Here is a 143193-nt window from a genome sequence, read left to right as displayed (position 1 = left end):
AGAGTGTTGTTGTTGTTGTATTTATAGAGCTTGTTGGCAAGGGTGGAACTCCATGCAATTTGATTAAATATTTTGATTTTGATAGAGTAGAACGAATGTGGGATCTTGTGAGTTCTTTCTTCAAAACCTTATCCTTGCTGAACCCCATTTGGACAAGTTGTTCTTTTGTGAGAATTAGCGCTTAAATAGCCCGTAATTATTGTTTGTTTTGCTAGATGTAAAGCCTTACTTATGGTGTGTGTTTGTTGTTTTGGAAATATCCCATATTATGTTTGCATATTTCTTAACATAAATCATGAAAATTTTAATGTTAAAATAAATAATGATTTCTTGTGTTGGATTCAATTTAATCTCCCCAATGCCCACTGTGTACTTTCATCCTATTCTGCTATCTGTTTGTGTGTTTGGTATGTGTGCTCTATTATCTAGGGTATATATAATTACACAGTTAGTGGTAATTGTGACATTTTCTCTATATGCTTGTTGAAACCTTGTTTAATATTTGTGTGATGAAGGCAATTTAATCTAAGTAGTTCTAGTTTTCCTTCTGCTATTTGTGTTGATATTCATGAATGATGAAACTTTTTTGAAAATGTAGTTTTGCAGCAGAGGTTTTTCATGGTCTGCAAGAGCAAGTAATGACAACAGCTTCCAGGAGTCATAGATTGATGGTTCAGGTTCAAAACATTGAAGCTTCACTACCTGCCTTGGAGAAGGCTGTATTGGCACAAACAAGTCACATACATTTAGCTTACACAGCTGGTATGGTTCTTTTAGGCAATTATCTCATTCTATGTGTGGACTCATTGGAAATATTAATTTTTTTTCAGAAGATGTTAATTTCATTTCTGAATGTTATTTCCTTAGAAAGATAGACTTATTGTATTTTGCTTAATGAGGGTGTATCTTTACCAAATTTTATTTGAAGGGAATTTTGAAAACCACATAGAATTTCTCCCAAATTATATAAAGGGCGGCCTAATGGGGTCAGGAGGCTATTTCTAAGATTTGAACATGTGCCCTGCCAAAATATATCTTAAAAAAATAATATTTGTACCAAGAAAGAGTGTTATTTTTAAATTAATTCATCCCGAGTAATGTCACAGAATGCAAATCATTACCGTTTTACAAGTTCTGACATAAACATATTTATGTCCCGAGTGAATCAAATAGTGTAGCTTTTGAGAAAGTTATGCCCATGTTAAATATTTGATTATATCACAAACTTCTTAAACTTGTTTCTTTGAGTAGAATCTTGATATACCAATCATCACTATGCATTAATTGACACACTAGAATTTGTATCAATAAAGTAATGTGAAGGGCTCTCATTTGTTTGTCTAGTATTGTGCTGATCAGGAAGCTGAATCATATTGAAGTTAGGTTGTTTTCGATGTATTTTCTTTCTATTTCTTTTCATTGTTCATGATATCCACTTTAATCCGCTTTTGCTCTCTCTTTTGCATTTGTCAAACGGAAATTGCTCTGAGAAATCTCATTTGTCTTTGGGTGTGCCATAGTTAATATATAGATAGATCTTTGTTAACATGCAAGCTATTATGTTGTTATTAGACCTCTAAAACTTTAAGGAAACTGGAAACACTGTGGTTGGTTCAGTATTCATGGCTTCAATATGTTCAATGAGTCAAAGTATTGTGATGAAATAGGGGCTGATATGGTCATGATTTACTGTAAATATGAAGATTATATATCAAATCTTGTTTGTACATTGTGATTTGTTTGACAAGGAAGCTGATGTGTGAAAGGCCCTAAAAAACAAACTCATAATATGTATAATTTTGACAGTAATGTTTATATCAGATTACGTTCAACCTGATTGCAGTCAAGTGGCATTAAGCTAGTTTTATGCACTTTTTAGATAGCATATATCTATATATTTTACTTCATTTTGCAATACTACATTATTTAATGATCATGGTTTCAATGTTCAAAGATTATAGGAGTTCTTAATGAAAAGCAGTTTCCTTTCAGGTTGTGAATGGCATCCACGCATGAAAGCTGCTCGAAATCATTTCATTTACAATGACTTGCCTCACTTTATTATGGATTCATATGAAGAATGCCGTGATCCTCCACGGGTACACTTGCTTGATAAGTATGTTAAATTTCCTTCCCTGTTTTGTATTTCTGTTTGAGATTAGCAAGATTAGTTAGGTACTACTGCTTAGACTAATTTCCAAGGTCTAGATGATAAAAAATTACAGTCTAGTTCAAATTTGGACTGGTAGCCCTGGATCTTGTACCTGTCCTATTTGGCATCTCTCTCTGGTTTGGAAAGAGTTGAATACAATCAACTAGTCCTGCTTAAATCAAGTGTCCTGTACTGGTTAATGAAATATTCCATGTGTCCATCAGATTTGATACTGGTGGCCCAGGATCTTGTTTCAGGAGATATTCAGATCCGACCTTCTTTAAAAGAGTATCTGCAGATTCAGATGAATCTTACTCTGGGAAAACTGAAAAAGCAAGGAAATCTCATAAAAGCAAGGTACAATAATGATCCTTTCAGGGGGAAGATTATTTTTAACCCTGTTTCTTTCCTGTCATATGCATGCATTGATTTTTTTGCAAACAATTTCTTGATGCTTACACAAAAAATGTTGGACAGAAGAAAAGATCACGAAGGAATGGAGACATTTTAAGGAGTGAACAGAGGCACAGCACTAGTGGAAGGTATTACATCTATATATGTCTATTTAATCTTGGCATACTTGTTCATTCAAAATCAACACTTACATATTATATTGACTACCCAGAATGCAATCTATTTCTTCTGCTATCAGTGGGCAAACCTCTTCCTCACAAACAGCCTCCACCATAGATATGGCAATGAAATCAGATCTGGAAAATTATTCAAATTCTTTTGATTCAAAATCTGGTGCTGGCTACATTGAATGTGTTTTCCATCCAAGTAATTCTATGCAATCTGATGAGCCAGATTATAAAGAACCATCCTCTACAAGATTGAAACAGAAAGCTGATACTCTGTCATCAGTATCTCATCATATTGATGATAGTATTTCACATGATTCGTTGGAAAAGCAAGTTGCATCTAGTTCATTTGGTGTTACTTGGGATGAAAAGGAAGAGATAGTGGAATCTAAGAGTCAAACATGTGACAGAAATAAAACTCCGGAGAGGCTTGTGGAAAAGCATGACTCAAATATGCATGTGAAAGAGGCTGTTACCATAACCAACATTGACTACAATCATATCCTATTTACTGAAGAAAACAACCTGAAACCAGTCCGCAATAGGGCTCAAACTGATGATATTGATAGTGAACCTGATAATTATGTGGATGCTCTCAACACCATTGAATCAGAATCTGAAAATGATATTGATTATATAACAAAACGAGAGGTGCAGCAGTTATCTTCACGTGTCACTTGTGGAATGATTGAAAATGGAGTTAGTGAAGCTCCTCCTAATTTAATGGACAATAATTTATCTGATGTCGTTTTCCAGACTGATTATACTGTTCTCTTAAATGAAGAACAAGGGCATTTAGCTGACTCACTGCAAGAAAATCATGTTCTTGATCTTTTATCAAAGCCAAATGCATCTAATTTGGGATATGTAAGTCCATCTGATGATCTTGATAGAGAAAATATGACCAGAGACACTGCTTCCTTAAACAAAGAACCATTCAGGGATTTGCCTGACTCTCTGCAAGATATTCCTCCTCTCACATCAGAGCCACATGTATCTAATTTGGGACCTGTAAGTCCATCAGATGTTCTTTATAGTGAAGAAATGACCAGAGACACCATTTGCTTCAATAAAGAAATGTTTGGGAATTTGCCTGACTCATTGCAAGAAATTTCTCCTCTCACATCAGAGCCACATGCATCTAATTTGGGACTTGGGAATCCATCAGATGTTCCTTATGGTGAAGAAATGACCAGAGACACTGTTTTCTTCAACAAAGAAACATTTGGGAATTTGCCCAACTTGCAAGAAATTCCTCCTCCCACAGTAGAGCCACATACATCAAATTTGGGACCTGTGAACCCATCAAATTCTCCTCACAGTGAAGAAATGACCACAGATACCGTTTCCTTAAACAAAGAAATGTTTGCGAATTTGCCTAACTCATTGCAAGAAACTCCTGCTCTAACATTAGAGCCGCTTGCATCTAATTTGGCATTTGTGAGTCCATCAGATATTTCTGTTAGCAAAGAAATAGCCAAGAATATAGCTGATTCTCATCCCTCCAAGACTCCTGCCTGTGAGCAGGTTCCTCGCCCAAGTGAAAATTCTGTTTTGGATAACTCAGTATGCACTGACTCCTACATTGGTTCTTCTACTGTTAATGATACAGTGTCAGCACCAATTGAGACTGATATATCATTTTCTGGTTCCAAAAACTCTAATTTACCAGATGAGGAAGCAGGTAAGATCAACAACAATATCTGCAAATCTGAAGAGACTCATAGAGAGTCTTTGGCTGATCATTCAGTTAGGTTCTGGACTAATGGTGGATTATTAGGACTCGAGCCATCAAAACCTCCTGACTTTAACAAGTCAACTTCTCTAGGTCAAGGGTCTTTGAGCACTAAAAGTGAAACAGATGGTGGTTCACATCATAGTTCAATGCAAAAGAGCAATGGTTATAAAGAGGAATGGGAATCATCAGAAGAGGTTGCTGAGCAGATTCTAAAGGAACCAAATTCTAGATTCTTAACATCAGGCCATAATGATGACCAAGCTTGTGTCTCTGAAAAGGCCACTGGCAATTCTCAGCAGAGTAATGGATTTGGTCAGACTGAGAGGGACAATTTAGGGGAAATCAGGGTAATTGCACCTGGAAGTATTCTCCCATTGACCCCTGACACAAAGGACAGTACTGAACCCAACCAGGGAAATGGTGAAAACTCATCGCGTGTGTTTGGACTTAGTCGTAGATTACTAATAAATAGCTTTCAGCGGAAAGTTTCTTTTGATGAAAAATTTGAACATTATAATTCTCTGAAATCTGTTATATTGGACCAGAGTGGACAAAATGGCATTGTAGGACCATCACTTCCTGAGACAACATCCTCCAAAGAGAAAGTTGGTTCTGGATATCCTATAAAGTCACTTCCTCCTTCACCTCCACTTGAACATATGAAAATATCCTTCCATCCTGTCAGTGGACTAGAGACCTCCAAATTAAAACTGAGATTTCCGGATGGCAGTAATCATCATGAAAGCGTAAATGATATGTTTCCTTCTTTCCAGTTGGTTCCTGAAGCTTCTCTTCCTCTGGATGGTTCAGTTTCTCACTCTGATGATGATGACACTTTCTGTAGATCATCTCCATACATATCAGATGATGGTCGAAGCCCTCGCTCTGACTATAATTCTGATCAGTGGGAATCTGATGAGACTCCGGAAAGCAGTGACCAAGGGGTGCATGATTCTCCTTGCAGAAGGTCATCAACTGAATCTGTGTCCAATGATGATACCAATGCAAAAAGTGGACATGGTACATGTACTATGAATGGTGTGGAACATTCTCTGTCCAGGCCTTTACTTGATTTTCCAAGTTACGATAATGTTAATCCTGCACTTGAGAAAGAAAGTAAAAAACATTCCAAATGCAATAATGCTGTTATGTCACATAGTCATGCAGAGCCTGCACAACCACCACCTCCTCCTCCTCTTCCTCCAACGCAATGGCGAGTCTCAAAACCACAGTTGGATATGACAAGTGGGACACAGTATTGTATGTCTGAAGATGCTGAACATATTGGTGATCACAGTCTTCCAGATTCTACTATCCTCCAGCAGCCTAGGGTCACCCAGGTTGAGCAAATACAAATTAATCACGATGATCATGAATCTTATGACAACATTATATATAAATTGAAGGACAAGGTAACATTTGGTCTTACCTTTCTCTTGAACATTGTATTTATGCAGCCATGGTAGATATTGGAATTTAACAATGTATTAATCTCATTGAGCATTTCCTGCAGCTGGATCAGCAGAAGTTGAAGGGTCAGAAGGAAGCAAACCAGTTGAGAATGGGAAAGGAGATAGATGAAAGAGAAGATTTCCTATATCAAATCAGAACAAAAGTATGTGGTCATGTTATAATCTCAACTATTTAAGGTTAACTAAACATTTTGGTCCTCCAGAGATATAAGTGTCATCAACTTTGTATTTCATTATAAATTATAAATACGTCAAAATGGTCATTAAATACTTAGTTATTTTTTTAGATCTAATTAGTCCTCTAAATTACAAATTGATGACAAAAATCAATCCAGAACATGTTCTAGCAACATTAAAATAAATCATGTTAATTGTAGTCAACTTTTGCATTGACTTGCCATTTATTTATTGGTTCAGGCATTCAACCTAAGGCCCACAGTATCAGGAAAGTCAAATGATACCACTGGTTCCACAGCAAACGTCAAAGTTACAGCAATTTTGGAGAAGGCAAATGCAATCCGTCAGGTATTGGTCACTCTTCTTTTGTTATCTATTACTCTTTTCCCCAACTGTGTTTATATCTGCATTTTATATCTAATTAGCATCCATAACGGAGAACCTTTCAGGTTGTTGCGAGTGATGATGGTGAAGATGATGATAACTGGAGTGATACATGACATGTTTTTTTTAATAAAGAAAAAAAATATTTCATACACGAGTAGTCCTTTATGTTTTTTAGCCTCTTGAAGTGAAGTTGCTTGAGGCTTTGTTGTATGTACACATGTGTGAATAAATCTTGTTTATCTGTTATTAAGTGTAGTGCAGTTTCATTTCATTATCGTATGATGATGAATTTATATCTTCGTTAGTTGAATCAGGCTGACCCTATGTATTGTGAGATCACAAATCCAGGCGATTGTTTATAAAAAGTTCCTGAAAAAAAAATCATAATTCAGAGTATTTGACTTGATTTCAATTTATTATCTCCCTCTCAACGGCAAGGTAGCTCTAGTTGGATCTCGACCCTTATATGTTTATGCGGGAAAGTAGGTAAAAACAATTCCTAGGAAATTATCAATTTCTTGAAACTATTTTTCTTTAGATACATACGGAACTTAGGAAATCAATAATTTTTTTTTTATTTTTTTTACCAAACGTCCTCTAATACGTGGTAAATGTGGTAAAAAAAAAAAAAGGATCTTCAACTAACCTAAAGAGTGTACCACTAAAACAAAATATTCTACATATTTAATAAAAACATATTTTTATACAATAATAAAAAGAGAATATTCAGTATGATACGAACTTTTTTTTAATGTAGTACCATACTTAATAAATATTATCCATATTTATTTTTTGAATAGTATGAAGAACTTATGCGCTAGTGATATAAAATAATATTTCATGATTAATGTATCTTCAAGATATCCATGGAATAAAAAATACTTTTAAGTAAATTACATTGAGACTCTCCTTAATTTTTGAGATTGCATACTACCCCCTTATTTTTTTTTATGCTTAAAGTAAAATTCCTCTGGGTTACAAAAATAAAATAACAGAATCCTTTATAAGGTTTACGATGTAGTAATGTTTTATCAAACAAATATGGAGGGCTAATGTAAGAGAAGAAAAAGAAGAGATATCGAGACAAATTTGATGAAACCATATATATGAGATATCAGTATAATTTATTCAATACTTTTAAAAATGATAAAATAAGAATGTATTTGTTTTTCAGGTTTAATAAAGTAAAAATATAATATACTTGAAATGAATAATAAATAAACACTTAATTTTTCTACCGTTCAACCATCAAAATTGAAATCACAATATGTTTTTAAGATAATTATTATAAAAATCAATAAATTTAATATAATGACCTATTTATGCATGTTCAACCATTTTGAGAGTTATTATGCATGTTCTTTTGAGCCTCTAGCCTATGCCCATTTATACTTGTAAATTAAAATTATTTGCAGGCAACTACTTGCAAATTGATGGAGGGTATCCGAGAGCCAGAAAAAAATGCGTAATCATCAGACACCTTCGTCTGTGGCCACAGACAAAGGTATAGCGTTTGCGTTTCAACACATTATGTCTCACAATTTCTTGTAACTTGTCACTGACATGATTGAAAGTAAAATCAAACTAGTAAGATATGTTTTTTTAACACAAGAGGTTGTGCTCTTCCACGTACAATTTTCTTTTACATAAACTCTTCCCTTTTATGTTCAATATTTTTATATAATTCTACCTTTTTTTTTTCTCTGTTTTCATCCATATGTTTAGCCATTGTTTGGTACTAATGAAATAGGAGGTGTGAAAATAAGGTTGGTTATTTAGTTCAATGAAAATAGAGAGAAAATAAGATGGGATCAACTATTGTTTTTAATTTTTTTTTTTAATTTATAATTCATATGTATAATAAATTTGTTGACTTTTAAAATTATTTTAAAATAATTTAATTTGTGATTGGATGATATTATAAGACTATTTTCTATGTATAAATAATAAATTCTCTTTTTATTATTTTTATTGAGAAGACTGAAAATAAGATGAACTTTTTACTTTATTCTTCATTTATTTTCATTAATCTTTTCTATTTTCATCAACTTTATTTTCTCTCTGTCTCTACGAAATGCACCCTAAATGATGGCAATGGTTTAACAGGTTACCCCACAAATTCCTGTCCTCCTAAAGCCAGCGCCATTGGTAAATCAAATCTTAATTCTGAGATAAGGGTTGAGTTTGCTGCACAAGCTGAATTTCAGAAGTATATTTATGTGAAGGTTGAAGATCCTCAACTTGCACCAAAGAATCAGGTTGTTCACCATGTTCCATCGCGTCGATTTGTGGCTTCTGCAGCAGCACCATTGTGTCCAAGGGGAAGTTGGTGAATTTTTCTTCTATTGCTTCCTAGTTTAAATTTAAATTTCACATAGGATAAGATTCAATTACAGTTTTTAATAATATTCTCTAATTAAAATTAGAGTTTTACTTATACTTAGACAATGAAAGTCGCTTTGAAAGGTCAGCATGAAATCTCAATTTTGACAATAAAAATACCTACCATACTGCACCTGATTTTTTTTCCTCATATTTTCTTTCTTAGGTTTTCCTCTTTGATTTCATTTCAGGAAGGCAATTTGCTGCATCTTCTTTCGCTAGCTTTGAGGCACTAGTCTTATTTATTATCGATATCATTTCTAATAAATAAATGATGTTTGCCAAAACTTGCACGTAATATTAGTGAATCTAATATTTTATAGATAGCTGAACTTTTTTCTTGCATAAAGGAAAATGGAAAAGAAAAAGTACTAATGAATGAGTTTGATTTTTGTGACTGGATTAGATCAACATGCAACATCCAACTTTTCCCCTCAATCCCTTATTATAATTAGAAATCTATGACTATAATATTTTGCTCGGATATAACTTTGCTTTTAAAATTGATGAAATACTAAATAAATACGAACTGATTGACTTTAAAAGAATCCTCAAGAAAAAGTGTATCCTTTATCAATAAAGAAAGCAAATCGATGCTTCCTAATCTTCATTATAAAACAGAGTAATGAGTTGGAAATGGGATCACTTTCCAAATTAACAATATGAAAAATCCTTTAGTAAAAAAATGGCATATAAAAGTATCATATAAATGAGGCGTACTAAAAGGGAACCAGACCCACAACTAAATTTTATATTATGGAAATGGAGTTGGCAAGGCCACGACGGTGCGTCTATTTCTTTTTCTTTAAAAAAAAAATAACTTTTCATAAGAATTTATTTATTTTTAAAAAAATCTATTACTTACTTTCCACTATATAAAATATTATTAAAATTATCTTACGTGATTTTTCCTGTCGTTCAAAAATTTATGCAATGATAATATTAATTTTTTCTAAGAATTTGCTTTTAATCAATAAAAGTGGTTAGAATATAAGTGCCAATATGAAGTTTTATGTTGGATGAAAAAAAAAATTATAAATATGAATCTTAAGATTGTGAATTGATTTAAAGTTCAGTTGATCGTAAAAAGTATTTTTAAACTAAAAACACATTAAAGTTTTCCAAAAATCTGTTGGAATCTGAAAAGTTGGCTTTTTTTGCGTGAAAAGTGCTACCAAATGCCATTAGGAGCATGCCACTTTAACAAACAATACATCCACGGAAAAGAAAAAAGCACGAAATATATTTAAAATTGATTCGTGAGTCGTTCGTGACCGACCTACTATACTATAGTTCTACTGTCCTTTTAAAAGCCATCCCTACTCACATGTAGAATATATATCCAATCTCATTCTCAGAGGCAGATAGTTTCTTGAATTTAATTTCCTTCCTTGTTATGAAACTGTTCTTTTTTTCTCATTAAAATAACAAATTAAAACTCCCCAAGCTTCAAATATTTTCTATAACGAACCTTAAGTTGTAATATACATGCTAAGACGTCTAGTTCAACTGGTTTTTATCTGTCGATGATATTAACATTATATTTTTAGGCTAACATATATTATAGAGTTTAATTTTTATATATTATTAGTGTAAATGAAATCAGTAAATCATTGAAATATCATTATTTACCCCTTTAGTCTTGTGTAAGGATAAGTATGATGACATTTTAAATCTTTAAATGAGTTGTTCATTAACAAAATCTCAAAGGAAATAATATGTTAATGATTTAAACTTTAATTTTAAGGGATTAATTAGATAATTAAAATTTTATGAAATATTAATGTTAGGATGGACTAAAGAGTCAAATTAAAATTTTCTCTAAAAAGTTAAACTTTTTTTTTAAAAAATGTTATATATACTGATCAATTTGACCTGATTAAGGATTTGTTTGTTTTAAAGTTAGGTGAAATTAATCTTAATAAAATTATTTTTGAAATATTAAATATATTTTAATAAAATTATTTGAACCATTAAATGCAATTAAGACATATACTTAAATTAATTTCAGTGTTAATCTTTTTCATTAAAGCATGTACGTGTTAGTGTAAAAGAATCCAATCGGGCAATAGTTTACATTTCTATGTGGCTGTGGGAGGATAGCAACACCCAAACAATAACTTATCTAAACAAATAACGAATCATAGACTCTAGACCATTCATTACTTAATTATCCGTTATGATCAGCTAGCAAACATCCTTATTTCGAAACTTGAATGGCAAGTTTGCATATATCAATGCATTTAGACGTCTCAAAGAAAATTAATTAATATATATACAATATTCGTTTGTTTCTCTTTCTGAATTTTTTTCTTTAAAGAAACTAACAAGGAATATATAGAGAGATCATCCCTTTTGGCTAGTATATATAATATCTATGAGCTGGCTTACATTTGAAATTAAATAGATTATAAGTAGAATTTAAATACAAGAAACTACTCTTTCTCTCTCATTGTATGTAAAGCAATGATACATTTATAATTCTCTTTCTTTTCTTCACATCACTTATCAAATAGCCAACAGTACTTTTCGTTCGTATCTTTCTCGTGTATATTATAAGATTTATTGCATAAATCAATATACTATACTCCATTCTCTTTTACACTTTGTAAGCGATCTACCTGGATTGGGCCACTGTTGTGTTGTATGTATACATCTTAGCACTGCATGGTCATGACGTAGACTACTGATGTGTACAAAAAGCTCATCCATAGCCTTTTCAAATTTCTACTACCCAAACCCAAACCCTTTTAACTTTTCTTCTTTTTCTCTTTTCTTTAGTGTAATTTGGCAACGCACTTTATATTCCACCTACGTTTGGCGTTTATCATATGGACTTTCTGCCAAAGACCCATGGCATGGTTTATGATTGTACTAACTATTTTGCACTTTTAGCTTTATTCCCCTTTGTATATATAAAAAGCACCTTCACAATTTTTCCTCCCCCACCCCAACCTAAACCTTCTTCAATAAGAATAATAATATTCTCTCTTTGTTCCTCTCTCTAAAATTAATGGCTGAAGCACAAAGTGGCCAAGCTAGTGAAGGGATTAAACTGTTTGGAACAACGATTACGTTGCATGGAAGAGAAAGAAAAGAAGATAGAAATGATAGTGAAGATGGGACAGAGGAGATAAAGAGACCTGATAAGATCATACCATGCCCAAGATGCAAGAGCATGGAAACCAAGTTTTGCTACTTCAATAACTACAACGTTAATCAGCCCAGACATTTCTGCAAGGGATGCCAGAGATACTGGACGGCTGGTGGGGCCCTTCGCAACGTGCCAGTAGGAGCTGGCAGGCGAAAGGTCAAACCGCAGTTTGGTCAGGAGGAGAGGTTGGCTTTGGATGAATGGCATGTTGCCGCCGTGGCTCATGGTGATTTCCGGCAGCTTTTTCCATCTAAAAGACGGAGGATGAGCTCAGGTGGTCAACGTCAACCTTGTTAAGCCTTCACTTCTTTCATTCCTTTCTCTCCCCCCCCCCCTTTTCTTGTATTGACATAGATCTCCCTTTGAGGTTTTTTAAGTAATTCTTCTTAAAAACTTAGGTATCAATTATCATTTTAAATGTAGTTTTGTTGTTGTTTCTCAATAAATAAAAAAACACAAGGTATAACAGATCACTTGTAATAATTGTTACACACATGTTGTATATTTAATTTATTGAAAGAAAAAAGCACCATTTTTTTTTTACATTCATAATATTACATGCATCTATTTTTATCCTTCTATTTGCTAGTCTCTTCTTTTTCACATATATATTCTCAAAAAACTTGAGTGAAATAAGTAATCCTTTAATAAACTCATCTCATTCACACATCTATAGGGATTTCAAAAGAAAAATATGTTCCCATGTACCAAGCATTTGTTTGATATTTTGCTTATTAAGCATGGAGAGGACATTGTGTGAGTAATTTTTTATTTGAAAAGAGAGAAAAAAAAAAAACTTCTACATGCATGGAACTCCGAAATTTCCCAACTTCATGACCCAAGTAAAGTGATAATGATCCAATTATTTGATTGCGTTCCAGCAAAATAAGCTAGCTTTTTTGTATAGTTAACATTTTGGCATTACATATCCCCTCTATCTGTATATTATACATATAAAAAATGGGCCAAAATATCTTATAGAATTGCTTGTTACTGCAGCTCAGCATGAAAGTCAAAGAAAGTTTGTTATCATCCACGAAATCACAGAACATCCAAATCAGATAGAAACAAAGGAGGCTTGAAAAGGCAGTGACAATCTAAAGCTTATCTGATTATGAAGATGTGAATGCTCGAAAAAAGACACAGTAAATGAACCAATCATGTTTTACAATTGGAGACGTGAACGGTTCAGATTATTTCTCACCTACATAATCTATATAGAATTAATTCAAGTACATTAAATCCTTTGCTTTGACGTGTGATCCGCAAAAGCTACATTAATTGATTGATGCAAACGTAAACGCTGAAGAAATGGTCAATGAGAAAGAAAGGGAAAAGTTTATAAAAGTAAATACAAAAATTTGAGAGCAAATTGTACTTTTAATAATTATTTATTTTCTCTCTGCTTTGAAAATTAGGTAATTTATACGTCTTTTTTAAAAATATCTTGGTTCTAGAAGCCGGCTAAATCGTTTACTCTACGGTATCAATAATTCAGTATAAGAAAATAATTTGAAGTTAAAATAAAATAAAGATTCCAATTTCGTGTTTTATAATAATAAGTGGGCAGATTTATTGTTTTATTATGATAACGATATGTAATTAATCGGATAAGATTTGCAAACGTATGTAATTAATCGGAAGATTTATTATAATAATGATATGTAATTAATCGAATAAGATGTAATTAACTGTATCAAATTTGAGATAGAGCAGCCTCGACAATCAGTGATTTATATTCCACTTGTTTCATTAATTAAATTCCTTTTGTCTGAATATTACTAGCATGTTAAACCGTTTGAAATAGATTACACTATATGTTAGTAATTGTTTGCCTTACTTCAATTGATTTATTTTTTTATACATAAGAAGAATAAAGGCAACTATAAACAAAAAAGAAATCAGAATCTAAGGTGAACAGAACCCATCCTATGAGCTAATAAGAGAGGTGCTAAGAGGGGAGGACATTGTTGCAAATGAACATTAGAGTGCTGCACACTGGCTCCAATAAATGTAATATGTCATGTATCATTTTTAGGGTAAATTATCTTTTAGTTCTTTTTTTTATTTTTTATTTTTTTTGTCTCTTTTACTTACTTTATTTTTTTTTTCATCCTTACTTTTAACAATGACTAAAAGTAAGGACAAAATTTATTATAATTTTTTTCGGTGTTAATTTTTTTCTATAAGCAAAATTTTATTAATCCTAAAAAGATTAATTGGGAACAAGATAGATGTACTCAAATTAAGACTCCAAAACAGTGTTAAATACTGTTATTTTAATCAGGAAAAAAAAACAATTTGTTATTTTAAGTTCACTCAACATAACATAATAGTAAAAAGCAGCTCACTCTCTCTCCCTAGTCCCTCCTGTTGATGGGAGACATAGCATGCTAATCAAATCATTAAGCATGATAATCAAATCATTAAGAAACAGAAATTAATATGGTTAGAGTTTTCTGCTTTTAAGAAACAGAAATTAAAGCATGATAATCAAATCATTAAGCCGAACTTTTTGAAATACGTACGGCAGCCTGCTTTCGCTGTCGTTCATGTTTACGTCAGATTTTTGTAGCCTGAATATCGACATTTGGTGTAATAATATCCGTGTGTGATAATTTCATTTTCATTTGAAAGGATGTAACATGATTTAAAGGAATTGTGATTCTCAGAAATTCACAATGAATACCCGATTTTTTTTTTTATCAGGAAAGGTTGATATAATTATAACGGGTATAAAGGTCGAACTTAGTACAGTGCTTTAATAATTAATACAAAACATAAGATATAAAGACTACTAATGGATACAATGGAATGTTAATTAATAAGGTTTTTTTTATAATATCATTACTTTCTTAATTATATTTTATTTAGTTAAATTTGTTTTGCCAAAGACATTCTTCACAACAAAAATTTCTCTTTTTCACTTGTCTCCTTTGAATCAAACGCACGCAATAAGTAAAAAAAAAAAATCCTTTAATTCTATTTCTATCATAACATAATGAAACTATATGTTTTGATCTCCTACAATTTTTAAAGAACGACTTGATAAATTACAAAACTGGTAAAACTCTCCCTTTCAAAAAAAAAAAAAAACTGGTTGTCTCCGGAAATATCAGACTGAAGAATGAGAAGACTAAAAATAATTGGTTCTATCGCTAATCTTTTCTTTTACTTTCCAACTTGGAATGGTCGACACTAGAAGGTTGAGAATACACACATGACATATCCAATACGATATTAAACATTGGAACCCCTTAATATATTTTTTTAGGCTGCCAGATACCAGTCATCCAAACCCCAGCTAGCAACAAAAAAAACCCCACTTGCAGTCAAAGGATCCAAGGCTAGGAAAGTCCCCCATAATTGAACATCTTTATATTTTAAGCACTTCATGAACACCTCTTATCTTTTTATCGATCTTTTTTTTATCACATTCTATCACCTATCATACTTATATTTTTCTCTCCCTAGGTGTCAAAAAACATTTGAATGTCTAAATATCTTTTCCTATAATATCCTATAATTTGGCATTTTTGGTTTACGCAATGGCTGTGTTTTCGTTCCTGTTTTTCGGTTTTACGCGATGTTCTGTGTTGTCGTGAATGTACCCATTAAGATTGAACGTGATATTAAGCTCCCTTTAAAAAATAAAAAAATTTAAAAACTAGCCGTAGATGTTGGGATAGTCTATTTAATCACAAGCATATTACAATAATACCATTGGGTAAATAGTAAAAGTCAAGTCAACCCATTAAGAAAAAACGGTCGTAAACTTCTGTTTTGAAACAATGATTCGCATAATTTGAAATAAATATTATCTATGTAAACTGATAAAAGAATGCAAGGTAGCATCCTCTTAGAAAGAAAGTCAAAATGAAGAAATTCACTAAATTACAGCCAAACACCATGCAAATCTCAACTCCAGTCTCCAGTAACAGAAAGCACACGCATAGAATAAAAGGCTCACATAGCCTTATGGTGATTTTCTAGAGACCAATTCCATGTTCTATTACAACATCCTAATGGTAAACTATCAAGAGAGAGACTAGCCTTCTCGTATGCACTCCACAAATTCCTTGGCCAATACCTGCTTCACTTCATTGCAAAATGTAACTTAAGGTAAAAAGTAAAACCCAAATACCATCAGCTAAATGGGTATATAACCTACCTATGCATCGTCACCTCCAGCAGCTCGGGCAGAATCCACCTTTTGTTCCTCTGCTATTAAAAGAGGACATTTAATTAACCAGGGAAATCAGAGATACTGAAGTTGGGTTGGCAGGACCACAGAACAAAGAAAAATAGCTAAAATAAAATGAGAAGCAATAGCCTAGTCGGAAACAACACCAAAATAAGTATAGTACACAGTAAGACACAATCAAAATATGACAACATCACCTTTTAATACTCAGCAAACTCACCTGATCCTAAAAATACTAAAGCAGTGGGCATTCAGGCCACTGTAAGTCTAACAATGTAGAATACTTTGAATCTGAGCCGTTTTGGAGGATATGCATGCTTTTAAAATTTTCATTTTGGAAACCCTTTTACTTTTTCAGACACCAGGCAGCCAAATTTTCAAGTTTTGTGGGTTTCTGACCCAATACGGGCAAGCAAGCAAGAACACAGCAGCCATAATCTTCACCACCCAAGAACCAACCTCTGATGGTTTGAGTTTTGGTTGGAGACCTTTCATTTTAAATTATTTGGTATTTACTGGTTTAAACTCATTGGATCAATCAAGGCTAAATCTAATAGTGCTCTTAATTTTTGAAGTTCTGCTTAGCTCCAAATGTTTATATGCTTTTTTTATGTCTTATGAAAATGATAAATATAAATGTTTTTTATACATACAATTTTCTTTCATATCCTGCTGCACCCATGTCCCAATCTTAAAGATAATGCTGAATGCCTCTGTCATACAAATGTCATGTCCAATAACCCTACCTATGTTCATGCTTCCCAGTTCCCACCTGATATTAGAGTGGAAACAACAATTCTGACCAAATTGTTATCCAACTATAAAGATTAAACAATAGACAAATTGTATAAACTCAATTCTCGGTGCACAAGTTCATGAAGACCATCAATCTCCAAAATTAAATTTTAATTGAATGGAATTCATATGCAAACCCCCAATGATTAGCTTGAAAACTCAGCCATCTAATCCCAGTAAGATGAGTCACATTTACCACTAATATAACTCATTATGAGACCAATCAAACTGAGACAAATGAAAAATAACATGAGACAAATCAGATTGACACCTGAGTTTTAACGAGATTAAACCCATCACCCCTCCCTTTTCTCACATTACTTTGACCTCCCTATGTAAGAAATCAGGGGAGATCTGTATTAATGGAAGGGCACATGGTGTAACATTTTATACAAATTAACAGAGGTTTGTGTAGAGTCTAAAAAGGGAAGGGTATCGAGTGAAATTTTGTTAAACCTCACTACCTCAGAGAATGTGAGTGTAATACTGTAATTAACCCTAAAAGTTTTCATGTATTTTATTTACATTGCAGACAAAGTCCAGCAAACAGATTGACAGAGTACATTGATTTCCATTAATGAATACCTCCATCTTCAGGGATGTCAGAAGTCCACAGGGTGAGATTGTCCCTCAGAAGCTGCATAATTAGGGTGCTGTCTTTGTAAGACTCCTCGCTCAGAGTATCCAACTCAGAGATTGCTTCATCAAATGCCTGCTTAGCAAGGTGACAGGCCCTGAGACATGAAGAGTACTGTGTTAAATTTGTTAAGCAGGCACCAACTTTGGCACATAGTACACGAAGAGGTGGGCAATTAAACAATAATACTGTCAGGAAAATAAAATAAAAGTCATACCTTTCAGGAGAGTTCAAAATTTCATAATAAAAGACAGAGAAGTTCAAAGCCAGGCCCAAACGGATGGGATGTGTGGATGCTAACTCAGCCTCGGCAGTAGTGGAAGCCAACTGCAATATTTATGAATTGTTCAGATAAACATGAACAAGTGGAAAAATATTTCGGTAACTAACAGCCAAATTCATATCAGTGATGCCTTCATCTAAATGAATGTCACAATGCCACACTGGTAAAACTGATCATATGTGGTCATAAGACATATACAACATATAATAAGTTGTTATGCCTGAAGAATAAGCACTACCCTACATCCCTACTCCCCCCTTTTCCTTGGTTAATCTTTTCCTCATTAACAAGCACGCAACTTTAGTGATAAAGAACCATTAGAATCACTCCTTCAAAATTCGTATCACCAGTGAAGAGTTATGGCTAACAAATCATCTACAAGTTAACACCAACATTAAAAATATATTAAAATTGATGTTGAAGGCCTCCCAATGAAATGATTTATATTAAAATTACAATAATAGAATGTTGACTTGCCAATTACCTTCAAAGGAAAATTAAAAAAGGACACAGGCCAATATCTTTGCACTTTCGTCCAGGATTCATTTAGCACAAAGAAATACCAATAAGCAAGATTTGTGATTCTAATAACAAAGGAAAGTGAAAACAGAAGCTTTTTTTCTTCTCTGGCTTCAGTTAGATTGGCATGCAAAGCAACCATATAGTCCACACTCCACAACAGATACCATGAATCAGAATCACCAGGTTTAAATTAAAACCACAACAGATGCAAGAGGTCCAAATACAAGCAGACCTGATACGCTTTCATGGAATGATCAGCAGCCTCTTTTCTCTCATCACCGGACTTGAACTCTGCGAGGTACCGGTAATAGTCCCCCTTCCTGCAACCAACAAAGGCTTTAATCAACACACAAAAACTCTAATTCCCACTGAAGAACAAAAAAATGACAACTCAGCACTCACATTTTGTAGAAAAAGACACTAGGTTCACCAGATGAGCTAGAGGGAATAAGGTATTCATCAATAACAGTCATGATATCACTGCAGATATTGGACAACTCAGACTCCACCTTCAGCCTATACTCCTTTATCCTCTTCACGCTCACATCGTTCCCTTTAGCTTCTTCTTTCTGTTCAATCGAGGAAAGAATCCTCCACGAAGCCCTACGAGCACCCACCACGTTCTTGTACCCAACCGACAGAAGGTTCCGCTCCTCTACCGTCAATTCCACGTTTAGCTTCGCCACATTCTTCATTGCTTCCACCATTTCTAAAACACCATACCAAAACACTCAAAAATTCTCACAATTGTGCTCCGCGAAATTCAAATTCAAATCTAAAACGAAAATTCAACCGTCTAAACAGAAATTAAGGAACAAGGATTATCTAATTGAACATCTAGGTCAGCACAGTGTGGTGACTCTCAAATCTCAACATGGAAATTAAGAGAATGGATTATTATTATTATACCTTCATAGCGTTCGGCTTGTTCGGCGAGCTTGGCGACGTAGACGAAGTTTTCACGTTCCTTGGTGGAGGCCATGGAGGATCTGCTACTTTCTCTCTCCTCTCACTTTCTCGCTCTAGAAAAAATTTGAGTATTGTGTGTGTTGTGTTGTGGGTATAAGCAGGTTGAGAGAAGGGTTTGGTTGCGGAGGAGAGGGTGTGCTGCCACGCGCTCTGAGGAGAGTGTTTCTCACGCGTTTGTCTTTTGGCGAAGAGTGGGGAGTGAGTGATGGTCACGGTGTGGGATTGGGAGGGAGCCAAATTGATTGGCGTTTGGTGGGCATTGAAATTTCAAATTCACTTTTTTTGTCTTTTGAATAAGGGGGGTTGTTGTTCACACGGAAACATTAAAGATTTATAATGTATGGTGGAATCGGCTAAATTTGGTTCATTATGGTCACCTTCATTGTTCACCCTTGGAAAATTTTAAATAATGTAATGGTCACCATTTGTTTCAAATTGTACGGATTAAGTTAACAAACTCTAAAGTTTAGGTGAGATTCAACTCATGAACTCAATTTCTAAATTCATATAAAAATAATATTAAAATATTTATAAATAGTATATCAATTAAACATTTCAAAAATATAATAAATTATAAATTTAACAATATTAAAATAATTAAGGATAACAATGCATCACTAGATATTAATTTGTAAATTTTATAGTAGTGGTAAATCATTTTCATCAAGAATTTGATGTTACCAAAAATAAGAGTGTGATGTGTATTAAAGGTGAAAATTTTTGTATTTAAGAATAACACATTAAATGAAAATATGTTGAACACTAAACAAACAAAAAATAACTCAAAATAATTTATATTTTGGTCTAATCTTTTTAACTTGTTAACTCATTTACTTGAGAGTCTACCGAGTTTACTTAAAGTTTATAGAGTCTACTAAAAAAAGAATTTACTCAAGAGTCAACTCAAATAAGATAAGTGAACTTATAAACTCACAAGAGTTAGTAAGTTAATTCGAGAGTTTGAAAAGCATGGTACAACATGTTACACTCTCACATTTGCGTGAGAATGGAAAAATAATCCCTCCATTATATTTTGGGATTGAGTTTGGTTGAATTTTACATATTTTTTAGGTCAAATTCAAGCCAAATTAACTTAATCAATAATGAATTGGGTTGGGTGTCTATAGGTTCAAAAAACTTATATTATTTTAATTTTAATATATATATATATATATATATATAGGATGATTTATGGGTGGTTTGATTTTGGTAAACAATAACATTCTTATTACAAACATATTTGTGTTGTGTATGATTAACGAAGAATTATGGAGTGTGGAGTGTTCAAATGTTATTATGACATGAAGTTGAAATGTTGACATCATTGAAGTGTTGATATGGGTATCATTATTTTTATTGTTTAATTTTGGCCCCTATGTTTTCTAAGAGATATGATATATGTAAAATAATTTTTACAAATAATTTATATAATATCATTTTATCTGTTTGTCTCTTTTTATTATATCATTTCTTATATTTAAAAAAAAAAAGTATTTTCTCATTTTTTTTCTTTTGTTGTTGTAAGATTTGTTGTACAAGTTGTTATATAAGTATTATTTCTCATTTTCAAACTATAAGGTTTTGGTTCTCATATTAAACTGGCATCCAACATTTATACAAAAATATTAATTTTCAAAATCAAACTCAAATAATTTTATTTAAATAAATTTTGCATTTTCTTTACTAATCTGCACAAATCAATGTTAAATCGTTTGAATTTAAATCCTGTATTTTTTTCATTCATTATTTAATTGAATCGTATAATTCTTATCCGTGATACAAAATTGCATAAATTCATTCATGTATCAGATACAGAGTCATTTAAAATTTATCTTACGATATAAATCAGTAGGTAGCCAAATTGTATCAAATTGTAAGCTTCAAATTATGAATTGTACGATTCTGATAACAGTCAAAACATGTAGAAGCTCAAATATGTACTCTGGAATGCCAATAATAATCCATGCTTTGCAAGTCATGTTACACACAAACCATATTGTTTCCATTGGTATGATGGTGTATCTTTCTAAAAGTTGCTTGATAATCACCGTTAAGTAAGAACTACCGTAAGGTTATATGAACGTATGTTAATAATAAAATATTGTAATTATATTAATGACTACTGTAATAAAAGAATGTTTTCTCATCTTGTATTGTGTAGTTAGGCTGTGTTAGGTTTAGGGAGGGAGGAGAGAAATTTGATGGGTCCCATGTGGAATCCATTCATTTACACTTTACTTTAATTCAAAAAAAATTCTTTAATTTTCATCTCTATTTTCATTATCTAAATGAAACACAGTATTAGGCATGCCCAGGCAAAGTGGAATTACATACTAGTACACTAGTTACAAGTTAGCAGGCAAAATTGATGATGCTTCTTGCTGTCTTAAGCTGTCGGCCACATGAGCAATTACTCCTACACCAGCATTGTGAAGCCATTCATTTTTCACCTGAAATCATACAAGCACTCGTGTTAAAAACTCTGTATCAGTGATACCATCATCATCCGACAGATTAAATGGATGCAGTACATGAATGTTGTTATGAGCAAAGAAAGGCCAGAATGCTGAGTGAAAGCTGACATCAACTTTTTTCCATCCCAACTGCTGTAATCCCTGAATCATCTCATCTGTTAAAAAGATTAGTGGCTTTAGAGGAACATCAGTGACTGAACAGATAATCGATACACATCTTAATTTTAATAAGTTACTCTAGGCAATAATAATCACCTTCTACAATTTCATGATATTCTACAGTATTCTGTGTATTTGGCGCATTTTGTGCTGCCTTCTTTGCTTTTACTGCTTTTGGAGGAAATTTAGGCCCATCAGAAGGAACTGGGGGACAATATTCCACATCAACCACGTGCTTGTATCCATCTAAAGATTTTCGAGGAGGCTGCCAATACAATAGAAAATGTTAATACCATAAAAACTTATTCACATTCTTTAACTTTTCTTATATTAAAGAAAATCTCCTCCTACTTTTCAAAACAGAACCTGCACCCAAAAAAAAGGATTGCAGCGCTTTCCCCTTTACCCAGCATCACTAGTTTCTTTTCCACGCTTGCAACATGGAAGCTAACGAACAAACTAGGATGCCAGAATTAACACCACTCATAAGTCACAACATTTTAATTGCAGTATCAATTGAATTGATCCATCAATTTTATTTTATTTTATTCGTTTCAAAGGGATTTAAATATAGACATTCAAGAACATCAGTATTGCTAGATCAACTGATACAGATAAAACTAAGAACCACTGCCACATCCATTTCTGGATACAGGCTTTCATCTTTTGCAGACAGGCTGTGACTCTGCAGTCATAGGAAATTCGAATTGGAAATTCCTAATTAATTATGAAGGGACAATAGAGATTAGGCTACTAATGAACTGAGAATAGTGCAAATTATAAAACCATCCTGATAACTGAAAATGTGAAGAACTGAATATCCCAATCAACAGTCAAACTACTGAAGTTCTTCAAGTGAAGTACAATTTTTTTTATCGGCAAAATGTTAATTGTTAGTTTGTAGCTTTTTGTTAGCAGGAGGGATCGAACGGTGACCTTTCCTTATTTCTTAATAAACCAACCTTATGTCTCCTCAAGTGAAGTACGGTAGTATACAAGTATTTATCAAAGAATTAAAAAAATGAAATATAGTCACATTTTGATGGGACACTTAATTCTCTCAGCTCATATTTGTTTCTTTATCACAATGTCCCAGATAAACTTTGATGTAGTAGATGCAAGTTCACTTTTAAACCCTTTTCTGTTGAAATTTAATGCATTGATGATGATAAAATCTAATACGTCATCATCATATTATTATTGGGAAAGGGTAAGGAAATTTGATGCTCTGTAACAGTTCTAGTACACAAAGTAGTAAATAATAATAATAACAATCTCTTTTATACTTCTATTATTTTCATTACTTGATATTATTCATCGCGACATGAACAAAATTTTATATTAGAACTCCTGATAATATTTCATACCTGTAGAAGATATCCGGTTATCCTATTAGCAATAGTAGAATTTAAATTACAACTTACCATTTAAGTGATAAATCTAAAATTTAAGACAAGTAAAACAGATTATAAATGTAAGACTTAAGCACAGTTAGGATGTTAAGCATAATTCCAAGCATCCTACAAGATTTTAGTTTAGTCATAATCTAAGTATTAATTATTAATCATTAAACTTACATTTGTTGAATATTGGAGATCAGTAACCAACAAAAAATAAGACAATCCAATTGGAGAAATCATCATATTCACCTTACTGAGCTCAGTTTCCCTCCTTATAGAGGATGTGCGCCACCCAACCATATCTATATGAAGTTAAAGAAATTACCAAAATTGAGGAGAAAGGAACCATAAGTTTATCATTGATATGCCTAACAAGTTGTAAACAGAAAAACATACTGAGAGGATACGATCATATGAAACATTTGCATAAATGATGCGACATGTAAATGCTCCAAGTGCAGATCTACAGAAATATTAAACTTTGTAAGTATTAGATTACTTAATTGAAAAAGAGGGATATGAACTAGTACAAATAGATTCCTTTACTTACAAAAACTTTCCATCATCAGAATCAGAAGCCATTCTCAATAGGAGAGGTGGTTTGTCAGGTTTACCATCAGTAAGGAACAACTGACTACCTGTCTGACCAACAAAAAAAGGAGCTATAGGTGCAGCAAGCTTTTCTAGGATTGGGACACCCAACAGAAATGGAAGCTGAAATATATGCACAGTAAACAGTCAAAACTCTTATGGCCGGCAAATTTTCAGTACAAGTTGAGAAACACAAAGAGCATCAACAAGACATATAAACAGAGGGGGTTGGCAGAAGGATGGTTTGGATATTCAATTCATTCATTTGACTTAAAAAGTCCTGTTTATTAGCATTATTTTCTAATCACCTTTTTCATGATTGTAATATAACATTTCTCCAGTAAAATTAAATTTTTGTTAGGACCTGTTTGGGGATAATGCAAATCCTATTCTAGTATTGTTTCCATCGGAACTGCTATTAAAAGAGTTACTGGCATTCTCTCCTCCTTCCACTCTTTCTATTTAAAAATTTCTTCAAAGGCTGTATGCCTGTATAAAAATAAAAATCTCAAAATATAAATACAAGCATGCATAATTCGATGTAAAAACTAAGAACTGTGTACAAGAAACTAATTCAAGAAAGAGAATACTCAAAGTCAAATCTCAGCTCAGAGAAAATTGAAGGGAAAACAAAGAAACTATTAGATGGATAAAAAAAGCTTCAAACTTAGTAAGGTTTAGCTTGAGGGAGTGTGTCATATCTTGCATTATCTTCAAGGTTTAGTTTCCCTATTTCCTCATTATCTCTTAATTTTAGTTAACAACTTATTTCTTTATCTCAATGATTTGTTCACCTAATTAGCCAGGATTATGATTAGTTAATTAGTATAAATATGGGTTAGAGCTTCAAGTTTTACAAATATACCAAACACATCAAGACATTGTAATATCTTAGTTAATACTTAATATCAAATTATTAATTCAGTGTTTCATTCTCTTTTATCTCTCTTCCTCTCTCTATCCCTAAGCTCATAATTTCAACATACAGCACCAAGACAATTTCAAGTTTAAAAAAAAAAACGACAACACAAATCTGATATATAGACGTTTCAAATGGAAGTCATATATATGACAAAAAAAATATATTGTCCAGAACAGACCTGCTTCTTTCCTCTCACACCAAGATGTGGTGTAGCTAAAGTTATAAAATTGATTGGCTCTAACCCAGCAATCATCCCTCCTCTTGAAAGGCTTGTTCCCTGGGAATTTCCTGTCACGCTGTTTGCTAGATTACCTGGTTGGTCCCTACTATAGGTATCAAGTGAATAAAGAACAGCAATTGCATATCTAGCGAACAAGCCTCCCAGAGAATGGGCTAGAAAGGAGATTCTTTTCAGGTTCTTTGTCTTTTTAACAACTTGCAAGACCTGTTTTGATGAAAGGCCATAATCATTCAACATGAAACAATTTGAGAGAAATTCAAAGCTATCAGAACTGAAATTGGGCATGCTAACTTCAGATACATAAATTTGCATATCTCGGGACTCACTTCATCAGCTAATCGCTTTCCAGCTCCATCAATCCCAGAAAATGTCTTAGTGTACGTATTTGATGAACTTACTGCAAACAACAAATAATTGTTAAGGACTTCAGCTAGACAAATAATTTTACATTATTCACGGATGAGGCACTCATGCAATACCCAAGAAAGTTTTCACAGCATATATATATATATATATATATATATATATATATATATATATATATATATATATATATCTTAGGCAGCTTAAGCTTACTTCTTTCCAAATGATACAAATAGACTTTTTCCAGCATTAACTTGAAAGAAAGTGAAAAGAACAGTTAAGGCTGTTCAGCACAAGAGTGAGAGTTAAATTTTGCATGTTTACTTAAACCAGTAAAGCAGATTATGTTTGAGTTGGTTAAGGTATCTCAGTCAGTTGCCTCCATAGATCATTGAAAATTTTTCACAATTGTTCTCATGCTTTGACCAATTCCATTTTTGTGCACAACACACACAGACAAGACATCATATTCAAATAAAAGAAATGAGATATTCAAATATTTTCTCAATCAAACATCCCAAAAGTAACGATTTAATTTAAAGAAACTAAGAACACTCTGGTTCAACAATCAAACATTACATAGAAAGCTCTTCTAAAGTGAGCTTGTATGTAAGTATGTAAAATACACAAACAAGGGTGTATCCACCATTGATTTAATTTCAACTACATCACAATCTTAACACACTAAACTAATTTGAACTACTTTAACCCTCTAAAATTTAAGGGTGGATACACCCTTGTACACTTTACAAACAAGCTCAATTTATAGACCTAGAGGAGCATTATGCAATATAACATAGAGAACCACTAGTTAAAAAGAAGCACTAACCATAAATTAAAAAGTTTTTTCCAAGGCGCCTTTTCAACTCTGCTTCTGCATAAGTCCAATCCCCTGTGCTGTATCAATCAAAACATCAGTACAACTTTGTATGAGACTAAACTACAGATCAACATCCAAATGACCAACATAAAGAAGCGGACAGATGAGACATATGATAAACAACCTTGGGCACAAATTTTGCAATGAAACCAACTGGTAAAAGTGTAAACAATGAAAGGAATACTTTTCTTTATTCACATTCATAGGCTAAATTGTGAGATTATGAATTGAATCAGATTTATAATTGATAGGCAAACTGGAAAGGTACCCACTAATCATAAACAGGATGAAAATCATAATCCCTTCCAACTGAACTTCAATATAGTAACTAACTTTAAAAGCATTAAGCACGTTAACTTCACTTTTCACCCATACAAGCATCACTCATATTTTAACACAAAATAATTCAAACAAATTTTTATCCTCTCAATATAAATATATCACATACCTACCTAAGATACCATGAACAAGAACAAGGAGATGATCAGGGTCGTTCTTCAAATTCCCTATGCTAGCAATAGAATTTCCAAGAGTGACAGAACTCATAGCTTGAGCTCTAAGGCCCTGGTGTCTCTGTCCACTGTTTGTACCTGCAAAAATTCATCTACCAGCCTTAATGGAAATTAAAACTTTAACATATATTTGCACCAATATTAATACTGTGGTTAGAATATTGGGATTATTAGTCTTAGTGTTTGTAGGCTTAGACTAGTACTAGTACTTGCCGTAATCATTAGTAGGTTTATAGGAGTATTAGGTTGTAGTACTTTATCACATCTATCAAACTTATAGTCATTCAGTAAACAAATATGCACAACCATCTTTCTCTCTTTTCTCTCTTCCCTACCAAAACCTTATTCCAACAATGGTCTTTTACCTAGAAAACTACAAAAAGAAAATAGATAAAAGAGTGACAAAGAAAGAGGATGGAGAAAGCAAGCCAAGGAGGAAATAATTGTAAAAAATGTTGCCCAATGCAAAAGGCTTCCCAACATTATGGAGCCTTGAGGCGGCATATGTATGAATCTTGTTGAGGAAAAGATGATCTGGCCCTATAGTTTTAATGGATAACATACAAAGCAAATTGATGAATAAGAATATTATGTGCTAACATGTTCTCTCTAAGCATACAGGGATTAAAAATTGGCAATCTGTCTGATTGAAAGATCATGAAGATCATCCTAAGACTATGCTCAATAACTGTTGGAAGACTTCATTATCCTATGATCATTTCACCATTTAACAGCGAGTCTGAAGATTATGTCATCTTGAGAACATTATAGTCGAACAAGAGACAAAAAGCATCAAGGTCAAACACTAGTAATGCAACATTCTTGAGCACAGTGTCTGACGCAAAAGGAGAAAAAACAATGTAGCCTTTCAGATGATGGAAAGTTCTACCTACTCAGATCTCTTGTCAACTCCAGAGGAACAAAAACTACTTTTGAAATCAAAAGATAGAGCAACAACATTCAAATCATCAAATGAACAATAAACAAATACAACATTTAAATTCTGTAGAATCTAAGTAAGCCCATTTATGAAAAAGAATTGATGGCATTGGTGTAAGCCATCCAGCATTGGTGTCCATACTAAGAGGCAGGAAAGTTACAGTTTTAACCTACCAGAAAATCTTGAAACACCTATTACAGCTGAGAAAAACAACCCAAAATCAGAAAAACTGGCTGGCTAAGCCACTGGGTTATGATTTTGACATAATCTATTGGCCTAGACCTGGACAGGAGAATTGGGCCACAGATGCACTATCACAAATGGAGGAAGGGGAATTGATAGCTCTCATAGGGCCAATTTTGCTGGCTGCAGAAAATATTCAACAAGCAATGAATGTTGATCCTCACTTGAGTAAAATTATCACTTCATTTCAGGAAAAAACAAATGAGAAACCAGGGTATTCTTTAGATCAGGAATGCCTATTCTATAAGGGTAGAATTGTTATAACAGCTAACTAAGAATGGACATCAGTTCTGCTAAAGTGCTACCTGAATTTCATTCAAACCCAGTAGGGGTCATTCAGGGGCTTATAGGAGCTATAGGCATTTGGAAGCAAACCTATTTTGGCAAAGGATGATGGCTATAGTAACTAAATTTGTAGTGGAACACCCTATCTGCTAGCAGAACAAGTATCAAGCAGCATCTCCATTCTCCAGCAGGTCTACTCAAAACATCACCTATACCAAAGGCTATAATGGGATGATGTGGGGATGAATTTTATCACAAGACTACCTCTATCTAAGGGGTATGATGCAATCCTAGTTGTTTTGGGCAGGCCGTCCAAGTGTGGTCACTTCATCTTATTGAAACACCCCTTTTTGGCTCAAATGGTGGCTGAGTTGTTTGCTAAGGAGGTTGTTCATCTCCATGGAGTGACAACCTTCATAGTAAGAGATCCAGATCCACCTTTTATAAACAAGTTCTGATTTGAAATATTTTGCCTAAAGCGTACTGCTCTTCAAATGATCTTAGCACATCACCCTATAACAGATGGTCAAACTAAAGTACTAAATAAGGTGCTAGAGACTTACTCACACTATTTTGATTGTGAGTAGCCCAAGAAGTGGGCAAATTGGTTGCATTGGGCTGAGTAATGGTATAATGTCTATCAACTTTCAGAGAGCTGCTGGTTGCATTCGATTTGAACTGACCCACGGCAGAAAACCACCCACACTATCTACCTAGGGAATGCTTGGTTGTATGTAGCCAATGGAAGAATGTTTTGCTTTTGCATGGTGCTTAACTTTACACTCTCTCCACTGGGAACACAAGTGATTTCATATTGGCCAATGTTAGGCAACGAAACCTGTATTTTGCCTTAATTAAGGACAATGAGTTAGTGGTATGCAATCGCCAATTGCACTTATAAAATAAGACATGTAGACCCATAATATCAAGTTAACTCCTATTTAGTTTCAGTCACAACCTCTTAACTCTGGTATAAGTAGTGCGTATCCTTTCATGTGATTCCTTCTATCAATCAAAATAGAGTCCTATTTATAGCATAGATAAATGAAGTTTCTAGAACTAGATGAACGTTGAAAACTTCTAAAGTGGTGCAAAACTACCAACGAGCTAGTTAGCTGCCAAGTACCAAAATACAAAATCAGCTAATAAATAAGGGGGTGTTTGATTTGGTTGTTTCCTGTCTTTATTTTCACTGGAAATAGAAAATGATGATAGAAATGTATTTAGTTGGATTTCTGTTTTCATTTTAAGTGAAAATATTTTCCCAAACAAACCAAAAACTGGAAACAATAAAATCTCGTTTTCAATTCAAATCAGGTAGTAAAATGAAAATGCGATGGCAAGGAATGTAATCTTAAGTAAATCTAAAAATACATTTCCTTTTGAAAATGCATTTTCAGTATTTTTATTTCTTGAAAGCAGAAAACAAGAAGTTAAACCAAATATGTTTTCAGAATTTTAATCTTTTAAAAATGAAAACAGTTTTCAGAAAATGAAAATGCAAACCAAACACACCCTAAATTGATCTTCAAGTCACTTCCCAATTTCCTATTCATCAAAGAAGGTGGACCATACAGGACCTTGGGCCAGTACCAGGTCCACCCCACCCTCTAGCCCAACAGTATAAATCTGGCCCACTATGTAAGTAGCTTAAGAAGGGGGATGTAGTTTACTGCATCTTTTTTGGCTTCCGGAATGACCAATCCGAAAGGTAAAAAACATTGCGGAAAGGGTGAAAAGAAGCAACTTGGAGGTGCAGGAAGCAATAGCCTAAGAAGGATTTTCAGTATTAACACTAGTCCTAAGCAGTATTTTTCTTTTTTATTTTTCCTTGTGTCTACACAGGGGTGGACCCTCACTGCTCTCCCACGTGTAAACCAACCTCTCGTGCACACAAGAACAGAAGGCGAAGAGTAAAATGATAGTAACGAAAATTGAAATAATCAAAGCTCGATGTACAATTGGCCAATGAAACAAAAACGATCTTAATTATGAGAAACGTAAATTCGGGCAATAACAAATCCACAATGAAATCGGTTTTAAAAAAATGGAAGATTAGGGAATTAAAATAAAAAAAAAATTACCAGAAGAGATAGAGAAAGTAAAAGTGGAGGGTGAGGAGGAAGAAGCTAAATGGGGTTGTTGTGAGGCTCCCTTGCTGTTGCGATTGGAAATTCTAGGCGAGTAGGCACAGCGCGCGTGAATGAAGGGTGGCGTGGCCATATGTCTGATGTATGATAATATTTGAAGGCACTCAGAACTCGGAATGGGCAATGGATTCGCAGGTGGGAACAAGCCATCTGTTAATTTGTGATTCATGTAAACGACACGCAACGCAACGGAAGCAGACATACAAAATCACCACTCACCACTCACCACTCACCAGTGGGGTTTCCTTTGCTTTGGCCTCTTTTTTTTCTTTTTGTAAATAATCAAATTGTTCCCTAAAGGTGTGAGGTCCAAAAGATGTAAAATTCATATTTACTATTCTCATAATATGCAAAACAAGTAGATATACTAGTCAGTCATTTATTGATAAATTAATTTTTAAACCGATAAAATTTATAATTTAATGTTAAATTTTTCTCATAAAATATAAGTTATTGTTAAATTTATTTTTAACTTTATAACTTGAAATATAAAATAATCTTATAAATTTAATAATAACACTGATTTATCGCACTCTATATACATCCATAAACTACAACATTTGTAACTTACATAAAATGAATTCTGCTATTTTTTTTCCTTATCAAACTACTACAATATATTTAGATAAAGAAATGCCACTAATTTCTTCTTTTTAATGGTATATTTTTATTATTAATTAAAATTCATTAAAAATTGAAAAATTATAAGTCTTAATTACTCTTAATTCAATAAATTTCTCTTATAATTTTGGAGATTTTCATTTTAAAGTAATAAAAAAGAGTATGTTATAAAAAAAAAAACAGTGTTATTAATTCTCTTCTTTTTATTTATTCTTAATTCTCTTCTTTAAATAAACATATATTGGAAAAAATTTCTAAAAAAATGTTTTACAAATAATGATAATATATATTGGTAACATCTCATGTAATATGATGAAACTTAAAAGTTTGGCTAATAACAGTAATTATGATATTGCTTAAAGAAAACAGTTATTATCATTATTATAACTATTATAAAGGGAATAGTTTTATTTGGTGGTATTTTTTTAGTGGATATTTTTACCCTCAGTATCTTTTTTTTTCTCTTTTTCTATCTGTATCTTTCTTGAACAGTTTTTTTTATAAAAAAAATTCTATAGAATTTTTTAGTCATAGGAGATTTTATGATTTATGACTTGAAGGATTTATAAGAATAGAAAGAAATAACTAAATTGAGTTAATCAATTTTAGAACTAATAATATAAATCAAAATTTAATTTTTTTGTTAGATTTTATTACATTTATTTTTGTTGAATTCTATGTGAACAAAAACAAATATTTCGGTATAAAATATTTTTTTATTGTGAATACATTAAAATAAACTTATTAGATGAGAGTAGTATACAATTTACGGTTAATGTACTTTTTCTTTTATCTATTCTTTCTTTTTCTTTCACCAATTTTTATATGACAATGAATGTTTTTGTGAGTAATATTTTTTGTGCCCATTAATGTCACTAGAAAAGCCTTTGAAAGTTTCAACCTTGACTATCTTTGTTAACAAACTGATGATTGACGAAGCAACTTCTTTCCCCTAAGAATTTGATGTCTTTTCAGGCGTTAGTCAGCAAAAAACAAAGCCTTTATTATGTGCCAACAATGCTTTTAGGATAAAAGACTGAAAATTAATCAAACTTTACCTATCAAGTGTAAGATGCAAGAAATCCACTATGGGAACCTTTTTTAATAATTCGCTTCAACAACCAATAGATCACCCACAAAAGAAAGGGTTGATTATTAAAAAGATATACTGAATTAATAGTTCTTATAATAGCTTATATGCACTAGATAAAAGTGATATATATTGTGTCAAAAAAGTAATGATATATATATATATATATATATATATATATATATATATATATATATATATGGTAATAAGTTAATATAAAATAATAAAAAAGTAAATTTTCAAATTGATATTAAATGACTATATTTTATATGTCTTGTAACATAAAAAAAATTAAGTAGTAATAATTTGTTTTTTTAGAGGAATAATAATTTAGAAGTGAATCTCATATATGGACCTTTATAACTTAGCATTTCAGTTTTATTTGATTAAATCATTACTAAATATATTTATTTCTAAAATATTCACATTGAAAGCACGAATTATTTCATTGAGAATTAAGTGGTGATCTTGAAATCACGTTATTCTTCAAACAAATGAGTATTCTCTTCTAGCACTCCCCAATATTCGGTCAACGCAATAGAACTTGACAAGTTTTCTACGTATAATACTCAGTCGGTCACTTCACTTCTTTTTTCAGTCTCCGCAAGCACACTACACCTACGCAATGGAGTTTTAAAATGAGGGTTTGTTGAACTTCCACAAGTGGGGACTGTGGCTTGTGGGGCAATGATTTTCATGAAAAAGTAAAAGGAAGAAAATGGAAGGTATTAGTTGATGTTGTGTGAATTAGGTGGAAAAAGAAGTTGTATTTTCATGTTTAAAACTCCTTTTATGGTAAGAAGTTAGAGAATATTTAGTCATCTAGAAGTATTAGGAATATATTTTTTAACACATTTTTTTAAATATATTTTTTTAATTGATCAAAATTTATTAAAAACTATAAAATTAAAAGAAAATATCATTAAATATAATATAAGATCCATGGAATTTTATTATTTTTAATAAATTTCAACTAATAAAAGAGTATGTTTTTAATCTTTCTCTTAGTTATTTACCCAAACCCAATTGCAAAAGTCTCGGTAGACTACAAGCGATCAACCTGCCTCCTCTCCACCACAAATAATTCCCTTTGTTATTAATTAATGCATTATGCATGGCTTATTTCTCTCTTAAATTTCTTGTTTTTTTTAAGTAAGGTATTATCATATTTGAAAGTTATAAGACTAATTCTTAAAAAAAATAAAACACTAGTTAAAAAGTAACTTTTTTCCCACAAATATTACTTTATTTAGAAACCAAACCTTTATCATATGTTTATCATATGTTTAAAGGCCAAAGCTAGCTACTAGTTGCTTGTATCACATTGTTACCAATTAAGTCTAAACTTAGTTTTAAACTCTTTTTTTAATCAATCAGTGAACCCTTATATATGATCCTAAATGGTCGAAAAAAGTCACCATATGTGTTTTCCACAAGCCTCCTGGGTGGTTTTCTAGTTAATTATGTATGCTTCAATGTCCAAATACCTAATCGAGTTGGCAGGAAAAGAGACCACTTGTAAGGACTCCAATGTTCAACACTACTAAAAAAGTTTGTTTCTATGACACACATTCTAAGACGATTCCTTTGAATCGCCTTAGAATGTCACACGGTAACATTTTTGTAATTAACGCAATTATTATTATTTTTTATGTCGTAGAAACTAAGACAGTCCTAAAGAACTGTCTTAGAATGTCACATAGTGGCAATTTTATAATAACATCGAACGAAGACAACGACGGTCTTGTTGATGATCGTCTTCGTTGACTGAATTTATACATAAGCCCTAGCCACTGAAACGCGCGTGCCCGAAAAGCTTCTTTTTTGTTGAGCGTCTTGCCTATCGGTTTGTGTCTCACATCCCGTCGTCCGTCATGCGTGTGTGGTGTTGACCTCCCTCTTGCTGTAGCTACTGACGTGCATGTCACTGTCGAAGTGGTGTGGCCTGAGTTTGCACACTATACCAACAGTCATCTCTTGACTCCGTAATCTCAGAGGTAACCAAATGTTTTTAAAATCCCTAACCACCTTATCTAAGATTTTAAGTTAACTTAAAATCTTAGATAAGGTGGTTAAGGATTAGGCCTAGCAACCTAAAGTGTAAAACTCTATAGGCTTCTATTTATATATAAGGTAGGTTTAGATAATGTGATACTTCTTCAAGATAAATACATTTATCTTTTGGTGGATAATAAAAATTATTTGAATAATACCATACTTGATATAGAAGCTATATTGTTAATTTTGTTGCAAGGATATATCGGCTTTTCATGCAATTAAGCTCTAATTGGGAAACCTAGCTAGGATAAAAGTCTAGAACTGTAATCCCCAAGTGAGTAGCTCATGATATCGGAAGGTGTTAACTTATTGAGATGTATTGTGACATGGGACCTAAATCAATCAACTCTACGAGATATGATCAAATACTGAATATAACTGTCTAGCAAAAATTCAAATCACATTTCTACAAGAATGAACCGTGGTTAGGTATTTTTCCCTACTCAATTTCCACGACAAGTATCTATATATATAAATGTGCAAGGGATATTTATTATGGTATTGCCAATACATAATACAACTTTCCAAGTAGCCCACATTTATTGACAAGAAACAGTCAAGAAGTTCATGCGATAAATCACTGTGCTTCACATTATAGAGCAAGCATGAGGGTTGTCATCACTGAACATGGACATGGCCTTCTCATCAATAATTGCTGCACCAATTGGCTTGTGGTAGTAGCCAAAGTCTTCACCATAACTATAGCCATGCTTGTAATAATTGTAAGAAGAGGAGGGCTTGGCAGAAGCAAAGTAATTACCATTGCCGTAATGGCGAGCCAAGGCATGGTATTCTGGGTTGTATGGATATGGCCACAGTTCTGCCCTCCTACCAGTCTTCCTCACTGTTTTCAATACCTTCTTTTGGTCTGCCCAACCCATCACAGTTACCTTTTGCATCCTCATGTCTATATCAACATCATCAACTCCTGATGATACAATTCGTTTAAAACCAATAGGTATGAATTTGAACTTGGCACACTACAACGATAAATGTTTGAAGAGCACTAACATAAAACTTGCATACACACTATTTTATAATTTTTTTCACAGGAAAAAACGAATTGGGTCCATTGAACTCTTGAATTATATGTAAACAGTTATACTTTTGTTTATTTATACACCAAATTTTAGAAAATTCATTCAATAATAGGTATATGCAATATATTTTATATTAGTTTCTTTTCAACTATAAATATTTTTATTCCTCAAAGCTTCACATTTAAATCACACAATATTAGTACTCTTCCATAATGTCAAAATTAATAAATCGTTGAGCAAACGCTAGCTATATATGTGCAAGATTGAATACATAATTAATTTAAATTTTAATACACACACAAATAGGGTCTAATTATACCTTTCTTTCTATATTAAAGGAGCAAAAAGAGAGGGAAAAAAATGTCAAGTATGCTCAATGACATTATGTTGTCAATGCGAAATAAATTAAATCTGATATAGCGATTGATATGATATGATCTGCTAATTTTGGTTTCACCCTCTTTCAGTAGAATGGAAATGTATTGGTTTTTAATTTTACGTTTTGTTTTGTTTTATTTTTAAAGTTTATCAAATATAAAATAGAACTTGTATATATGATCTTCTATTCCGTTTTAGCACAATTATTACTAAACACGTATATAATTATATGATTTTGATAAAAACAATTGCACACAAAGTTAAGGCTTTTATGTACCACGTAATTTTTTGAGAGCTTTCTTTATCTTGGTCTCGCAACCTGGACAGTCCATGTGCACACACATCTCTACTATCTGTAAAACACAAGAAAAGAAAAATGAAGAATAGTTAAACATAAATAAACCATATGAATTATTATTAATACAAAGGTCACCTGTAGTTGAATATATGTACAATGCATGCACGTAATTAACCTCTTATTTCAAATTGATAAAGTTGAATATCAATCAAGAGTATGCTTGTGTAATTAAGGACTTTTTTTAACATTTTCAGAAGTTGTTACTTTTAACTTCTTATAAAAGTACTTAAATGCCTTTTTCTTTAAGATTTTTTTAATTTATATAATTATTACAATTTCTTAAGCATGTCTTTTAATTAAAAGATTTAAAATAAATGTTAACATACGGTCCCTTATAATCAAGGAAGATATAGAACCTATTTACACCTTGGTAATGAAAATAAAAATGAAATTGTAGTTATGTGTGCATGATGATGTGCAAAAGATAATAACAAGAGAGACATAATTCAAGAGCAGTGGCAAAATAACAAAATAGTGTTTCTAAATTCTAACCGTCATTATTTCCTAAAGATTGCAATGAGCTTCTAGCTATAAGGATGAAAGACAGCAAGATTATATGTCCTATTTGTTGGTGGCAAGATTGATGAATCTTTATATTGTTTGCGTATTATATATATAGTCACGAAAACCAGCAAGATTGAGAAATGCAACATAATTAAGAATATAAATATACTTATTTTCACGCGTAGTCCCCAGGGGATGGATTTTCTTTCTCTTTTCATAATTTGTTGCTCATAAACAAAAACTTGAAAGTGTAGACAAATTGGAAATTGCACAGCAAATGCTCAGAAATTGGGAGGAGCCGTTGATAGAAACAAACCTTTTATACCGCAGTAGGGTATAGAGAAAAGCTATGGACGGCAAAATATATGTGTCACTAGTCACCAAAAAGAAAAAGACACACACATATATATATATATGTGTGTGTGTTACTATCACTTTATTTTCACTTACGTACTATATGTGTCATCAATTATGATTGGATGATTGTAACAAATTAGCATGAACGCCATTTTAACATTTTAATGGAACCTTATCACGTATGAATTTGATTGAAATACTACAATTTTAACTTTTTGCAACTTCAAAATGGCACAGCGTGATCTTTTTATTTTTTATTTTTTGAGTTTCGTCGTAGGTGTTATTTTCATAGAAGCTGACTACGAAGCTAGCTACGACAGCATGATATATATTTTTAAGTAACAAGCTCAAAAATTGAAGTTTAGAAGCTAATGATTAATTATTAATAAATAAATCAAAGGGCGTTGCCGTGTTTGCGACTTCCTTGCACATATTTTGAAAAGAAATCTGCTGAGAATATCATGCGTTAAAAATATATATGTGAAAATACTAGTTGATATAGTTGACGAAGTCTCTTCTACCACAAATATTAATATGACAATTTTTTAGTACGCATGTATTGCATTTTCAAAACTTAAAAATAATTATTAACCATATTTTCATTATAATTAAGTTATTGTACATCTATGTTTATTATTTTCACTACACGTATTATTTCTATTATTGGGATTTAAATAAATTAGAATTATCTTTTTACTATAGTTAGAGGATAAAATATTTTTTAAATCAAGAATATATGATTATTCCCATCCTCCCCCTCCCCCAACACACACAAAAAAAAATTGTCTTTTCCATATTTTAGAAAACATCTTTTATTCCTATTAATTTATTTAATAATCTAATCAAGAAACTTTATAATGATAACATTTGGTGCGTTGATTTGAGTAAAACTGTATTTAAATTGTTTCCTCTTGAATTTAAATATAGTAGATAAAAAAATAATTATTAACAAAATAAGTTATGAATATTTCATATTTGTAACAATAAAAAAAATTATGATATGTGATTCCCACATTATTCTTGTGGAACAAGTGAACCAAAATATGGCACGCGTACAGATCTTTTCATACGCATGATAAGTGGTGTTAAAATTTTCTTTCTATTTTTTCTTATAATTATTAAATTAAAATAGGCTCTATATTTCTCTTGGTTTTTTTTTTGAAAAAAAAAAGGTGGTGTTATCAACTAACAAGGTTTATTTCAACTTAACCATTATACTTGAATTTCGAATCATCATTCCTAAATATGATTGTACTTAACTAAACAAGATTATTTTTTATACAAAATAGTTGTGATTTATAAAAAAAAAAATCTATTAAGTCATGTTATAAATTTAGCAAGAAAATAAAATATTTCTTTTTTTTTATTTTATATTTTTGTTAACATCATAACCATTAGAATGGATTGACGAATTCAGCCGGTAAATGTACAACTCTCTCTCTATATATAAGGTAATACAAAATAATTATATACAAATAGATATTAATATAACACCTTGAAAGAAAGAAAAAAAAGTGACTATCTATCCAGCTAACATGCAAGAAAAATCACAAGCAGCAATTAAAAGAATAGACATGAACTTTTAACCTTTTAAAATAAAGATAAAAGACCAAAAATAACATTGAAAAAATTATCAAGAAAATCCCAACGAATTCATAGTTTGATCTTTAACCAAATTCAACGCTTATTGTTGCTGTACTTCCGTCTTCCACTAATTTCCAGTGCACTTTCAAATTTGATATTTAATAAAACTTTGTACTTATTTTTACCTTAACCATTAGATTTAACAAGACACCAACAACATAATACCAATCAAAGGAAAAACTTGAAACAAATAATAAAGAAAAAAGTTACACAAACACCCAAACACCCAAACAGTGTTTATACCTCAATTAGCCACCCCTTTAAATATATTATTTTATTATTTCAACTACACCCGTTTAATATTTCAGGTGTTGGGTGGGGTACGTGTATCACTGCTCAATAAGAAATAATATGGTTGAAAAAAATACTTCCCACATATGGAAAGAAATTACAAAACTTGATGTCGGAATGCTGTCTGAGATAGGATTACTTATTCTAGTTTTGGACATCTCCACAAGTTTCTCAATGACATCCATGCTAAAATGGAATTATACTATTCTGCTCCAGCCGCATCCAATTCTATATTATATCACTAATACAATGTTTGTATGCAAATTCCTGCTTCAGTCGCATGATTAATTAAACTTAAAAATGATCAGCTCCATTGGTGTTTAGCTGCCAAAAAGGGAACTACACCCAACAAATTATTCAATATGCTCAAAGCTTGAATTCAACACAAAATGTTCAAATTACCACGGGGAACTACAACCCGTAGGATTTCTGCAATTTCTGAACCTGGTTGAGGAAAATCCATGTCATCTGCATAAGCAATTAATACAATCATATATCAGAACATAAACTTAATAAACCCCTTGAATGTAACATTAATTCAAAGAAACAAAAGCAAAGGAATCATTATAGAATAATACCATGACATGAGGAGCAATCCTAACACAATAGACAGGGAATCCAGTGTAAAATTTGAACGGTCCACCTGCTTTGAAGGTTTTGACAGCACAATCAACAGAGCCAGTGTATGGATATTTTCCATCAGCATCAGGTTGCATCTTCTGGATCTGGGTCTTCACATAGTCAAATGGCAAACTGCAAGCTGCTGCGAAAAATCCAGAAACGGAACTTGCACCTAAAGAAGAACAAATGTTAGTTGGTAACAGTGAGAATAAAATCTTTGGCACTATATTAACCTATGTAGCTTATGGCACAATCCATATGGAATATTAGATTTCCTTTCAAAACTTTAACTCAGACAAGGAATTATGACGTGTAATATTATGCAAGCTTCCATAATTTCCCAAAACAACGAAGAGCAACCAAGTCTCCCAATTTGTACCAAAAAAATAGAAATAGAAAGAAACATATCTGCTTACTGCTTAGACATTGTACAAGAGCCAAATTGCATGAGCACCAAGAGAAATGCAAGCACCAGAGTATGAAGAGGAGACACCAAAAGGATGGAGAAGCATCTAGGAAGGTGAGGCTAATGAGAGAATAAATAGTAGGGGTTGGTTAGTGGGAGAGTCCTGGTGTCTGGGACCCCATTGTTATTGTGTTTCTATTTCAATTTTTACATATTGCATTTCTTGTTTTCTTTCTGTAAATTCAGACTATTATTCTTCACCTTCTTAGGAGCTAGTCTCCAGTATCTGTTACCAGTCCTTAACACAGAATCGGTCAAGAGTTACCACTCCTTTCTTTTTACCAACCACTAGTGCCCTTTTCTTAATATAATAGATAATAAACTGTGCACAATCACACTTACGTTTAAAAATAAGCATTTCCAAGCCAAAAGTCAAAACATTAAGATACTATTTTAACTCGATTTTCTTTCCCCAACTTCTTCAGCGTGATAAAAAAAAATCATATACTTAGAGCCCAACTAGAAGAAACAATCATATACTTTGATAAAGCAACAAAATGGTTAAAACAAGGCCAAGACTAAACTTCCCAACTGTTCTTTGAAGGTTGGCCTATGATCTAATACTCTAATTCAATCATCTAAGGCCACCAAAGCTAACAATGTTACTCCAGCTCCCTTTTGATGCATATGGACAAATCACTAAACTGAAGTTTGACCAAATAAGATAGGCAAATTCAATCCTCTATGGCCACCATCCACCAAATAAGACGGGCTAAATTCAACCATCTATGGCCAATTGGCCACCAAATCCTACAATGTTACTCCAGTTCCCTTTTGAACCAAAATAAGGTAGGGCAGAATAGATAAAAAAACCTCTTCAACATTCATCAAATATCAATAATTTACAGACACACTCCCCAAAGCTTTAAAAAGTAGCAATCACGTGACATGCCTTCCAATCATTTAATTAGTCAAAAGTTCAGTATAAAAGTAATTTGTTAAGGGTAAAAACCAAGATCTTCTTAAAAGGGTAAAAATCCAACTTAAGTTATACTAAAGACTGACTTGGGTATATAATACATTTTCCATAGCCCACATGCAAAATCTTGAGCACATAAATGAAGTTATCATCAAACATCACAGAATCATTAAAAGAGTATCCCACTGGATCTTGGCAACATAAAAACCCATCAATAAGAGACAACATCTCAACAGCTTTAGAATTTGAAACTTCAGCAAGTGAATCCAAAACATACATATCAGTATTTTGAAGAGAGATAATGTTGACATAATTATAATTGTATCAATAGAAAACGGATTAATGATTATATGTATTATTTTCCCATACAGATATAGCTCTAGGACTAAAACTTAGAATTGTAGGGACATTTTAAATTTTCAATAACACTTATTAAGAATGAGATGCTAAACTTAGACCATTTTCAATACTTGGCTAAATTAGTCATCCACTTGAAGAGTTTGTCCAAATCAACATTGGTGCATTAACCCTAAAATCCTACCATTAACATGGCTAGTTTCAAAAGAGTAAAGTACTCTTCCAATAACATACAGAAATATTGCAATTGTTCTCTCTTATTTTGCCTGAATTGCATAAACTTTTCAAATGCACTGATATTTGTCTTCTACAGCATACTAGAAGTGACTAATTGACAAGAATCAGTTGTAAGAAAAAGGAGACATCAAACAATAAATTCAGTTCCTACATTATAGAAAACAGAACAAGGAAAGACTATGGACCTGTTTGATTCCCTTCTCACAGGTTTGTTTTCAAAACTGTTTTATAAAACAATTCCACACTGAGCAATTAATTTCTCATCTAAAATCTATTAAGTTATGAAAATTGTTTCCCAAACAAGTCTTTGAGAAACTAAAAAGCAGAAACAGCAATGAGATTTTTCTCATTCCCTTCTTTTTTTCTTGAAGGACTCTGTTCAAGTGCTCAGAGGACAAACTTTTAGAAAACAGAAAACAAACAAGGCCAACTATTGTATCTGTTTTTGTAAACAGTAAACAAACAGGGCCAACTATTGTATCTGTTGGCAACTATTGAGCTTTTGGCAAATAAAATAATGGCAGTGGATGTGGAAGACAACCCAACTATTGTAAGGTTTGACTAAATCATTTTGTTTCAGTGTTGTTAAGTCTACAAGTGGGTCAATGGGAGCATAGACTACTGAAACATCAACAGAATATTTTAAATAAGGTACACTAAAAATAATTTGGGTAAAATCTTTAGAAAGGTGTAGTACAGTTGAGCTTACTTGTCTCACACATACCATCACAATGTATAAAGCAAAAGCCAACAAGTTCAAATAAAATAATTTGACAATAGTAAAATGGTTACTTACCTAGAACAGTAGCAGCTTCACCAAGACCAACAGAATCCCTGAAGAACTCAACACTTTGATCATAAGATGCAAGCATGCCCATGTTCAATGCCATGGCTCTAACAACAGTAGGCCCAGCACCTTTCCAAAGCGCCAAAACCCCTTCATCAGCAGTAATTCGATAGAGTGCATGGAAGGCATTAGTGTAATTTCGGCGCTGAGCAGCAGGTAATGTTGCATCAGCCTGCATCCGAATGAGTGCCAAATCTGCTGGACTACCAACAGTTGCTCCGATAGCACCAGCAGTCAGCCCACATAGAGCTTTCTGATACAGTGGCAGGGGCTTCCCATCATTAGCCTCAATAGCTTTGGCCGTCAAGATTCTAAAAAGCATTAAAACCATTAAGTTAGTCACAATCACACAAAACAATTCCTTAGAAACCATGAAAGATGATGTGTCTTCCAGTTAACAAAGCTATCGCTGTATAAACAATGCAAAACAGCAAAGGAATAACATAAAGCCTTAGAAATGAAGACCACAAAATTTCTACTTTTGATTAATTAAGAGTGATGAACATAGACGTAACAACTCACTTAAATGACCCAAGACGGGCAGTGGTGTATGTAGCCTGCCTGAGTAATCCAGCAGATAGACCCTACAAGAAGTGATACATTTTAGACACCATTAGATAATAAAACGCATGTCCAAAACTCAAACTGGAATAAAACAGTCACTCATCAATAAGAAACCCCTTCATAACAAATAATCCAAAGCAACAACGTATACAAAAATACACTTCCACTTGCAGATCTATAGCCAGGTAATTAAAACAAGTGAAACAAACACGACACACAATATCTGGTCATACCAAAAACCAATAACACAACAAGCATCTCACATTCTCACATTGGAATCATCAATACGCCAAAAATCATCCCATCAATAAAGCAAGGATCCATAATAAAAGAGCATGGGAAGAGATGTGAAAACCTTATAGAAGGCAGCAAAACCCTCATTCTTAAGCATGGTGGAAGTGACCTGCGCAGCTGATCCTTGCCCAAGTTGAATCCTCACCTACACCACCAAAACCATCAAACCCCACAACACACAAAAACAGAAATCGTACACAAAAACCCACAGATCTGAATCCAGCAACAAAAATCGAACAGACCCAGAAGTCCATTTGGAGGAAAAGATACAAAAAAAAGGACGGAAAGGTGAAAACTTGACGTCACCTTGATCATATCGATGGGTTGAATGACGCAGGTGGCGAGCATGCCGGAGGCTCCACCATTGACGAAAGGCTTGATGGTGGACCACACGCCGGAAGCAGCAGGCTTGCCCTTCTTCTCGTCTCCCATTGTTGTGTTAGTGAGATAGAAAAAAGGGTTTAGCGAAGAAGAAGAAAAAGAGGGAGAACGAGGAAGAAGTGCAATAGTGGTGGTGCGTGCTCTTGGGAGCGGAGAGTAGGTATTGGGCGAGACCTATAGTATAGAGAGAGACCACACACACTATTTAGAAGTTAGAAGCGCATTTATATATTGTAAAGCTCGCATATGTTGTTGTTGTTGTTGTTATTCGTAGGCTCTCTCCCTCCCACAACAAAATGAGAGAACAACATTTTGATAAAATTAATGTGGCATTTCTTTTTTTGTTATTAACCTTGGCTTGGCATTCCTGTAATTTACGAAACCCAATGAGATCCATGTTCGTCATTTACTCTTTTCAAATTTAAAGTATACCTGGTTGCTTATTGGAGATAATCGTGATCCTTGCCACATTATAAGTCACTGCTTATTTTCTAGCAGGATGCAATTATTTTAAGGTAATATTGGGTATAAGAAGTATTTTTGTACGTTATCAGTGTACAAAATTTTATATTCTCAATTAATTAGAAATTATTATTCTTACGACGGTCAATAAATTTATCATATAGTAATTTGTAAATTGATAAAAATATAAAAAGATAAATTACACTAACAATGTATAAACGATTTACTTCACATCTAAAAAGCGTTTAGTACAAAATAAATTTTTGGTTTTTTTAACTTTTTAAATAATATTTTTATGAGAAATTATTTGACTACATTTTCCATAAAAATATTTCAATCTAATTTTTCTAAGTTAAAAAGATAATTTTTATCACAATAAAAATATCATGTTACTCTTATAAAATAACTTAATATTGTAAAAAAATAAAGTTTGTGATAAAAATAATGTTGCTCTTTTTATTTTCTTACAACATTTATGACTAACTAAATAATTTAGTCGTTCTTAGGAATTATAATTCTCAAGAATGATGATTTTTGGATATGAAATTTTTTGTTGTTGTACCAAATGCTTTCTTAGATAAAAATAATATGAGAATAAATTTTGAGTTTAATAGATAAATATTATCAAATAAAAAAAATCTTAAATTGTAAACTAATTAAAATAATTAATATGATTTTTAAAATAGTTATTATTAGAATCAATAAAGTTAACATATATGATAATTTATAATTGGATGAAAATGCATGTACTATTTTTCATGTTTTATAAAGAAAATAAAAATACCTTTCAGGCATAAAATGTTTTTGAGAATATTAATTTGGGAATAAATGAGAATAACAAATTGTTATTTTTATAGGTGATAATAATTTTTGTGATATTTTGATTGTCAAAATACTAAATTTTCTCATGATAATTAATCATAAAACTATTATTCATAAGAAAGACAAGTAATAATTAGATTTAATTCCTGTAAATAAAAATAGATATATTTAATAATTTAAATATATATATATATATACACATACATATATATATATATATATATATATATATATATATATATATATTGATAATGCTACCTAATTGAAACAAGTAGAAGTTTAAAAAATATGGAATGCATTTTAGTTTTTAGTTGTTGCCAATAGCCTTTTGTGATATATTTATATACTTAATTATATAAGCAAGTTTAAGTTATTTTTAAATATAATTGTTTATATTTGACATTTTCAGTGGTCTTGATTTATAAAATTTGATAATTTTGTGAATCACTATGTCATATTGGTGTAAATTACTGCACCAATCCATTTGATAATTCTTTACTACGTTATATATTAACAAGATATAAATATGACATTTATTCGTTAACACTATGCTTGTAATATATTTTAGTTAGATTTCAAATATCTTCCAAAGCCACTGAAAATTATATGTAGTATTAGTTATCACATCCTTCTTTTTTTGGCTGAAGATCATCAGTTATCATATCCTTAGGTATGGAAACGAAATTTAGGTGCGACGGGTCTAATAAGTCTAATTGTCGATAGCTTCTTAATAACCTAGCTATATTCAAACATTTTAAGGCAGTAGAATATTCAATATTGAAGGCCTGTCTGATAGGATGCTACATATATTTTATATTTTAAAATTGTTATGTATAGTAAAGGTTATTAACTTTTATAATATTATCTTAATAGTCATACCGTAGATTATATTTTATTAATTCACAATATAAAAATTTTCATACTAATAATATATGAAATATGATTTCTCATGGTGGCTCATACCGCAGTTTTGGTTACGTAATATGAAAATTACAATTGTAAACAAGTTGGTGCATATGATGTGTGGTTCTTTCTGTATTATATATTGTAATAAAAAGGAAAAGGAAGAATCAAGTGCCAAGTGGGGTTGGTTGCTTTGGGATCTTGCAACGAATGAGCTTTACGTAGGTTTAGTAAAAACTATTAAGTAAGCAAGGACATGGGAATGTGAATTCCTTATCTTTTGCTCTGCTAGCTGCGATAAAACGGGAGATACCCTCCTTGCCTTTGTTTTCAGTATGTCAAAATTTGAAAATCCATTTTGATGATGATCAAATTAATTGCAAATGAATACTGGTAATGCATATACAGGATGAGTATCCAAGAAAGCTTATGGTCGATGTTATAGCAAAACAACTATAATACTCTACCCATCGATCATATTCATTATATCAAAAAAGTTTAGCTCATGTATTAAACAAAATATATTGATTTATTGTGAATTTTTTAATTCCTATGGATAAAAAAATCTTATCCATTATAGTAGTATGTTATTAGCAATTACCGATTAAATATTGGCAAGGGAGCTTTACAAATTTGCATTTGCTATGCATAATAATCATGTGAACGACAATAGGATACGGATTATAAGTAGAGACCGACCCAGGTTTAAGCCAATGGGGCAATTGCCCCCCTAAAATAATATGTTTTCTTAATATGTTGAACCAGAAAATCAAATTCACCCCCCTAATGTCAACCTGTAAGCCTCTAATATGCATAAATTGTTGATTTTTGTCTGCTGTGGAACAATACATTATGTTTATGTTTATGTTTATCTTTTTTTTATATAAGAAACCAACATGTAACATGTACCTTTTGGACTACCCCAATCCACATGCAGTGCACTGCTTACTCACTTAGATAGTTGATTTCTCATTATATTCTAAATTTTGCAATTGCCATTTTTTACGTTCATCAAGATCCCATATTTTACCATAAAGCAATTTCCATGATTTAGTATTCATACACACGTACTTTATGTTTTAATAAGGATCTTTTGTTATAAATTTTGGTATTTTCAAATTTAAAATAATTTATGATTAAAATATTTTATTTTGATAAAATTAAAGTAAAGAATATATATATATATATATATATATATATATATATATATATATATATATATATATATATATATATATATATATATATATATATTATAAGTAATCTATTTGTGACGGTCAATATTTTTCATTATCTTTTATAATATTTCTCTTATTTATATTTATCTATTTTAACTTTTCTAATTATCTTTTATATCTAAAAATAAGTTATTCATATTGAAAAGAATATATATAATTTGCATTCTCGCTAAACTCCGGTATTCTTTTTTTTTTTTTTACTTTTCTCTCTATTTTCTGCTTGCAGTTATATTCTATTTAATATATATAGTGGAATTTTAAAAACTTACCATTCATCCTTAATTTTATAAAATAAATAAAATTGATAATGTAATTTTTTTCCCTCCTATCATTTTTTTCTGGTTTAGTTCCTGATTACAAGAGTAAAATAGGGAATGCACGAAGGACATTTTAGAGAATTGACACTTGAGATTTGCTGTATCTGTTATCTTACGTTGGTGCTCCACACGAGGACATGTGATTCCATGAGAGGTGCCAACTTGTGGAATTGGTTGGTTGCTGCTGTGGATATAAAACTCGTGGAAGCTCAAAAATACCAAACTCTCCCTTAGGATTTGTCGTTGAATGGCGATCATCACATCAAACTTTTGTCCCCTTCCCACGTTTTTGCACTCCTTTGTGTTTCAATGTGAAAAGCTTGGTTTCGTTCGGTCTTTAATTAAGGACAAAAAATAAATAAACATGTTACAAATTTTAATTATATACAAGGTTTTAAAGAGAATGAAATGTATCTTATTCTAAAGCCATATGAGTCTCGAGGTAAAACATTTTAGATTCAATCTTCGCGATAAACGTAACACCAAATTTGGATATAGACGGGTATTGCAACTTGTAAACCACGCCCATCACTCTGTTGGCGAAGGTGGCAGCATAACAACACTTTTTTATGTTTGAATTTATGTTTTTTTAATGAAGACGTTGTATATTTTTAATAATTTGTTATGCATGATTAAGAAGATGTAAGAAAAAGTATTAAAAAAAGATCACATTGTTTTCCAATGTTTTAAATTTATTTGTTGAAGATTCTTTTTGAACGAAAATTGGCCCAAAAGAAAGAGAATAAATTGTATGTTTCCTTTAAAGCCTGCTTAGAATAGAATCCAAAACAAATAAGCCACTCCTTGTTTGTTTTTATTAATATTATTTTTTAGTTCGATAGACATCACCATATTCAGTTGCATCGCTTGAAAGCCAAGACGACCACCCCAGCAAGGAATACGAATGATTATGATTTATGACCAATGAGCGGAGCTAGAGTCGAACATTTCTTGTGAATGGCTTGCTATTCACAAAATACACTTCTACAATTTTAAAAAACCAAAAATTCTTTGAGTTTAATTTCCATACTTGTGCAGAAACTTCTACATTATTAATCAATAAAAAAATGCTATATGTGATGTTTAAAACAATTATTGTAAAAATACTAAATTTATCATATGACATCTTTTGTTATTGGACGATAATATAATTTTATATTATCAACGCATAGACCATTTACTCAAATTATTTTCTTAAAAATTATTCATATATAATTTGCATATTTAATATGCTTCCAATTCGTATGTATAGCACGAGATGAAAGGCACTATATTTGTTTGGATTAACTTTTAATTAATCCAAGGGACTTCGAACTCCATGTTGGACATTTTAGTGTAATTGATCTCTTTATTATGTTAAAATAAGAGTGCACGCTTGTTTTAATGTAATAACGAGATGTTCGGTTTAGGCAAAGGTTGGAAGTTACATGGAAGTTACTAAAACTTCCATCAACGGTTGGAAGTTACATGGAAGTTACTAAAACTTCCATTAACGGCAATTTTTAAAAATAAATAACTTCCATCAACCGCCAAAAACCACCTGTTCTTTGATTATAAATAATCATCCTGGTTCAGAAAGCATAACATGTGAAAAACTCACAAGACCAAAACAAAACTCTTGAATTATAATCTTCTGATTTTATCCGATTGAACAATTTTGGTTGAACCCCGAAATTTGATTCAATCTGAAAGTGTTTATACACGACTTCAGATTTATCCAGGATTATCTCGATTTTCAAAATTAACCAACAAAAGATTGAATCAAATCTTTCGAGATGACGAACGATAGTTCGAAGATGACAAGCAAGTTTGCGAAGTTGGACAAGTTTGAAGGGCAGGATTTCAGAAGATGGCAGAAGAAGATGCACTTTCTCTTGACAACATTGAATGTGGTGTATGTGCTGAGTACACCGATGCCGGTGTATATGGAAGGCGAAACTCTGGATCAAACAAGGAAGCGTTCGAAATGGGAGAACGACGATTACATTTGTCGTGGACACATTCTAAACGGTATGTCTGACTCTCTCTTTGATATTTATCAAAATGTTGAGTCTGCTAAGGAATTATGGGACTCTCTTGAATCCAAGTATATGGCAGAAGATGCCTCAAGTAACAAATTCTTAGTTAGTAATTTCTTTAATTACAAAATGATTGATTCGAGGCCTGTTATGGAGCAATATAATGAACTGCTGCGGATTTTGGGTCAGTTTACTCAACATGATTTGAAAATGGATGAATCCATTGTAGTTTCATCTATAATTGATAAACTGCCTTCTTCTTGGAAAGACTTCAAGCATACCTTGAAACATAAGAAGGAAGAGTTGACTCTGGTTCAACTCGGTAGTCATTTCATGATTGAGGAGTCGCTGAGGGCTCAGGAAATTGACAAAGTCAATGATAAAACCGTAGCAGGTTCCTCTTCCGTTAATATGGTAGAGGAAAGTGGAACAGTTAAGCAAAATTACAATGCTAAAAACAAACGAAAATTTCAAGGAAATAAGAACAAAGGTCCAAACAAACAGACAAAATTGTCATGTTGGAAGTGTGGGAAACCTGGTCATTTAAAGAGGGATTGCTGGGTGTTCAAAGGAAAGAACAAGGCTGGTCCAAGTGGGTCTAATGATCCTGAAAAGCAACAAGGTCAGATTGTAGTGAATAATTTTAATTCGAATACGAATTCAAATTATGTATCACTAATATCTGATGCATTCTATGTGCAGGATGATGACGTTGCTTGGTGGTTTGATTCGGGAGCAACAAGCCATGTGTGCAAAGATCGTCGTTGGTTCAAGGAATTTAGACCAATCGATGATGGCTCTATTGTGAAGATGGGCAATGTTGCAACTGAACCAATCCTAGGATTAGGTTGTGTGAATTTAGTTTTTACTTCCGGAAAAAGTTTGTATTTGGATAATGTCTTATTTGTACCTGGTATTCGTAAGAACTTATTGTCTGGTATGGTTTTAAATAATTGTGGTTTCAAGCAAGTACTTGAAAGTGACAAGTACATCTTGTCAAGACATGGTTCGTTTGTTGGATTTGGTTATCGTTGTAATGGAATGTTTAAATTAAACATTGATGTTCCTTTTGTTCATGAATCTGTTTGTATGGCCTCGTGTAGTTCTATAACTAATATGACAAAATCAGAAATTTGGCATGCTAGATTAGGACATGTTCATTACAAAAGATTAAAAGATATGTCAAAAACAAGTATGATTCCTCCTTTTGATATGAACATTGAAAAATGCAAAACTTGCATGTTGACCAAGATCACTAGGAAACCTTTTAAGGATGTTAAAAGTGAGACTAAAGTCTTAGACCTTATTCATAGTGATTTGTGTGATTTGCATGCTACTCCATCATTAGGTCATAAAAAATATCTTGTTACTTTTATTGATGATGCATCAAGGTATTGTTATGTATATTTATTAAATACAAAAGATGAAGCTCTTGATAAATTTAAAATTTATAAGAAAGAGGTAGAACTTTATCAAAATGGGCTAATCAAAACTCTTCGTACGGATAGGGGAGGTGAGTATTATGATCCGGTTTATTTTCAATCTACTGGAATAATACATCAAACTACAGCTCCCTATACACCACAACAGAATGGTGTAGCCGAAAGGAAGAATAGAACCTTGAAAGAAATGGTGAATTCCATGTTATCCTATTCGGGTTTAAGTGAAGGATTTTGGGGTGAGGCTATGTTGATAGCATGTTACTTGTTGAACCGAATTCCTAACAAAAGGAATAAGGTTACCCCATATGAACTTTGGCACAAAAAGACACCAAATTTGAGTTATCTCAAAATTTGGGGATGTAGGGCTGTAGTCAGGCTTACAGAACCTAAAAGGAAAACCATAGGTGAAAGAGGTATAGATTGCATATTTATTGGATATGCTGAACATTCTAAAGCATATAGATTCTATGTGCTAGAATCTAATGATTCTGTTGCTGTGAACTCGGTTATAGAGTCACGAGATGCTATCTTTGATGAACAAAGGTTTACATCTATACCTAGGCCAAAGGACATGAATTCCATGTCGAAAGTCTCAGTTAATATTGAGGATATACCTTCAACTAGTACTGAAACTAGAAAGAGTACGAGAGTAAGAAAGGCTAAGTCATTTGGTGATGACTTTCAACTCTATTTGGTTGAAGGGTCAAGGAATGATATTCAATTTCAATATCAATATTGCCTTAATGTTGAGGAAGACCCAAAGACTTTTAGTGAAGCAATGGCTTCAAGGGATGCTGTATTTTGGAAAGAAGCAATCCAAAGTGAGATGGATTCCATCATGCAAAATAATACCTGGAAATTGGTTGACTTACCTCCTGGATGTAAGCCATTAGGATGTAAGATGATCTTTAGGAGAAAGATGAAAGTGGATGGTACTGTTGACAAGTACAAAGCCAGATTGGTTATCCAAGGCTTTAGGCAAAAGGAGGGTATTGATTTTTTCGATACATATGCTCCTGTTGCTAGGATATCCACTATTAGACTGTTGTTAGCACTTGCTGCTATCCACAATCTGATGATTCACCAAATGGATGTGAAAACTGCATTCTTAAATGGTGAATTGGATGAAGAGATATACATGAAACAACCTGAAGGGTTTGTTATGCCAGGAAATGAAAATAAGGTGTGTAAACTGATGAAATCTCTTTATGGCTTGAAACAAGCGCCTAAGCAATGGCATCAAAAATTTGATGAGGTTGTGTTGTCTAGTGGTTTTGTTATAAACCAAGCAGATAAATGTCTATACAGCAAGTTTGATACTCATGGCAAAGGAGTTATCATTTGTCTGTATGTAGACGACATGTTGATCTTTGGTACCGACCAAGATCAAGTTGATGAAACTAAGGCATTTTTGTCTTCTAAGTTTGATATGAAAGATATGGGGGAGGCGGATGTGATCTTAGGAATAAAGATCAAACGTGGAAACAATGGTATTTCCATCTCTCAATCACATTATATTGAGAAGATATTGGAGAAATTTAATTTTAAAGATTGTTCTCCGGTAAGTACTCCCATTGATCCTAACCTGAAGCTATTACCTAATAAAGGTGTAGCAGTGTCTCAACTTGAATACTCAAGGGCGATAGGATCACTCATGTATGCAATGATTAGTACTAGGCCTGATATAGCTTATGCTGTTGCTAAACTCAGTAGGTTTACAAGTAATCCTAGTTCTCATCATTGGCAAGCTATGAATAGAGTATTCAAGTACTTAAAGGGAACCATTGACTATGGTTTGACATATACTGGATTTCCTTCGGTTATTGAAGGTTACTCTGATGCAAGTTGGATAACCAATATGGAGGATTATTCATCCACAAGTGGTTGGGTATTCCTCCTTGGAGGAGGTGCTATCTCTTGGGCATCCAAGAAACAGACCTGCATTACAAATTCAACAATGGAATCTGAATTTGTAGCTTTAGCAGCAGCTGGTAAAGAAGCTGAGTGGCTAAGAAATCTAATCTATGAGATTCCATTGTGGCCCAAACCTATACCTCCCATGTCTATCAGGTGTGATAGTCAGGCAACTTTGGCTAAGGCATATAGTCAAGTGTATAATGGGAAGTCTAGACACTTGGGTGTTAGACACAACATGGTTCGGGAGTTAATCATGCATGGTGTGATATCAGTGGAGTTTGTGAGAACTCAGTATAATTTGGCCGATCATTTAACCAAAGGGTTAAGTAGAGATCTCGTAAAAAGGTCGGCTGTGGGATTAGGATTAAAGTCCATCTGAAATCTCTTATGTTAAGATACCCAATTCCCATCTAATATGACATTAGGTGCTGAATTCAATGTGGAAAGCTTAACATGTAGAGATTGGAACACATCATCGAAAGTATCCCAAAAGGAATGTGTTCGGTTCTGTAAGTTAAGGAGGTTGAAGTATAACTTCTCAATGGTTCTTTTGAAAAATTGCATTTACAGGTGCAAGAAAGAAAAGGACTACCTATATAAGCATGAAGTTTAGCCGCTTCAAGAAGCTGGGACTTGGCTTTGATATGCTTATGAAGGATAGGGACACAGGCTAGTAAAACTAGTGTCGAGCAAGAGTAATGTTATAAACTATTGTGCAGATTATCTTCATGTATTCATTATGAATAGAAAGGGTTCAATCCTTAGTGACACCCTGATATTCGAATATTTGAAACGTGTAATTTGCTAAGATGAAATTCAATCGTCACGATATTTCATCTATGCAGTAGTTTGTGGTATGTTATGACTTTGGTGATTTGATCGGTAATTACACTAAAATGGGGGAGGTTTGTTGGACATTTTAGTGTAATTGATCTCTTTATTATGTTAAAATAAGAGTGCACACTTGTTTTAATGTAATAACGAGATGTTCGGTTTAGGCAAAGGTTGGAAGTTATATGGAAGTTACTAAAACTTCCATCAACGGTTGGAAGTTACATGGAAGTTACTAAAACTTCCATTAACGGCAATTTTTAAAAATAAATAACTTCCATCAACCGCCAAAAACCACCTGTTCTTTGATTATAAATAATCATCCTGGTTCAGAAAGCATAACATGTGAAAAACTCACAAGACCAAAACAAAATTCTTGAATTATAATCTTCTGATTTTATCCGATTGAACAATTTTGGTTGAACCCCGAAATTTGATTCAATCTGAAAGTGTTTATACACGACTTCAGATTTATCCAGGATTATCTCGATTTTCAAAATTAACCAACACTCCATAGCTCATGCGTAGAGAAGATAAAACAATGAATATGTATGCTCACTGTTTCACTTAAGATTTCTAAATTTGGTAGTGCCTGATTGTTTTAACTCTTATACAGTACTTTATATTTTTTATACATAAAACAATTGCTGCCAATTTTGTTTGTTTCATTACAAAGACACGCAATCTTCAGGTTGTCAAGGGCTATATGACATTCTTGAAGATTAATAACGAGTATACAAGGCCTTATCATCTATCCACGCAGGCTTCTTTGCATTGTAATAGAAAAATGCAATCATCTGAACCAGCTCATCCGCAGTTCGGAGTTCTGCAAAGGTACAAAGTAACAGTGCATCATTATAAAAGAAGAGCCTAGACAAAGAGAATGTGCATTTCTTTGTACCAACCAAACAAAAACTCTGGTATACATAAAAAAAGTGAAGAGAAAGATCAATGATCTCACCTTTCTCCCTGTACACGACCCTGTGACCCCTTAAAAATAAAATTTGAGGACATTCTCTAACTTTCAGGGCATAAGCCAAATCTCTCTCAATATTGATATCTATCTTAACCGCCTATAAATAGGAAATTCAATATGTTACACGGTATTCTAAAATAGTATCACTTGTAACATTTGTATAGTGATAATTAAATAACAGAAAATATAATTCTATAAATCTAACAAGTGGTTAATCAGAAGGAAGATTTGCATTGATGGAAAGCAACATCATTCTTTTCAGTTTAGGCATGTTTAAATAGATGAAAGTGCAGTTTTATCACATGAAATAGAAAAATGATCATACCCGGGGAGGCAACCGATCTTTAGCTCTCCAATATACCTTTATTGCTTTCTCTAGCTCTTTCAAAATTTTCCAGTTATCAGATGCCCTGTGGAATAACAAAATCAAACACCAAACTAAAGGCTAAAATTAGCTATAAATAACTAACATTATTTGAAATCGCTACCAACGTATCATTCATTATATATGGGGATGTGGCATTTTCATATATTCAATTTTTACAAACAAAAAGAAACATTTAATTAAAATTGTTACAGAATTTCTTTTCTAAATACTATTTTTTTTATGCACTTCCACACTCATGTGCATTATCACGTGCCTCTGAATAAACAACAATTATTTTCTGTGAAGAAATGACAGCTTAAAAGAAGTAGGTATAGCAAACCATTGCCAGCAGAAAGCCTTTCAAAAAATTGAATTTTGTGTATAGAAGAAGAAACTTCATTAGAGACGAGAATCAAAATTATAAACTAAAAATGGATACATCCAATTTCTCACTTCTGAAAGAAAGTTCAGTTTTACTTCCATAATTTCAATCGAGGAAAAAGAAAATCAAATCACATGTGAAAACTGTTTTCTTGGGCCCCAATTCAAATGCATGTGGAGAAAAAGTATCCAAAGTTAACCAACAAGCAAGTTGTCCCACCCCATGTTTCCAAATGCTGTCTTTGATAAGGGAAGTATAGGTGCTGAGCTTTATTAGGTTTATCAGTACTCATAAAGAAGTTAAAAAAGGAAGCTTCTAAAAAAGATGAAGAACATAACTTAAGAAGTTTGATTCATTTCTCCCATGTCCATTTTATTTTCTTCTCTTAAGAGTGCTTGTAGAGAAGTTTTTACCATCTCATTCAGTTTTACCATTTGTTCCATCCCACTCTTGCCTTAAGTATTACCAACAATTCTAGTCTCTTTAGCTCCAGCAAATCCATGCCCAAAAATCATTTCAAGTAAAACCCAAAACAGTAGAAATTACCTGTTATAGCGTTCAAAGACAAGGACAATTAAAGGGCTGGGATGGAAAGCAAAACTCTCCCACTCCAAACAGTTGATCTCTTGCACCCAGTTGTCATCAATCTCCCCTTCCCAGTCAATTTCATACCCATCTTCTCCCACCACATTCTTGATTGGATGCTGCTCAAAATACTCGGAAGCTCTTATCCCCCACCCAACATCTGCATCCAAAGGCCAGCTTTTACTCTCTTCCTCAATCACCATCTTATTTCTTATGCCTTCACCACCATCTTCCTCTTCATCATCATTGTCATCGTCCTTATCACCACTTTCAGATTTAGAACTGTCATCATCCCTCTCCTTCATTATGTTCTCATGATTCTCCAAAGCATCCTTGTTTTGTTCCCGAATTGCAGCAAACGTGCGCTCGAGCGAACCGCGTACAAAATCTTCCACTGCCACGGCTTCACTTCTGCGACCACGCCTCGGCTTCCTGGGAATCGTAGTGGGGAATGTCTCTGCTGAACTTTTATCACCATTGCTGGATACCACATCTTTAGATTGGCCACTTCTGCTTCTTGCCTTAGGCCTTGCTCTTTGGTTCGAACTAGCTTCAGGTTCCGGAGGTTCAGGATCGGGTTTTGAATGAGACTTACTAGAAACAGAGCATGATATGGACTTTACAATGCGGTGGCTAGATACAGGGGAATAATGAGAAAAGCTGTGAGCACATTCCAACATAGGATTTTGAATGTTAAGTGATGACAATGGATGCAAACTAGCATCACAAAAAGGTGAGAAGGGTCTAGGTAAGAAAGTGGTTTGGAGAAACAACATTTTCATAACTTCACAACGTTGTCAACGGAAATTCATCTATTTATCTTGAATGAGGAGTCTCTCTCTCTGTTCAGCAGTGTCACACAGGAGAAGAGTGTCAGAATCATTATCGAGAAAAGAAACAGAAAAGTCAGGAAAAGATTTTAAGTTAAAAGAAATGGAAACTAATGGTTGGATTATTTTATCAAACAGCTGGTGCTCAAGAGTCAAAACACACGGGATAACCAAAAGTTTAACAAAATGAACCCTTACTTTCTTAGTTTTGGGGTTCCGAGCGTGAAAATGATTCAACTGAAGTTCCGAAATAGTGAGCGCTATCCTCTGAAACGAATTAAGTAGGTGTGTGTATGTGTGTAGTTGCCTTTCTTCTCCTCGTCACTCTGTCACAGTGTCACTTCTGGTAACTACGCTACTCAGCTTAGTCTATTACGAGTCGCCACTTCATGTTGGCTGATGCTAGGTGAAAAGACTGAAATATTCCTGATCCGTAAGCCTTTTAAGTTGATTCATAAAAGGTTTACGGATCAACTTGATCCGTATGTTTAATATCAACATACGGATCAATTTGATTTGTATCAACTGTACGGATCAACTTGATTCATACGACTTACGAATCATCCACACTCAGTACAAATACGAAGAAAGCGCAGAAACAGTTTTGATATTTTTTAAAAATACTGGGTGTACCTAGCAGTTTTTTTTGTCATGGGCTGCCAAGTGGACTGTACTATTCGCAGCTCTCATTGCTTTTTAAACCCCCAATAGTTTGTATCTCTCTTATTGTGTAGTTGAGTGTCCATATACAACCAAAACAAATTTCTGTTGTGTAATACTTTTTTTGCACCCTCTACTACACTATAATAGTACACTAAAACTTCATCTTTAACTTGGTAGATATTTTTTAGTCACGAATAACCTCTGATGTCTTTTTCTATTTTAATTACCTAGCTTGTCTTTAGTACGGCGTCATTAATTTTTGCGTAATTTTGTAATATTGATTTGAGATTACTTAAATTAGAAACATGTGATATGACATCTCAAATTTTTACTTCTGAATCTCTTTCCTCTGTTTCTTGCTAAAAAGTTGATGCACATAATCTTTTTACTTTAAGTCAAGGGAAAAACTTTTGCTTCCAATGTCCATCTTTGGAGCTCAAGTTTAGAGTTAACCTCTTTCTTCAATTCCTCAATAAAAAATATATCATCTTTTTAAAAGCATGCATTAAAAAAATGCATTTTAAAAAATGTTTAAGCAATTAATAATTTAACCTAACTAAAAATATTGAATAATGATAAAATCATGTATCTATGAAAAAAAAATGTCTTCATTTAAAAAAAAAGACTTTATTTTATTATATAAAGGTGAATTGCGTATAGAGCATTGAATGATTGTAATTCTACAACCAGATATACTTATTTTTTGCTACATGTACTTAAAAATATTTATATTATTACATCTCTTATATTTTCACCCACCACAGGTAGCACTTCTTTTCTTAGCTTTTGCCTTTGATTACACACCAAGGACTTCAACTAATAAATAGTCTATGCTATATTACAGTGAAAATCTGCATACCAATTCCAAGGACTATCTATCATGTTCATCCCTCAAACCAAATAATCCTTCACTTATTTTTCCACATGAAGATGCTGAATGTTGGTGTCTGCTATGCGCTGGTCTTTTGAGAATTAATGGTGTCACTAAAGTCTGCTCTGAACTGATAGCTGGAGCTTCATTTGATCCCTCATTACTCTCCTCAGTATTTTGTTGGAAGATGTTCGAGGAAAGTCTGGCACAATTTTAACAAGGCTTACCTGTTATGTAATGAAAAGAGTTTGTGAATGCTAAATCAGTGAACTGTATTGTATCATCCCAAGTCATGTCAGTTTTCACAAATTAATAAACCACAATCAATTCAATATTGTTTAAAACCAACTAAGAGTCAGACCTTAAACAAAGGGTTAAGGTTGCTTTGAATAGCTTTAGTGAATTTCATCTTTAGAGTTTCTGCACTTGAATTGTATCCTTCCTTTAAAACTACAAATATAACCAGTTGTTCTGGGCCTCTATTTGCAATTGCAACACCAACTGCAGCTGTCTCCAGAATGCATTCATCCGCTCCATCACAGACACGCTCAATTTCTACTGAACTTGTCTGCATATCAGAATCAGAAATTTCGAAGTTAAAAGTTAAAACAACAGCGAGTCCAGGAATGGCAAAATAAGAGCAACAATCATGTAAGTTTTAGAATTTCTGATATATCTATGATCAGTTAGAGTATTACTTACTAAGTTGTACTTGTAGATCATGGACATGAAAGCTATGATAGAATTCTTACACCATATGTGTAAGAATGGACATGATTTTAAGAATTTCTGAAGAATCCATTATCAGTTAGAGTATCTTCCATTCTTACCAAGTTTATGCAGACCATGGACATGAAAGACATAGTATTCTCACACTATTAAGTCTAACAAACAGACCTATCCTTCAAAAGCTTCATCCCCCATCCTGGGCCCATCATTTCACATTACTTCGCCCATAGTAATTCCCCCTTCTAGTTCTACACTGACTGGGGTGATTAGTTAAATTTTCTTTTCTTAACAGAAAGTTATTACAGTTGTTTTCAGTGTTTCTAATTGTTGCCAAGCTGGAATGGATTGTATCACATAGTCAAGTGTGGCAGAGTTGGTTATGGTTTATCTTTTTATGTTTCTTTTTTTCTTGTAATTTCTGTTGCATCCTTTACTAATGGAAAGTTGATCAGATATTGTGAATCAAGGAATGAAAAATTCTCTTTTTTATTTTTTTCTACACTCTTCCATTTTTTCTTTGGTCATCAGAACTATATTCTTCTACTGCTTCCCTCGTTGATAGCTTTGATTACTATCAGAATCTTTGAAATTCCTGATTAGCTTCTAATTCAGTTGTTTCCATGTAATAATGATACCTTTATTCCACCAAGATTCATGGTGTCATCAGCCCTCCCTTGCACAACAATATATCCATCAACTGTTCTTTTTATTATATCTCCGTGCCTCCTAAGAATCTGTTAATAAATTTACAATGATAGACAATTAGACATGACAAATTATAACCATAATAATAGAATGAGTAGTTAAAATTACAAATTTAGTTTATTCTATTATAACCACAAAGAAGGGATTATTTAAAAAAATTTAATGGAGGTCATATGGATTTACAGTATTTTGGACATCAAAAGCTTGCATGCGTATTGGCGGCATTTGATAACCAACTATAAAACAGCCAAAGTTCAGAATGAAAGATGTTTCTATATTTTCACCCTAATTAGTTTTAATTTTCAGTGTGTAATTTGTTAATTGTGCGTGAAGACAAGTGCTTATGAAACAGGGCCATCAAAAAAAACCTCTAGCATATAAGTAATCACAACATACTTCCAGATCAGAGGAGAAATGGTATCCTTCACACATAAAATAATTAATATTTGAAGATAGTTGTATCTAAGTGTGAAAATCATTCTAAGCGTATTAATTGAAGTTCTACCTTCTCCTTATAAATGGGCATTCCCTTAAAGTAAACCTTCTCATGATCAGCATTAAGCAATCTGTCAGATGCTCCCAGAGAGAGAGGAAATAAGCCCACTTCCCCAACACAAGCAACATCATCTGGCTGTCATATTAGTCAAAGAGATCAAATAAATTAGAAAACCTAAATTATAATTTATCTTAGCCCGTAGATAGATTTGCAATCATGAAGATAAGATGGTGAAATTTATTGGATAGTTATTAGTTTGGACGTCTGCTAGTGAAACTGCAAACAACTCTATTGGGAAGAGTATGAAATTTGAAAAGAATTGAAGAGAGAAGAATAGACAGATCCACACTGCAAACAACGAAATTGCACCCAGATCTGGGTATGATGTAATGTTGTCACAAGTGGCAGCATAAGTAAATAAAAATTATGACCAAAGAACTCAAACTATCCAGAAAATTTTCTTACATAAGGAACTCCATTTTCGTCTAAAATGACAAAACCAGTTGTCATTGATGCTGTGCTAAATGCTCCAAAAGCTTGAGGCTGCAAGGGACTTCCTGCAATGTAGCTAGATGCAAGCTCAGTGCCTCCACACAATTCAACAATTGGACTGTAATAAGCTTTTGAAGAAAGCCATAGATCATCATCAACATTTGATGTTTCTCCAGAGGAACAAAATGTTCTGCATATAACCATAGTTCAGTTCATTTTTCTTAGTAGCAACTTGATTATTTACACTACTGAGAGATATTACTTTATCTTTGTCCAATCCAAGCCCTCCATGCATTGTGTACTCTTCCAAGCTTTTACTAAGCTTGGAACTGTTCCCAAAATGGTGACACCTGCATCCTGAACAATTGTAGTTCAATAAGGTTGCGCTTTGGTGCAAAGTATCATACTCTTGATGCAGAATACAATACAACATCAACCATTGCAATTATGATGTCACTAATTACTAATCAGCATTTACATTAAGGCGTGTGGTCCCAACTTTTTAGGTGATTAAAATACAGAAAAGATGTAAAAAAAAAACATTATATAAGATTTTGGGGAATTTACCTGAACAAATTTTCCAAAATCACGACCTTGAGGAGACCCATGGTACAAAGCCAGAGTTGCACCAGTTAGAAAGCAATGATACAATACTGTTGGTCCAATCACCCATCCTAAATTTGTAGGCCAGCAATACACATCTCCAGGTTTAATATCAATGGCAGCCCATCCATCAGCAGCACTTCGTATTGGTGCAAGTTGAGTCCAAGGAATAGCTTTTGGATCCCCTGATGAAAGTCAAAATATAACCAGAAAATCAGTACAATGGTAGTTTCTATCTGATACATTCTAAGGGAGGACCTTTACCTGTGGTTCCAGAAGAGAATAGTATATTAGTGACAGAATCAACTGATTGATAGCTTGGAGAGTAATGATCAGACCTGCCAAGAGTTAAACGTTAAGATGAGAGAAAGCACTAGAAAAAAATGCAATTTCTCTTTCTCTTTCTTTTTCTGTCTCCTTTTTTCTCTCTTCCATTTCTGGGATCTTTAGAAGTGATTATTTTAGTCACCAAAAATGACCATTTGTTTATATTATGATATTGTTTAATGATTACATTGCAGTATGAATTACCTGGGATTCTGAGTCTGATTGGCAGAAGAGAGAAAACCTTTCCATGATAAGTCTTGTTCTCGTAATTGTACTCCTACATCTTCACCCATCACAGGGAGCACAATAACTTTACATGTAGCCGCCTCAATGACTCGACTGCAAGGAGAAACATGGTCTATGTGCTTAAAGAACAGCCATAAATCTATTTAACAAACATACAAACATGAGCAATACCAAGGTTGACACATTTCATCTTTACGAGGCTTGAACAGGAAAGCAATCTGAGAGGGGCATTTAAGTAGTATAAGTTGGGGAATCAGTATATATTGAAGTGAACTAAGTAAAGGGAGAGCTGGCTTCTACCTTTGGTGCATCTCGCTCCACAGTAAATTAATTTTGTTTCCATTAAAGAGGTCTGTTTAGGTATAATTTAGAGATTATAACTAGCACCAGGAACAATAATCAACATATCAGAAAGCATGTATGTAAGATATTGAACTAATTCATGTTTATTATTACAAGTACTCATACAAGAAATGAGACATTGCAAGTAGAATAATTAAATTCAAGCAGGATTTGGGAGATGTGATAGGAAGGGGTTAGATGGAATACTACAAACATCAGCATGAAGAAGAGTAAAGTATTTATGAGATAGAATTTTGAGTTAGCATCTGAATAGTTAATGTGCAAAAGACTTATTATTATTATGATTGGGAAATTGGATTTAACATGATTTTTCTATGTATAACAGAAAAATAAATTCATTGATGAAACCAGTCATTTGTGACACTACTTTTCTCACATACACAAAAAAATAAGTGAAGCAAAATTGAGAAAAAGGAAACAGGGTTCCAGAAAAACATGTCCTGAAATACAACATAGCTTTGATGATTTAACATCATTTACTTTCAGATTAACTCTTATATTCTAACACCAAGATATTTCTGATACAAAATAAATAGAATCTCAGTAGTCCCAAGACTTCATTTTTCCATCATTTGGACCATGGCATTGAATTTGAAATCAGAAACATTACGTAAAAACATAGTATTGAAACATTAATCAAAGGATGCATCAACAGATGAATATGAAATAACCTAACTACAATGAAGGTTAAGTTTCCAATTGTTTCAAAAGTTAAGCATAACAGGAAATAAGCTTGATGTGTGCATTACACTTAGCATTCCAACCATAATCTGAACAGATAAATTAGATACAGGCAGCAGAACAGTACCCTTGGCTAATTTAAAATACAATCTTAATATTTAGAAGTTAAACTGCTGAAAATGTAGCTATGGGTGTAATGATAACAATTGTTTACCTGTACAAAGGGAATTTCCTGCCACCTCTTGCTATGAAATCCTGAAAACAAAATAAAGTTGAGTAAAATACAACATTCTTAATTTGTTACTAAAATAATTGGAGATTCATAGAAATTAAGTCTAATAATGCACAAAACCGGGAATTAAACCAGAGATTACAGAAACGGAACATTACAATAACTAGGCTAGCACTTCAAGGGACTAGCCTCCTCCCAAGTCCCACTCTTCCCTGCTTTTAACAGATTTCACATATTCCTCAATGCTCACTATTCCTCTCCCCTCTGCCAGTTGTCTAGCAGTTACAACTTACAAAATTTTCCCCTATGCATATTCTGTTTTCCCTCACTTCACTTGCTCATGTGATCATTAATCCACTAAGGCCCTACCCGTCCCTTTATATTTCTCCTCATTCGCATAGGCTGTAGTAATAGGTATTTATCAGAAATTGATTGTATAAATGCTTGTATCTAATCTAATGCTATAAATTTGAAGCTTCTAACATATGCAATTTGTAAACCATTAATCTGTTTGGTGTACGAATTCATAGGGAACTTCAGCAATTTATTTTCCAAGAACAGCTTTTTCTGTCTGTCTCTTTTTTTAAATAAAAAAGTATATGTAATACTTGCCAAATATCAGTAACACAATGAAAATTTCAAAAGGAGTTTTTAACAACACAAGATGCATGCTTCTAAAGATAATATTTGTGTTCAGTTCCAGGCATTTAAATTTGAAACCTTCAAGAAATGCCTAATATATAAGCATAAGCTTCCAAGGGAACTCAAAAGGACAGTATTTATTCTCCAACATATAAAGATTTAGTAGCGTTAGCATTGCTTCAAGCATACTAAATAGTATTATTTGCACAAATTGATAAGTAAGAAAGAACAGAGACATTCCAAATATTGAATGGTTCCATTTCAATCAATGGTAGCTTGCTTTACAACTGAAACATCACCTGTGTGAAAATACCCTTTGCTTTGGAAACACGGAGGCGAGTTGCAATTTCTTTTGGTGCAAAGCTATCCGCTATTGAGACCACAGCACATCCTGCTAGGACAATGGCTAAATAGATTATTACGGCATTGGCTGTCATTTGCATGTCAATTGCAATTGCATCTCCCCTTGAGAATGTGGCATCTATTGCTTTGGCTACCAACCTGGAAATAATATGGCAACAACAGGAAGAAAAGAAAAAAAAATTCATCATATAAAGTAAGACACAAGTAGGAAAAGGGCCGAAACAAAGAATATCAAAATGATATACATTAACACAAATTGTCCTGATCAACAGTACAAAACTCAATGCAATGATGCAATTGAAAAATAGCTCTTCAAAAGATTTAAATAACCGGCTTAGCACAAGTTACAATTTAAAGAAAAAATCAAGAGATCAGACTACCAATAATTAAGTAGCATAACTTTGGTCGAAAAGGAAGAGAGTGAATTGAAAAGCTTACATCACTTGGTGGCGGAGTTGTTTGAGCGTGATATGATTAACCTCGGAATCATCGAAACCTTCATCTCTCCAAACGATGGCTAAAGTGTCATCTGTTTTGTGGGGGTGTGAACTGGGTTGCAAACAGCAATCAGCAATGTTGAGGACAGAACCGGGGAGCCAAGTCCCTCCATGTTTAGAAGGGTCAGAAGTATCTAAAATGCACTTGGGAGGTTCAACAAAGGAAACTGAAAGTTCCTTGAGAACAAGGGACCAGTAAAGCTGCACAAACAAATGACACATGCTGAAAACACAAGAATAGAATGAAAGAAGGGAATTAGAGGTGGGAGGGTAGTTGGCTTACCTGAGGGTGTTGAACAGAAAACTTGTGAAATAGAGGATAACTAGTAATAGGGTCTTTGTAGGAAGGTCCTAAAAGCTCAGGTCCATGTTTTTCCATGAGACGGCCTAGGTTGGAGCGTTTGGATTGATCTCTGAAACATGAATGAGTGCACATGACATCATATATATGATATGGTAGAAAGAAAGGAAAAAGAAGAACAGAGGTGATAAGCAGAGTAGGAGAGAGACATACAGAGAAGGGAAGCAATAGAGTGGGAGGGAAGAATGTTGAGAGTGATAAACAGAGTAGTAGAGAAGCTGATGCAAGGAGTGTGGATAGGATGGTTTGAGCAGTCTCCGAGTCACAATTTGGCGCCATATGTGTGAAGGAGACTGAAACTCAGAAAGGATATCCCTCAAAGCATGGTACAATTCATTGCCTTCTTCCACTCTTAGGCCTCCTGCATTCACCAACTCCTCCACTCCCAACTCCCCCACGCTCTTTCCCATCTCTCGATCTCTGATCTTTCCAACTTGCAGAAGGGTTGTTGAGTACTTGAGTTTGAGGTCACCCAAGTTGAAAATGCAGTGCCTTTACATCACCTAACACTTCCAGGTAGGTAGGTGACAATGTGCTGCCAACCAAAGAAGGAGAAATTATTACTATATATGATTTAGATTTTAGATATGTTCTTTAGTGGTACTAATATTAAAAAAAAAAAAATGGGGTGGTCCACAGTCCGCACTATCTATAACAATTTCCAAGCTTCGATGTGATGTGCCTGAGTTGAAAATTGAAATTGAGCACCTGGTCCTTTTATTACACCTACCACAATTCTTACTTCTGGATATAGTTATGTTAGGCATAAAACATTTAATATATTTGTTTTGATCAGTCTAAGAAGAAGAAAAAGAAGAAGAAGATTGAGGCATGGTTGTGCGAAGGGTTTTGGAGTGGGAAGTGGTGAGAATCCTGGAGAGATGCAGCAGCCTGAATCAGGCGAAAGAAGTCCACGCCCAAATCTACATAAAGAACCTCCAGCAATCTTCCTACGTACTCACCAAGCTCCTCCGCCTCGTCACCGCCCTCCCCCACGTCCCCCTCCACTCCTACCCTCGCCTTCTCTTCTCACAGCTCCACACCCCAAACCCCTTCGCCTGGACCGCTCTCATTCGCGCCTACGCTCTCCGAGGACCCCTCTCCCAAGCCCTGAGCTTCTACTCCTCCATGCGGAAACGACGCGTCAGTCCCATCTCGTTTACCTTCTCCGCTCTCTTTTCCGCTTGCGCCGCCGTTCGCCACTCCGCTTTGGGGGCGCAGCTTCACGCTCAGACACTCTTGCTTGGTGGCTTCTCCTCTGATTTGTACGTCAACAATGCCGTTATCGACATGTACGTCAAATGCGGGTCTTTGCGTTGTGCGCGCATGGTGTTCGATGAAATGCCTGAACGGGATGTCATTTCTTGGACCGGGCTGATTGTTGCTTACACGAGGATCGGTGATATGAGGGCCGCACGGGACTTATTTGACGGGTTGCCGGTTAAGGATATGGTGACTTGGACTGCCATGGTTACCGGTTATGCGCAGAACGCCATGCCGATGGATGCATTGGAGGTTTTCCGGCGGTTGCGAGATGAGGGTGTGGAGATTGATGAGGTTACCTTGGTTGGTGTCATATCTGCTTGTGCTCAATTGGGTGCGTCTAAGTATGCTAACTGGATAAGGGACATTGCTGAGAGTTCTGGATTTGGGGTAGGAGATAATGTCCTTGTGGGGTCGGCTTTGATAGACATGTACTCAAAATGTGGTAATGTGGAGGAGGCATATGATGTCTTTAAAGGAATGAGTGAAAGAAATGTGTTTTCTTACAGTTCCATGATTGTGGGGTTTGCTATACATGGCCGAGCTCGTGCGGCTATTAAGTTGTTTTATGACATGTTGGAGACCGGGGTAAAACCAAACCATGTTACTTTTGTAGGGGTGCTTACGGCATGTAGTCATGCAGGCTTGGTAGACCAAGGGCAGCAGCTCTTTGCCTCCATGGAAAAGTGTTATGGTGTTGCTCCAACTGCAGAGCTTTATGCTTGCATGACGGATCTTCTTAGCCGCGCTGGATACTTGGAAAAGGCACTTCAGCTTGTTGAGACAATGCCTATGGAGTCCGATGGAGCTGTGTGGGGAGCACTTCTTGGAGCATCACACGTCCATGGGAACCCTGACGTTGCTGAAATTGCTTCTAAGCGTTTATTTGAGCTTGAACCTGATAACATAGGGAATTATTTGTTGCTTTCTAACACTTATGCATCAGCTGGAAGATGGGATGATGTGTCTAAGGTCAGGAAATTGCTGAGAGAGAAAAATTTGAAAAAAATTCCAGGGTGGAGCTGGGTTGAAGCAAAAAATGGTATGATTCACAAGTTCGTTGCTGGTGATGTGACTCATCCAAAAATTAATGAGATAAAGAAGGAGTTAAATGATCTTTTAGAACGGCTGAAAGGTATTGGATACCAGCCAAACCTAAGTTCGCTGCCATACGGTATTAATGATAGAGAGAAGAGGCTTTTACTAATGGCTCATAGTGAAAAACTAGCTTTGGCATTTGGATTGCGGAGTACTGATGTTGGTTCCACTATAAAGATTATGAAGAACCTTAGGATATGTGAGGATTGTCATATTGTAATGTGTGGAGCGTCAAAAGTTACAGGAAGAAAAATTGTTGTGAGGGATAACACGAGATTCCACCACTTTCTTAATGGTGCTTGTTCTTGCAGTAATTTTTGGTGACCGAGGCTATATAGCCATATGCGGGTGAAAAGTTGACATATTGATGTTGGAAGAAAAAATTTGAAGTGAGAGGGCCCTTTTCCATTTCTGATGAATTAGAGGCTTGTAAAGAACTTTTTTGTTGAAATTTTAGATCAACTGCATACTTGTTCATCTTACAGGGTTGTTCAATTTATTATTGAAGAGTGTTAAAAATGGATAGGGAAGACAAGTGATGCCAGCTACCACACTAATTTGTGCCCTCGGCAAAGCAAATGTTTGTATAGATACATGATCAATGTATCTATACAAGTTTATATTGGGGAATGAGAGAAACCGTACTGCATTGATTATGGACCTTTATTGTGCCATCCTGAAACTTTATATTGATAATGACAAATAAAGCAATGCTTAGTAATAGAAAGCAAGGAGTAAAGAGATACTGAAGAAACAAGCTAAAATAAGTTAAATTTCATCTTCTTATTATTAAAAAGATTCAATTGAATTTTCTAATTTTTAAAAGTATTCAATTATGTCGTTTTATTTTTAAAAGTTCTAATTAGGTTTTATTTAAAATTAAATTTGATCTTGTTTCTAATTTTTTTAAGTAGATGAAAAAAAAAGGAACCAAATTAAATTTATTTTAAGAAATAAAAGACATAAATGAAACTTTTAAAAATAAAAAAAGCTAATTGAATTGTTTTTAAAAATTAGAGGCCAATTGAATTTTTAAAAAAACAAATAAAGGAGAATGTTCCAACCCACAGATAAGTCAACCACCAGTAATGAGACAACTAATATATGTCATATTTATGTGATGACCAATTATTGTTCAAGACCGAAACATGGCTTCATGGAGGTTCCACTTCAAATGCACGTTACAGTTCTTAGTGATTCGGATTTTATCACGAAATATATTGTGCTTGAAGAAAACACATAATCAAGGATAATGCTTTTTTAGAATTGTAAACACGAATGCAGACTTTGAGACAAAACAAAATTTAAAACCTCGTGGCAGGCTCTGAGATAGAGTGTCATATGTCACATTCTACGACTATGAGATATAAGTGGTGTGATTTCAAGGTGGAAAAAACGTACATTTATCTTCTTTTTACTTTTCTATAAAATAAGCCCACATGCACCGCGCGGGTGCCTTGTACAAAAATCTATAGGATTAAGTGATCAACTGCAAGAGCACATTAAAATTTATATGCCTGAAAACAACATTTTATGTAAGTGGTCATCACGAATTAAACTTTGTTTCAATTTGGTTGACCAATCCAAAGAACTAAGGCATGAGGTGAGGACAACCACTACAGCTACAAGCCAAATACGAACCCCACATTAGTTTAGGCATTAGCTAAGACTTCTAAGATTTTAGATAAAAAGGATACAAGAAACAAAATACGAGCTCTCCACTACTCTAAGCCAACTAAATTAAATTTAACCTATGATATTTTCCTAAGCCTCTCACATGTACCTATATATATGTTTATGTTATCTCTAACTTGATTGCCCTCATATTAATAAGTATGGAGTATCAAAACCAAAGGGCCAAGGAGGGTAGATTCTGTGAGAAACTCAAGATCAAGAATAGGCCAAAGTTTGTAGGAGTGAGACAAAGGGCTTCAGGGAAATGGGCAGCAGAGATCAAAGACACATCAAAGAAGATTAGGCTTTGGCTTGGAACTTATCAAACTGCTGAGGAAGCTGCTCGAGCTTATGATGAAGCTGCATGCCTCCTTCGAGGTTCAAACACTCGCACCAATTTTTCTACTCAAGGGTGTGGCGTTGCTACAAATTCTCCTATATCTCTCAAACTCAGAAACCTCCTTGATCGTAAAGCCATGTCAAATCAAAGTCAAAGTCAAAGTCAAATTCAAAGGCAATCCTCTATGATAAGTTCCACTTTCCAAGGTGCTGATACTTCAGCTAGTCCAAATGTTAGTGCCATCAATAAGATCATGGTTATGGAAAACTACTCTGCTTGTAGTAGTGAAGGTAAGTCTTTGTTTTTGGTTCAGAACCACCAAGTCTGTGATAACCCGTATGGACTAGATATGAATATGATCAACTGTTCAACGGGTATCACACCAAATACATCGCAGTTTGATTATTCTTGGCCATTAGCCCAACAAAGGATTAACGAATTGCCAATATCAAAAGATGATTTTGGTTTGAATGCAGAAAGGCAATTGTCAGGATATGCCACCAATGAGTGCCATGAGGAGGATACGTATGCATATGATGTCAATTATCCTCTCTCCCACTTTTTCTGCTTCACTTGATATCTATCTTAATCTTCCTATCTCTTCTTAAAACATAGTTTGTATAATATTACCTTGTTTCCGTGTCATTTTCCCTGAGAGGATAAACCAAGAGTCAAGACCATTGAATTTCTAAACTCACTCTGCTTCACCAAGTGCTTATAGGAATCAGTAACAAGATTTTCGGTACAATGGTACTTTGCCCAGAGTGTAACAATTCTTTTCAACTCCTCAAAGTTAACCCATTGGATATTTTGCAAGCTCGTGATCACTTACAGTCACACCCCATCTCAGTATAATAAGGAAGACTAATGTGTGAAGTCAAATGTGTACGCACTATATATCAGTCTTCATTCTTCTATAAATGTACTTAGTGCTTACAATATATTCAATCCCACTCCTTATGGTTGGATAATTAGATGAAAACGGATATTAAGATGTATTTTACTTTTTTGTGTTATATATCACCTTTAAAATAATTTCTGCACACACATATAAGTGCATCTCCTAGCTAGGTTCACTTGTGGGTCCATATTATTTTGTGATCAAGTCATGTATAATACAAGTATTTTTGTTTAAGACTTTTGTACAAGCTACCTCAACCCTGTCCTATAATATTAGACTGGTCCTAGTGGGTTATGTATAATAAAAGTATTAAAATACTGTAAAAGAAAATAATGTTTAAATATGAATGTCCTTAAAATAAACAAATGACTACTATAAAATAAATAAATGCTTTGTTTACAACCCGAGGGATTGACTAGGGTTTGTGGAGTTAACCTCCTATATCTACTAAGTCAAATCCAACCACCTACGTTGTGATCAACACCCACGTTGTTGATGAGGTGTCTGGAATAGATAGTAAGAAGTTTAAAAATGAGTCTTTGGTGGAGTTAAACACATCCCCACTTCCCTCGAGGATAGGACCCACGACTTGCTAACTGCTAAGTATGATTGAGAATGGTCCCACCGCTTAAAGTTTTTGGAATAATTGATCATGCCACGATAATTATGTTGAAGAATCAAATAACCGTTCCAAATAGTTATTGACTTAAAGAATAGATCTGCAGTAATTCTCTCTTGAATTTTTATGCCGTAGAATGGGGCTTTGTGGGCGCCTGAGCTTGACCGGTTATATCACATTAACACTAATGATACCTTTTTTTTTGCTAACACCAACTGGAACTTTTCTAAGTCTGCTACCGACAACTTCATCCTATTAGCCTCATTCGCATCTTATTTTGAAAGGCGTGTGTTTGAGTGACTTTGCAAATTTGATTTTGGATGATCTTGATTTGTTTTAATTAAAATAATCTCAATTAAAGTTGAATTTTGAAAAAAGGAATTTATATGTAGAATCATCTCAACCAAACTTGTAATATAAGTACAAATTTTCAATCGAAGTAACGCCTGCCAAAGTCACATGGTTTTGTGAATTTATTACAGTATTGAAAAACAACTGAGGGATGCTTAAAAAACCACACTAAATGAAATATTATTGAGCAGAGCTCCTTAGTTCCCAAAAGTGTTTACTACAAATTTTACTAAGCTCAGATATCTTATTAACATTTATTTTCTAACCCATGTCGAGTTTATTTTCCAATGCATTTTTCCATATTTAGGCCAAACCAAACGCAGCTTCGTACTTCCCAATCAGGCGTTTTCAAGTTCATTCTGAAGGTTCTGATTCCCTCAATTCCATACTCCGAAATTGTTATCTGGAACATCCGTATTCATACTTCCTAGTTTTTAGTAATGTCTTTTTTCCAGATAGCCTTGCTTGCAATAGTTTTTACGAGTTTTGGCACTTGCACCAAACTTCCACCCAACACTGATAATAATAAACTTAAAAAGCGCAAAAAAATCACAAAATAATCATATCGATTTCCAGAATGAAGCGAATTGCAAAAAACATACGAGGGGTACGTTTTTCACGGTTCATAAAGAGATAATCAAAACGGGAAATCCGGTAAAATTTGCGAGATAAACATAAGAAATCAACTTTTGACATGGACAATTCTGAATACATGACTGAGGATCGCAAACAACAGGTCCTAAACCACCAAATAGAAGCATAATGTTGATCACTTCACAGTTTGAATAATGGAGAACTATATCACACAGCAGGAGCAAAAACAAAAAAGAACGAACAATAATGGTTCAGGGTAATGTAACGAAGCATATACCCTTTTAACTCGGAAACAATTACATTGATAACAAAAAAAAGCCTTCGATTATCAATAGTCCTCTCCTTCCTCATCATCTTCCGCTCCTTCAGCTCCAACCTCCTCATAGTCCTTCTCAAGAGCAGCAAGGTCCTCACGAGCCTCAGAAAACTCCCCTTCTTCCATACCCTCACCAACATACCAGTGAACAAAAGCCCTCTTGGCATACATCAGATCAAACTTGTGGTCAATGCGAGAGAACACCTCAGCAACTGCGGTGTTGTTGCTGATCATGCATACAGCACGCTGAACCTTAGCAAGGTCACCACCAGGAACAACAGAAGGTGGCTGGTAGTTGATACCACACTTGAATCCAGTTGGACACCTATCACAATCAACAACAACAACAAATTCACAGTGTTAGATCAAAAACGGAAAAATTGATTCTAATTAGAATTGATCTTTAAGTGAAATGAATCATGTTTAAGTGTGTTCTTATTCTAAAATGCAAGTTAATAGCAAATCTCATTATAAAATTTCTGATCCAATGCAAACACTACCTAAAGTTGCTTCAACCTAAAAGTTAAAATCAATTCTACACCCAGAATCAGTTCATCAATGTGAGAGACCAAACAAGTGAACATTTCCCTAAAATCATGTTAACTAGCATTTCAATATGATATTAGATCTCTCAATGTGAGAAACCAAACATGCACTTGTATGTTTGGTTCCAGATCCCGGATGGGGTTTGTTCATGTTCACAGATAATCTGATAGTTATAGTCTCCACAACTCAAACAAGTTTTCAAACACAAATCTAGTGATGTATATTAGTAAATGAGAGTAAATATGACAATTGAATCGGGAATGAGAGAAAATTATACCAATCAACAAACTGAACAGTCCTCTTAGTCTTGATGGTGGCAACAGCAGCATTGACATCCTTAGGGACAACATCACCACGGTACATCAAGCAGCAAGCCATGTACTTGCCGTGCCTTGGATCACACTTGGCCATCATGCTGGCGGGCTCGAACACGGCATTGGTGATCTCCGGCACCGACAACTGCTCGTGGTAGGCCTTGGCGGCAGAGATAACCGGAGCATAGGACGAAAGCATGAAGTGGATCCTAGGGTAGGGCACAAGGTTGGTCTGGAACTCAGTGATATCCACATTGATGGCACCATCGAACCTCAAGGAAGTGGTGAGGGACGAAATGATCTGGGAAATGAGCCTGTTGAGGTTGGTGTAGGTTGGTCTCTCGATGTCGAGGGATCTCCTGCAGATGTCGTAGATGGCTTCGTTGTCCAAGAGGACCGCCACGTCGGTGTGTTCCAGGAGGGAGTGGGTGGAGAGGACGCTGTTGTAGGGTTCAACGACTGCGGTTGAAACCTGTGGGGAAGGGTAAATGGTGAACCCTAATTTGGATTTTTTGCCGTAATCGACGGAGAGACGCTCGAGTAAGAGAGATCCGAGACCGGAACCGGTGCCACCGCCGACGGCGTTGAAGACGAGGAAGCCTTGTAGGCCGGTGCAGTTGTCGGCGAGCTTGCGGACGCGATCCAAGCACAGATCTACGATCTCTTTGCCAACTGAAAGTGGGGAAAATAAAAATTAGGTCAGAGAAATTGAAATTGAAATTGAGGGAGGGAGGGAGGGAGGGAGGAACGAACCGGTGTAGTGGCCGCGGGCGAAGTTGTTGGCGGCGTCTTCCTTGCCGGAGATGAGTTGTTCGGGGTGGAAGAGTTGACGGTAGGTGCCGCAGCGGACCTCGTCGATGACGGTGGGTTCGAGGTCGACGAAGACAGCACGGGGGACGTGCTTGCCAGATCCGGTTTCGCTGAAGAAGGTGTTGAAGGCGTCGTGGGCTACACCGAAGGTGGAGTCAGAAGGCATCATGCCGTCGGGCTGGATGCCATGTTCGAGGCAGTAGAGTTCCCAGCAGGAGTTTCCGACCTGGATCCCGGCCTGACCTATGTGAATGCTGATTATTTCTCTCATTTTTCTGAGATTCGATTGAGATTTGCGAAGCGTCTCTCTCTATCTCACACTCTCTCTCACTCTCTCTCTCTCACTCTCAAGTCTTAACATACTCCTAAGGCTTCAAAGGGGAATTTGATAAATCTTTAGAATCCGGCCCGTTTGGCGCCAGCCTATCCGACCCCACTCCCCCATTCCGCATCTCACACCTGCATGCACAATTACTTTTTTTTTCTATCCGTTTTACTAAAGTCAAAACTTAATTATTAATTTGCTCTCACGTTATTTAATTTGATTTTCAAAATTTTTAAGGGTTCAATTTCATCCTTAAATTCTTGAAAATGAATCAATTTCATTCCAAAATTTTTAAAATTTTCAATTTACTTCTCAAGTTTTCAAAATTTTTAAGAATGTGAGAAAAAATTGAATTATTTTAAAATAACTTGGTACCAAATTAATTTATTTTTGAGAACTTGAAAATAAAATTCAACCTTTTAAAGATTTGAAAACTAAAATTACTTATTTTTATGAACTTGAAGATTAAAATGAATCATTTAAAATAATTTAGGAACCAAATTGATAATTAAGTCTAAAAAAATTATGAATCCAAAAAAGTCAAAAATTTATCATCAAATACCATTAGTAACTAAAAAGTATTTTAGATTTGAATTTTAAATTTATTATTACTAGAATTGACAATTTTGACTTATATGATCAAAATATAATCAGTGAAAATTCTTTTACATTATTTGTATATTTCAATTTTGAGTTATATGAAAAATATAATCAAATGAGAATTGACAATTTTAATTTATTATTTTCTCAGTTTACAGTGTTCGATTACTTCAACCATTATTTTTATTGGACACTTATAATTTAGTAAATTAATTTTTTAATTTCTAATTTTTAGTTACCAATTAATTTTTAAGTTTTTAACTAACTTTTCAACTAATTTTATCAACTAATTTTATCCATCATAAGCATAATCTTTTAATAAAGTTTCATTAGGCAAAATTATTTACTCCGACTCTCTTCTTTTTGTACAGATAGAAAAGTTTTATTCACTTCCTCCCAAATCCTTACCTATCTTTTTAGTCATTTTCACCCAATAAATCCAAACTAATCTAATATTATTTTCTTTTAAAATTTTATGTAAAATTATGAATCTCTTACTAATCTAAAATTTACTACAATCTCCCACGTTTACAAAATTGACAAAACATCTAAGTATGGACAATTTCCAAATTCATAAACTCTAATTATTCATGCTGTAAAAAAACTATTTTTCTATAACAATTTCTTATGTTTCAATCGCCACGAACTAAGGTCAACATGAATCATGGGACTTCAATAGTACTAATGGTTGGCAATCTAGTAAAAAGAAACATGAAATAGCATATGAGAATCTCAAGGTCCGCCATTTTGTACTAATTCAGGTTGAATAATATTAAAGTTGATGAAGAACAACCAACTAAAAAAACAAAGAGCAAAGTTCTCCCCGAGGGATCATAAAATTCTCATCCAAACATGGCTACATGTTTTCAATGATGCAGTTGTAGGGGTGAAGAGAATTAAAGGGATTTTCTTTTTGGCTAAGAATTAAAGAGAAATACAATAAGTATCAGGCCTATTTGCAAGTGATGGCATGGTTACTTAGAGAACTCGTTTAGTAAAAACTTTAAAATTGTCGAGTTGGGGAGAAGAGTTGTGTTGATTATATAAAATAAAAATAAATGATATATGTGATAATGAGATGATTTAGATGTGTTTAAAAATTGATATTAAATAAAAATATCTAAATCAATTGACTAAATAAGATTCTTAAAATTTAAGATAGGATTTAAACATTTCTATCTATTAGTATTACATAAGTTGCAAAAGAAATATGTAGTTATGTAATTTTTTAAAACAAAAATTAAACTATCAAATATTTTAAAAAAATAGAATAACATTGAATTATTTTAAAAACATGATTTAATTTGATGTATAAAATAAATATTTTAAATGTATTCTTATATATATTACTCTCATCCTCACCAAGTCATTTTATTAACTCGAGTGTTCTGCATAAAAAAAAATCTAATAATTTTATGAAATAGTGGTTGAAAGACTATTACATTCCGTCTAGAATTGAAACTATTCATTTTAATTATGGTAATAGTTCAAAATATTGATTAATAGAGAATCAAAATAGATTATCAATAAACGGCATTCCGTCTAGACTTCAAACTATTAATTTTAATTAAGATCTTTAAATCTTGAAGACTAGAATGACTTTCAAATATGAAAATAGTTAGACATTCCTATGAGAAAAAAAAGTTTAAAAATAAAAAAAATATGAGGAAATTGTCCTTATGTGGATGTGATTTAAGAAAGCGAAGTTGGATTGGTGATTGGTGGAGCAGGGCGGGCATGTGGTGGCAGCCACTGGCCATTACTGATGCTTACAATTATTAGCAGACAATGAAACAAAATAACACCACACCACACCACACCACATTAGTACTACTTGCTTCGTTTTCAGTTTCCTCCTTCTTGCATCTAAAAAATATCTTTATTTCTTCAATTCCAACACCAACCTTACTAATAAAACAAAACGCATCTTAGTAACTGCTACCATTTCAAGCCTAATGGTCAAAGAGTATATTTAGGCCATTTATGTTACAGTTTTTGTTTAAGAAATTACTATTTCTTAAAAATATTTGCTTTTTAAAGTTCTTTAATACTTCTTGTTTTAACTCTTCAAAATAATCACTTAAATAAAAATCTAATTAAAATTAAATTTTGTTTATAAAAACATAGTGTGACATAATATTTTTATTCCTTAAGCATATAATTATGATTATGAGTTATATCCCAAATTCTTAATATAAAAAAATATCTATTGAAAGATATCAATCTCTTAAATATATTTTAGGATATTGTGTTCAATTATTTTTCAAAATAAGATTTAAAAAATCCAGTAAAAATAATTTAATTATTTTTATAATGAACGATACTATTATGCTTTTTATAAAATCATTATTAATTATTTTAATAATTTATAAAAGGATTAAATAAAAAAAGTAAATATAGTTAACATTTTAAGACTAAGAATAATGTACACTAACTATCCTTCAAGTTTTGAGAAATTACACAAACTTCCCATTCTTTTATTTATTTCTATACTTATCCTTGTTCTTTTTTTTTACAACAATCCTCGATGATGTTTTAAAAATATACACAACCGTACTCTCATATAAGGCATGCTAATGTAAATGTAAAAAAATGTGAAAGTTTGTCTAATTTTAAGAAATCTTAATAGTGATCAGTGTAATTTATTCTAAAATTAGTGTAAAAATGTAAAGAAATTAGAATGATTTTAAACATTTTTTGTGATTTTTGGTACAATACATATTCTTGTAACAACTTTTTTTTTCATTTTATTAGTCAATCCCTTATGAGTATTGATTATTGTTTACTTATAGAAAATTAGAAAATGAAAAAATATTTTTTCTTAAAAAATACACAATTTTGCTTCAAAGAACATGATTAATTTGTTAGTATGGATGCATGAATTAATGGGTAGTTGAATCTTGCTTCAAAAGAGGTGAATTTGTGTTTGTGATGTTTTGGGTCATATGCTTCTATGAATGAGTACTGTTGTGATAGTTTGACAATACCTTAATCCATGTTAAAAACAATAAAAATCATGCATGAGAAAATTGTTGAAATATATTTACTTTTTGAGGGAGAGCAAGTTTTGGCTTTGATCATAGATGGATGGTGCTGGGGTGGGAACCACAATAGTTATGTGTGGATTTTTTTTTAAAAAAATAATAAAGAAAGAAGAGAATTGATTATTTGTTTTTATAACTTAGAATGAAAAGACAGAATCGCTTTGGTTCTTTAAATTGAGTTTTTTTTTTTTTTTTTAAAAAGCAATTCATCTCCATTTTACAAGGCATGTTTTATTTTAAAATTATTTTTTGAAAATAAAAAAGTGAAAGCTTACCATGACTCTAAAGATACCTTCTTTATAATTTGTTAGTTGTTTAACTAATAAAGATATTACAACTAAGATTTAGCTTAACCTAATCCGTTGAATTTTGAATCTCTCCCCAGTGTGGCTGTCTCCAGCTTCTCTCTATCTGTTTTGTAGACCATTGGATTGATCTCATGGCTGAAATTTTGTAGTTAATGATTGGGAAATGGTGACCCTTGGATCAATCTAATGGATAAGAAATTATAAATAAAATAAAGAATGAAAGAGTGCAGAAGGCAAGAGCATCGAGGCTCGTGAACACGAACAATAACATGAAGTGCATTATCCCACACTAATATGAAATTTTTAGAAGTCTCTTCCATTATTTCATGATTGTACACTCAATGTCACTGTTCGTAGTTATGCAAGAGAGGTTAAAAACTACAGGCACACAGGTCATTCCTATACAAGATATGAAAATTACAAAGGAAAAATAAATAAAATCCAAAAGCAAAAAAGTGTCATGAGCAGAGCTTTCGGGAAAAGATTTTGCAAAACTTTGGCCTGATGCCTTTGATTTCATGATCTTTGTCATTTGAACAAGTTAAAAGTTAAAACAACAATTTAAAGCAAATATCTTTTATATAAATCTCCATTATTAGTGGCTCAACTTTTTTTTTTCTTTTTCCATATATACTATTTTTTGAACTGAAAGTCGAGAGATTAAAATATATTAATCTTTAGAAAAATAGATAAAATGTACTAAATTATCAATGCGATAATAAATTAAAACAAAACATAAGATGATAAAATATCAAATTCTATAGTTCAGGTAACAGAGAATAAGTCAAATTATAAGAAATTAAAATGTAATTTTTCTTTTTATAATTGAACTGATAAACAAATATTGGAATGATCGGCTTGATTTATACCACCATATGAAAATCCAATGTTGGTAGCCATTATTAAGTTTTGAGACACATATGAGTCATGATAGAACTGTATTTATTAAAATCCAAGATGTAAATCCCATAGTCACATAATTCTTAGTTGGCACCCACGTGGCCTGATACTTATACGCATGTGCAGAATGTGTAGGCTTCATTTCATTCAAAATAAAATCAATGAATACAACTAAGAATATGATCAAAAGATTGGATGCTAGAAAAAGACAATGACAATCTATCTAAATTATGAACAATATTATTATCTTAGCTTCCTTATAAAAATGATCTCATATGTTTTGTTGCCATTGCAGCACATTAGATCATCGACAACAGCTTTACAATCAAGCTCAATGATAATGTTCTGGTATCGGAGCTGCTGAACCCATGTAAGACCTTGTAACAATGCCCATGCTTCTACTTCTGTTGGACTTGGTTCTCCAATGCTCCATTGCGCTCTTGCCTTGATAAATCTGCCATGAACATCTCATATACACATCCCTGCACCAAATTTAAAGTGTAGTGTGTTTCGAAAGATAGCAGCATCTATATTTAATTTTAACGAGCCTGGTTGGGGAGGAGACCAGCTGTGATATTCGTGATTTTGGACTGCAGTAGGTGTGTGAAACATGTTTCATCTAGCAAGCTTCCATTCGTGTGAGAACTGAGAAGAGATATATGGAGATAGATATTTGTGGATGAATTTGTGTTTCTTCCCAAATTTGCTGGTTTCAGAGAGAGAGAGAGAGAGAGATTCTTAATACCTTCTGCTGACTTTTAGGCCAAAATCCAGATAATTGCCAAATAGAAATTGCATGATCACATCCAAAGAACAAGTGCCATTCATTCTCAAAACCTGTTGCACAAAAAGGACACGCATGGGTGCATGAGAATCCTCTCGTTTGCAATCTGATTCTTGTTGGCAAGCAACCTCTTAAGATCCCCCAAAGAAAATGCTTTATTTTGGGAGGAAATTTAAGGTTCTAGATTTGCATCCAATCACCTGCTTCCTTGAGATGGTCAGTTTGGATGATGGATTTCATAATGCAAAGATAAGCTGTCCGAACTGAGTAATTACCATTTTTTAAAATTTTCAAAGGAGTTGATCTTGATGCGTCACATTCAGCAAAGGTGTTTTTTGAATTTCATGAATATCATGATGGCAGAAAAAATGATGAAGAAGATCCATACGACAAGCATTGAATTTCATGAATATCATGATGGCCTTTAGCCCAGGTTGATCCCAAATGCAGACGCTATTACCATTGCTTATCCTTCCCCTTCTACTTTCATTTATTACTATACTCGTGAAGTGTGGATACTACATCAATCGAAACTTGGATTCTGCCCCCAATTAATCCAAAGTGTGGGTTTGTTATTAATGACAATTATATAGCATGAGGAGGATTGACAAAATTAATTTTGAGTAATTTGATTTATATTTAATTTTTTTATTATAAAATCAATTTAAAATTAAAAATATAAAATTTTGGATCCAATTTAAAAGTTATTTAAAGTTGTCATATTTAATTTTAGACCAAAAATCAATCCTAAATTCTTGTTTAACAGCAAATATATAAAAATATATTTACAATTAATTCTGAACTCAATCAATTCTTCAACATGAAACTAAATATGCACTTATTTTAAAACATTTATATAATAATATAATATTTTTTTATATGTCTCTTTTAAAGGAAAAAATTGTTTATATTTATACATTATTTTAATACATTAAGATGAAATTTGTTATTATTGTTTTTGTTATTTTAATTATATTTTTATAAATAATAATAATAATGTATGAAATTTCAAAATAATAAAAAAGAGTTATAAAGAATATTAAAAAGTTACAAATAATTTTAATACAAATGAAAAGATCGTTTTCTTAATGTATATGCTAGAATTTTAAACTAGATAAAAAAAAACGGAGAAGTAGGAAAATAGCTATCTAGTCAATAATTTATTTATTTTTAAAAATTACAATAGTAAAATTAAATGTCAATTTTTTCTATTTTTTTATTTCTTAAAGGATACTGGTTAACGTTTTCTCTCTCTCTCTCCTGTAAGATTACTATCGTTTCTCTTATGAAGGAATATGACTATCGTTTTTATTTGGCACTTTTAAAGATAGAAATTGTTTTTATCGGCTAATATTTATTAGGGAGGGATTCACTAATCACAACATAATTTCTTGGATACTACCATTTGCATATATATCGGCTAGTGCTCATTACTAATTTGCCAAAATAAAAAGTGTTTCCAGGACCGAATGCTTAACCCCATGCATGTATGCCAGTTATGGATGGTGAAGCTTTCGGGTTGCAAAATGTTGATTTTGAAACTGATGCTAAGGAATTATTGATAAAGTCAACAGGAATCTTTCTCATATTTCTGATTTGGGCCTCATTATAGCTGAATGTACGAGAGTACTGTCTTGAATCTTGATGTTGTAATGGCAAAAGTAGCTCCATCTTATACTGGTTTCCAAGTTTTTTTTTATTATGTTTCCCATTGTATTGTTCATTTGATCATTAATAAAATTCATTGAGTTAGACTTTTGTTATAAAAAAAGAAGGAACTTGAAGTTCAAGTTGAAAAAGCTTCGTGAAGCACTTGAATTTGTTTTGTAGCCAGCAAAACCATAAAAAAATAATATAAATTAACAATCCATTATGAGCAATAAAATAAGCATTATAATCCGAACCAAATCAATTAAAATTGGTTCAGTTGTAAAATTTATCATTTTCAATTTGAACAAGCCCAATCAATTAATTTTTAACTTTTAGATTAGACTAAATTATCGTTTCGATACTTTTATCATTTTTAATCCTTTCATGATTTTAATCCTTTCATTTTCATTACAGAATAAAAAGTCAAATTTATAACATACTAATTGTCTAATAGAATGTCTTTGTTTAGAAAACTCATGTACAATTTTTTTTAACATGCTACATGGATAAAGTATTTACATTGGGCTCAGACTTAAATTGAAGTTAATGTTTTCCTTTCAAAATAATGATTATTTTTTATTTTGAAACATGATTTTTAGTTCTTCTTTTAGTGATTCAAGATATAAAATTTGTGATATTAAATTCACTTATATCAAAATTATGGAACTCAAGTACTCAACTACTGCAGCAATGTCAAACCACGCATGAAAAATAAATTTTACGAGCAATCAAAAAAATTAATTAAAAAATATGATATTAGATTTTTATTTTCTAGTTGCTTGTGAGACTTTTTCATACAATTTTTTATTATCATTTTTTGCTATTTTTAGTTAAAACATTACGTATTGAATTAGTCATAATTATAATGAAAATTGTGTTCCAAAATAATAAAAAAAATGATCATTTCACAAGAACAACATAAATTCAAATTTGAAAGTTGAAAAAACAAATTAAATATTTTAAAAGATAAAAAATCAAAATAAATTTTTATAAGATAAAAGAATAAAAGTATATTTTATCCTTTTTTTTTTAATTAAGTCTCTTCAAAATATTAGACTTGGAATCACAAGTTCACCAAAAAAACTATAAAAAGTAGGAGTGATGTATGGATAGAAATAACACTAGGTAGCAGCCGGTGACGGGCAAGAATAGGAGGAGGTAACGCACTTTCCCTGCCCGAGTTAACAATGAATGGCTTTTGGTTGTACTTGTAAGCATAGGGTTGGTACCGAATAATTTTGTTAGATTTTCTACAGATTAGTTGAGTTGAAAGGAAACTAGCCAATTTGTTTGCACCTGAATGAAAATAATAATGAAATTTAAGACGAAACGGCTGAACCAAAATCTGTGAATGTTAACGTTAACGTGGAAAAGAAAAAAGGCAAGACACGTTTATATTTTAGATTTAGATTTATAGTTCCCAAAGGCCAAACACACATAGAGTACATACTTACGTTGTCGTATTTTACATTCTCTCACGGGAAAAGCAAAGCAAACCCAATCAATAATAATGCCGTGTGGGTTGGGGTCGTCGTCATGACTCATGTGAGTCATGGGGTATGCCGTATGTCAAAAATGTTAATGTGCTTATTTCACTTTCTTCTTTCCCAACCATACCCTAAACTAAACCCTCCTTTGATATTTTATTTTATTCTATTCTATGCCTTTATGCCTAGGTAATTATTATTATTATTATTATATGGATACGTTATGATATATTTATTAATATGATGACTATGGCTATAGCCTCCTTTTCTTCTCTAGCCTGATCTCGATTAAATTGAACATTTATTATTGTTTATATGATAAGATTTGAAATGATATGAAATCCAATCCATTACCCACTCTATTCTATAGATAATTGCTTGAGCTGTGCAAAATTGATTTTTTGTACAGAACGTTTACTTGAAGCTGCATCAATTGAGGAGGGATTCTTCATCTTTGGATTCGCTTTTGGTGCCTCGGAGTCAGAGCTGCAAGGAAAGTGGAGATGCTGGGATGAAAGCTGAATTTTGTGGTATGAACGCTTTTCTCACTCTTTTGGAATCAATTTGATTTGGTTTCGTTGTTATTGGGGTGTGTGTGGGTTGAAGGCTGAGATCAGGTGAAGAGGAAAGATAAAATTGAATCTTTGTTATTTTTTAAGAAAAAAAAGATGTCCAAAAAGATGGGCTTGGTGAGAATAGGTTCTAAAAAGAGACAAGGTGACATCAAAAGATCAAAACCCAGATGTAGAAATAGCAAGTAAGAATTGATTCGAACCTTCTCTAACATGGCATAAAAAAGTATCCAATGATTCACCCTTTATCCTGCAACAATACCAGTGGATGTATATATGCATTGTGTCTCTGATATTTGTTTGATACCAGCTTTAACAGACTGTGATTGCTTGTCACAGTTAGTAAATGCATGATTCATGCCTATAATAATAAATTTACTGTTGTGAGTTTTATTATTAGTCTCCTGTGTGTGTTCACTTATTGAGAATATATTGTGTTGCTGTTAATTTGCAGGGAAATGGCTACTTTAGTTGAACCCCCCAACAGAATTAAGCCTAAGGGGAAGCATTATTATACAATATGGCAAACATTGTTTGAGATTGATACGAAGTACGTTCCAATCAAGCCTATAGGCCGAGGAGCATATGGCGTGGTGTGCTCTTCCATCAACAGGGAGACCAATGAGAAAGTTGCAATTAAGAAGATTGGTAATATATTTGAGAATTCTATTGATGCATTGAGAACTTTAAGGGAGCTGAAGCTGCTTAGACATATTCGGCACGAGAATGTCATTGCTTTGAAAGATGTTATGATGCCAATCCACAGAACAAGTTTTAAAGATGTCTACTTGGTCTACGAGCTCATGGATACAGATCTTCATCAAATTATTAAGTCCTCTCAACCACTTTCCAATGATCATTGCAAATATTTCTTGTTTCAGGTACTAACCAGTTTGTTATGGAGTTTTCCTTTCCTTCAGCTCTTCTTTCTAATTTCTAAACCTCTGTGGTTGTGAATTTTTTTTGAATTTGCAGAAATGTATAAAATATTCATTTGAAGGAGATTTCGTTGGGGGTTGAAGTATAGTTGCAATGCACTCTTGCAGTGTTTAATTGGCATTGCCATGCTTCAAAGTGAATTCCCCATTTTCAATTATTAACATACAACTTAAAAATGAATTAATTATTGAATATCCTCTTTCATGCATTCTTATACTATATCATCTGGCTGTTTTTGAGGAGTTGGGACAATTTGAGTTGTGGATTTACATTCTCTAGTTTGAATGTATGACTATGTTTCCTGAGTCAAAGAATTTAGTGTTTCAGTTCCATGATTTTTCAGGTGAAGTAACATATACTATCATTCTGTAAATTAGTTAAGTCTAGGGAAGGGGTCTGTATTCTCTTCTTCAGGCTAGATATTGCCATGGTACTAGACAAAGAAAATCATTGGCCCAAATTGGGAGATTGATATGACCTTAGCATTGTTTGATTAAATGATGAAGCTTCTTATGAAAAAAACATATTATGGACTATTCTTGTCACTATCTTTTCTTCATTTTTATGAGTTTTGTAGTAGAATGTTGAACAGAATTGACAAATAATAATCTACAAGTAGAAAGCAGTTAACGGATTCTTTTTGAGCTTCTAATTTTTGCATATTTTAGCTATTCTTGTGAATGATACTAACCATATACTCTTACTTTAGCTCCTTCGAGGTCTAAAATATCTTCATTCAGCAAACATTCTTCACCGGGACTTGAAGCCTGGGAATCTGCTCGTCAATGCCAATTGCGATTTGAAGATATGTGACTTTGGGCTTGCACGAACTAATGGAGTTGATGGCCAGTTTATGACAGAGTATGTTGTCACTCGCTGGTATCGTGCACCGGAGCTCTTGTTATGCTGTGACAATTATGGAACCTCTATTGATGTCTGGTCAGTAGGGTGCATTTTTGCTGAGATTCTTGGTAGAAAGCCAATCTTCCCTGGAACTGAATGTCTCAACCAGCTGAAACTAATTATAAGCGTTCTTGGAAGCCAGCATGAATCTCATCTTGAGTTTATTGACAATGCAAAAGCCAGGAGATTTATCAAATCACTGCCCTGTACTAGAGGCAGACACTTCTCTCAGCTATACCCACAAGCAGATCCATTAGCCATAGATTTGTTGCAAAAAATGCTTGTGTTTGATCCAACCAAGAGAATTACTGTCTTGGAAGCTCTCCAACACCCGTATATGGCTGGCCTATATGATCCAAGGTGCAACCCTCCTGCTCAGGTTCCCATCAGTCTTGACATAGATGAACATTGGGGAGAACCGATGATTAGGGAAATGATGTGGAATGAGATGCTACATTATCATCCTGAAGCTGCTTCTACCAATGCATAGATTATTAATTCTTCCAAAGGCTTTCTAGTCCTGTTGCTTGTCTCTAGGGATAGTTCTGATTTTCCCTAGATAAACTGTAATCTTAAAAGGATTTAACTACCGAATTTTGTACTTTGCACGAGATTACTTTAGAACCTTTTTAATTTGACGTCTCCACAAGGATAATGGCATCTTGTAACTTGTATATAGCCATGCACACTGTTTTTGGTTTTTCGGCTAAAAACCCATTTGAACTAGTGTTGTTCATCAGTTGTTTCCTAAAATTTAACAGAAAAGAGTAAGACAATTTGTGCTTTCAAATATATTCATGGTTACGAGATGATGTTTTCCTTAAATGACACGGCTACCTGGTTTTCAATCGTGGGATGATTCAGTTGAACCAAATGTGTTTAGGTTCAGACAGATAGATAGCTTTAGAACCTTCAATAGATTCTTATAATGTGTTTAGATAAACAATAAAATTAAGTACTTCTTTTCATTCGAGATCTTATTCACAAGCTTAACTACGGAATTTATCGAAATATGTTGAAAATAATTTATAGAAAGGTCATAAATCACTTTCATATCCCTAAATATAGTCCTTCAAATGCCTCTTTAGTTGATTTGCAGTTCTCACATTGCAATCTCTTCATTTCTAAGGGACTAGTATCAGTGGCACTTGCATTGTGGCACTTACCACAGGTTTGAAAATCTTGTACTTGTGCTTTACCGGTACAGCATCAATATCGGAAAATGCATCAGAGTGTCATGGAAAGTTCATCATTCCGGGTATCATAGGCACGTTTTTTGAAAGGGAAAGTTATAAAAAAAAATCAACTATAGTTTTTATGAACTTTATGTGACCTATGAGGAGTGTAATAGTATTTTGAAGTAGAAGCAGTAAGGAGATTATAAAACATGTAAAGACCTCAGAAGTGCATTTTACATTTGGTTGCTGAGTTGACAAACATTGAACTGCTAATGTAGACTTCAGAGGAAGTGAACTGAGTAGGCTGGAGTATTCCACTGTATCCATCTTGCTGCTAATGTAGTCGGTGACAAGTTCAGTAGTAGTTTTTTTGGCCTTTTGTTTCCTTCCTTTCATCCCAAAATATAAATTCATATTCAGCATTAGCATAAATTTACATGGTAATGAAATTAACTGTCTCCCCGCCCCCCCCAGAAATGCGAATATGTGTGCGGAAATCTTAAGATAAGCCCATGTTACTAAAGAGAAAAAAGATCCATCAACAGTTAGTGCTCGCATTCACCTAGAGAGAGAAAGATGGCGAAGAGAGAAACGTAATTGGACTAAAAATTAACCCAAGAATATACTCTAAAGAGAAAATTTACGATAAAAAATTAATAACACTCAGATTACTTGTCATGTAAAAATTAATAGAAAGAGAAAAAAAAATATAAGTATCAAATTTCAATAGAGTGTTTACTCTGTAGTGGGAGTGTGTATATCATTTCTCTACTTATAAGTCGGATTCCAGGAAAATAGTTCACAATGGGAGTCAAGCTTTAGCCTTTAAAGGATTTTTTTTTTGTTGATTGGCTTAGCCTTTAAAGGATATGTTTGCCACACTGATAAACTTCCTGCAACATTTTGGGAATTAAATTTTAGAAGAAAAGAGATGGAAAGACAAAAATTTTGTTTTTAATAAATATTTAATTTAATTTTTAATATAAAAGAAATAAAATATGGATTAAGACGATTACACATGTTTAATATGTTACTCTTTTGTTTATAAACATTACATAATTTTATTGATTAATTTTTTTAAAAAAAAATCACTTCTTTTTTTCTCTCTCTCCAAAAAGTTCCTTTGCAGGTTGCATCTAAAACTAAGCTAGGAGCATCTTCAACCATATATATATATATATATATATATTACTTTTCTCATATCTTAAGTAAGTTCCATCATTACATATTATTAAATTTTACTTTTTACAACTTAAGCAACTTTTCTCAGCAAAATATTTACTTTAATTTTTTTATTAAATAGGTCTCATAAATAATTATACATCCTCATATTTTATCATATTAATTTTTATTAGTTACTTTTTTTAATATTGATGCGCCTAAATAAGATATAAGAGCCTGTGCTTATTCAAGCAACTTGTATTTGAAGAATGCTTACTAATGACAAAGTCTTACACTGGTTTAGTTAGTGAAAAACGAATTCATATCCCCATAAAAATATGAATTTTAATTTTATTGTTAATGTAAAAAAAATTAATAAATAATATGTAAGTATATTAGTAAGTATTTATTGAAACTATATTTGTCTTAACTTAATGAGTCCCGGGGATTTAATTCACATAAATTTTTCATAACAAAAAATCCTATTAAACACCATTGCATAATAAGAAGAAACAAAATGATAATCACCTCATTAAGGACTAACTTTCAGTAAAATTAAGATGATTTAAACACACTAAAGACAATATAAACATGTTTTTTTTAGTTATTTGACTAAAATAAAATTGTTTGAAAAAATTGTCCTCATTTCTTCATAATACAAAATTATAATATAAATCCATTTATATTATGCCATTTTATTTAATAGAATATTTGAAAATGATAATAAAATAAAATATTTTATTCTAATTAATATGATAACTAATTTGAAATAACTTAAAATATGAAAAAAAAATTGGTAGAAATCTACTCAAGGTATTAATTTGAAATACAATTATAATGAGGAATAAAATCTTTTAAAAAAAACCAATTAAAATATATGATTTTATATTGAATCTCATATATGACTGTGACTGTGAGTGAAATTTATCCTTCTGCGCTTAATGAGAAAAATTAAGTGAAATTGAAGCATTAAATATTAGAAAACATAACAAAAATTTCCCAAATCCGATAGATAAGCAGGCAAAATGATAGTTTATCAATAATAATTATTTGAAGATATATGGTTATCAAATTTTAGCTTATACTACATGAATAATTAAATGTCTAGTTTCTCTTAAGAAATGGGTAGTCTCACAATTAGCTTTAACTTTTTTGTTCTTACTAATCTAATCAGTGTCTTTTCACATTGGTAAAAAAATTAAAATAAAAAACATTTAATGTAAAAATTATAGAAAAACATAAAAAATCATAAACAACAAAATTTTATACATTTAAATAAAAATATTTTTTCTTTTAATTTTTTAAAAATTAATTTAAAACAAATACTAATTGGTGTTCTTAACATTGATTAAAAAGTTTTTACTAAAATATATAAAACTATATTATTCATAAAAAAATTATATTCTTATATAATCTTTATAATAAATATTTAAATAAAAAATATAATCAATATCCTAATATTTTAATGACAGATTAACAATATCCTTAATTTAGTATCTCAATATTTTCTCTGCCGCCCAAACTCCAAAGTCAGAAAGTGAGGGGGAAGAGTGGGCAATGGCCCAAGAATATGCTAGAGAATCTCCGTACTATCATGTGAGGCTGTGACTTGTGATGTGATGTTCTTTACCGATGAAAACGTTATGAAAAGAAAAGCAGACGCAGGGAGTGCTGACAACGTAAAGTAACATAATGAGCATTTACAGTGATGTGCTTGTACGTCTTTGTCTTTGGAGGAGCACCCATGATATGATCAGATCTTCTATTAGTAGTATACACTATTTCGTTTTTCTAAAGTCACCAAATTTTAGAAAACAACATGCACTTATAATTATTGAAAATAGTTGAGAATTGTAATAAAAATAAATTAAATATATACATTAAAATATGTTTTAAAAAAAGCTCTATATATGCTTTAGATTTATCGACGTTCTTGTTGAGAATGACAAATTGACCATGGATATGCATGATTTTGGGCAGTGAGGCTGCGAGTCTGTTTTCTATAACACTTTGTGGTTATATAATGTTTTCATTTTCATCTCATACTTGACTCTTTTTTTTTTTTCCCATTCTGAAATTGTGTCGGTGTCTTCTATTTTTTGGTCATAGTTGGATATATGAACAATCAATTTCGGGTACCATGCGTAAAGTAACTTGTCTTCCATTTAGCAACTCTACACATTCATGAAATTTTCTTAAGGGTGATCAGTGAAAGCAATTTGCGGCTATGTTTAGTTGAATTTTTTTTATCACTGAGGAGAGAGTAGGCATACTTACACACATTCATCTTTTGTTTTTGACGATTCATCGGACTGGGTAGCTAGCTATGTTTTTCGTTGCCTAATTATTTCTCCTTGTCAATCAGGTTTGTAATTCTAACTACATAAGAGCCGACAAACACATAACGATAGAAACATGCGTCGAAATTGTCAAAAGATTTTAAGAACATGTTTAGGGAATTCAGAACAAGTTATTTTTTTGACTGGTCACAAGAAATTACCTTACTTTTAAGTTAACATAATTGAACTTTTGCAACATCTCTTTCCCAATACAACTCGATCGAGTTTCTTTATTAATCGTGTAAGTAACCATTTACAGTTTTTTTATTTATTATTTGACCTAAAAATCTGATTTTGTTTTGGAAGGGGGTTGAGATTATTATCAACTCAGAAATTTCCATCTTATCGGCAGTATTAATGATGCAATAGTTGTGCAATAAAATCATTAAAATGTCATATATAAGAGTAGTCTTTTTCTAACTAATATAAATTGGACTATATAATAAGTTTAATAGATAATCGACGCAATGGAGATTATCGGTCAAAGAAAAGATGAACTGAAGCAGCCATATGATTTTTCCTAGGATAAAATTATAACATCTTATAGATAATTGGCACAATGAAGATTATCGAGTCAAAGAAAAAATGAACCGAAGCAGCCATCTAGTTTTTCATAGGATAAAATTATAAGTTAATTATTCTCCCACGTGGAAAGCATTTGTAATTTTCCTGAAACAGAAGGAATCATAAGTCTTTAAACAATATTAAAATAAGATTTGGCTGGCGCTGGTGATGTCAATGACTTAAGCGGTAAGGTTTATATGCATAGTTCTAACATTATTAATGTAACCAGAATCAATGGTAGGAGTGGTTCGATTCTTTGGTCTCTTAATTAAATAATGGGATTCATTTTAGAAATGAAATTACAACTTAAAATATCTTTTATCCTATAATAGATTGATTCGGTGAGAAAAATATTAGTTAGATGTAAAATAGAAATCTAATATGCTTATTGATTAAAAAAAATGCATGAATGTAAGATTAGTTGAAGTTTCCGAGAAACAACATATAAAGTTGAAAATGAGTGAGACCCAACTCAAAAAGGTTGTTCTGGAGACATGGCTTGTACCTATTTGTAGAATATAGTGTTATTAAAACTCTGCATTCACATTGAATGATTTGGATCCTTCTAGTTCTAGCTGCTGGATGATGCAACAAAGAGAGAGAGAGAGGGAGAGAGAGAGAGAGAGAGAGAGAGAGAGAGGCAGAATTTAGTGGAACCTAGCTGACAAATGGGTCTCACTTGAATCTTGAATGATCTTGCTTTCTCTTAACTACATCAAGTTAACAGCTGGAAAATAAACCAGGGAACATATATACTATTCTCATTTTTTTTCTTTTCTTAGGATCAGTTCATTTGTAGAGAAATAGAGCCAAAAAGAGAATAAATAAACATTAAAATGAAATGAGAATTCACACTTACATTTTATTTTAATTCAAATTTTTTATGTTATTTCATTTTTTTTCACTCTATGGGACGGGTACCTTATTCTCTTTTCTTCCTTGTAAAGTTTAGTGTAAACCTCTTAAAAAAAATTAGAACAAATAGCTGGGCAACTTGGACTGGCATGGCCACCCCACTGGATTCTGGTCGGAAACCTTTTTCTTTCTTTTCCAACAACCCATAACTGGAACCATGTGCTTAATTTACATCGTAAATGAAATAAATATTCTGGTGGTCAAAAGCTGGCTCTATTGAAGAAAGTATCGATCACCTTCGGTAAATTAAATACTAGTATAGTATTGTGCTAGTTATGGTCCATCATGTGACAATAATTGATTTAAAATTATTTCTGCAGAATATGGAGTATACTTAAGTTTGTTAACATTCGAGGTTTAACTCCTCTCACCAAAACCTCACATGAAACGCATAAACAAATTTGTTCAATACGTTTTTTGCCTGTTTAATTATATTAGTCCATGTGGAAAAAATTTCTTAATGATAGTAATATTTTAGTAATTGAAAATGTGAATGCTGTGATTTCAAGATGTCCATTTTTTTGGTAGATACAAATATAAATATAATAGCAGTGACGGATAAATTTAAACCTAAACCAAGTTCAAATTATATATCTATATATAATACTACATCATCAATGCCTCTAAACAATGTGGAAGTTTTATCTTTTATGCACATTACTTTTGAATTAATTATTTGATTCGTTTATATGTACTTAATTATTCTGTTTTATAGAATGTTGAAAAGATTAGAGAGAGTTATGTGTTATTTTTTCGTGAGTTCTAAATTTTCGGTGGTATGATTTGTGAGGAATAAACAAATTCATTTTACGTGATTTTCTTTAATTTTTGTATTAGATTTAGATAATTAAAGACAACGGATCAATTGAACGTAAAAATAAATTATGCAAATGAGTGGATTATTTCTATCGTTAATATTTTTTACTTGGCCATATACGTTTTTTTTATCGGCACTTGGTTATTATATACGAATATTTATATGTATATATACAGTATATCATAAAGTCCAGAGCTCAGGTTTACTGATCCCATTAAATGCCCCATAATACTCTATGGAAAAATGTTTAAAGCTCTCATCTATCAATGCTTCATTAAAATAACAGGGTAGTTAAAACATAGTATTATTTGTTGAAGTAAGTTATATATTTTAAATTATGATAAATTTTAAACAAACTTAAAAAAAATGTTTAATACATGGAAAGAAAATAATGGCACGTTGAAATTGATGTATAATAATAGTTTGAGTTTACAGTAAGAGGTCAAAAGCTTTTAATTGTAGCTCACTCAAACAAATAATAGATGATTGAATTGGCAATAGAAAGAGTAGAATATCAGACGCCAAGGAGCACCAATAAAAACCAGAAAATGATTATTATAGAAAAACCAAAAGGAACTGCAACTACCTAAGATTCCACTGATAAATAAATATTTCAAATGGGTGGTCCAACATCTACCAAATAGATTACTGTCATATTGCGTTACCACTTAGTAAATGGCAACATATATATATATATATAGTAGGAGTATAAGTAAATAAAAATAAAAATAAAACGGCGCGTGCACATGAACAGGAGCAGTGACCATCGTCGTACTATGTGACCCTTTCCCTCTTTCACCTTCTCTTGTTTCTATTGACTTTTTTTAATTTTGCAGTTAGGGCTTGAGGAGGCCTCACCTTCATCTTCCTCTAAATTAAAAATATAAAATTTGGTCTTATTTATTTATCATAAGTTTTTTTAAGGCTTAATTTAATTTATTTAAAAGTTTGACTTAATCTATGAACCTATTAAAAAAAATTATTTTACAATAAATATTATATATATATATATATATATGAAGAAATCTAATAATTATATAGTGTAACTTTAAAAATTCATATAATATTTTTTAAAATTTAATATAAAAAAAGATACATATTTTTTTTATTTGTGTGTAAAAGAAATAAGTTAAAATTAATTAGAATACTTTAATATAAAATTAAAATTCACTAATCACAATAACCAAAATAAGAATTATAATCTGAAGACTTTAAGTATTTAATAAAATATTATAAACAAAATAAATAAATTAAATAAAATACTAAAAATTTCATTGGATAATCTAATCTTAATTTCAAATACTAAAATAAATAAAAAAAAATACAAGTGGTTAGGTCTTAAACAGGCCAAAAGGTTCCTCATAGATTACCTACCCATTTCTATCCTTATTTGCAGGCACACAAAAAGCATAAGTCCAAAGACCAAAATCCCCCCACTAGCCAATTATTTTATTGTATTCCATTATTACAATGGGCTATTTTTTTCTCTATAAATTCCGCCCGATGAATCCATTCAAAACCTCTTCCCCTTCTCATCTATCCTCCTCCTAAAAATTGGTCAAAATCTATCCAATCTCTTTGCATATTCCTTCTTATCATCATCTTCTTCTTCTTCTCTGTTGCCTCTAGAATTGAAAAGTTCTTCTTCCTGCCCATAGTCTTTGACACCCTTTTCCAACCTCTAGATTTTTTCTTCCCTCTATAATTATCTCCTTCACAGAAACCTTATCCCACATATCATCAATTACCTTGTTCCTCTCAAAGTTTGATTCTTTTTCTCTTGAATTGGATTGTTATAATTTTTGTTCATACTTACATGTTATGCAGTTATGAATGATTGAGAGACAGCACAAATGTCTTCTCCAGTGATCTCCGAGATCCTCCTCTCTGGCTTCACCATAAACTCTTCCCTAAGACGCAGGACACACTTGGTGCAATCTTTCTCTGTTGTTTTCCTCCACTGGTTCTACGTTTTCTCATGAACTAAATAAATTAACCTCGTACATAGTATAAACATAGTACGTACCCGTGTTCTTTTTTCAAATTCAATCATTAAACCTAGCTAGCAGATTAGGGTTATTATTGTTCAAATAGCAGACTACTACATGGCTTCTCCTGGTGGAAGTGGAACCTATTCATCTGGTTCCAGTTCTCTTCAAAACTCTGGTTCTGAAGGAGACAGAGACATCATGGAACAGAGGAAGAGGAAGAGAATGTTGTCCAATAGGGAATCGGCTCGTAGATCGAGGATAAGGAAACAGCAGCACCTGGAAGGTCTGAGTGCCCAATTGGATCAGCTTAAAAAGGAGAACGCACAAATCAACACAAACATAAGCATCACGACGCAGATGTACCTCAAGGTGGAAGCTGAGAACGCGATTCTGAGGGCTCAAATGGGGGAACTGAGCAACAGATTGAACTCTCTGAACGAAATGATAAGTTTCATTAACTCCACCAACAGCAACTGCTTGATGATGTTCGATGAGGCACAGGAGACGACCACTCAGTTGTTCAATGATTGTGGCTTCATGGATTATGCTTGGAATGGAATACCAATCATGGCTTCCGCTGACAATGAAATGTTGATCATGTATTGATCTTGAGTTGTAGCACAACACCCACGTCTTCTCTTGTTTTAATTTTTTTTTTTATTGTAATAGTGATGTCTATTGTTTTCAGTTTATGTTATGTTTAGGGTTGTCTTGTCTTGTGCGTATTTCAAGAGGGGGATTCTTTTTTCTTCTCGAAAATGTAAAATATCGACCTTTTATTTTCCAGGTAGTGATTTTCGTTCATTTCCACTCTTTATTTTATTAAATGTCCATTTTATTTTTCAACTTTTAACTTAGTACTATGTTTTACGGATTAAAAGATTTTTTTGAGGAATGTGAGCTTGAAAATATAATATTCCATATTTGTTAAGAATTTTGTAAAACTATATATTTCTAGGCATTGTTTATTCCTAGAAAGTAGTATTATCATGTTTTATTGTACTTTTATTTCTAAAATGAGGGTTGAAAATATGATTCTTGAGATTAAAATATAATATCTTGACAAATACTCCTATATTATTATTACTATTATCATTTAATAAGATAGAGTCGCATTTGATTCGCTCGCTGTTTCGAAATAAGCAAAAATATAAACAAGAGTCACGCTTCCTCTGACTTAATAACATTTCATGTTCGTCTTTAAGCTTGAGATAACAAAAAACAATTAAAAAAATGTTGTTAACAACGTATATAAATTAGTAAGAAATTTATAATTTATAATAATAACAACTAGAACGGGTTCACATTCGCTTGGATGTTAAAAGCGTGTATATTTTTATTGCCAATTGTCACAATTAACAGACAGATGACGTATGTCATATAAACAAAACTTTAGAACCAATCATAACCAGTTAATGTGCAACTTCTTTTGATTAATTGTAAAGGGGGAAACTAATAAAGTCGGTGGATGATTAGATCTTTTAATTTAGGAAAAGAGACTATGATACTTTTCTTATTCTTTTGTTTCGTTTCATATATGATATAATGATACATTTGTACCGCTTCCTAAAATCCAAGTGTTAATTTGTGCATGTGAATATAATATTTGCATTATTGCTGATGCACGCTTTCAATGTTGAAGAGATAAATGGGGAAAGATATAATCATAGAAGTGAGAATTAAATAGTTAATAGTTCAATATCCTCTTAAAGAAATGAAAATGGGAAAGCAATAAATTGGAATTTATTGGAATTTTTTTCCTTCCAAACATTGATGCAGACTATCCATCATTAATTTTGTTGATATGATAATTAATCTTCTAAAAAATTTGACTGTTCATTTTTAATAAAATCTTTTTTTTAATTATATTTTTTTATTCATACAATTGTCTATTTTCAATAAAATCTTTGCTTTTAATCATATTTTTTTATTCATACGATTGAAAGTTGAAATTTTACTTAAAAGATAAAGTCGAAAGTAGACTACTTATATTCTACCTACTTATTTATTATTAGATATTCCTTTTATCTGAACAGAATTATATCATGTATCAGAAAAGGGCCTAATCATGGCCACTCGCGAGTTCATCCTGAATCCAGATAATTCGAAATCACCAAACTATAGCCTGATTGTTTGTGTGATTTTTTTTTAAATTACTTTTGATTACTTATATTTTTTTAATAACTAATAAAGTTGGAAAAAATCCAAAATATAAAAGCAAACAGCTTTAGAGTTTTTCTTAAACTTTATAAAAAATATCATTAAAAATGTTCTTTTTCTTTTTCCAAACTTTACGTGATTACTGGTTAGTTTGAGTCATGATTTGTTTTGTGGGGGGAAAGTCATAATTTATTTTAATTGATCTTAGAGAAGTTCGATGAAAAAAATGAGAATTCTACAATAAAGTCTACCCAGTTATGCACATCATCGATTATTATACCATTTTCTAAAATATAAAAGTTTAGTTGTGCATTAGAATATAATATTCGCATTATTGGTGAAATGGTGATGCATGCCTTCATTGTTTGGAATTTCACTGTTGTACAGAACAAGTGCGAAAAATTAAAATATTCCAAGTGAGAGTTTGAATAGTTAACTCATCATCGTTATAGAAATGAAAATGCGAAGACGGTGTAATTAAGCAGTTCGGACAAATTATGAAGCATGCAGATGAACTCACATCTATATAATTTTAATTTTCTAGAACTGAAATATGTAATGTGTCGTAACTCATAATAAGACCAAATCATGTCTTCACGATCCCAGCATGGACCCAGAAAATCCGAATCCCTTGATTGTATATTTGTATTATTCTCACATTGTTTGTGTTTATAAAATAAAAAATAATTTATAAAGAAAAGGCTAAAAAACAGTTGATATTTTTTCCAGAATTAAAAAAGTAGTCTATGAAAAAAGTAATCTCATTAAAACAATTTTTTCAAAACTTATATGACCAGTTTGAGTCATGATTTTGTAATGAGCAAAAGAAAAGTCATCTTTTCTAATCTTAAAGAAGTTAAAAAAAAATCGTTAAAATTGTACAATAGATTATAAACATTTGTGTCATACATCCTTCCCAGACAAGCTATCAAGTTTCAACGACATAAGCTATTTCAAAACAAACGGCAAGATGTAGATAAGTGTTTAAGGATTATAAATAAATAAACGTGTGATATGATTTAGTCAATTTATTTTTTAAGAAAATAATCACTAATTTTCATCAACATTTAAGGGAGTTTTAAAAATGAATGATTGTTTTTGTTTCTTTTCAAAATTAATGTTAATCAAACATGGGCTAATTACTATATAGAATGACCGAGGTACTGAGGTAGTTATAAGCTTTAAAAGAAAAATTGTCTCGAAAAACCATTCAAACTTTCACACTTTTTTTTTGTTTTGTTTAAATAACCGTGTACTGCAAATTAGTCACTGGTCTTTGAAAAAAAAAAAAACTTTATCCGCCCTTAATAAAACTATCCCAAGATGATAAGCAAATTGCCAATGTTGTAGTTCCTTTTGGAGGAGGGGAAGAGGTATCTATCCTTTTGGAAGAGAAGAAGGGGTATATGCATAAGATATAGATAAAATTGAATTGATTCTTTGAATGGTACAAGTTAAATTAAAATAAAATGATGTCACCTACCATAATGTTTAAGTGTATGTTTGGATTTACGTTCTAACAACTCAAGCATTTGTTCATCTCAATTCATCCAAAGAAAAATTTCTTTCATTTAAATGCATTAGAACGCGTGTAAATGGTTACTCAAGCATAGTCAAAGGCTAGTGTATATGCATAAAAACATCTAAAATTTAATCCTCTACTATTTCTAAATTACACATTTAAAGTTAGAAGTTTCTTGTTAGATATAAATGTCATTTAAGATGGTGATATATTTTTATTCTCAATTTTATTTCCTTCTTATCTCCATCTAAAATAGTAAAAAGGTTTTTTTTTTTAAAAAAAAAAACTCTATTATTTTTTTCTTTCCTTATTTTAAGAATTATTAGTGTACCACTAAGTAAGAAGAGCACTTTCAAAAACAGGTATTCTAGCAGCCCGCTAAATGATTTCCAAACTTGTTAAATCTTCAATAAACCAGGCAAAGTTACAACACTAATAATAAAAAAAAAAAAATTATCCCACTAGATAAAGTTGATCAAAAACCGAATTCTAAGGGCTAAAAGCAGACCGGGTAAAATTAAAAAAAATAAAATATAAGGGCTGCTTTTAGCTTGTTTGTTCAGTATCTCTTTACTCCTTGCTTTCTACTACTAAGCATTGCTTTATTTGTCATTGCCAATATAAAGTTTCAGGATGGCACCATAATCAATGCAGTAAGGTTTCTCTCATTCCCCAATTACAACCCTTGATTCTCACTTATGTAACAACACTTTATGTCACTACACAACTACATTGATTTCTATTACTAAACATTTGCTTTGCCGAGGGCACAAATTAGTGTGGTAGCTGGCATCACTTGTCTTCCCTATCCATTTTTAACACTCTTCAATAATAAATTGAACAACCCTGTAAGATGAACAAGTATGCAGTTGATCTAAAATTTCAACAAAAAAGTTCTTTACAAGCCTCTAATTTATCAGAAATGGAAAAGGGCCCTCTCACTTCAAATTTTTTCTTCCAACATCAATATGTCAACTTTTCACCCGCATATGGCTATATAGCCTCGGTCACCAAAAATTACTGCAAGAACAAGCACCATTAAGAAAGTGGTGGAATCTCGTGTTATCCCTCACAACAATTTTTCTTCCTGTAACTTTTTGACGCTCCACACATTACAATATGACAAAATCCTTCGCACAACCATCTCCGAATCTTCTTCTTCTTCCTCCCTTGTTCATTCCACTAACCTTCAGGTCGCAACGAGAATTATTATTCCAACTCATGCATGGTCAGCAGCATGAGCATGGTGTTTGTTACGTTACGGCCCAGCCAAGCATTAGTGTGGCCTGGATAGAAAGTTGAGGAATGTAGCGACACTCTAAAACTCTCCTGACACATTTTATGTAATTGAAATTTGTAACGACTTATTAATTTTGGTAGGTTTTATTTTTTACTTTATTACTTTTTATTTTGTAAATCAGTGATAAACCTTTTAGAAGTAACTTTGCAAATGGTGATTACTTTTAATAATTCTAGCGTACTTGATATTTTTTATTTTATTATATATATATATATATATATATATATATATATATTTGTATGAGATATTTATGTTTAACTCTTCAACTAATGTTAAATTTAAATTTTTTTATTAATTTTAAAATGTGAAGTCATAAAATAAATAAATTATTTTACATTTATGTTGTAAATAAAAATATATTAGGTTTTATCCTCAATTTGTCGTGTCAACTGTTAAATATTTAACGAAAAGTTTACCGAAGGATTTAATTGCATAATTTCAAAACTTGAAGAACTCAATTGAAACTTCAAGAACCAAATTAGATAATTGTGATACTTAAAGGTCCAAAAGTGAAATTAAGCGATTATCTTTTATCTTTTGTACGTATTTTTTTTTCTTTATCATAATTGTACATTAGCTAATCAATGAGTTGCAATAAAGAGTTTAATTTCTATGCTTTTTTTTGTGAATGTTTTAATTTCTATGCTATTAGTGCAAAAAAGTGCATTTTATAAGAGAATTATCCTCATGTAAAAAACATCAACCGTTAACATTTTGTCAATTTTAGTCGTTGCTCTAAAATCTCAATCACCGTTACAACTTACTAAACTCAAACCTAAACCCAAGACGAATCAGGATTCGTACGTGCAAGAAACATTTCTTCCTATAACTCACCAACATAAAAAAACATGTCTATATAGACATGTTACTTCCAAGCGATTCAGTTCACTTTTAAATGCCCATCTATAATACCGATGTTCATGTCCCCGACTATGAAAGCATGAACTTTTCCCCTCAATGATTGCATCAATCAATGCCCACCATCACGGGATTGGATACTTTTAAGTGAAATAAACCTATCCACCCTTTGATGTAATTTAAGCAACTCACAAAATTTAGTTTGAAATCAGGGGTGGATACACCCACACATTGATCACTTCACTTATTTTTTTACATGAGGATCCAAATCTTAAAAACTCGAATACAAAAAATTTGCAGGACCCAGATTAAGTGCATTCCCCATACTACATACAAATCATATGCTTTTCCCTGCCCTTAATTAAGGATAAATTATTGTTTGAAGAAACAATTGTCTGCAAACTTAATAAATAAATAGCATTAAAATTTCATATGGTACAACTTCATGCTGTCTGATAAGGAAATAAAACCAATACAATAGGCCAAAACTGCAAGAATTGCCCCACAGACAACCCTATATTCTCACGCAATATGGTAAGAAAAAACAATTGAGGAATAGAACGAGAAGCTCCCACGCCACAATTCCCTAACCTCCTCTTTTGGACTCAATCGCACTATTAACACTCATAATATACACATTCTAGAGAAAGTTCCCTTTCCAATCACAATTGACTCTGCATTCTCAAAACTGATATAGAACACCATGCAAGAATGAATGATGGAAACCATCTTATGGCAAAAAGAATGGGTACAAATATAGAGACCACCAAACTGGAAAAAGCTTGTTCCCAAAAAGAGCAAGACACCAACTGCCAAGCCAGATGCTATGAAGAAATGATGGATATGCAGCAAAGCAATGACAACTATGTAGAAAGGATAGATTGCAATGCAAGTTGTTGCTGCGGCTGCAAAGATGACCAAGTAGAAGCGAGTGTAGAGGGTGGTAAAGTTTGCTGGAGCTGTCTGAGTAAATTAACCATACGACCAGCTGTTTGTTCTGTCGCAAGGTCTTTACCAGCACATAAAACCTGCCACAAAAAATGTTTTCCATTAAATAGAGAAATAATATCAAACAAATCCAATATAATTATATATATTACCAAAAAGAAGCATTCACTGAATGCATCCTTGTTTGATGGAACAAAAGACTGCTCATTTTATACACACTCACTAAGGTATTCACGGGACTAATGCATGAGGAAAAAATATCAATTAACTATGTATACATGCACATTGTCAATATAAACACCAAAACAACTACTCAAATGAACTATTTAAATGATTGCATGACATCAGCAAAAATTACAAAAGTTTATAATAAAAGAATCTAATGGCTACAATTACAAACAAATAATTCATTGCTTTCTGGTATATATTCTCCATGCAAATAACTTAGTTGCAATCAATTATGAAATCACATTTTACTCAATCAAAAAAGTGCCAAGACATTTCCCAAATATTCATCTTTCATCATATGACAGGGTGCTACAAACAATTTTTACACTTCCCTGGTCTCCAAAACATACCAAATAGATCAAATTTCCAATAAAATAATTTGAACCTTGGACATTATGGCCTATGTGAAAAACACACTTCATTGTAGGAAATTGCCTAGGTAAACAAGCCGCCATTGAGGAGCTCTATACATTAATGTATTCTTTCTATTCTATTTAGAGAAGTAATCTTATTCTCCTTACTCTTGTATACAGCTTGCTTTCTATTTAAATTCTTTCATCAAAAACAAAAAGTCTACTAATGTTTCTGATTCAACCCTACGACCCAAAAATATTAAGCAGCTTGCTTTCTATTTAAATTCTTTCATAAAAAACAAAAAGTCTACTAATGTTTCTGATTCAACCCTACGACCCAAAAATATTAAGCAAACAACCCTTAATTTTAGGCAATGCAGACAGTCACACAGATTACAAATTGGCAAAGTTGCAACCAAAAACTAACCTCAGCAAACACTGAAACTATTTTTGGAAGGTACTGATTGTTTGGGCCCAACAGCTCACTGTCAGACCTGCAGATTAACAGACAATTAGTACAGAGGAAAAAGATATGCATGACAGCTTGAGCATATCAGAAGATTGAGAAAAGCAGAGTATGGCCCCTAACCTCTCAGCCATTGAACAAAGTTGATCATGCACAACTTTGGCCTCAATCAAATCACCTTTTATTGGCAAACAGTTTAGCCATGCAGGAACTACCTGCAAACATGACAGAACATTACAAAAATATTAACCATCATCTCAACCTAAAAACAACAAATCAGACTCAGAAAGAATTGATCATAATAATGACAAACATAATCAAGAACCAAAACCACAAAAGCAAGTTATAAACGGAAAATATGTACTGACCTGGGCAGAATCAATACTGTCACGATGAAATTGGCAAATTTTTCCCAAAGCGGAAACAGCATTGTCATATGCCATTACATTATCTGAATGAAGAGCATTAGGATGCTGGATCACAGCATTTAACCTCGAAAGAGCCTCTGCAGTAAGCCAACAACAACTTGTTACTCAATATAGTACAGCTTTTTCCTAGTTTGTTAATGGATCAAGCAGTACCTCCAACCAGAGGTTTGAACACAGATCCACCAAACTCTGCACAAACACCGAGACCATACACGGCTGCCTGCAGAAATATGAAGCAATACCAACATCAACAATCAAACAGCTTAAAACTAAACTATCATACCCCAGTGCCCGGAGACTCCTTGCTAAGCAAAGATATGGGGGAGGGTAATTGTATGCATTTCCGGATTCGAACCCATGACCAATCAGTTACCAAGGCACAACTTTACTGCTGTGCCAGGGCTTGCCCTCTAACAATCAAACAGCTTATGCAATAAAAATGGTATTCAAAATGTCAACAAACAGAGGGTGCCTAATGCTTACCTGTCTGACATCAGGAGTCTCATCATTACAAGCCTCCAACAGGAATGGGAGATAGGTATCATAATACCTGCTCAATTGGTATATAAAAGAATGAAGTTGATAAAATGCCTTCAAAATTATCACTGCACAAAAAAATGGTAACCTAGAAAAACAAAGAGTGCTTACTTAACAGCAGCTTCACGACACTGCTCTGCAACATCATCAAAAATACAAATTGCAATTCTTCTCTCTTCTGGAGTCTTGTCCCTTCCCTATATCCAAAACATTAAACTAAGTCAAAACAATGACGTACATGTTTTAGGTGTGTTTGGTACAACATCAGAGAGCCAAAAAGTGTATCTGATACGTGAAAACCAGAAGCTCTAAATACTAGCTTATATGTTGGACACGAGTATCAACGTCTGCACTATGGTCTAAACTAATATGCATTAGTTCTTTGAAAATTGAGTTTAAAACTAATCAGCAGGCACAACCTGTAAGAAATCTGCTGACAACATAATATAGACCACTCAATTTGCAGAACAGAACATGGTTAAAGTCAATCTCAGAGCTTAAACATGGTAGAATGATACATTTCATCGGAAAAAAAAATCTCGCAAGCTAATGTGCTTTGGAGAATGAAAATGGATGTGAGCACCAAGTTGACAAGTGTAATAAAATAGTGTAAACTGGTAAGATGATGATAGATGTGAAGATCAGAATTAAAAGTCAAATATAGATCTATGCAAGTACGTGGTTTGCAAGTTTATCTCTAAATGACTAAATCTATACTTAATGTTGCACGCAACCACCACTCACAATCTCAGAAAAATTAAAGATTCATCTTTGAATTGAGCTAAAACCTTTACTGGCATAACTTTAACAGAGTAAACTTTCACACTTTTGAAAAGGCCCGAGTTCAAAATTAGCAATACTGCACAGATTCTACATTTTGAAATCATATTTCAATTTACTAGCTAAACTGAGAAAACAGAAAATTTTAGACATAATTACACCAAAACAAAATACAAAAGATAACGCTTAAAGGCCAGCTGAATGAATAAATGGAAATAGAAAAACTAATTAATAATAGAATTGCTAGCTTTCTCAAAGAACATACCCACATAGGTGTCAGATATGATGATAGTTCATCAAAGAAAGGCAAGAAGGAGGCTTTGAAGGTTTTGATCAAAGTTCCCAATATCTCACCCACCTGGGACAATGTATACATACATTAGAAGGAAGACCAGGAAACTGATCAACATAAACTTAAAAATACAAAGATAGTAGTCCAGTACTTAAGATGTTTTAAATTATTTTTAGATTAAACAACTAACTTGATCAAAAACTTCCTCCTCTTGTTCATTTTCCTCTTTAATCAGTTCCCCCTCTTCAGCATCAAAATCTTCAGCTCGGGTCCTCTCTGCTCTCTCTCGTTTTCTACTTGAACTAGCTGTGATCACCTGTTTTATCTCATCCACGATGGATCTGACCTGGCTTTCATCCAAAAGCATCCCAGAGATCTAAAAGAGGAAACAAAAAAGATTGGAACACATCCAAAACATATCTATAGTGCACCATAGGCACTCAAGGGAAAGATATAAAAGACAGAAAAAAAACAAGAAAAGGGTCGATCATTACCCAAGCATCACAGGAACAACTACTAAACACTCATGCACAATAAAAAAAAGCACACATTGGGAAATTGAAGAATATAAACCACAACCAAGCCTTCTCTGTTAATTATATATAAACCATTGACCTCTAAATCTTAAATAGTTTTGCCTATAATATTTCTCAGTCGCACTCTAGCTCCAGTGGTAGGACTAATTGACATCTTACCAGGATCTCCTTACTAGGGCCTCCTAGAGAAATTATATAAGGTGACATCATAAAAGGCTGTGCCAAAGTAAATGAACATATGCAGTCACCTTCACAGGAAGGCACACCAATTTTTTGCATGGCATACCTCACTCTAATACTGCAAAATCTGCATCTACATTAGTATAAAGTAATATGCACCCAGTGTCAACTTTAATGAGGCAGGCAGTTGTTAAGTGCAAAAGACAAATTTCGTAATTAAGTCAACTAAATAATAATTTAAATCCTCAACATGCCAATCATGAAAAAGCAAATAATTAAACTGTAAAATTTAGTTTTTATTTGCCAATTGATCACAAAACCTAGCAGGGATAGGCATCAGTTAGAAGAATAAATAATAGCAGTTCCAGTGAGGCTCTTGATTGAATTGAATTCTAATAATGATAAGCATCAAACTTCAAATTATAAGATATAACATCAACTATGCCAAGGTATATTCAACACTCATGGCTCTATATAATAAAGAATAGAGATTTATTCAGAAAAAAAAAGAGAAAATATATAACAATGTTATCTCATGATCCAAACCTGTAAGCATTCATTTAATGAATCCAACATGCTTGCACAGATCTCAGTGTCAGGTTCCTGCAAGTAAACAAAAATGGGAAAATCTCAGCAAAAAAATACCAAGGGCCATTGACAAGTCAGGCAACATTCACCACGAGCATCACCTAGAGTAATCTTAGTCCTCAAACCCATGGCAGAACCAGGTCTCCTAAACTAACAAAAAAGAACATGCTGCACTCACAAAGGATTGCTTTGGTTTTTATGAATATTCAGAACTCGAAATATTTTCAGGACAATTTCAAATCAAAAATAAAAATATTCACTTCCAAAATCCAAATATAGAAACTCCATAACACAACTAGGAATGGATAAACTTGAATATCAATTTACCTTGTGCAATGCTTCCACCAGAGCTGGGATGATACTGTCAGTCAAAAATTTCAAATAGGTAACATCCCGACCACGAGATTGCCCCTTTTCTATAGCTAATTTTGCAGATCGTAATAGCTCCGGCATTGCTATAGCAATATTGGAAATGATAAACATTCAAACAGATAGGGTAATGATATAAAGCACATTTACTGTGCAAGGAAAAATCACCAACCAAAAAAAGATGCAAAGCAACAATAATTTTTCATACCTGAAACAGCTGCTTTTCTAACCTCCTCGTGGAAATAAAATTTAAGGAGTGGAACTAAAGTTCCAGCAACCTGCATTGCATACAAATTATTAACAAGGAAAAATATGTAAAGAAACACTTAAACAAGCATTAATAAGTAAAGGGATTCAATCAAGGCCTAAGTCTAACCTGATCAATCCATGGAAAGAATCCTTCCTTCAGCTCATCAGCATAGCAACAAAGCATGTTACATGCTGTAGCTTTTTCCTCTAGAACACTAGTCTTGATTCCAATTCGTTTGTCCCCAAGAGTAATAGTCTCCATACTACAATGGATAAATAAAACTTAATTATATTTGTCCCGCCTAAACAAAAAATGTTTTTATGTGTGCTTCTAATTCTCCATAAGAATGAAATCATTATTAGTAAATAAGAATGTGTGTTAGGGTTTTGTGTGTGCGCAATTACACATGAATGGATGTCATAATATAAAGATAAGTAAAGCAATAAATGCACCTTAACTCCTAAGGCTTAAAGTCACTATTAGTGAACATGCAAGACCAAAATGACGAGATGTGTGATAAAAGCGATACATTATGCATTCATAATTTGGTAATTGTTTAAATTTTTTACGTAGAAAAGGGATTAAAGTTGAGACCTTTCGTCATCAGAATCTTCAATCTCATTGTCTGAATCTGCTGATGTAATGGTTACATCAGGCTTAAGTGAAGCAGATTGAAGCAGTGGAGGCATGACAAACTCCATGTAAGGAAGAAAATCTTGTCCCAGACATTTGCAGAGTCTAGCCCATGCCTGTAACAAATTAAAGTTGTTAGACTAAAACATATACCAATTGGCACTTTATGCATATGATGTAAATAATATATAAAAAGCATACCTGTAGCATGTAACTTGTTGTTGGATCATCTGTCTCCATTTGAGATACTTGAAGGGACATAAGAACTTCCATAACCTAGTGAAGAACCAGCACACATAGAATATTAAAATCATAAGAGACATAGCTAACCAGAGAGAGAGAGAGAGAAAGAAGTGCTTAACAGAGATGCAGGGCAGTTAACTTCCTATTTTCCTGTTCTAGACCGACTATTTTTCCAAATGATGATAAAGTGGTATAAAAGGTGAACATATAAAACAAAACCATACATAATATATTCTTGTTTGACAAAGTATAAAAACAAACAAGAAACACCTACCTGCTTCGCATCAGCCCTAAACTTCTCCTTCCCAACAGCCATTCCAACTAAACTTATACACTCCATGGACTTAGCACGAAGCATACGGTTAGATTTGTCAGTTGCATTAACCAATATAGCCTTCAGGTATGGCATTACAGCATCATAATATTTTTGGAAGTGTTCCTAAGAAAGACCATAATAATTAAATGAGTGATCAAAAGAAAATAAATTATAAATGTTGATTGAACAAAGAAGTTAACAAAATACCTGAGAAGAATCAGCAACTGATGCCAAAGCAGTTAAGGCACCTTCTTGCACCATCTGCTTACCATTCTGAAAAATGTATAGAATATCCAAAATTAAGTGAAGGAATAATTACGATAATTTAGCAAAATGACCATAATAACATTATTCTTGAGAATAATTCTCTATAAATATACCTGAAGAAGTACAAGTAGTTTGCTAACTATCCCATCCAAGTATGGCGTTAAGATATCAGGTGTGCAGTTCTCGCTGAAGTTGAGAACTGCTGAAGCAGCATGTGCCTGTGTAGACAATATTTTGAGAATAATTACACCAGATAGCTTATTTAATTAAAATAGCAAGACGACTTCAATTATAAATCATAATGACTATAAAGAATAGAAGAAAAAATGAAACACACTTCATAAAATTGAAGTATATCACAATGCTTCACATTTGTATAATAAAGTAACATTGCAGTTACTGTTTGCATTGTATTTTAAATAATTGGCGTCTTTAATGAGATGCAAAGTTCATTAAAAGAATCACAAGACTTTCAATCCATGTTCAAGAATAAAGAATATCACGTCAATAAAAGGGCAGCTAACCTGCACACGAGGGTTCTGAAAATCATCCATGGCACCAGCTAGTGCTGGCAACACTCCTTGATGATATTTAACTTGCAAATCAGGACCCAAATCAGTAGACAGCTGGCCAATTGCATTAATAGCTGCCCATCTTACACGGGGGTGTTGGTCAGGGAAGGAGTTCAGGACCATAGCCACCACTTGCTCCAAATTCTTTATCATGACCTGCAGCAAGTAAAAGTTGGTAGAAAGTCAAAATCACAAGTGGCACACACAAGTTATTGCCCAACAAGAAACAATCAATCACAATCAAATCAACTATAACTAACACAAATATTCTAACTGCCATTTACTTGTATAAAAGCAAAAATCCCACAAGAATAGTAGACATCTCCGATCAATACAATACCTTTGAACAGCCCTCAGCAATCTGAGCAAGTGCAATAAGTGCAGCATGCCGTTTCTGCCATTCTGGAGCAGCCAAGTAAGCAGGCAACTGTTCGGACGCAACAGGAACAATGGTGTTTCCACCCAAAGATATAGAGAGTCTATCCAAGCACTCTTGTCCCACGCTATAATTACTGGTTTCACCAGCATCCTCATCCTCTGTCTCAGCACTGTGCCACGCAGGATCATCCTCAATATCAAGAAGCATCTTCATGAGTATCGCAAACAACCTACTAATAAACTGCGGCAACTTCCTCATCATCCCGGGGGCGCGCTCCCTCGCCTCCGCGAGAGTAATCACAAACTCAATCGCCAAATGCCGAGTCCCTTCCTCAAGGGATTCAGCCTCGGCAATCTGCAACATGGCGCCAACGACATCCACAAGCTGGCGCCGGAGAAAACGAGGCTCAGTCCCGGCGAGCTCGATGAGAAGCTCGAGCGCCTCCTGGGCGGTGGCCTCCTGGCCGGAATTAAGCGCCTCGGTCAACGTCCGCATCATTGCGGGCAGCAGGTCCTGGAACCGGTCGCGATCGGCGGAACCGGACAAACACTGGATGAAATTGATAACGGCGTTAAGCGCCGCAATTCGGACGTCAGGGTTAACGGAAGCGTTCGTAAGACACTGCAGGAAAATATCGTGGAGGTGCTTGATGTGAGGAGTGAGGGAATCGCCGATGTACTGCGACAACTGCGCGAAGATTAAAAACGCGGATTCCTGAAGCTTAGGGGAATCGGAGGAAACACACTGGAACATGAAAGGAAGAAGCTCCGGCCAGGCGTTGTCGGGTAAAATACCGGAGGCGAGTTCGGAGATGGTGTCGCAGAGCTTCTTGGAGATGGATTTGATGTTCTCCTTTTGAATCGAGGAGAGAAGGAGCGATTTGAGGGAAGACTGCGTGTGAGGGGAGAGGCGCGGCCAGAGGTAGGAGTCGTCGCGCGTGAGCTGTTTCCGGAGGAGGATGGCGGACATGGCACGCGCCTCCTCGTGCGGCGAGGAGTGGAGGAGGTGCGCGAGCTTCAAGGAGAGGCTATCGGGATCGGTTTGCTTGCAGAGGTTAAACAGGGCCTCCGCGTGGGAGCGTTGCTCGTTGGAGGAGGACATGAGGTGCGAGATCAACGTCTCGAAGGGGGAGGGATCCGCGCCGAGGATGGCGGCGACTTGCGATTGCTGCACCTCGGAATCCATGGCGGCCACGATAAAGAAGAAGAAGAAGAAGAGAGAGGGATGACAAGTGAGCACGCGCGCGGGTTAGGGTTTTTGATTTATGATGATGTGATTAGAGAGACTAGACTCGCGGAAAACTCTTCTCTCGAGAGAGGTGTGAGTTTTGTGTGTCGTTTTATATACGGTTGCGGAGTGAGGGAGTGTTGTGTTGTGGTTTACTGTCATAATATCAGTGGGAAAAGGGTTAGGTTACCGTGCACCGCGAGTGGGGCTAATTAGAGCAACCACATGATTTTTATTAGCTGTGTTTTGTTTTTTAGGTCATGCTTCATCATTAGCCTACGCTTTGGGGATCAATTTAAAACTCTTTTTAGTTAATTAATTAATGGAATTATTTTGAGGATTAATGTAGCTTTTAAGTATTTTTTATTTTAAATTTTGTACGAAATTCTTTTTTGAATAATAAAATGGTGAGAAATATAAAAATACGTACCAGTAAACTATCCAGCATGTGACAAAAAAAAAAAAAATAGTAAATCATCCAGCATACAAGTATCTTATCTCGTTCTACCGGATATGCTATATAAGAGACCCAGTCAGTACTTGTGATAAGATAGTGAACAAGTCTACAATTCCAAATCTACAAAAAACATTCTCAACCTTCATCTAATTCAATCCTGTTCTTACTATAAGTGGATGTTTAAATTATTATTTTTTATGTTTTTGAGTTTGTTCCTACCCTGCATTCACACTATTATTTTGAATGAAACCATATAAGCATTTTTATGTGAGAAATATTATTTTTTTATAAAATAATCGAACTAATTTATATTTTTATAAATTTTAAAATTAATTTAATAATATTTTGGAATTAATTTACTAATTTATTACAGCAGCAACGACAACAAACCTAATTGAATGAGTTTATTGGAATTTTAAAATTTTATTTCAATAAATGCTATAAAAAATAAATAATTTCAATAAGAAAAATTAAGGTTAGAAGTTGTCTATCCAAAACATCAAAATGTGTAATCTGACTCTTCACCGGATCAAGCTTAGGTTCACGGGGATTAATCTTATCATATCATATATCCTTAATTAATTCCCAAAGGTAAGATACAATCATGTGACAAGAAAGCATGGCTAGATAAGGGCATAAATATGAATTATAAAAAAAATAGAACGATTTTTAATTTTAATTGAATGTATATTATTTTAAGATTCTAATTATTTTAAAAAGCTGAAACAAATACATAAAAAACTAAAAAAATATATTATTTTTTAAAAGAATAAGTGATTATTTTATAAAACAATGTGACACTAACAATATAAAAAGTTTTAATAAATTATAGTAATTACTCACGAGGGTTTTATGAAATTACATGATTTCTTTTTGTTTTTCATTCCTACGTTATTTTCTTAATTCATTGAAAAATATACACTGATATTTCTGTGTACATTACACTAAGGAGATATTTTGGTAGACAAAAGTTTTTACTTTTCCGGTAATCTTAAATTAGGAAACTAATATTCCCACCTTTAATATGCAATTAATAAAAAAAAAGTCAAGAAATTATGACTCTTGAGCATCAATGTTAGTTTATCTTCTCGCAGAAACATTCTCAAGGAGGGACTAACAATTCAAATTTTTGAGTGAAAAAAAAAAGTTTTAATGTAATTTACATAAATTTTTAATTTTCAAAAAACATATTTAGACTAATCAAACGTATTTTACAAATTAAAATAATTATGATTTTCAAGAATTCATTTTCCCAATAATCATGATTCTTAAATATGAAAAAAAATTATTCCCGATCAAGCATCCTTTAATTTTCCTTAATTGTTTAAAAAAAACATCACGAGGGTTATTATAAATGTTAAAAAAACCAAGAGAGTTTGTGTTATTGTGTGAAACTTTAGGAATAATTAGAATATTTCACTCAAAAAGTTTTTACATCGATCAACAAAAATTTACATTAGGGGTCATTTTTAGGATAATAATATAAAATTTAACAAAAACTACCTTAAATTACAGTTTATGAGTAGTTAGCTATGTGAAAATCATCTATACTATTAGTACATATATTATTTACTCTAATTTATATATTAAAAATATTTATTTACTTATTATGAACTCTAATGATAATATAATTTATATCTTAAAAGTATTTATTTATTAAAAATTAAATTATATAAAATTAATATTTATTTGTGTAACATATAAAATAAAATTCTGTTTTTTTATATTAAAAAAAAAGAAAGGAAAGGGGTCGGAGCCCACTCTCACCCTCACCCCACTTCCGCCAGCCTTTTTTAAAGTCTAAAAAGTAATACTTGTAAAAATGTTAAAGACAGTGTTTTTGTAAATAGTATGATTACTCAGGGTAAAATATTTTTTTAAATATTAAGAAGGTATATTTTTTCCTTAAACAATTTGAATGACTATCATCTTGATGTTTTAAGAGAAATTACCGTTAAATAAGAAACACGAAGTGGAATCTATACAAACAAGCGCGAGAGTTACAGTCCAATACATGCTACTCCTTGCAACCTTTTCATCGGCATAATTTGTTCCAAGAGATGGTTAATCACAATAATTGTTGTGTTTAATAATTGAGGTTTTGGGTCACAAAGACTTTTCAGTTTTCCCTTCGTCTTTTATCTTTTCCCTTTATTTCGGGTCGTAGGGTCTTTCTTTTCTTTTTCTTCTTTTTTTTTTGACCCAGGGTCTTTTCAAACCAAGATACGTGGGTACATACGAAATTTCTGAATAATTAGAGTTATTTTTTTAAAAAAATTTGGGGTCCAAACTTTTACGCCGTTGGACAAACAAAAATAAATTTTCTTTGATACAAAAACATTATTTTTCACCTGCTTTCTTAAAATAAACCATATAACATATTATTTTATTTATATTTTATTTCTCTTTTTTAAAATTATCTTTTTTTCTATTTCTTATTTATTGAATTTCTCTTTTCTAAACCAAATAATTGCTGACTTTTTACTTGTTTCACTCGTTTGGCTGCCCATTTATGTTATCCTTTTCAGGCCAGGTTTTTTTATTTTTCCAAATGAAAGAAAGATAATAATAATAATAATAAATAAAATAATTCAACTTATGTTATCTTTAAGTGACTAAGTGCGTGTTTTCAAAATTAATTTTGGATCAATATAATTTTATAGATTCAATTTTAAGTAAATGTAAATTCGAAATAACATAATTTTTGTTTGGACAATAAGTATTAAAAAAATTGATTTATGTACAATTATTAATAAAGATAATTTCTCTTTAGTGTACGCAACGTTTTAGATGCTTTTATCCCTCGGATATATTGCAACCCTCTTATTCTCCCTCAACTGCTGCAGTAAGTTAAAGGATAAAAAGAGAAAAAATGTACACAAAAATTTCTTTCTCATTTGGCGCATTTCCTTTTTTAATCCTTGCTTTCTTTTTTCTCCATCGTGAGTGCTTTCATCGACATGCACATTCCTTCTCTTCGATTCTCATTCCTTCTTCTCCTTATTTTAATTTTAACGAAATAGAATTATATAGACACATAGGCATCAAAACACTTATGTTTCCACTAATACAAAGAAAGAATATTGTTTGGAAACTTAACATCAAAATTGATTTTGAGTATGTAAATAGGTTTTAGTTCATCTCCTTATTTATATATTTGTTTATGTGAACATTTTTTGTATAATAATTAATTAATTATATCCCGTGAGCAATAATTCAACGTAGAATTACGGCCAAAAATAAAAAAACAAAACATTTAATAACTAAATTACTAATTTGGGACTTGGTGGTGAAAAAGTTAAATTACTAAAAAGTTTTAAAAGTAACTTAAAAATATTATGACTAGTAGTAATTGTCGCAAGTCCTATTTTAAAGGTAATCGTGCGCTATCTTCACCGGCACCAACTGCATTTTCTGTTATGTTTTTCTTTAAAAAATCGTTCTTATGAAGGTCGTTGTAAGTGAACGCAAGAGTGAGGGTAACAGGATTATGGTTCGGTCTGGGTTAAAAGGAAAGGGTAAAAGTGAGAAGATAACACACCAGCAAAATAAAATCAATTTGGCTTATGCAGAAGCAACTCCTAGTAGCATCAAGTGGAACTTGCGTTCCCTTCTTTGACTCATGTTTGAAATTTGCACCAAAACAGCTAAAAAATGGTAAAGTTGCTTTTATCTTGGCTAGGACTCACGTTTGACAGTTCCAAACGTCAAAGCAAAATAGAAGTATAAAAATATCAGACAGACCATAAAAAATGGATAGCCCAATTTATTAGTTTCGAAAGTGAGGAAATTGCTATTTTCACTCCCCTTATTACTAATACATTCTCCTTTGTTATTTTGTTTTACCAAAATACCTTGTGTTCTAGAAACTAATATTGTAAACGGGGGTTTGCTTAGGCGAGAGGACCGTTAGAAACCATCATGCCTTCATATCTTCGTAGAAGACGTGTGGAAACATATATTTATTAATGTGTTTTATTTAAAATAGTAATTAGAAAGTAAAACAAGGAAAAGGGAAAGAATCCAAAACAGGTTTTTGTATGATGTGAATCTTTTAACGGATATTTAAAATAATTAGGTCTTGACATGTTCATATCATTGTGTCTTACTTTGATAAATCAATATTTTATATTCTCCTACTAGCCTGCTCCAATTCCATTGTCAGTGGTAATGTAATATGTAGGTTTCAATTTGGGACTTATAATTCATATTTGGGAATTAGTTGAAATGCCAATAAGGATTTATTCTAATCAGGTGTATGACATAACAATTTACGTTATCTGTTGGAAGCAAAACAGGATTTTGAGGAATATGTTTTGTTAGGGTACAATATGACTTTCAGGATTTTTTTCTTTTTTGGTAAAATATAGAGGGGTCAATATAAGAGGTGTTACTGGATAGAGTAACTACTCTGTCAAGTATTGCTTGCGAGTCATTTTTAGGAGATTTGATATGGTAATCCGGATGTTGTAGATAGCATACAAACTGGTAGTATTATTTGTTATCATCTACTGTTTTCGGGTAGAGTATTTTGGCACTTGTTGTGACAAAAGCTATGTCAATATATATATATATATATATATATATATATATATATATATTTGTTGGAAAAAAAAAAGAAGAAGAGTAGAGTGAGCATACATGTGTATAGATATTTCCAAACTAACATGTATATAAACATTTTCCTATGGTTCATGACGAGGGACGAATCCACTTGTTACACATTAGGCAATCGCCCCCACTATTTTTTATTATTAATGCAATGTATATATATGGTTATAAGTTACTCCATAGTTTGAAATTTAGTAAAAAAAAAAAAAAAAAGTAATCTATAATATAGATATTGTCCTCACAAAATTTGTGTACATGAATATTGCTCCCACAAAATAAAATTTCTGGATCCATCATTATTTATGATTGTTTTGCATTCATTATGTTGCCATGTCAATTTAGCAGAATCAGATACCTAGAGGGAGGAAGCATATGGGATAAGGGGAGTGTATTAGTTTCCAGAATTCAGGATACTGGGGTGAATTTACATTAAAATCAAACTAAAGGTGAATCAAGTTGAGAAAGTATTATCTAGTTCTAAAAATCGAAGCATATATATTTTTAAAATCACAATTTAAAATTGATTGTATTCAATTGGGATTTTAAAGAATTTTAAAATACTTTTTTATGAAAAAAAAATCTTTTGGTATTTAATCAAGATTTTAAAATATTAAAAATAAATTATGGTATTCAACGAAGACAATCATAATTTTTTTAGAAGATAATAAAATTTAGCGATATTCTACTGAGACTTTTTATAACTTAAAAAAAAAAACTCATTTGATATTTAAAATCATACAAATATAATGGATTGTCTTGTTGGTTGGATTTTGTGAGACTTTATAGTTGTACCTATGATACCAAACCCATCAAAAAATCTCACACAACATGAGACTTTTCTTTTCCATCTTGGACTTTTCTTCTTTTTTTTCCATTAGATTGTCGGTGGGAGTTGTCACCGCCAACAACACACATCAGCGTTCATGATGGTGGTTACAAAACAATATCTTAATTGACAGTGGTCATGACTGTGTGATCAGACAAAACAATGTTGGGATCGCATTTGCCTAAACTCACGCTCACTTTGAGTGTGGTGCTGCTGCGACAATCCATTATGTATTGAGCATCGTTACTCTGACCGCCATGACTATTCATACTCCGATGATCGTCAGCAAAGGGAAAGAGTAGTTGGGGCCTTGGAGGAGAAGTGGGGTTAGGGAGAAACCACGAACGGGAATCCATAAATCTATTATCATTGTTTTTGAAATAAAGTGAAATCTATCTTGAAAAGAAAAAAATCAACTCATAATCATTTTAGTCAAACAAATTTTTGTTTTGAAATTGCATTTTATAATTAAAAACTAAAAATTGACAACCAACTCAAATGAGACCTTAGTTTTGAAACTTTAAACATAAATTCTATCCCTTGAGAAGTAATTTTTTTTAGGAATAAAATATATTTTCTCCTTTTAAAATCAGATACTACAATTAGAAATCAAATATATAATAAAATAAAGATTTTTTTAATAAAATCAATTATTTTAATAAACATTTTAATAAATTCAGATACTAAGTTTCAGGTGAGTTTGTTTAAATTTATTCTAAAAAAATTATTTAATAAAATAGAGAATTTATTTTAATAAAATCAAATAGTGTGTTTGTGGATGGATTTGTTTAAATTTAGAAATTATATATGCTTATTTTATAAATATCTAGAAGTGGCTGGTTGAACTAGTTACGAAGCAGCAAATATATATACTCACACTCTGGTTCATCACTCATAAACCGTGCCAACATTGAAACCGCGATTGAACAGCTTCCGGTTCTCGGCGAACGGGAGAGTAGCTGCCTAGCTGCAGGAATCGATTAGTGATTGTGAAGATGCGGAGAGACAACGGTGATAGCTAAGAAGGTATTTAGTTACCGTTGCATATTCTACTCTATCATTTTCCTCTTCGTTCATAACACAATCAGGTTAATGAATGAATTATTCTCCTACGTTCGAAGCAGAGGACATGCTTAATAGGTTAAACAGACGCTTCTTTTGCACCGTTGCTCCACGCCCTTGGCTTTTTGTGGGGCTGGGCAACCCTGGCGAGAAGTTCAAAGGAACCAGACACAATGTACCTTTCCTTTTACTTCTGCTTCTGCTTCTGTTTGCAGTTTGTTCCAAGTTTTAGTTATCAACATCAAATTGCATAGAAAGTGTTCTGTAGTGTAGGGGGGGCATAGTTAGTTTTGAATTAGCAATTTTGTGGTGAAATATGAAAATATTTATTTATTTATTTTTGGTCTGAGTCAGGTTGGCTTTGAGATGATTGATGCATTTGCTGAGTCACAGGGGATTCCTATGGACACTGTCCATTCCAAAGCCATTTCTGGAAAAGGTTTGTCTGCTGCTCTCTGTTTCTCTTTTGATGTTTCTTGTAATTCATGAATTTTATTAGGCAAGGTGGTGGTTTGTTACAGGTTTTGTTGGTGAAGTTCCTGTTTTTCTTGCAAAGCCTCAAACTTACATGAATCTCAGTGGTGAATCAGTAAGGAATTAAGATGTGCTGCCTTTTCTTTTTTCTCTCAACCATCTAGATATTTTGCTTTAGTTTCTACAAGTTGTGCCATCTAGATACGTTTTGGTCATTTTGAAGAATTGTAGTCACCTTAGTGTGTTTTGGGGTTATTTTAGTATTAGATTTTCGTTTTTGTTGCAGGTGTTTTTGTGCATGTGTCGCGGTGATTTTCGGATATCAAGCTATTGATTAGCATTGACTCGCAATTTAAGATCACCACCGATCTTTTATTTTTCCGAAGAAAAGGGAGAAAGCTCGAAAAAACCCTATTTTTGAGAGATCAAAGGTCCGGGGGTTGGTTACGCAAAGGGAAGGTACTAGCACCCTAAACGTCTATAGTACTCTATAGGAACCTCTTGCTTATTTTATCTTTATGCTAAATTAATTATTTATTTTGAAATAAATGCTCAAGTGTGAAAAGATTAAAGAGATAGGTTCGAGGGAAAGGAAAAGAAATGTTTTTGTTATTTTTATTGATTTGGAAAGACAAAGTCTTTTGCCTACATACCCGAATGGGATCAAAATCATGTAGTTCGGGGTAGAAAGTCGAGTGGTTGGTTTTGATTGATTTTAAAGTTCGAAAAAAAAGAAGAGTTTAGGCTAGGTAAGAGGCCGAAAAGGCATAGAAGAAATAAAAGAAGTGAGTTCGATTGATTTTAAATTAGAAAAAAAATGTTTTGATTGATTAAAGATTGATTAAAGATTTGATAAAGAAAGAAAAAGATTGACCCCTTTTTTTGAAATTTTGATTATGGAAAGTTTTTGGTTTTTGACTTTTCTCTCTTTTTTTTTTTTTTTTTTTTTTTTTTTGATCTGTAAAGATAAGTCTAAACGCGCCGGATCTCTTAAAATGACGTTGGATCAAGTGAGGGCCCTTTTCCTCGGATACGGTTCAAATCACATGATCGTCCTCGGTGGAAAACATAAAAATAAATGTGAGTGTCGGTGCAGATTCTCATTTTTTTATTTTTATTTACATTGGACCTAGATACATTCTAATTGACAATAATAAATAAAAATTTCAAATGCATTAAAATAAATATGCTAGAAAAAATAATAAAATGCATGAAATACAAAACAATAAATACATATGGTGCATAAAATAAATAAAGAAAATAAAATGCAAGACATAAAAATAAATATAATGCTGGAAATAATATAAAAGAAAATAAAAATGCAAGACATAAAATAAACATGATGCTAAAAAAAAAAAAAAAAAAAAAATGCAAGACATAAAAATAAATATAATGCTGGAAATAAAATAAAAGAAAATAAAAATGCAAGACATAAAATAAACATGATGCTAAAAATAAATAAAAAAATGCAAGACATAAAGTAAATATGATGCATAAAATAAAAATAAACAAAATAAAAATGCAAGACAAAAAAATAAATATGATACTGGAAAATAAAATGCAAGACGTAAAATAGATATGGTGCTGGAAAATAAATAAAGAAAATAAAAAATGCAAGGGCATAAAGTAAATATGATGCATAAAAAAGTAATAAAAAAAGAATAGAGAAGAAAAGGGGGTGCAGAAAGTAAAATACTAGAAGGAACAGAAAAAAGGAAATGGGCTCAAAATAAAAAGTGGGCTTAACAGATCAAATCTGAATCGTCAGATTGATCGAAGCGTCCAGATTTGATCATGGGGAGACACAGTCTTAGCCATTAGATCTTAATCAAACGTCACAAGAGAAGAAGAACAAAGCAAAAACCAAGAGGTGAGACGCATCTGATCAAAACAGGGGATAACATTGGCCGTTAGATCTAGGATCTAACGGTTCAACCCTGATGGTCCATGGGGACACAGAGATCCGCGTGCACCATAGTATTGGTCATGGCAGCAGTATAAATTAGAAAAAAACACAAAAAAAACATAAATCCAACCTCTTTCTCTCTCTAAAAAAAAAAAAACGCTCAAAAGCTCTCTTCTCTCTCTAACACCCAACGCCGGAAGCTGTTTACCGGCGCAGTGGCTGGCCGGCCATGGGTGGCGGCGCCGCCGCGTCGGAAACAGAGTCTCCTCCTTTTTAAAAAAAAACTACATGTTTTGAATTCCTTTTTTCCTCTAGTTCTCAAATCCACTGTTATTTTTTGAAAACCAACACTGATAAAGCCTAGATCTAGCCTTGAATCTTAGAAAAAAGGTGAACTACCTTTGTCCTTATGTTATCGTTTAAGCTTCAGAAAACGGTTACAGCTTGGGTTGTGTGGGTGTGGGTGTTTGACGCAGTGCTTGTGGTTGGTGGTGTTTGGTGTAGGTTTTAGGCCGCGTGAGTGAGTGGGTTACTGTGTCTGCGTGGGTTTCTGTTCTCACGTTTCGATTTCTAGGGAAGGAAATGAATAGTATGAGCAAGATGATTTTGGTTTTTTTTTTTTGTGTTGGTGGTTCACGGAGGGGGAGGGTGGCGCTGAGTGGTGGCTCTGATGTAGGCTTTAGGCCGCGTGAGTGAGTGGGTTACTGTGTCTGCGTGGGTTTCTGTTCTCACGTTTCGATTTCTAGGGAAGGAAATGAATAGTATGAGCAAGATGATTTTGGTTTTTTTTTTGTGTTGGTGGTTCACGGAGGGGGAGGGTGGCGCTGAGTGGTGGCTCTGATGTAGGCTTTAGGCCGCGTGAGTGAGTGGGTTACTGTGTTTGCGTGTTGGTGGTTCGCGGTGGCTGTGTTGGCTCGGCCGATGGCTGGGCTCGGCCGATGGTGGTGGTTCACGGAGGGGGAGAGTGGCGGTTCCGATGTAGGCTTGGACGATGGTATGCTGACTGTTCGTATTCCCCTCTCTCTCTCTCTCCCTGACATGCACAGTAATTAATGCAGCCTTTAAAGGACATAATTAGGGTAAAAAACGAAGAGCCCCTCTGGGCCTGGACCAAAAAAAGAGACAGAAAAGAAGAAAAAGGAAAAAAAAGGAAAGGAAAAAAAAACAAAATATAAAACAGCAAAAATAAAATAAAATAAAATAAAAATAAAATAAAAAACGAAAAAAGGATACTAATAAAGATATTAATAAAAAACGGAAATAATAAAAACACTTAATAAAAGGAAAAGAAAAAAGAAAAAAAAAAAAAAAAAAAAAAAAAGAAGAAAATAATAACTAAAAAAATAATAATAATAATAATAATAAAAAAGGTAAATAAATAAATAAAAAAAGGGACGTCTTCAAAACAAAAATGAGGTATTTTAAAATACCTCCCTGCCGAAATTTCATCTGAAATGATGGAAATTTCCGGCTTAAAAGACGAGAAAAAAAGAAATAAAACGGGTCAAAAATGGGGTATGACAGCATGGAATTTCCTGGGAGAGTCTTGGGGCAGTTGTGATGGTTAAGTTTACTGTGTTTTCTCCATAGGTTTTTGTGGTTTCCTATAGGGGATTTTACTTTGTGTTCCTTCATCTCTGTGAATTGACTTGTGTTTTTTTTTTTTTTTGGAAAACCTTTTCATACATGATAGAGTAAGGTTATAGTCATTGTGGAAAGGAGTAAATTAAGAATTCATGGTTTTGGTAGTATCATTCAGATTGGAGAATAATGAAGGGAATAAGAAAGTGCTGGGAAGTAGGGAAACATAGCTTCTTACAAATCTCCTGTGGATTAATAATTCTTTGGTCAAATAGAGGTCCTTATTGAATGCTATTAATCCCCTTCCCCTTTTTCATACAAAACCCAAGGAGAAGAGGATTGAAAGATGGCCATCATGATCATAGCTGATTGCTTACATCTTTCATTTCTGCTTTTACTGGTTTTATTTTATTTGAAGTGCTGACTTTTTTGTTGGGGTCTGGTAATATACTAATATGGATTCCATGGAAGGTTTATGTTTTTGTGGTAGCATGCAAATGATTTCATTTACTTGTTTGTTGATGTTTAGCTTACATATGAAGCCTTGGGCTTATTATCAATATATGTTATTCTATGACTCTTCATTTTACTGCAGACAGGACCACTGGCTGCTTATTATAAGCTACCTCTTAATCAGGTGCTTGTGGTGAGTTATTCCATATCCTACCTTTTCTTTTAAGTATCTAATCAGTGATAGGTGTGCTGTTTCTTTATTTAATCATGTATTTTTTTTTGCAGTTCCATGATGACATGAACTTGCCTTGTGGGGTGCTTCGTCTTCATGACAAAGGGGGTCATGGAAGCCACAAAGGGTACAACACTAAATGATAATTGTGAAGCAAAATTACTATTATTTCCATCCTTAAGTTTTTTTTTTTACTCTGATCATAAGAAACTTGTTGCTAATTCAAGTACTTACTCCTCTAAACACTATAAAGATTTATGGTGTTTATTACGCATAATTAGATTGTGTAATTCACTAATTCCAGAACCCAATAAATATCTGTCTTGAACTTAACATGTAGATGTTATTGGAGTCCTATTACAATAACCAACATTTTGGAAGTTTATTCTACCTTTTGTTATAATGAGAAGATGCGGACAGACTAAGAAGATATAATAAGCCAAATTAGTTAACATTGTGAGAGTCCTGATTAGGTTGTATATTGGTTTGTGGTTTGAGGGAAAAAATTCCATTGCTTATAAATGTTTCCCCCTCAATCATACATTGATTGGAACTAGATATAGATTGGAAAAAAATAAAAGAACTGATATATATTGAAGGATCCCCTTACAACCAGAAGAGTAATCCTCTGTTACAGTATATTGGCATAAAGCAAGAAACTATAGGAAACAAATGACAGTGAATGGAGCAAGCTCCTTACAATATGGCAAATAGGAATTAGGATAAAAAAGAAACGGTAACACCCAGTGACTTAGAAATGACAAGTTCCTCTGCTCAGACTAACAAACCCCAACATAACCCTTCAGAAATTCTCTCATTCCCTCTATTTGGTTGCACCTTCCTCTAAATAATCATTCTCTCTCTACTTGCCTGATTCCCTGCTTCCTGCATTCTCTCCTCCATTCCCAATGCCACCTGTTTATTCTGTTATTCCCCCTCTCTCCTCCTTCCAATCCCTCTTGTGTCACATTTTTCATTTTTTCCTTCTCCTCTCATATATACCCACAGGCCTTGATTTTTGGGCCGACTTTCCTTTTCCTTCACCTTCTTAGTTCTCATATACACAAGCCTCCTGTAAGTTTTATGCCCTTACCTAATTCTTAAAAGCGTGTTCCATTTCATCTAGAATTAAAAAACAGTTTTTCCTGATATTTATTGTTGCTATCCAATTATGGGAAATGCCTTCTTTGTCCATTTAAAGTAGGTTTAATTATCAATTTGGTCCCCAAATTTTTAAAAGGTTCAATTTGGTCCTCAAGTTTTTAAAAATTAATCAATTTGGTCCTCAAGATCTTAAAAATTTGAGAATCAAATTGATTCATTTTTAAGAATTTGAGGTCCAAATTGATTCATTTTTAAGAACTTGAGGACTAAATCAAACCTTTTAAAAATTTGGGGACCAAGTTGATTCATTTTTAAAAACTTGAAGACCAAATTGAACCATTTAGAAATTTGAGGACCAAATTGATAATTAAGCCTTTAAAGTATTGAAAAAACTAATGATTGCAATATTATAGATTATTTCAATTCTATTATGGATCCGTGAGGAGTTATCCATGACTCCAATTGTGGTTGTTTGGAATCTAAATGGTTAGGAAAAATGCATACCAGCGAGAGTTTATATCAAGAACCCTGTTACTCAAAGAAATGCTCTTAATAGTGGATGCTATCTTTCAGTAAACGAACATCTATTGGTGCTTTTGTATGGAAACCTAATCACATAGTCATTGTTCAAGAACCCTGTTACTCAAAGAAATGCTCTTAATAGTGGATGCTATCTTTCAGTAAACGAACATCTATTGGTGCTTTTGTATGGAAACCTAATCACATAGTCATTGTTCATAGTTTTTCTTTATCTATTCATGGTGGATATATAGCTTCACAATTATTCACTACATTTTTCAAGTGGCCATATGTTGTCATATCTGTAATGCTTCACTGTTTTAGGTAAAAAGGAAAATAATTTTTATGAAGTGGCTGAAAGAAGCCTTGTTTAATTTATAAAAAAGAATACATAAATCGAAAGAATTCACTGTCAATTCAAATGAAGAAAAAAATTGTTTCAAAAGCATATCAATTGCTAAGATTCGAAGAAAAAATTATTACTTTATATGAATACACTAAGGAGCACTTCGAGTGTGTTTATAATTCAATAATATTTTTTATAAGTGGTGATAGTCTGATGGAAAATGAGTTCATGAAATCTTTTTAGCTCTGATATTTTCTTGTCAAGTGCTTCTCGAATACCACTACTCATCTTGTACATGGTCCTCACTTCTCACTGAACCAGGCTGAAGAGTGTGATCTATCACTTCAAAGGAAATAGAGAATTTCCTAGGCTGAGAATTGGTTGGTACTTATGTTGCAAATCCTTTATTCTTTCCATAGTTTAGATTATTGATGTAATCCTTATTTTCAATTTGCTTTATCGTTAGGGATTGGGAGTCCTCCTGGGCAAATGGATCCTAAAGCATTTTTGCTTCAAAAGTTTAATGTAACAGCTAGGCAACGAGTAAGTTCTTGGTTTACTGTTAAATTCACTTTTGGAGTTTTGGTTCCTCGTGTAATGAAAGTTTCAATTTGGTTCCAATGGTTCAAATTGCAATGATTCTTCTCAAGTTTTCTACTCAGTACAATTTGAATCCAATTATTAATGTCAGTCCAAATATAATGGGAAAAATGAGTGGCATTGTGGTCATGTGGTGCCAAGAGGGGATGGTGTGTGGCTTCCTTATGGGGTGTGGAAAATGTCAAATATGATTGCAGTTACTTGTCACGTTAGTGCAATGCCATAAATATATGCTAATAGTCCCATTTGGGTGGCTTTCTAATGATTGAGAATGAATATACTGATCTAGAAAATTCAAGGGCAAGGTTTTTGCAATGGAGCCTAGTTATTAATACCATGAGATATGTGTGGAGGCAGTAGAGCACCACTATGAAGAGGCACACTACCCCACTTCTATAGTATAGAAAATATTTTTAGATTGGGCTACATGCACTATATTGAAAACTGACCAAGTCACTAAAAAAATCTTCATCTCAGTGATGCTTCTTGTTTTTTCTTGTTGGACAGATTGATGAGGCTTTGCAAGAGGGGGTTGATGCCTTGAAGCTCCTTTTATCCAAAGGTTTGGCAGTGAGTGCAAAAAGATTCAACAAAGAACAAAAGTATAAGCACCTAAGAGTGCAGAATTTACCAGTTTGATAGGATTCCGTGATGGAAAATTGCATTATAAGTATGATTAGTTCTTCGCTTTATAGGTTGCAATATGTGTAAAACTTAAGCGATTGGAAATTGGCTTAATTTTGTAACATTCCAGAGATAGATATAGCTTTTAAAATGGTTTATGACCAACTTTTTTCCATCTCGATTTGTTTTATTTTGGATCCTGTCTCTGTAATGTGCATTTTGCATACTCGAGTGCACAAGGGTGGGATAACTGTTCACGCATTAAAGTATTGGTAAATTGTGTATAGTGTATAGACTTGGTGAAAGGGGCATCTTTCAAAGTAGCATGTACCTTTCCCCCCCGAGGGAAATTGTAATTGCTAATCGTAATCGGAGATGCGTTATATGGCATGAATCATAGAGTAGATAGGGAAATGTGATATTCAGTTAAAGAGGGATAATTCCTCAAAATTCAATCTAAGATATTCGACTTGGGTGTAACTAGTAAATGAAGATCAGGGACTTAAATTATACATTATTTCACTAGCTATGTATCTGTCTTGATATGGATGTTAGTTAGAAGGTACAAATACATGGATAAGGACAGGAAAATAAATTATTTAGAGGATTGACCATCTATCAGCATCATACTTGAGTTTTAAAGCCATGGGCCGGTGTTAAATAATTTGGTTGGTAAACCATCACTCATGTTACTTGATTTATTAATTGTCTTTAACTAATTTCTTGTGATTCTTTTTATCTTGACTTTTGGGAGCCATTTCAGGCCTGAACATTTTGTCTTGAACTAAGTTTGATTTTTAGTTTTATTTTTTATGTATTTGATTTGATGCTTGCCGTAGCTAATTCAAATTAAAAATAATAAACTATATGGCTAAATATTGATTGAATTTATCATCATGTGAAATGACAATAAATATATTTAATCACACTTAAATTTTAACAAGCTGAATATTCACTAAAATTGAACTTTGCGTCCCTAAAATTCGATCCAATTGGTTTCATACGCTCCATGTTTTGTTTATCACGCTGCATAACGTTATGGGCCGAATAAGATAGTAAAGGATATACAGTGGCCAGCTGTTCTAAGATCCAACCATCATGCTGGAAAATTCAGAAACAGGTTTTCAACAATGTGACGAGTAGAAAATTTCCATGTGCTCCACGTCCCAAAGGGACCTTATAAAAAAAATTTGCCAGATTTGATTTTCCGTAGTACCATATGCTTGCCTTGTACTTTTTTGCAGGTTGCTTTGCTAGTATTCAAACTTCATATTTAATGCATTTATGTTTAGGATTCCTCAGCAGTAATGGTTCATTTATGATGAAATACTTTAGCTACAGGCAAAATAAATGAGTACCCACCATCATTTTAAAAAAAAAAAATAGATGGCATAACATGTTTTATGTTTTATGAGATACGACATGCAGATCCTTTAGCCATTTTGTACTTTTTCTTTGGTTCTTTTCAAAAGAAAATTTTATGTTGTTTGATTTATTTTATATTTTCATTTTCAACATTGTTACTAATATCTATAAAAATGCCATCTTATTTTTATTGTGTATATTTTTAAATATTTTATTTTCATCGTTTTCCCCACAAAATCATAAAATTAATGTGATTTTTTTTATAACTATCAATGAAAACATAGATATCAACAGAAAATGGAGACAACAAATAAATCAAACACTACTTTGAATTTGTTTCATTTAAGGAAATATTTTTTCCATTCTATAATAAATATTAAAAATACCACTATTTTTATTTAAAAAATTAGTATAAAAATAAAAGATAGTGAAATCAACAGTAAAAAAGTAAGATCAATCAAACCAAACACCAATGTTAATGTTTTGAGTAAAAATGATCACATGCAATCCATTATGGGGTGACGAGTACGAAAAATATTAGTTTTGATTGAAACAACTAACTGGCGTCATTGTATTGTCAAGCTGTGTATGTTGATCCAGCCCATGCAATCATGAAAGCTTAATTAATGCCTAGTGTTATCCGATAGCAAATTGGGGATGGCACAGATGGTAGGTTTGTTTTGTGCATGAATCATATATATATGCCAGCTTGTTCATTTGGTGTGGTTTATTTATAGTTGACCCTATCTTTTGACTTGTGAGTTTTTTAGCCTTTAGGCTCTAGCGCAAATCACTTCCTAAATCCTAGCTCCTTGTGATTTTCTAACAACCTTTTCGAGAAAATTACAATTTATAATTGTTAAACAATTAACTCGTTTTGGGATCTAGGATTAAAGTTATGTTATAGTTTGGTCAAATCTTTATAGTTCTTTGGTGGCATTGGGCTTTGTTACAAATAGCTCATTACTTTACTACAAGCAAATGCTATAAAGGATCACATGCTGCCTGCAATATTAATCTAGTGAGGAAATTATCTGTTGATCACCTACGACCATTTATTTAACATTTGATTTGTTGTACATTCATGGTTTAATTATAAACATGAATTAATGTTGAATTATTAGGAATAGCATTTTCTTTTCTTTCACTTTAATTTGGAGAGCATAACAAACATTGTTATATATGTAACTCGGGATTTGATTGGGCTTGGGCCATTCGTTAATTATGGTTACAAATATCATTGGAGAATTATTGACTAACATATAATTGGCTCAATGTTTATTTAATTCAACCACTGACATAGTGACATGTTTCTGCTTGCTTTAGCTGTAGGTGTTTGCAAAATCATATAACCTGCTCCTTAATTTGCTATTTCGCCTCCACGCATGACTTACACGATCAACAATCATGCATGGCGTGCTAAATTATTAATTTCATGTCTTATTTTTTCGTTGATCGTGTCCTAATCTAATCTAATCTAATCATTAAATTTTAAGTAGATAATTTGCTTAAGCAATAATTCTTATGCTCTTAATTTCCTTTTATGTCACATGCATATGTTTTGTTCCTCTCCCACACACAGAAATTCCATACATGGAATTAATTACATAGCACTGTTGCAACTTGAAATTTGCCAAATACCAAGTAGCATCACATGTTGATTTCTACTTCTACAAGTCAATCATCGAAAGCACCTTATTATACAAGGTCACACACACACTAAGGCACGCGCTATGTGAAAATTCTTGTTCAGTAAGCAACTTGTAATTGTTTAACTAGTGGTTGACCTTAAATTTTTGCACTAAACACTTGTCAACTTCACTCTCAAACAAATGGGGGAAAAATACAAAGAAGTTTATATATAAACGTGTGTATATATCTCACTATATATGCCAGTATCATAATCAGTGATCTAGATCCTTATTTCTAGCTGTGACACACAGATCAGGCCAAACACAAGTCAAACATGAAACATGGATACACATTTCAAGCAACTTCGTGGCTGCTTCCTCATTTTCATTTAAAATTTGGTTCAATTTCTTTGTAAAAGTGCCAAATCGCATAAAAGACCAAGTCACCGACTTGTCTCACAAGGATCATGGACCGACTATATATACACAGATACGGTTTGGTGACAGGCAGAAAGAACTTGAAAAAAAGAGAGAAAATGGAAGAATTGGAATTCCTTGATTGATCGAATCATAATGGAAGCCGTAAGGATACATATATATCCGCGAATGAAAATTCGTTAATCCAAATTTGTCTTCTATTTATCATATAAACATGATAAATAGAGGACAAATTACAAATTAATATTTAAAGTTTTTTTAGATATTTCGTTGAAATTATAAAATAAGACAATGTATTATAAGAAAAATGACTAAAAAGTTTATAGAATATATATGTGTGCGCGTGTGTAAGTTTTTAGAACATGAAGTGCATTTTTTATTTCACGTTGGAGATCCAAGTTTAAAATTGATTTTATATATAACATCTTTAGAATTATGGTGAAGACTTGGTTTTCAAAATTGATTCATATAATTTTTTATATGTTTGATTTCATGTTGAAGAAGAATTTAAAATTGATTTTAAATTTAAATAATTTTATAAGCTTTTACGTTGGATGGAAAATATTATATTGAACCATACTATCTTAACTTGCTTTTATAAAAAATATTTAAACATAAATCATATCACTTAAAATTAATTTTGCCCGCATAAAAAAGCTTAATTCCAAAATCTCATACATTAGTATTTGAGACGAATATCAATGTTGTGTTATATAGTTGATATATCTATTTTCTAAACATATATGATTAGAAATTTGATCATCAAAGTTGTTGTGTATAAAGAATATATGAACTGAAAGGTTAACCTCTTAAATAAGTTTAATACATTGAGAAATTAGTCTATCACTTTTCATTAGAGAAATATCTCATGATAAAAATATTGGGATGGATAAACATAACTTATTATAATTATTTTGAATTTTGGTAAGTTACTTTTCTGAATGTTTGACAGGTTCAAGATATATACTATGTTAGGTTGTCAGGTTGGTCAATATTAATGCTCAAAAGCGTTAAAAAAAAGATCAGACAAAAAAACGAATTGTTTGGTCAAAAAAATAAAGGACGACGTGGACCTAGAGAGAAAGAGAGATTACAGTGAGGTTGCTACTTGTTAATTTGTATGCTTTTTGTTCAACTGTGTTGACAATTGACCCAAAAATTCTTGCTTGACCAGTATACATGACTATAGGGGGCAGGGGCATGCATCAGTTTTGAAAATTTGCTTCGGCAATAACAAGTGGCACGAAAATGAGAGTTGAAAAATGGTGGTGCCAACAACTTAGCATCAAGAGGATCTGGTGGGTCATTTACTCCTTTCTATTGTCTCTACTAGTTGTAATTAAAGTACTAAAGTATATTCATAGAAGTGGTTGATGTAACCCAAAACTAATGTATACTTTATTGAACCATATAAAAAAAACTAAAGTTAATTGAGCAAATTGTATAGTCACTTTGTGTGTACATGACTATTAAACTGCTGTTAGGTTAAATAACAAATATTCTTTTACAGACAACTAAATTAGTAGGAAACCGTTGTAGCGTCAACCATGTAAAGTTATAACTTTATACATGTAATGTAGGTTTTAGTTGACAATTGCATCTGGTTAAAACAAACGTCGGACCCAATTAAGAGTAAAAGAGATATATAGGTTGTTAGTTTAAGCCTTTTTTTTAAAAAAAAAAAAATCTTTTTAATAAAATAATAATTTTTTAACACGTGTTTAAACTGTTTTAGTTTAAATAAATTTTTTTTTGAAAAGGTAAATATGCTTATTAAAAAAGCACAATAAAAGCGTTTTTTTAAATTTCTTTTTTTTTAAGTTTAAACAATCCATAATATTTCAATGAGCAGGATCATGTTTGTTTAAGTTTATATTTTTAAAATGTTTATCTAAATTATTTTTTAAAAAAAATTTGAGAAGCAGATTCTATTTGCTTTTTTTTTAAAAAAAAAATCATGTTCTTTGAGAAGTGTTCTTTTAATGTTAGAAAAACTAGCTCAACAACTTATTTTAATTCACTACAACTTATTTTCCATTGTAGAATCATGTCTGCTCCTCAATTATATTCATGATAATAAGTTTGGTTTAAATTTAGTTTAGTGAAAGAGAAAATAGTCTTTCTATTGATAATTTATTTAAAAGAATTTTATATTATCATTTAATCATAAATATTATGTACAATAAGTATATTGATTTTCATAATAATTATTTAAAAGTCATATTTTACAAAAACTTATGTTTAATTGACTATATAAAAAAATTATACTAACAATATACATGCAAAAACTAAACTCGTAATGGAAATAATCAGCATTTTGTATCATCTCACAATTGGCTTAAGAATTTTTAAAAAAATAGTCATCATAATCGTTATTTATATATAACTTATTATAGTAATAATAGATGAAAATGTATTTTTAGGTATTTATAATCTTAATTTTGTAGTAAATTTTAAAATTTATTATTTTTAAATATATCATATAGTTTATTAGAAATAAAAATAAGACAACATTTAAAGAGACGTAAATTTTTTAAAAAAATATTAAGATATTGAGTATAACAAAATTACAATATAAATACTGCTTTAATTTTTTAAAATATTACAAATTAAGAAGATAAACATTTATTAAAGAATTTAATTTTTGTATAAAGATTTTACTTTTAAATAGTTATATAACTAAAAATTATTCTACATTTAATTTTTAGAATAATAATTATAAAAATAAAAAAATTATTATATATAATAAATTACGATTGAATGATAGTATATGATTTTTTTATATTATTAATATAGTTTTATATGTTTTTAATTATAAAAACATTAAAAAAAACAAAATAGTAAAATACAGTCTTGATTAAATGACTTGGGAACAAAATTTTAAATTTTAACGACAACTGTGTTGACAAGTCCATGCACCGACGCTGCTAAACTGAGTAGTCTAAGACGTTTGTGCAGAGATACAGAGTAGACTTTTGAACTCCCTCCATAATTGTGTTTCAGTGTTTGGATTTAAACTTTGTTTGGTGGTGAGAAAGAAAAATCAGAGAATAAAAGTGAAAAAATGAAAATAAAAGTTATTTGGTTAGGAAAAAATAAAGTATAAACAGTGGGGAAATATTTGTATTAAAGTTGTTTGGTTGGTAAGAAAAAATAAAAAAAATTGGTGCATTTAAAAAAACCATTTTACTCCTTAATATTAACATTTATTTTTAATTAAAATTTTCAATTAGATTACTGATAGTATATTTGAGGTGACGATGAAGTGAATTAAAATTAATTATGAAATGACGGTAAATGTGAAACAAAGCATAATAGCTTTGAAAAATCATAATAACACCAGATTTTGATGTAGTTATCATAATTTTAAAGAATATTCAAATATTTTATAAAATTATTATTCATATAATTAATTACAGCATAATTGATTATATGATCATGAATAAAAAACATGGTGACATGAGTGTCATAAAAAATCACCTTGTTTTTCCCATGAGAAGCAGAAGAGGATTAGTACAAGCAAAGATTAATTACTAGTAGCAGAAAAAGAGACCAAAGATGCATATGAGAAGGTGGAAAATGAAGAGTTGCAGCTCGAACAAGAGCAACACCCACAAATTCCACGAGGTGTTGTGAGGGGCTAAACGAGGAAAAGCAAAATGTACACTTCCAATTTTCTTACACTTTCACTAAGTTGAGAGAGGAAATGTTTAGTTGTGGAACCCACAATTTTTATTTATTTTTTATTTAAAACCTTCATCCTTTCTCATTCGACCTAACCACTCAAAATTAACATTTTTTTTCATTTCTCACCTATTTCTTACCGACCAAACAAAGTGTAAAAGAGAATGAATGAAAAAAGATCATTTTTAAAAGAAATGAGTAAAATATAAAATAAGTGAAAATTACAAAATTGAACTATATAATGATACACATATGTTCAAAATTATTAGTTAATGATGACATGATGGCTTAAAAATGTGGCATGTGTGTGACATTAGACATGTCTTTATAAATTATATAGGACATATTTAGTGAAAGGAGAAAATATTGGACATAAAACTAAACATAGAATTTCAAAATTATTTTAATTAATTTTAATCTTAATCATTTGTGTGAATTTATATTGTTGAATTTGCTCTTTTTGCATGCTGTTATCATGTGATAAATTTTCTATATACACATGTATGTGTTGATTGTTAAGATCAAATTACTTCAAAAGTAATTTTTCATAAAATTAATTTATATATATATATATATATATATATATATATATATATATATATATGTGTGTATTTCATTTTGATGCATGTAAAAGCACTTTGAATTGACTCCGAAATACTAAACAAACATGGTTTGATTGAAAACAATTTGAGATTCTTTGTGGACGGTGGTTGAGAATTGAGAGTGGAATTAATTAAAACTGTCTTTACTGATCCAGCTTCAACAGGACAGTCATGTCTTTAACTTTTGATCATTTATCCCTCCCAACATTTGCAGGTGAAAACAATAGTTTTATCCCCTTATAAGAAGTTGGTTTATATCAAATCCATTTATATAATTTATGATTATTATACTAAAAAGTAAGTGAGTGATTTATTTTTCACACAAAATTCTTACAAGAGAAGGTAAATGTATATTATATATGTTTTAGACTGAAATACTATTTTAGATAAAAAAAAATAATAATGGCCAAGATAAAAGAAGGAAATGTGTGGATAAAAATATTTCAACTGCTGACACGTGTTTAGCTAGTTAAAACATTGTTTTAATATATAAGAAAAAAATATGATTTGGTATTTTTAAATGAATAAATTCTTAACAGTTAATTTTTTATTAAATTGCGTAACTTCTTTTATATTAAGGATACTATTCATTTTTTTCAAATATTTTTATTGGAGTTTAATTGAAATATAATATGTATTGAATTCATAAAGATAATGATTATGCACCCATACATTATTTCGTTCAAATTATAATATGTATTGAATTTTAAGTTTTAAATCTCGACTCTTTATTTTATCATAATTTAGTGTTGATATTTTTATTTTTTAGTTTCCTTCAAATCTATAAAAACCTATGTACTAATACAGAAAATAGTTAGCTATGCATTTTCGTTAATATCACTCCATTTCGCCTATGAAGTACCGTTTTTTTTTTAAAAATTAAGCACTAGACATATAATTAAAATACATTTATGAGCATAGTTATCTCTAGATCATAGTTATGAATGAAAATGCATTTGTGATCTAATTAATTTTGTATAGGTTTGTTGATATATAAAATCTATCTGAATATATAATTAATTGAATTCGCAATATCATAAATTGGTTCACCTTTTATAATCAGCTACTAGTTTATTGTATAGTATAATCAGCTACTTGTATAAACAAATTATGATTGGTTATTTAAAATTGTGCAAAAACTCAATACTAGTAAATATAAATATCTACCTCTAAATTTATATTTAACTCTCGATTCTACTCATACAGTTAATATATCGTCAACTGGCAACAAAGATGTAACCTGCGCGTATATCGATTAATTAATAAAACTTTTGCTATTCCCTTTACCTGCCGCCATTGTTACTATTTCTTCTTCGCATTGTATTCAACATTAATATTTTGTCGTAGATTACATCAAATCTCGAAGCATTTTAAAATCGGAGTGACGTTTTGCTTCTCTGACCACATCAACTGAGAAACGAAAAAATAAAAGGTCACACATTTCAAGGCAAACAAACTCGTGTACCCTACGTCTTTTTTTTATGATTCTTTTAATTAATTTACATATTCCTTTTGCAAAAATTTAGTTAATTTATTTAAAGATATTAAATTTATTATTTTTCAACTAATGGTTACTTTTGTTTTTGTCGGTAGGATTGAAGAAAATATAAAAAAGGTTTATAATAATTTATATATTTTTTCAATCAATTAAGTTAAATTTTTTTAATCTAATGATTAATTAGTGTCCTAAAACAAGTATTGTCTTATGTTATTTAATACATATCAAGAAAAATTAATAAACTAAAAATAGATAAATTAAGTAATAATTTTATAAAATTAATCTTATTATTAAGGAATTGAAATAAAAATATTTATTATGTAGATCATAAGAGAGTGGAAAAAATCATAGACAACAAAATTTTGTACATTCCAATAAAAACATTTCTTCTTTTAATTTTTTAATCAATATTTTTAGAATATTGGTTATCATTTGCCTATTATTAGTATTATATTAAAAATTTAATGTGACATTTATTAGAAGTATTACTAAAAAAATAATTAATATTATATTAAAAAACTAATATGTCACTTGTTTTGAGATAATTTTTTTTCTCTTAAATACAATACTTATTTTAGAACATAAGAAATTTTTTTCTCAATAATTTCTAGCATTTGCTATTCCATGGCTGAAAATTTTGATAATTAGTTAAGGGTATACTTTAGGAAAAAAAGTATAAATGTAACAAACAATTAAAAAATGATCTTAAAGGATAAATATTTTTTTAAAATGATCTTAAAGGGACAGAAAAAGTACTTGTTTTTTGTAAAAATATTTTTTAAAAAAAAAGTAATATTGTCCGAGTCAAACAAGACTTTTACTGGTTGTAAAATTATTTTTCTGAATATTTAATACAATTATATACTTGAAAATTAAACTCGAGATCTTTACTAAAGTTAAAATAACCCACACATCAGTTCATTTATGCCTTTAATGATATTTTTGTAAAAGCACTATGTTAATAAAAAAAACGATTGTTTACCATTCTATTTGGTTATACTCATCCGTATGTAATTCCAATTGTTTAACACTACAAACAACCCTATCAAGTCATTGTTACACGATAATTTTAATGTTTTTAAGGCGATAATTTTACTGTGTTAGTAGTCTAGTTTCATGACTTAGTTAATAATTAGCAAGACGTTTTAGTTATTTATTTCCGTCATGAGTCGTTGAAATGGTTGGGAAGAAATTCAATGTATGGAGTACTACTAATTACTAGAGAAAACTAAGGTATATATTTTGATTAGGCATGATAATAAAACTCATATTCATGGTATCTGTTTAAATTTGTTCAAATTTTAATAAGAAATATCCGAATTGATTGAATATAAGTTTGAGGTCGAGAATAAGGTACTCGTCTCATACCTGTTCTCATACCCGTCTTGAATATGAAATTATTAAAATTTTATTTATTACTTGTTAATTTTATTTTAGAAGTTTTACATGATTTAAGATTTTTTTCTTGATGATTTTTTGTAAACAAATAGAAGATCGGGGATTATCAATAAATTTATTGATATGCAAGTAGTTAAAAGTAAGTGTGTAACAATTAATTTTTTTTTCCATAATCAGATTTTAATATTTAAAAAAAAACATATTTTACAAATTTGAACTAGGTACAAGACAAGAACAACGGGGATATTCGATATCCAATGAGTAGGAGAATCAGATAACAAATTTTAACCCATCGAATATCAGAGACGAATACGAGGATACGTTGAGAATTGAGGAGACAATACCGTTCTCGTCGTGTTCTATTACCATGTCTAATTTTGATTATATTTTTGTTCGTTTGAACCCTGATAAATATCAAAAGGAATTTAGAATAGTTTACACACTTTATTCAATTAATTGAATTAGACTTTCTTAATTATATACTTCTTCAGTCCCTAAATATAAAACTTGTTTTAAAAATTTGTTTGTTATTTTTTATAAGATAATTTTTTTAAATTTTTACATATATTAATTATTTTTTTATATATCTTTACTTAACTTTCTTAAATATTAATGAGAAACAATTAAATGGATAAAGATAAGAAAAGGATAATTTTATAATTAATTAATAAATTTAATGTAATTAATTTAAAAAATATTTTAGGTGTGAATTAATTGAGAAATTATTATAATTAATAACGGAAGAAATATACTATTATTTATTTGGTATGGTGCATATAAATTACATTAGACATGGTAGTTCCGAAGATAAAAATAGAAGTGTGGTTTGGGCGGCGGTAGAAGATAAAGATAACGTAGAATGGAATCAGAAGGAAAGCGAAGCAAATCCAACCAACGTCAAACAAATGAATTAATGAATGGGGCTGGCTAGTGTTTGACTTTTACGTTGTTAATTTATGGTGTTTGGAAGAGTTTGTTGCCACTACTTCCCGTACGGCCAAAACACTCCAAACACGTAAAAAAAAAACTCACCTACTAACGTTTCAGTCGGTGTTATGGTGGCCCTTTACGCGTTGGGGTCTTATTTTATTCTTCTTTCTTTTCTTTTCAGAGTTCACATTAGTCACCAACAAAAGTTGGTATCGGTTCAGATGATAAATAATATACTCAGAGTTCACATTAGTGACAATTTATAAGTATTTTTATAAATGTTTAATGATCATAACCATAATATGAATCCTTTCTATCCAAGAGACGTAAACTTTTTTTTTTTTTTTAAAAAAAAAGTTCACATTAGTGGCATGGCTAGTAGTGACCACTGAATCAGTAGAAAAGTGACCAAAACATAAGAAAAATCGATGACACTTTACAGGCCAGCTGGCATTATTTTATTCAGAAACACTACAGCTACGTTCTCGATCGTTTGGTGGCCGATTCTTTATGTGCGTTTATTCATCTTAAAATCCCATCCTCTTTTCGACGTCACCGTTACATGTGTTCTCATTCCTTACCTCACATTCCTATAGTTTCTATTCTTAATTTTATGTGCGACAACTACTCATATGGAACTAGTAATTTGATCAGTATAATTACGTATTTACTCCTGATTTATTCACTAAGAAAAATAAGTGCTACGCATGTATCAATCTATTTTATGTATTTTGTAGGATGAGAATAAAAAGCAATCAATAATGAGCAGTGTTTCGAATAAATTATAATTACATGTAAAAAAATGAATTGCTGGAAATTTTATCTTTTATATTTGCTTTAAAAAATTAAAATGGATATAAGATATATTTATATATAAGTTTAATTATATATGTAAATAATTCAATAAATAATATAAAAACTAACTAATATAAATAATTCAATGGTGATAATTTGAAAAAATATATATTTATTATCATTAATTTAAAATTATATATGAAATTATATACCAATAATTTCATTTTTAATAAAAATGAAATTCATATCATTAATACCATTAATTATATATCAAAAATTTCATTTTTAATTATCTATGTCTATATCATTATTAATTAATGATGATGATTTGAAAAAAAAATATAGACACCTTTTATTACCATGGATATTTTATTTTATATTAGTTTGAATTTAATTAAAATATAGTTTAAATGCATATTGAATTTAAAGTTTTTTTATACAATAACGATAATGAAAATCAAACTTATGTTTTCATGCATTTATCCTACTCCTCACAACTATTTTTTTTTTCAATTTCATCCATATGATATGACAACCATGCATGTATGTGTGCCTAATCGGCTACTACTTAGACACTGAACATGCATGCTAATTTAGTTTTTTTTTTTTTTTTAAAGACGCGAAACTGACACCAATTAATAATGGAGAGATTATTTTGGTTGTTGATTTATATTATTAGGGATTATTTTGCAGTTTGTTTTATAAAAAAAAATTGAGACCCCAAGTTGATTAATCATTACAATTTCAGAGATTAAATTAATCAATAATTTTAATTTTAGAGACTATTTTATTATTTATTAATTTTTGGGATCAATTTAAACAATCATTATAATCTTATAGACTAAATTAGTGATTTATTCTTTTTTATGCAAAATTAGTGATTTATTCTTATTTCATGTACAATATGATGATAATGAAATTAGAATCTAACTCAAACAAATAATTTTTTATTTTCAGTTTACATATAAGACTCTAAACAAAACATACATTGTGTTTTTTGATACACAACATACATTGTGTTTAGATTGGCGTTAGGTTGTCTTACCATGATTTTCCATCATACTTGAAAATAGATGAAATAAAAATTTAGGGTGAATGAAAAAAAAATGATAAATTAGGATAAGTAAAAAATGACGTGAAGATAAAGATATTTGATTTAAGAAAAATAAGAAAAAAATGTAAATAAATGCACAAAAATAGGTTAAAAATAACCAGTAAGTTTCACATTTTTTAATTTATATCTTTCTCATCTTTTCTCTTATAAACACAATTGTCTTTTTATTTCTGACTTATTTTTTCACTATTTTTTCCCCCCACCGAACAAAACATGAGATTTTCAAACACGCACGTACTAACGTAGTAACATACAACGCAATGTACGTAAAGCAAATTTTCTTATTACATGAAAGCAAAACATACGATACAATGTAAAAGGGACAGCAGAAACTGGTGACGAGATTTTGTGGTCTGGGGGAACGGTACGGTGCTACCAAGTGATGGTGGCAGCGCAGCGTGGCCCACTCTGCATTCGAAACGTGCACATCCATGTACTCCTCTTGTACGCGATGCATGGAGATCTGAAATATGACAGTTGGAAGTGACAATGTTTTGTCCATCTAATTATCACCATTTCACTACTTTTTTTTAAGAGAAAAAAACGTATCTATCTATTATATAATAATTCTGATTTCATTCAAATTTAATTTATTATTCTGGTCAATTTGAATAAAAAACCAATTTCTATATAAAGTTTATTCTTAAAATATTCAGCGTTACTTTTTAAGAACAGACACAACTGCACAGAAATTGGCTTACTGGCTTAGCGTAGTTTTCCTCGGCTTCGGTTTGACTTACGGGTGTATTTTGAGTATATAGTCTCTTTTATGTTTTTTAAATGAATTAAATTTATTTTTTTATTTTTCATATATATATATATATATTTAAATTTTATGTTTAATTTCTAACAAATTTTTCTTATGCATTCGTTTTCTAATATTTGAAAGTTTTGTTTAATTTATATCTCTGTCGTTAGTTAAGTTATAACGTGCCCGTTAAATATTTGATAACCTGTAACGACTAAAAAATCGTTGGTATTTGTTTCAAAATTAAATTTAAATTTTTTTGGCAAAAATCACTGGAATCAATTAAAGTAAAAAATAAGTAAATCAAGCATACATTGAGAATCCTCCTCTGCGCTCTCATCTTTCACTTTCGTCACCCACCACCCCCTCCCCCTCCCCCTCCCCCTGGACATCTCTCCCTCCTAACTCCTCGACCTCCTTTGTCGTTAACCCGATTCCTCCTCTGCCCTTTGCCTCTTCTAATGGACCTCGATCGGCAACTACTCGACCCATCCCTCTATCTTCCACGAGCTCCTCCGTCAACTTCTTTTGCTCCTTCGACTCAATGCTCACCCTCCTCTATCAAATGCACTCCTCCAAAATCCTCATTGATGAGTCCATCTTCCTCGTCTTCCTCGAAACCTATGTCACCTCCCACCACCTCCATGCTAAAATCAACCCCATCTTCCTCCTCATGGAGCGTGACTTCGTCGTCAAACCTAACACACACTTCAACAACGTTGCCCTTAGCCTCCTCCTTAATGCCAACAAGCTTAGGCTCGTCAAAACGCTCTACTTGAAGATGGCCACTAACGTCACTTCACTTGACGTCTCCACTTTCAACATCTTAATTAGGGCTTTGTGCAAGGCTGATCAGCTTCAACCTGCATTCTTATGTTTGAGGAAATGTCCAACTACGACAGGGGAAGACACGTGTGGAAATCTGATGCTGGAGATTTGGGACACGCGGCTGTGGCGACAGAGGTCCATGGTGGTGGTGGAATGAGGGCCCACCACGGATTAGCGTCGATAGAGACGCCACAAATCTCATTATCAAATATATAACGGATACATCATTACTTAATTGACATTAGAGATCTAAAATAAAATTTTGAAATATCAAGAAGCAAATACGAAAGAAAAATTTATTAGGGATCAAATACTAAATTTGGGTATAAATCAAAGATAAAAAATATATTTAAACCTTTTCAAATTAATCTGTGTAACTATAGATATAAAAATCCCCCCACCCCACCCCCCGTGATGCACGTTGAAGCATGTCACATTTCTATGGATTTTTGAGATTTTGGTTTGGAAGATAATGACTGATCAATGAGGGAAGTATAAAGTATTCCTATATTGGATTCAAATCAATGGTCTTCATTTGTAAAGCTAAGCTGGTTCAGTTCAATCAGGATTTAGGAGTAATTAATTATACTAACTAACTAATTATAATGTTATTAAATCCTTTTATTATGGTTCAGACTTCAGAACGTCTAGTATATTTTATCCTAGCTAATAGATATATCAATATCAATTTTTTTAAGGCTAGCTAGCTTCACAATTGCATGCCCATTAATTAGTTTTAAAATATAATAACTGTTAGTTATAGATTTATTTTGCTTCTTATCAGCATTTATTTCTTAAAAAAGTGTAAATGTTTGATTCATATAAATAAGTATATACAATGTACTGAATGTAGTACTCTCTTTCTCTCTCACGGAAATAGTATTTTATATAGTTTTAAGAAAACTAATTAATATATACAATGTAGTACGATTTTTTGGTTGTCGTTACTTGTAAGCAAAACAATAAAGGTAAATAGCAGTAAAAAGAAAAAGCAATCAACGTAAAACATCATTATATACTCTATGATGATTGTTTTTTAAATTTATTTTAAATATGCTAATAATTTATAGAAATGAAAATATATTTGTTTATGTTTTTTTGTACAAAATGAATCAAATATCACATTCGGGAGAGACAATTACAGAGAGTTATGTTGGCTACAAAATTGTGCAAATTAATTGACACAGTTATTCTTCCTTTTTCTTTTATCCAACCGTTATTCTTCCTTTATACATAAAACTTCGTATAATTAAATCATCAAGGTAATGCATGGAATTTCTACTAGTAATTAGTATTTTTTTCTATTTATTTATTTTTATAAAATTATTTATTTATGTTAAAATATGACTTGATCAGGGCCTACAAATTTAATTTGAATATATAATGTATTATATTCAACATTAAATATAATTAGGCTATAAAATTCGATTTAAAATATATTTTACAATATTTATTTTAAAATAAATAATTTTAACATGAATATAATATCATGTTATGTAAAATATTAATTAAGTCAATACATTTCATTAATAATATATAATTGTTAATAAAAAAGATAAATTTAAAACAATATAGAATTTTGGATTAAATTGAACTAATTCATGAAAAGATAATTTAAGTTTATTTTTAAAATTTAAATTCGTTCAAACTACTTTAAACAAAAATAGATGAATGTGTCAGTGCCGAATATGAACGTTCCTCGCTCGATCATTTATTGAAGGAAGATATAGATCATGTGGCTTGAATTATGGTCATAGTCTTTCTTGAATCTGAAATGGTAAGATGTGCTGGCTTGATAGATATACTTGTAATTTTTTTTTTTAAATAGGAAAAGAATCAGAAGAATAAATCAAATGACCGAAAGATGAAACATAAACACGTAGATTCCTAACGTATGTTTCCTTAATTACCACCTAAAGCAGTCCTTTTCAATTTTCATATTAAAAAAACAGAAGAGGGAAGAGTTAGTTTAATTATATATTTATATATGATCTTCTCACCAACTTATGTATATGCTGTACACCACTTTCCGACACCGTACATTTGCATACCCAATTATTATAACGCCAACGTCTCACTTCAATTTTGGCAGGAAATTGATAATATACTTGGTTTAGTTTTTTTAACATATTTTTTCCATTTTTTTTAAATAACTATAAAAAATAATTATTTATTTAATAAAAACGTCAAAACATTTAAACTTGTAATCATATAAAATATTTTAAAAATAAACTGTTTGTTACAATTTTTATTAGAATAAATTAATATTGTTATTAATTATTAAATAAATGAACAATTCTTGTCAGTTTAACTTATTCAGTAAATACTTTAAATTTTAACGAATTTTACTTCATTTTTGTTCTATTTACCATTGCATTTTGCAGTATTAGTAATCATATAAATATTACTTAGTTTGTTTTATAATATACATGCTTTACACATACGTACCCATGCTTAACATACCGTATGAAGTGTAAAGGGCTATACGTGACAAAGTCTTAAAAGGCAAATCATCAAACTAATGATAATCAAACGGTGTAAATCGATTTAATAATAATAATAATAATAATAATAATAATAATAATAATAAGCCTGATTATAGAAAAAAAATACAAAAAATATTAATATTATTATAAAAAATCATTAAATGCAAAGATGCCATAATCATATATAATTATAATTTAATTCAGTTACGATCATATGACCATATTGCAAACAATGACATTCACAAATCAAGATGATATTGCAATAAAAAAAACCATAACCAATTTCCTGTTGATCATATTAATTTATTTTTCTTAACCTCCTCTTTCTTAAATTAGTGGAGATAAAAAATGTAACAATACTTTATACAATTTCTAATATAGTGAGGACTAAGGATAGCAAAACTTAATTATAATTCATCACCATGTGAGGTAAAGTTTTATTCGTTTGATGTTTTCTCTTACAGATAATATATGCTGTGTATTTAAAGAGCCAACATAGGGTTGATCCCTTTTGACTGTTAGAACTGCTAGCAAAAAGACTTTTTGTTGCTACTGATAAGCCAATGATGCAATACAAGTTCAAGTTTAGAGTCTGTGGGATATCCAGATCACATTACAAGGAAATTTCCAACTTTTTAGCTTTCACAACCCCAAACACAATTTCAAATTGATAACTTTGTATGCTCCTCAAATTAACAATCTTTTTTAAGGTACAGTACGCAATGAACATTAATTAAAGAATTGCAACATTTTTCGTTAGCAATGAGCTCCTTGCCAAATCAGCCACAGCAGGCAGAAAGTTCATATGCCACGAATTCAATTAGATATATTCAAATTAGTGGTTAGCTTTGGAATAATTGACAAGTGTTTGATGGTTAAATACTTAAACTACGTAACGTACTACCCCTTCGAGGGAGGTAGGAATTATCTGAGATGACCTAAGCAGTTTGGAATTAATGGTTGATTTTGCTAAAGTCAATCTCGTTCTCACTTGGAACGGATTGAAGTTTACTTCAAGACATGGTCATGAAAATGACCCTTCATAGAAAGGAGGAAATAGAAAGCGAGGATTATTTCCTAGAAATTTAACCACAATTTCATTGGAGGTTAATACGTTATAAAAGAAAAATCCCCGCAAGTCAAAT

General features: G+C 32.2%; 15 protein-coding genes across 27 annotated transcripts in view; 7 read left to right on the top strand and 8 right to left on the bottom strand.

Moving 5' to 3' along the window:
* The window catches only part of LOC114412936 (protein SCAR1-like), an 8370-nt gene extending 1467 nt beyond the window's left edge, over window positions 1-6903 (top strand). The window contains exons 2-9 of the mRNA XM_028377056.1: window positions 599-762; window positions 1993-2116; window positions 2377-2509; window positions 2630-2694; window positions 2778-5883; window positions 5985-6086; window positions 6361-6468; window positions 6570-6903. Coding sequence (XP_028232857.1) covers window positions 599-762; window positions 1993-2116; window positions 2377-2509; window positions 2630-2694; window positions 2778-5883; window positions 5985-6086; window positions 6361-6468; window positions 6570-6620 — 3853 coding nt within the window. The 3' untranslated portion in view covers window positions 6621-6903. The remainder of the gene's footprint in view (window positions 1-598; window positions 763-1992; window positions 2117-2376; window positions 2510-2629; window positions 2695-2777; window positions 5884-5984; window positions 6087-6360; window positions 6469-6569) is intronic.
* A 4527-nt stretch (window positions 6904-11430) lies between these two features.
* LOC114412934 (dof zinc finger protein DOF1.5-like) lies at window positions 11431-13296 on the top strand. 2 transcript variants are annotated; one of them, XM_028377055.1, is made up of 2 exons: window positions 11431-12317; window positions 13048-13296. In XM_028377055.1, exons 1-2 carry the CDS (start codon window positions 11903-11905, stop codon window positions 13050-13052), a joined length of 420 nt encoding a protein of 139 aa, XP_028232856.1. In that variant the 5' UTR covers window positions 11431-11902; the 3' UTR covers window positions 13053-13296. The 2 variants fall into 2 exon arrangements, with proteins under 2 accessions (XP_028232856.1, XP_028232855.1); XM_028377054.1 differs by having other exon boundaries at window positions 11434-12317; window positions 13043-13296.
* Window positions 13297-15824: 2528 nt separating this feature from the next.
* Window positions 15825-19729, bottom strand: LOC114412933 (14-3-3-like protein C). 6 transcript variants are annotated; one of them, XM_028377048.1, is made up of 7 exons: window positions 19394-19729; window positions 18887-19193; window positions 18717-18804; window positions 17897-18006; window positions 17628-17776; window positions 16215-16267; window positions 15825-16141 (listed from the first exon to the last, which is right to left on the bottom strand). In XM_028377048.1, the coding sequence occupies exons 1-6, from the start codon at window positions 19464-19466 to the stop codon at window positions 16215-16217; spliced, it is 780 nt and encodes a 259-aa protein (XP_028232849.1). In that variant the 5' UTR covers window positions 19467-19729; the 3' UTR covers window positions 15825-16141. The 6 variants fall into 6 exon arrangements, with proteins under 6 accessions (XP_028232849.1, XP_028232851.1, XP_028232850.1 ...); XM_028377050.1 differs by having other exon boundaries at window positions 15825-16136; XM_028377049.1 differs by having other exon boundaries at window positions 15825-16133.
* Window positions 19730-21540: 1811 nt separating this feature from the next.
* Window positions 21541-30875, bottom strand: LOC114412932. Of its 3 annotated transcripts, none has more exons than XM_028377045.1 (11): window positions 30548-30875; window positions 26936-27073; window positions 26433-26495; window positions 25567-25637; window positions 25178-25444; window positions 24037-24200; window positions 23894-23949; window positions 23664-23788; window positions 22183-22351; window positions 21985-22082; window positions 21541-21903 (listed from the first exon to the last, which is right to left on the bottom strand). In XM_028377045.1, the coding sequence occupies exons 1-11, from the start codon at window positions 30813-30815 to the stop codon at window positions 21799-21801; spliced, it is 1524 nt and encodes a 507-aa protein (XP_028232846.1). In that variant the 5' UTR covers window positions 30816-30875; the 3' UTR covers window positions 21541-21798. The 3 variants fall into 3 exon arrangements, with proteins under 3 accessions (XP_028232846.1, XP_028232845.1, XP_028232848.1); XM_028377044.1 differs by having other exon boundaries at window positions 26433-26500; window positions 26932-27073; window positions 30548-30874; XM_028377047.1 differs by having other exon boundaries at window positions 23736-23788; window positions 26433-26500; window positions 26932-27073; window positions 30548-30873.
* Window positions 30876-34797: 3922 nt separating this feature from the next.
* Window positions 34798-36738, bottom strand: LOC114411543 (heavy metal-associated isoprenylated plant protein 28-like). The gene is made up of 3 exons (XM_028375190.1): window positions 36651-36738; window positions 36078-36153; window positions 34798-35310 (listed from the first exon to the last, which is right to left on the bottom strand). The coding sequence occupies exons 1-3, from the start codon at window positions 36654-36656 to the stop codon at window positions 34970-34972; spliced, it is 423 nt and encodes a 140-aa protein (XP_028230991.1). The 5' UTR covers window positions 36657-36738; the 3' UTR covers window positions 34798-34969.
* A 2173-nt stretch (window positions 36739-38911) lies between these two features.
* LOC114412931 (mitochondrial dicarboxylate/tricarboxylate transporter DTC-like) lies at window positions 38912-43867 on the bottom strand. Its single transcript, XM_028377043.1, has 6 exons — window positions 43566-43867; window positions 43321-43404; window positions 42924-42985; window positions 42351-42712; window positions 39533-39747; window positions 38912-39422 (listed from the first exon to the last, which is right to left on the bottom strand). The coding sequence occupies exons 1-6, from the start codon at window positions 43689-43691 to the stop codon at window positions 39366-39368; spliced, it is 906 nt and encodes a 301-aa protein (XP_028232844.1). The 5' UTR covers window positions 43692-43867; the 3' UTR covers window positions 38912-39365.
* Window positions 43868-54115: 10248 nt separating this feature from the next.
* Window positions 54116-57247, bottom strand: LOC114412930 (thioredoxin-like fold domain-containing protein MRL7, chloroplastic). The gene is made up of 5 exons (XM_028377042.1): window positions 56929-57247; window positions 55862-56742; window positions 54892-54976; window positions 54552-54663; window positions 54116-54416 (listed from the first exon to the last, which is right to left on the bottom strand). Exons 2-5 carry the CDS (start codon window positions 56680-56682, stop codon window positions 54313-54315), a joined length of 1122 nt encoding a protein of 373 aa, XP_028232843.1. The 5' UTR covers window positions 56683-56742; window positions 56929-57247; the 3' UTR covers window positions 54116-54312.
* A 761-nt stretch (window positions 57248-58008) lies between these two features.
* On the bottom strand, window positions 58009-65434 carry LOC114412927 (probable acyl-activating enzyme 18, peroxisomal). Its single transcript, XM_028377040.1, has 14 exons — window positions 65155-65434; window positions 64924-65053; window positions 64582-64841; window positions 64080-64281; window positions 63121-63161; window positions 61821-61955; window positions 61554-61627; window positions 61254-61474; window positions 60949-61043; window positions 60660-60876; window positions 60204-60329; window positions 59629-59727; window positions 58626-58832; window positions 58009-58491 (listed from the first exon to the last, which is right to left on the bottom strand). The coding sequence occupies exons 1-14, from the start codon at window positions 65409-65411 to the stop codon at window positions 58378-58380; spliced, it is 2178 nt and encodes a 725-aa protein (XP_028232841.1). The 5' UTR covers window positions 65412-65434; the 3' UTR covers window positions 58009-58377.
* Window positions 65435-65798: 364 nt separating this feature from the next.
* On the top strand, window positions 65799-67781 carry LOC114412928 (pentatricopeptide repeat-containing protein At5g44230). The gene has a single exon (XM_028377041.1). It carries the CDS (start codon window positions 65833-65835, stop codon window positions 67684-67686), a length of 1854 nt encoding a protein of 617 aa, XP_028232842.1. The 5' UTR covers window positions 65799-65832; the 3' UTR covers window positions 67687-67781.
* Window positions 67782-69049: 1268 nt separating this feature from the next.
* Window positions 69050-70392, top strand: LOC114412926 (ethylene-responsive transcription factor ERN3-like). Its single transcript, XM_028377039.1, has one exon. The coding sequence runs from the start codon at window positions 69198-69200 to the stop codon at window positions 69951-69953; it is 756 nt and encodes a 251-aa protein (XP_028232840.1). The 5' UTR covers window positions 69050-69197; the 3' UTR covers window positions 69954-70392.
* Window positions 70393-71897: 1505 nt separating this feature from the next.
* Window positions 71898-74192, bottom strand: LOC114412925 (tubulin alpha-3 chain). The gene is made up of 3 exons (XM_028377038.1): window positions 73771-74192; window positions 72981-73689; window positions 71898-72482 (listed from the first exon to the last, which is right to left on the bottom strand). Exons 1-3 carry the CDS (start codon window positions 74096-74098, stop codon window positions 72170-72172), a joined length of 1350 nt encoding a protein of 449 aa, XP_028232839.1. The 5' UTR covers window positions 74099-74192; the 3' UTR covers window positions 71898-72169.
* An 8772-nt stretch (window positions 74193-82964) lies between these two features.
* Window positions 82965-86131, top strand: LOC114412924 (mitogen-activated protein kinase 7). 4 transcript variants are annotated; one of them, XM_028377037.1, is made up of 4 exons: window positions 82965-82983; window positions 83335-83455; window positions 83952-84378; window positions 85146-86131. In XM_028377037.1, exons 3-4 carry the CDS (start codon window positions 83956-83958, stop codon window positions 85827-85829), a joined length of 1107 nt encoding a protein of 368 aa, XP_028232838.1. In that variant the 5' UTR covers window positions 82965-82983; window positions 83335-83455; window positions 83952-83955; the 3' UTR covers window positions 85830-86131. The 4 variants fall into 4 exon arrangements, with proteins under 4 accessions (XP_028232838.1, XP_028232836.1, XP_028232837.1 ...); XM_028377035.1 differs by having other exon boundaries at window positions 82975-83114; XM_028377036.1 differs by lacking the exon at window positions 82965-82983 and adding an exon at window positions 82984-83002.
* A 7660-nt stretch (window positions 86132-93791) lies between these two features.
* LOC114412923 (bZIP transcription factor 11-like) lies at window positions 93792-95114 on the top strand. The gene has a single exon (XM_028377032.1). The coding sequence runs from the start codon at window positions 94419-94421 to the stop codon at window positions 94908-94910; it is 492 nt and encodes a 163-aa protein (XP_028232833.1). The 5' UTR covers window positions 93792-94418; the 3' UTR covers window positions 94911-95114.
* A 5421-nt stretch (window positions 95115-100535) lies between these two features.
* Window positions 100536-109862, bottom strand: LOC114412922 (importin-5-like). The gene is made up of 20 exons (XM_028377031.1): window positions 108471-109862; window positions 108083-108286; window positions 107672-107776; window positions 107499-107564; window positions 107250-107414; window positions 106934-107008; window positions 106694-106848; window positions 106226-106361; window positions 106058-106127; window positions 105808-105935; window positions 105439-105495; window positions 104367-104552; window positions 104150-104242; window positions 103216-103301; window positions 103051-103117; window positions 102721-102787; window positions 102508-102644; window positions 102263-102354; window positions 102101-102167; window positions 100536-101172 (listed from the first exon to the last, which is right to left on the bottom strand). The coding sequence occupies exons 1-20, from the start codon at window positions 109692-109694 to the stop codon at window positions 101008-101010; spliced, it is 3345 nt and encodes a 1114-aa protein (XP_028232832.1). The 5' UTR covers window positions 109695-109862; the 3' UTR covers window positions 100536-101007.
* A 6634-nt stretch (window positions 109863-116496) lies between these two features.
* LOC114412920 (peptidyl-tRNA hydrolase, mitochondrial-like) lies at window positions 116497-124706 on the top strand. Of its 2 annotated transcripts, XM_028377029.1 has the most exons (9): window positions 116497-116656; window positions 116755-116867; window positions 117047-117131; window positions 117214-117281; window positions 121249-121299; window positions 121392-121465; window positions 123629-123687; window positions 123774-123850; window positions 124415-124706. In XM_028377029.1, exons 2-9 carry the CDS (start codon window positions 116760-116762, stop codon window positions 124544-124546), a joined length of 654 nt encoding a protein of 217 aa, XP_028232830.1. In that variant the 5' UTR covers window positions 116497-116656; window positions 116755-116759; the 3' UTR covers window positions 124547-124706. The 2 variants fall into 2 exon arrangements, with proteins under 2 accessions (XP_028232830.1, XP_028232831.1); XM_028377030.1 differs by lacking the exon at window positions 116755-116867 and having other exon boundaries at window positions 116501-116656.
* The last annotated feature ends 18487 nt before the right edge of the window (window positions 124707-143193 follow it).

This window comes from Glycine soja, chromosome 5 (assembly GCF_004193775.1).
Source record: "Glycine soja cultivar W05 chromosome 5, ASM419377v2, whole genome shotgun sequence".
Taxonomy (NCBI): Eukaryota; Viridiplantae; Streptophyta; class Magnoliopsida; order Fabales; family Fabaceae; genus Glycine; species Glycine soja.
Note: the sequence above shows the minus strand (reverse complement) of the source record. Positions and strands in the feature narration are given on the sequence as shown.

Coding starts and splice junctions, on each gene's coding strand:
- LOC114412934 (XM_028377054.1), top strand. CDS start 11,903: ATGGCTGAAGCACAAAGTGGCCAAGCTAGTGAAGGGATTAAACTGTTT. Junction 12,318..13,042: donor AAGACGGAGGATGAGCTCAG/GTGGTCAACGTC, acceptor TTGTTACTGCAG/CTCAGCATGAAAGTCAAAGA.
- LOC114412933 (XM_028377048.1), bottom strand. CDS start 19,466: ATGGCCTCCACCAAGGAACGTGAAAACTTCGTCTACGTCGCCAAGCTC. Junction 19,194..19,393: donor ACAAGCCGAACGCTATGAAG/GTATAATAATAA, acceptor ATGGTGTTTTAG/AAATGGTGGAAGCAATGAAG. Junction 16,268..17,627: donor TGACATCCCTGAAGATGGAG/GTATTCATTAAT, acceptor CTCTTTTAATAG/CAGAGGAACAAAAGGTGGAT.
- LOC114412932 (XM_028377044.1), bottom strand. CDS start 30,815: ATGTCTGCTTCCGTTGCGTTGCGTGTCGTTTACATGAATCACAAATTA. Junction 24,201..25,177: donor GTGTGAGAGGAAAGAAGCAG/GTCTGTTCTGGA, acceptor CATATATTTCAG/CTTCCATTTCTGTTGGGTGT. Junction 23,789..23,893: donor TGCAAATGTTTCATATGATC/GTATCCTCTCAG, acceptor AACTTCATATAG/ATATGGTTGGGTGGCGCACA.
- LOC114411543 (XM_028375190.1), bottom strand. Junction 35,311..36,077: donor AGCTCTCAAAAAATTACGTG/GTACATAAAAGC, acceptor TTGTATCATCAG/GAGTTGATGATGTTGATATA.
- LOC114412931 (XM_028377043.1), bottom strand. CDS start 43,691: ATGGGAGACGAGAAGAAGGGCAAGCCTGCTGCTTCCGGCGTGTGGTCC. Junction 39,748..42,350: donor TGAAGCTGCTACTGTTCTAG/GTAAGTAACCAT, acceptor GTTCTTCTTTAG/GTGCAAGTTCCGTTTCTGGA. Junction 39,423..39,532: donor GGATTGCTCCTCATGTCATG/GTATTATTCTAT, acceptor TTGCTTATGCAG/ATGACATGGATTTTCCTCAA.
- LOC114412930 (XM_028377042.1), bottom strand. CDS start 56,682: ATGAAAATGTTGTTTCTCCAAACCACTTTCTTACCTAGACCCTTCTCA. Junction 54,977..55,861: donor GTCTTTGAACGCTATAACAG/GTAATTTCTACT, acceptor GTTATTCCACAG/GGCATCTGATAACTGGAAAA. Junction 54,664..54,891: donor AAGATCGGTTGCCTCCCCGG/GTATGATCATTT, acceptor TCCTATTTATAG/GCGGTTAAGATAGATATCAA.
- LOC114412927 (XM_028377040.1), bottom strand. CDS start 65,411: ATGGGAAAGAGCGTGGGGGAGTTGGGAGTGGAGGAGTTGGTGAATGCA. Junction 61,628..61,820: donor AATCAGACTCAGAATCCCAG/GTAATTCATACT, acceptor AACTCTTGGCAG/GTCTGATCATTACTCTCCAA. Junction 60,330..60,659: donor ACGAAAATGGAGTTCCTTAT/GTAAGAAAATTT, acceptor CTAATATGACAG/CCAGATGATGTTGCTTGTGT.
- LOC114412928 (XM_028377041.1), top strand. CDS start 65,833: ATGGTTGTGCGAAGGGTTTTGGAGTGGGAAGTGGTGAGAATCCTGGAG.
- LOC114412926 (XM_028377039.1), top strand. CDS start 69,198: ATGGAGTATCAAAACCAAAGGGCCAAGGAGGGTAGATTCTGTGAGAAA.
- LOC114412925 (XM_028377038.1), bottom strand. CDS start 74,098: ATGAGAGAAATAATCAGCATTCACATAGGTCAGGCCGGGATCCAGGTC. Junction 73,690..73,770: donor CGCCCGCGGCCACTACACCG/GTTCGTTCCTCC, acceptor CCCCACTTTCAG/TTGGCAAAGAGATCGTAGAT. Junction 72,483..72,980: donor ACTGTTCAGTTTGTTGATTG/GTATAATTTTCT, acceptor TGATTGTGATAG/GTGTCCAACTGGATTCAAGT.
- LOC114412924 (XM_028377037.1), top strand. CDS start 83,956: ATGGCTACTTTAGTTGAACCCCCCAACAGAATTAAGCCTAAGGGGAAG. Junction 84,379..85,145: donor GCAAATATTTCTTGTTTCAG/GTACTAACCAGT, acceptor CTCTTACTTTAG/CTCCTTCGAGGTCTAAAATA.
- LOC114412923 (XM_028377032.1), top strand. CDS start 94,419: ATGGCTTCTCCTGGTGGAAGTGGAACCTATTCATCTGGTTCCAGTTCT.
- LOC114412922 (XM_028377031.1), bottom strand. CDS start 109,694: ATGGATTCCGAGGTGCAGCAATCGCAAGTCGCCGCCATCCTCGGCGCG. Junction 107,777..108,082: donor TTCAGAACCCTCGTGTGCAG/GTTAGCTGCCCT, acceptor TTGTCTACACAG/GCACATGCTGCTTCAGCAGT. Junction 102,355..102,507: donor ACAGTATTGATTCTGCCCAG/GTCAGTACATAT, acceptor TCATGTTTGCAG/GTAGTTCCTGCATGGCTAAA.
- LOC114412920 (XM_028377029.1), top strand. CDS start 116,760: ATGCTTAATAGGTTAAACAGACGCTTCTTTTGCACCGTTGCTCCACGC. Junction 116,868..117,046: donor TCAAAGGAACCAGACACAAT/GTACCTTTCCTT, acceptor GGTCTGAGTCAG/GTTGGCTTTGAGATGATTGA. Junction 121,300..121,391: donor CTCTTAATCAGGTGCTTGTG/GTGAGTTATTCC, acceptor TTTTTTTTGCAG/TTCCATGATGACATGAACTT.